Below are 102,315 nucleotides of genomic sequence, written 5' to 3' on the forward strand. Positions count from 1 at the left end.
CTTGAAGTTGCTGCCATTAGAACAATTCTAAAAAGAAACAATTTGTGAGTGCTTGAAAAGAGCTTCTATTTAAGGATCTTGGTGACAGAAATAATGATATACATATGTAAATGAGATGGTGTGTTTGTCAAATGACGCGTGAAGCTTTTAGTTTAATAATTCAAAGGCAAACAGTGAAAAGAAAAAACAAATAGTGATTAGATAAAAAAAACGCACAATAATAATAATAATGCAAAAGATAAAAGAACAGTAAAATAAAAAGATATTTACTAGTGGTTGTGATTGTGGCTCACATCTTCCTCTGGTTTTACGTCTAGTAACGGCTTGAACGCCCTCTATGGGTTGAGGATAGGCTTCCCATCCAGTTTTTTTATAAACTAGAAAACATGGTCTTTTAGAGTCAGATTCCCAAGACTAAACTGTGCACTTTCCTTTTGGAACAACTTCCACAAATTTTGAATTTCACATTGAACATATCCGCTCGGATGCGTCTCAAAAGATCGTAAAATATCATCCAATGATTTTTTACTCATGCCATCCTTAATGAATTTGATTTTATCTTCACGATTTACAGGAACCATTCCTAAAGTTTTACAACGTGGCTTTTTTCAAGCAAGTCTTACATAGTGAGAACATTCAGAGCCAAGTCGCTTAGCTCTTCTTTTCTTAGCAAATGTACTTTTACCAAAACCAGGCATGTAGGAAATGAATGGATTAGAAAACTCACCTGCCAATCGGACCTTTACTTCAATTAACCAGCGAATGTCAGTAGTAATCCCATTGATCATTAACAAACGCAGTCGTTCACAACGAGTTTTGTAAATCTTGTTAAGAGTATTTTGAGGGAGAGAAGAAAAATGTAGATGCAATTTTCATTGTATTTCTTCCATGCTTGACATTGAGGTTTCAGTTATTGTGAAAAACTGAGAATACTGACTTAAAAAGTCACGGAGTACCGTTATCTGCCATTTATACAGGAGAGTGAATCAAAAGAAAATGAATCAAATATGCAAAATCAAATCAAAAGTGAAGAACAACAACAAAATAAAACAAAAACACACAAGGAATGTAATTCACGTTCGTCCTTTTATTAAATTTACCTCCAATTCCAATTACAGATTATAAATATCATCCTCTATTTTCTTGAGTTTTCTTTCTAAATCTTTCACGTGGGATACTAACTCTGGTGATTGTAGATCCCAAATGGAATGTGATTTACAAAATCAGAGCAATTTCCTCAGGTGAAATTTTACAAAATCAGAGCAACTAGCAATTTCCTCATGACAAGAATAAAAATTTGGTGAGCTAAATCACAATTGTCAAACAACACACAATTAAAATAATGCAATGCACTCCATTCAAGACATAGGGAAAAGGAAAAAAATCAAACAATTCAAATGATAAAGTAACAGTAAATCAAATTCACAAAACGTTAAAATGAAAAGGCTTAATCAAAATTTGGTGAGTCACTCAAATTGATTTTGGTATCTGCTTCACATGGTTGGTATTCCATATATGGTTTCAATCTTTGGCCATTAACTTTAAATGTGACACCATCTTTTGGATTCTCAATTTCTACGACTCCATATGGATAGACATTTTTTACAACAAATGGACCATTCCACTTTGAGTTTAACTTCCGTGGAAATAAATGAAGACGAGAATTATAAAGCAACACTTTTTGACCAATTTCAAATGTTTTCTGAAAAATTCTTTTGTCATGAAAAAAATTAGTTATTGCCTTAATAATTCTAGAATTCTCATATGCATCATTCCTTAATTCCTCAAGTTCATTTATTTGTAATTTACGCACATTACCAGCATCATCAAGATTTGAATTAAAAGCTTTAATGGCTTAAAATGATTTATGTTTAAGTTCAACTGGTAAGTGGCAAGATTTTCCATAAATAAGCCGATAGGGTGACATTCCTAAAGATGTTTTAAAAGCAGTACGGTATGCCCAAAGTGCATCAGTTATCGAAGAGACCAATCTTTACGATTTGGGTAGCAACCTTATGTGTAATTCTATATTTTTTTATTAATGACTCAAATGACTTATTACAAAAATGCTTACCTCCATCACTGATAATGGCTCAAGGTATTCCAAATCTGCTCAAAATATATTTTTTTAAAAAGCGGATCACAATCTTGTGATCATTGTGCCGACAAGGAATTACCTCGATCTATTTTGAAACATAATCAACAGCAACCATAATGTATACAAATCCAAATGATGATGGAAAAGAGCCCATAAAATCAATTCCTTAATGATCAAACATTTTAATGATAAGGATGGGGTTTAAAGGCATCATGTTTCGCTTTGAAATAGACCCTACCATTTGACAATTCTTACACATTTTAGAGAATGCATGTGAATCTTTAAATAATGTAGGCCAATAAAATCCACATTGCAATATTTTTGCAGCTGTCTTTTTTGAAGAAAAATGGCCACCGTATGCTTCAGAATGGCAAAATTGAACGACCTTACTTACCTTGTCGTCTGGTATGCATCTTCGAAAAATTTGATTAGAGCAGTACTTGAACAGATATGGATCATCCCAGTAAAAGCTTTTCACTTTTGTTAAAAAAATTTTCTTGTCCTGGGAACTCCAGTCACATGGCATTTCACCTGTTGCAAGATAATTAACAATATTAGTATACCAAAGTATTTTGTTTATAGAAAATAAAAATTCATCAGGGAAAAAATTATATTTGGGTGTTGTTTCAATTGAAAATTCATTCGTAAGTCTTGAAAGATGATCTGCAATAACATTTTCAGCGCCCTTTTTTTCCTTGATTGTCAAGTTAAATTCTTGAAGTAGCAAAATCCATCGTATCAACCTTGGTTTGGCATCCTGTTTCGACATTAATTATCTCACAGTAGCATGATCAGAATAAACAATAGTGGATGAACCAATTAAATACGAACGAAATTTATCCAATGCAAATATCACAACAAGTAGTTCTTTTTCAGTTGTAGTGTAATTCATTTGAGCACTATTGAAAGCAAAAGAGTAGTTATTCCTTTAAAAGCTTGTTGACAATCTTCAGTCCATTCAAAATGTGTGTCTTTTATTAGGAGGTTACAAAATGGTCTAGATATGTCACTAAAGTCTTTTATAAACCTCCTATAAAATCCTGCATGTCTTAAAAAGGAACGGACTTCTCTAATTGTCTTTGATGAGGGTAATTTTGAAATGATTTCAACTTTGGCTTTGTCAACTTCAATTTCTTTTGAAGACACAACATGACCCAAGACAATTCTAGAAATGGTCATGAAATTACATTTTTCCCAGTTTAAAACTAGTCATTTTTCTTTGCACATTTCCAAAACGTTTTCTAGATTATCAAGACATGTATCAAAAGAATTGCCAAATACAGTTAAATCATCCATAAAGACCTCTAGACAATTTTCAACCATGTCACTAAAAATGCTTAGCATGCACCTTTGAAATGTTGCAGGAGCATTACAAAGTTCAAAGGGCATTCTCCTAAATGGAAATGTTCTAAATGGGCATATGAATGTGGTCTTTTCTTGGTCTTCTAAGGCTATAGGGATTTGATAATAGCCAGAGTAGCCATTAAGAAAGCAATAGTAGGGATGTCCAGCTACTGTTTTGAGAATTTGGTCTAAAAATGGAAGAGGAAAATGATATTTTCTTGTGGCATCATTTAATTTTCTGTAATCAATGCACATGCGCCAACTAGATGGAATTCGTGTTGGAATTGGTTCACCTTTTTCATTTTTTTACAACGGTTATTCCAGATTTCTTTGGTACTACTTGTGTTGAACTTACTCATTTACTATCAGACATAGGATAAATGATTCATACATCTAGTAGTTTAAGGACCTCATTCTTTACCACATCATTGAATACGAGACGTGCTTAAGAAGAAACAATTGCAACTTGATATAATGACAAAAGCCATTGCCCAAAGAGAAGCTGAAAAGTTGTATGCAGAAAGCGGGCTTGGCGGTGCCCCTCAAATGATCTGGAGGAGGAGATTTGTTGGGTCCATCTCATTTGGGGCCCAAAAGCCCAAAGTTCAAAAGGACTTACTTGATGTGTAATTAATGTTAAGTTTTGGAGTTGGATGAAATTTGCCATGAAATTTGGCTTTAAAAAGTAAACAGCAGCCCTAGTTTTACAATCGCAAAAAAGACAAGTGAATAAAAGATGAGAGAGAGAACACTAGCGTGAGATTATATTTGGGGGTTAGGATTTCAATCTTTGATTAGACGATTAGAAGGCGAACTTAATTCTGTTTTCTCTCAAATTGTGAGGGTAAGTTCCTAGCATCGCTTTCTACAATCCTACTAGTCTTGATTTTTAATTTATCCTCTCGTTGGCTGTTATTTGAGATACTCACTTGTTAGAGAGATATATATTAGGCTGTTACTGTAAGTAAGAACGTTAAGTTCTTGATGTTGTTAGCCTCTAATGTCATCTAGAGAAGAATTTGTACGGTAATCCCATTAAAATAGTGAAAGATTTTATTGGACTACGATCCCGTGATTTTTCCCACTTTGGGTTTTTCATGTAAAAAATTGTCTCTCTTATGGTTGATTTATTGTTTTGGATTTTAGTAGTTTATTTTTCTGTTTATTTATTTGTGATACACATCCTCTTTTAATCACACAAATAAGGAAAGAGTTTTGTTTCCACTTAATTTGCAACTGCTGTGGTAGTCCCTTTCCCAACATTAAATACCACGAATATTAGAATAATATTTGAACAAATTAAAAAAATATATACATTTAGGACAGGGCGATGGATTCTATTGCCCATGTCAATGCAAGCGATGATAACCATCACTTGTATTTTGCCCAAACCAATGTACTAAAATATGAAAAGAAAATATATGATTCCGCAAAGAGCATAACAATTCCATAAGTGTAAAATTCATTGTAATAAGTGCTTTTGGTACTAAAGAGTGCATAATAAGGGGAGTAACTTAGCAAATTTATCGAGATAATTAAAAAACTTTCTTAGAGGTATTTTAACAAACACCTAGTGTGCAATATTTTACTAATATTAATCTTAAGAAAATTTTGAATTGTTCATGCCAATACATATCCTAACATTGCTCATCTATCAACAATAATGCATCAATTAATTGAAACTTAGGGTAATTTTTAAAAACCTCCCTTGAGGTTTGTAGAGGGACAAGATTGGTTTATTTGAAAAAAAATCCCTACTACTAGTTAGCTTTTTCATTGACCGTTGGTTGATTGTGAAAAGTTAATATTGTCCCTGATAACAATTTATAGACTGACATAACTATAGAAAAATGCTAAGATTTTTGCGCAAAAATCACAACTCCATTTTTGACATTTTTACCCTCACCAATTTCTGAAATTTTAATGGAGCCTCCAACCCACCACATATACACAAACATATATAAACGATAGGATTTAAAATAAGAAATTACTAGAAAAAAAAATCATCCGAAAACAATCTGCAAGTTCAAACAACAATTGATGGTTAACAAATGTAACCACCCTAGCTTGCAGCAAGTTCACTTTTGCTTCGTGTTATCATTCAAAAAAGTTTTAATACTTGTCCAAAAAAAAAAGTTTTGATGCACATAATGAATCTAGATTGTGAGGGATCAGATGTCCTCACTGCCTAAGTTTAAAAGCCAAATACATTGGCATTTTAACACATGGTCAAGAGTTATACAGTTCACCATCTACTTGAGTTGACCAGCAAAACTGAAAATGTGAACTTTGACCAACGTTGATCATCAAATGCTAACATATTTGCAACTAAATCAAGATAGTGAGCCCAATGTACTCCCCAACAAACTTGTCACCTGTTCATCGAGATCAAGTCATATAGTACTAAGAATGGACATGGGAATCTTTAAGCAATGACCTCCTAATAGCATGCAAATCCAGGTACATTATATGCCGCTAATTTGAATTTGTGCAATGTGCAAAACATGTAAGTGCGGGATAAAGCCATTCAAATGGACAAAGAAAGAATAATATTGATGGACAAGTGTTCAAGAAAAATAATGTCATCCTAGATCGTTTCAATTGGAAAGGATGAAGAAATTAACATGAAACGAGCTCACCAATCTCTATTTTTTTTCAATTTACAGAAATCCAAAATCTTAAATAATCATTTTGAAATACATTGCATTATTGAGCATCCAACAAAGAAAACAACAATTCAACACCTCTCATTATAAAATAAAAGGTTTAACACTCTATTACTACACAAAATGAATTTTGAATGGACCTACATAGCAACCTTCACTACAGATTTCATTCATTACCCATTCAAATGCATCATGACCGTTTTCCAGCAAACTTCCATATAAAGCTCCTTTACAATCAAAGGCTTCAACATTATAAGCCCACGGCAACATGCAGCAAATGAGATGTTTGTTTTACTGCATTGTACATAGGAACTAATAGGCTGTTACATGCACACAAAAAAAAAATTGAAGAAATAGCAACTTTTACTACCATTTCCCATTATTACCCCGTCAAGGTGCATCATGACCATATTTTAGCAAATAAAACCAATCTTGGCCATTTATTTGCAACAACCTCAAACCTCAGGGGAGGTTTTTAAAAATTACCCTTGAAGCTTATTGTGATAGTGTGAGGAAACTGAACCTTTGAGTTGGAACTAGTCTTCATATACTATTGTCAATGGGGCTATGTCGCTGACGATGAGGACTATAATGCTGTGATTGTGATGATATAGGTTGTGACAGGCAATGTAGGAAATGCGGGCGATGATAAGATTTGGGCAATGATCTTAGGCAATGAACTAGTTGTTTTGGATTTGTTTGGTTTGTTTTAAGGGTAATTTGATTCAAAATGAGTGTATATGGCTATTATGGTAAGAAATTTTATTGTAAAGTTAATTTTGATATTGATTCTATGAAAGTGGCCAGATAGGTAAATTTTCCTAAATTTTCATTACATTACTACCATATTCTCATTTCCGTTTTCATTTTGATTTCACAAGAGAAAATTCTTAGAAGAAGAAAGATCCCCTATTTGTACAAACCTCTTTGAATAGAACAGTTTATTGTAAGAATTGCCTAGAGTTATAAATCTCAATGCCAATTTAAAAATACAATCAACAAATGTTGCACTTCAAATGACACAAAGAAGATGCAATCAAAATAAAGAAGAAAAATAGCCCATGGCTAAATGAGAGTGAAAGTGAGAGTTTAATTTGAAAGAAGTGATGGTAGAAAGAGAACAAATGCACAGTGAGATAGAGAAGAAAATGGATTAATGAGCAATTTTGAGATTTTAGAATTTTAAAAAAATATTTATTTTTTAAAATAGGTGTAGAAACGAATTTAGTGAGTTCAAATAGGTCTATGGTTAAATAATATTGTAAAATTTCCTATTAATAATAGCATTCACCTTAATTCTAAATATGCCCTTCTTTCAAATAACAATTTCTCTCTCTAAAGAACCCATAGAAGCAGTTTTTATTTTCTTTTTCTTCTCCATCCACCGTCCTTAATTTTGTTGGTGATTTATCTGGAAACTCATCCCACCAAATTCGACTTTCGTGATCTCAAGAGCCAATTTAAAAAAGTGTCGTTATCATAATTTTAGAGGGTATTGAACTTTAACAGATATTTTTTTGGAGATGTTAGAATGAGATAATAATGATGCAAAGCATTTGCAAGCGAGAGAAAGAAAAAAATCGTCTATGATCCGTATGTCTGAGTGTAGGTGTGAGTAAATAGAGTTTTGTGAGAGAGAAAATATAGTTATTTATTTTATTTTTTTTTAATTAAGAAACAAAAAGGCCAGGTTTATATTTTGTCCTTCATTGTAATTGCAAGATGAAAGTTTTATTGCCCAGAAAAGCTCGTTGAAATTCATGGAGGAAAGCAGCACATCACATTAGTTGAACCATTTCTCCAAGCATTGAATGGGCAGGATATAGGAGAAATTTCCAAGTTTGAAAATCTTAAGTCTGGAGAGAATGTTTCCAGAATGGATGTGCAGAGTGGATTTAGCCTCTGTCGTGGGAATTCTCAAGCGAATAAAGGAACTCACATCAGTCCTCAAGTTGAAGATCTTCATTCATAAGAAAAAAATTCTAGTTCTGCAGAAGCTGCCTCTGCAGACATAGAAACAGAGCAGTCGAATCTTGCTAGCATAAAGGTCCCTGAAGATCTAAGGTCCCTGAAGATTTAAGGGTGCGTTTGGGATTGAGATTGTACATCTGTAACGTAAAAGTTACAGTACTAAAGTGTTTGGTAAATACTAGTTGCTGTAACTTAGAAATTATGTTGATGTAATTTTTTACTTGCATAATAAAAAATTTATTATATATTTAATAATTTTGTCAAAATTTTTATTCACCACATATTATTAATTTTTATTTTATAGTTATAAATTTTTTTTCCACAATAGTTGTAGCTTAAAAGTTACAATACATCAATCACAAACAGAACCTAAATTTGGTCAGATTGAAGCTGGAAAAAGCCCAAGAGAATCTTTCAGATTCTGAGAGCTTACTTCACTTTTTGTTGTAATTCAAATATTGCTATTTCTCTCGGCAATGTTATTGTGATTTTGTTGTGTAAACCAATGCCAATTATTCCTTGTTTCATAAGTATTAGTTTTTTTCTCTTTTTTGTTGATGACACTTGATGTATTAAATAAGCTGTGATTAAAGGTAATAGATGTAGCAATTTGAAGTCGCTAGGTGGTACAATGATTGATGTTGGAAAAAGAATGAACATTATGATGATGTGAAAACAGAATGGCGTAAGCTAAATTTTTTTAGCATTTGCATAACTTTAACAAACGGAGTTTAGGCTCAAGTAGCGCCTAATAAGAGGTTCATAAAGCGCATATATAAAGTTATAAGTGTAAAGTCTGATAAATATTTATACTTGTAGCTAATGATAATAATGCACACATATAGTATATGAGTAGAATTCAATTCTTTTATCTCAATGATAAGTGGAAGAGATAATCGCGTAATTGTCTTCATTTTTATTACAAAAAAAAAAGTAAATTAAAATATAGAAAGTGAAAAATATTATACTAATTGGATTCTCACACCATATTATATTAAGACATAGTAATTAAAAATTACTGCGGTGGTGGGTGAAAATCATGCTTCAAACGGGTAACAATAGCCGGAGGTCCATGTCCGAAGAAAACATCTTTCCGATTAGCACAAACGACTTCACAAGCATAATTACATGTTTCCCAATCTCTTTTATATTCACTCTGACAATATGGAATGCATTGCGCCTTGCATTTGTCCATGTATTCTTTTGTTTGAGCACATGCCATGCCCATCATTGATACAATAATCAATAGGGTTACAATCGTAATTTTAGCCATAATAATACTCCTTCTATTTTTCTTTGGAAAATATAGAAATTGATTTGGTTGCTCCTAATGAGTTAAGAGAGGTGAGTATATATATCACGAAAAGAGTTAAAAAAGATAATTTTTTTAGTTTTCCAATAGTGGCGTGGAGGAAAATGTGGAAAACAGAAGAGGTTGGTAAAACAATTTTTTTTTTTGGGTTGGGAACAAGTTTGTTGTTGAAATTAGAAAAATTTGATTTTGAAATAATATTACTATATACATGATACACTAACGATCAACATTTGTCCTTTAAAACAATGGATAAAGTGCAGCTAAATTATGGTCGCAATGGGGTGGGATCATGTCTTGAATAAATAAAATAAGATAAATATCTTATATGGCACTCTTTTTTCTTAAGAGAAATTGTCAATTTTTTTCCTACTGAGATTAATATATACTCTTTATTCTCTTACTATAACTCTCCCTAACACTAAATATTTAAAGCAAAAGAGGAATAAATAGGTTATTTCAAAATATAAAATATCTATTTATTAAAAGCAAAATATTTAAAAGATACAAAACGTACAAGAAAAGTATATTATTATCAATTTTTTATTCACGCTAAAACATATTTTTCTCATTTCTAATTCTTGTATTTTTTATTTTAATTTTTAACAATATGGTTTATTTAATTTATAATAATTATGGATAAAATATATTTAAAAATAACAATAATGTTATAAAATTATTGTGTCAGGCGATTATTGACTATTATAAAATAATAAAAAGAGTAAATGATATATATTGATTTCAATATGAAAGAAATTGACAATCTCTATTCTTTAAATCGTCCTTCATCTAAATAAATTTAGCAATTTCTTTTCTCCTATTAGGGTCATCATAATTCATTCTATCTAAATGTCTTGAATGAATAATTCAAGGTAGAACAAATAAATAGCGTCTCATTTTTAATAGGGTAGCTTGAAGAGACAATTTTAAATTAATTTTAAATACAAGTTTTGAGCCATTGGATCACACTTATTTCAATGGCTTAGATTAAGACTGACATAAATTTCTTTTTAAAAATAAAATAGTGGATCCCATGGAATATTATTAACTTTTTCTCTACTCTCTTCATTTTAAATCTCTTTCTTATTATAACCAATATATTGGGAGAGAGAGACAGAAAAATTTCAGAGATAAATTTATATAATTTAAAGTTTCTTATTCCATTAAGAGAAAATATAGCCACAACAAAGTGAGAAACAGTGAAGAGTATGGTTCTTTTTCATCATTCACAACTTTCACCTTATCAAAATAAATTGGTGGGATTCCATCACGGACAAGAAAAAAGATAAAAGAAATATAAAAAATAATATCATTACTCTTGTATACAATTAAAATATATATATAATTAAACCTCACACATTTATCAATCCCATAAAATTTTTACGTTCCTTGAAAATCGTCGTTCTAAAATCAAGTCAAATGTCGTTCAAAGAAGGAAAAAGAACCATTGTATAGCAAGTATTACTGCCATTGTTTATTAATGTTGGCCGCAATCTTATTCGAAGCAAAAAGTAACCTCCTCAAAAAATAAAAGCAATAATGTTTTTTAAAAAAAAGTTGTGTTTGTTTGAGTCCTTTCTTACTGGGTTTGGCCCTTTACAACTCTATTTGAAGTTAGAGGTTTGGAAGATGGGATTTTTTAGAGAAGAAAACGAGGAGAGTGAAAAAGAGCGAGAAAATTAATTAATAGCGGCTAATCAAACTTGCATTAAAGGAAATTTATGTTTGCCTAAATCTAAGCCATTGAATGCCATTGAAATAAGTGTGATCCAATGGCTAAAAATTTGTGCTTAAAATTGTGTCTCTAAAACTTCTGCCATTTTAAATACATGTATGAACGTATGCAACCATTTTGAATTATTTTTATTGCAAGTTAATAGTTGGGAAACTTCACCGTTGTTATTGTTAAAACATACATTTGTATCACAACAAAGTAATAGCAGTCGAGATATGAAAAAAAGAAGAAGTTCAAATTCATATTTATATGCCTTTCTGCGGCTACAGTTGGAAATGGATATACGAGTTATAGGTTTCAACATAATAGCTCAAATTGACATTTTAATAAGTTGAAAATGATATTTTTAAATTAATTAAAATACTCTGCAAATTTAAAAGAAAAGTAATGGGTAACTCCCGAGACCCGCCCATCTTTAAATAGGTATAAAGAGTAAATTCCAAAATTTAAAATTTAGTTAAGTTTTACATTCGGTAAATGATGGGTGTTGAGAATATGTTAATGAGTTAAAAAATCAGGCGACATCTAAATTTGAATTGGAGAAAAAGGATTTGCAGTCCCCTTTAAAAAAAAAAAACAATAGTTGACCACTGACAAAACACAATCATGAGGCTGAAGTTGTGCAGTTGGGTCAAGTGGCGAGAGAAGCAGCCTTAATCTCTTTGATCATTGAGACAGATTGCCTAGAGGTAGTTAGTTAGCAAACAACACCAAGGGCAGCAGAATAGCAATATTTAGCATAATTTTGGAGATCCGAAATCAGACAAGAGATTTTCAGAAAGTTATTGTCCAATATGCTTCAAGACAATGTGATATAAATGATAAAAATGCTCATGCCCATTTCTTAATTAAGTTTGCTTTAGGAAGAAATTCATCTTCTGTCTGGTTGGAAACAATATCAGCTGATGTTCAAAATGTATTTGATATGTTGTGATTGAATGAAAGGCTTACTTTCTTTTTAAAAAAAAAAACACCATCATAATGGAAACAAAAATATTGTAATTTAAATTGTGTGTATATTACAGTGATGTTATAATAAGAACAATACCCTATTTTCTATGTTAATGGTACTTTGATGATGTAATCAGTGCTCCTAAAAAAAAATCACTTGCGTCCATAATCAAATGTCACCATACTTAAAAGAAGACAGTACGTCTCTCTTCTACAGTGCTCTCTTTCTCTCTGAAAGGGGTACTAAGAATGAGAGGAAAATGAGTTGCCATGACTCTCATAGGTCACTCACTTGTTGAGTGGGTTGATATTTCAAAGAAAACATACGAAACAACAGAAGGTACGAGTAGTGAGTTGGTAAAGCATTAATTAAAGAGTAATTGCAGGGGGAGAAGGGAGCGTTGTGAGTTGATTTGAGAGTCGTTATTGATAGTCTATTTTAAGTCAGTCTGTAGCATGGATACAGAAGAACTCGTTCCAAAGTGCAGTGCTATAACTTTGCAGGAAGAGGAGAAAGATAAGATTACGATGTTAGGCAGCATGAAAGAAAAAGGTTTGAAGCTTGCTGCAAATTGTTTGGTGGGTAAAGTTGTGCTAAATAAAGGAATTAACACAGAAGGATTGAGAGCTGCACTGCAACAAGTGTGGAGAACTATTAAAGAATTCAAGGTGGAAAGTGTAGGAAACAACATTTTCATTTTCAAATTCAACTCAGAAGAAGAAAAAAAAAGTTCACGGGAGGGCCTTGGCACTTTGCTGGTGCGTTGATTGTTATGACAGAACCGAAGGGCATAGAAGATGTTAATGATCAGCAGTTCACACATGCGTCCTTTTGGGTACAAATCCACAATGTGCCCCTTATTTGTATGCATAAAGGCGCAATCCAAAAGTTTGGAGAGAAGATTGGAGATGTTGAGGAGATTGAAACAGATGATGATGGGGAGTGCATCGGGCTATATGCTCGATTAAGAATTTCGGTAAACGTTACACAACCCCTTAAAAAGATCTTATTTATTGAAGAAGATAAGAAGAAGACTCCAATGGCAGTGGTGTATAAGAGATTGCCAGACTTCTGCTTTTGTTGTGGTATCCTAGGACACCAATACAGAGAATGCCTTAAGTACCGAGGACAGCCAAAGGATAAGTTGCCATATGGGAGTTGGTTGAAGGCCAAAACCGCAGCCGAGAGAGCAAAGCTTAATAGAGACAAAGGGGGATGGAGTAAAGAGCACCATTAACCAAACTCTCCACCTGCAAATCTGAAACAACAGCAACTGCAACACTTGCAACCCAACCCGGTTAGTGGAAGCGGGTTAGGGGCAACCTATGCTGAGCAAAACAAAAATACAAACCAAATGAGAGGACAACATGTGGTAGAAGTAGGTGAAGGGCAATCAATGCACAATACTGAAGAATTGAGGCAGACGCTGACAAGCAGTAAGGTGCAAGCTAACATAGCTAATATCATGGACCCAACTAGAATACCATGCAAAAAGGAGGGAAAGAGTGGCGGGAAGGAAACTGGGGTTGAAAATGAGAGAGGAAACTTTGTGGAATGGATTACCAAAAAGCCCATGCAAGCTCAAAAGGAGAATAACAACAAAGAAGAGATAAATGGGCTGAGGGATGTTGCTCTGAAGCCCAAAAGGAAGAAGTGGAAGTCCAAAGCTAGAAATGCAACAAGTGGAGAAAAAAATTCAACTGAGGTGCTTGTGCCTAAAAGGCCTAGAACCGAGAGTGGTGAACTAAGCCCGGAAAAGAAAAGATCAAAGCTCACGAGACCATGTCAGCTTCTAACTAACAAACCCCAGTCATATTCCCCTATAGCTAAAACTACATTGAACTGGGAAAATCCTGAAGATGTGGTAAGTGAAGATGCAGCAGAAATGCAAGAGGATGTATCGGCGGTGGCTGGTGAGCAGCCCCGCCGGGAGCCATGAAACTTTTAAGTTGGAACGTCCGGGGGTTGGGGAATACCCGGGTGAGCCTAGAAGTAAAGAATATTCTCCAAATGCACAAACCTCTAATTTTTTTTTTTTTTGTGAAACAAAGTTGTTGGCTGTGCAAGCTAGAGAGGAGTGTAGAAGGCTAAGTATTGAGAATTGTTTTGCTGTAAATATGATGGGCTTAAAAGGAGGGCTAGTGTTATGTTGGAACACAGAGGTCCTTGTAACTATCACTTCATATAGTAATCACCACATAGATGATGTAGTCCAGCTGGAGAATGGAAAGCAATTGAAATGCACGGGGATATACAGACACCCAGAAATGTAGCAAAAACAACACACTTGGACACTGCTTCGAAGGCTGTCAGGTTTGTCTAATCTCTCGTGGTTATGCTTTGGTGATTTTAATGAAATTTTAAGCCCAAATGAGAAATGTGGTGGGAAAGATCGAAATTTGAGTATGATGGCTGGTTTTAAAGAGGCTGCTCAAGCCTGTAATTTGGTGGATTTAGGTTGCACAGACTACCCTTTTACTTGGTCTAACCGGAGATTTGGCCTCCATCTTGTTGATGAGAGATTGGACAGGTTTATGTGTAGTAGGGATTGGGTTAATAGCTTTTATGATTATGCAGCAATGAACCTTTTAACTGTGAGCTCTGATCACTGCCCAATGTTGATGGAGGTTCGAGAAAGAGGTAAAACCGTCCGTTATGAGAGGAATGCACCTCTTAGGATTCATTATGAGGATATGTGGAGTGCCTATGATATGTGCAAGAGCATTGTTCAAGAGGAATGGAGTAGTCAATGGAATTGGAAATACGGGAATCTAGTACTTCAATTTCAAAAATCCGCCAAAAGTTCTATGGCTAAGCTTAAATGGTGGAGTAGGCAGGAGTTCGGGGAAAGAGAAAATGAGTTAAAGCAAATGACGGAGCAGCTAAAAAGATTGAAACAGAATTTTGTACATTACGACAGCGGAGATAAAATTAAAAAGTTAGAGAGGAGAATCAATAATTTGTTGGTTGATAAGAAATGTACTGGAAGCAAATATCAAGGGCTGACTGGTTAAAAGAGGGGGACAAAAACACAAAGTTCTTCCACTTAAAGGCTTCAGCAAGGAAGCGAAAGAACAAAATTTGAGGGATCGAGGATAAACAAGGACACTGGACAGAAGAGGAAGCTAAGGTGGAAGCAGAATTTTGTGAGTACTTTCAAGAGATTTTCACTTCTTCAAGGCCAAACCTAGCTCAAATAGATGCTGCTTTAGATGGATTGCTGCCAAAGATAACTGAAGACATGAAGAATCATCTGAATCAGCTGTTTACAGCTGAGGAGATTTTGGAGGCTCTAAACCAAATGTGCCCCACAAAGGCACCTGGTCCGGATGGACTTCCTGCTGTCTTTTTTCAGAAGCATTGGCAAGCAGTGGAGTGTGGAGTTGTTTCAACTTGTTTACACATTCTGAATGAACGAGGTAACTTAACTTCGTTAAACCACACTTATATTGCTTTAATTCCGAAAGTTCATAAGCCTCGAAAAGTCACTGAATTTAAACCCATTAGCATTTGCAATGTAATTTATAGAATTATCACTAAGGCTATAGCAAATAAAATGAAGCCCATACTTGAACAAATTATTTCGCCGTCTCAGAATGCATTCATCCCAAATAGACTCATCACCGACAATATTATTATTGGGTATGAGTGCCTCCATAAAATTAGGCACAATAAAGGGAAAAGAAATGGGTTAGTGGCTTTAAGCTAGATATTAGCAAAGCTTATGATAGGGTGGAATGTGAGTTTTTGAAACAAAGCTGAGGTTTCCAAATAAGTGGGTAGATTTAGTAAAGAATTGTATCACTACATCATCTTTCTCTGTACTTATAAATGGGAGTCCCAAGGGCATGATTCACCCGCAAAGAGGCCTTAGACAAGGCTGTCCTCTGTCCCCATATTTGTTCATATTATGTGCAGAATCTTTTTCCAACTTATTGCTGCAAGCAGAGCAAAATCATTAATTCCAGGGGCTGAAGTTTGGAAAGGAGATTACTATTTCGCATTTGTTATTCGCTGATGACAGCTTGTTGTTCACAAAAGCTTCAGTTGATAGTTGCAAGGCTCTCAAAGCGATCTTCGACCGCTATGCTGCAGCCTTATGACAACTCTTCAATTTTGACAAGTCGTCTATGGTTTTCAGTGGCAAAATTCCAGCAGACAAAGTTAATGTAATCAGGAGCATATTTCAACTCAAGGTGGTATCTAGACACGAAAAGTATTTAGGCTTGCCCTCTATGGTTGGAAGAAACAAGAAAAACTTCTGTAATGAAGTTAAACTCAAAATGGTGAGCAAGATTTCAAATTGGCAGTATAAATTCTTTTCGAGTGGAGGTAAAGAAGTCCTCATTAAAGCAGTGGCTCAAGCGGTTCCAGCCTATGCGATGAGTGTTTTTAAGTTCCCTATAGAGCTGTGCGATGACATTCAGATGGCAATGGCGAAGTTTTGGTGGAGATCAAAAGAGGACAAGCGTGGAATCCATTGGGCAAGGTGGGAAAAGATGAGTCAAGCAAAGAGTAGAGGAGGCCTCGGATTTAGAGAAATGTCTAGTTTTAATCAGGCTTTAATGGCAAAACAAAGATGGAGATTGCTACAATACCCGCATTTATTGGTTACCAAAGTGTTGAAGGCTAGGTATTTTCAAAAGTCAGACTTCTTAAGAGCTCAAGCTGGATCTAATCCGTCTTACATATGGAGGAGCATATTGTGGGGAACACATGTGCTGCAAAAAGGAATTCGGTGGAGGATTGGCAATGGTGAACAGATTCATATTTGCAGGGATAATTGGATTCCAAGGCCTGAAACTTTTAGGCCACTCTCAATTCAAAATCTGCCAACATAAGCTACAGTCTCAGAGCTTATTAATGCTGAAAACCAGTAGGATCAAAGAAAGGTGAAGCAGTGGTTCTCGGAAGAAGATGTCAATGAGATTTTGAGAATTCCACTGTCGAGAAAACCGAGGATGGATGAGATAATATGGCATTTTGATAAAAAAAGATTATATGCTGTGAAAAGCGGGTATCAGCTAGCTTTAAAAATGAAGTACCCTAATAAGCCAAGTTGTTCATACAAGAGCTTTAATCACTGGAACCGTTTATGGACCCTCCAACTTCCAGAAAAAATCAAAATATTTATGTGGAGAGCTGGCCAAAACCTATTGCCTACTACTGAGAACCTATGGAAAAAAAAAAGATATTGGTAGAGCCTCACTGTCAAGTCTGCAAACAAGGAGTGGAAAGCGTATCACATGCATTGGTGCACTGTAAAGCTGCAAGGAAGGTATGGATTCATGCTCCCTTTGAAATACGCTTCCCTTATGCTACTAACCAAGATATGTGGAATGTTATGCTTGAAATAACTAAGAAGCTGAGCAAGTCAGACACAGAAATTTTTGTTGCATACTGCTAGGCCATATGGTATGGCAGGAATCACAAGCTTTTTGAAGGAAAAAAGATGGACTGCTGTCGAGTGGTGGCTAAAGCTGAGGCTGTAGTTGAGGCTTATAAACGGGTGAGTCAGCAAGGGCAAGGATCAGGGGGAAAGCATAATCCAATGAAGAGCCAGAAGTGGTGCCCTCCTCTTGCAAATGTTTTCAAGGCTAATGTGAATGCCGCTATTAACTATGAAAAAGGAATAGCAGGGTTAGGAGCTGTAATCTGAGATTCAAACAGCAGAATCATTGTGGCTGCTGTTAAGACCACGTAATTTTCTGGAGATGTTAAGGTTGCAGAAGCAGAAGCTGTTGAATGGGGATTAGCTGTGGCAAAAAATGCAGCTCTTAGCTCATTAATGGTGGAGACGGATTGTCAAGATGTGGCAAAGTTGATTAACAACCAAGAGGGCAGCAAAACAAAGATTGTTTGGGTGATTTCTGAAATCCAAGATCAAAGGAAGGATTTCCAGCACATTAGCTTCAATTACACCCCCAGATCATGTAATGTTCATGCCCACTCCTTGGCTAAGCTTGCTTTAAGGAGTCATAGAAATGTTGTATGGACAGCACCGTTACTAGTTGATGTGGAATCTGTATTCTCTTGTTTGCTTTAATGAAAGTTTAATTCCCTTCTTAAAAAAAAGAAGAAGTCACCATACTTGTCAGCACAATAAAGCTTATTAGGAGGTGATGATAGCACAAAAATTATTTTGAGATTGATTTCTCATTTTGGCATCTTTAAAGGCTATGAGGTGGTAATTATGTCTATTTTGACAGTTGTCCCATAACATTGTGGTTCAAGGTGTCAATTGCTCTTTTTAGAAGAAGTGAGAAGAGAAAGAAAAAAATATATATGGCAAAGTAAAATAAAATAAAGAACTTAAAAAGCACTCTTATTCAAAAGTTTTTAAAATTATTTTAGTTTGCATTTTGTACTTGTACCATACAATTATTGTCCTTTTACTGAACGGTATCAGAATGAATTAAAATGGTGCGTTTATTTTATGGAATGGGAATGAGGTAGAATGAGAATGGGTTGGGAGTGGGAATAGACTGGAATGAGAATGAAATTCTAATATTTATTTTGCAAAAATAAATGAGAATGGGAATGTGTTGGAATGCCATTGATATGTTTACTTGACAAAATAAATGGGAATAAGGAATGGAAATGAGAATCAATTTACCAAAACACCCATAGATTAAACAATGTAATTTTCATTAACTAGATGCATGTATAAATATTATTATAAAAATACTATTAATTAAAAAAATAAAATTAATAATATTAATAATAATAATCAATGTTAATAATGATAATATTAATAAAAATAATAATAACAATAATTAATAATAACTAAAATAATAAAGTCAATAATAATAATAATGACATTTAAAATAATAAAATTAATAAATTTTGATAATAATGATAATAATAATAAAAATAATAATAACTAAAATAATAAGGTCAATAATAATAATAATAATGACATTTAAAATAATAAATTTAATAAATTTTGATAATAATAATAATAATAATAATAATTGTTAATAATGATAATATTAATAAAAAAATAATAAGAATAATTAATAATAATTAATAATAACTAAAATAATAAAGTTAATAAAATTTAATAATAATAATAATAATGACATTTAAAATAATAAAAATGAATTGTGATTTGAACAAGGGTAATTCGGGAAATATGAAAATATTAGAGGGATATAAAATGATAATATTAATAAAAATAATAATAACAATAATTAATAATAACTAAAATAATAAAGTCAATAATAATAATAATGACATTTAAAATAACAAAATTAATAAATTTTGATAATAATGATAATAATAATAAAAATAATAATAACTAAAATAATAAGGTCAATAATAATAATAATAATAATAATAATAAATTGTAAATAATGATAATATTAATAAAAAATAATAACTAAAATAATAAAGTTAATAAAATTTAATAATAATAATGATATTTAAAATAATAAAAATTAATTGTGATTTGAACAAGGGTAATTCGGGAAATATGAAAAAATTAGAGGGATATAAAAGTAAACTCATGTTTCATTCACATTCTTTCATTTCCATTCCCAACCGCCCCATGGGAATGAGATTCTCATTTCTTATTCCCAAATTGTGTGAGACCCACACATTTTATTCACATTTTCAAACTATATTTTGCTAATTAAACATGAGTTTCATTCCAATTCCTTCATTTTCATTCCTTAAACCCTCAAATAAACACACCCTAATAGTAAAATAGGTTGGAATCAGAATGGGAAGGGGGAATTAAAATAAATTATTTACTTTAACTGTATGAATCGAAAACATAATGAACTATATTACCATTAATGTATTTATTTTTTTTAATCGAAATTGATTGTTAATTTGTTACAAACTACTAAAGTAACCTTATTTGTTATTGTCATTATCTATTGTAATAATTATGATTATTATTATTCAAAATAATAATAATAATAATAATGTTAAAGTTATTAGTACTATTATTATTAATTAATATTAATATTGTTAATTAAAATTATTATTATTAGTTTTATTATTATTAATTAATATCATCATTGTATTCATAATTAATTAAATTATTATTATTATTATTAACAACAACAAAAATTACAAAAATAAGAATAATAACAATGAAAATAATATAAGAATATAATATAATAATTTTTATTTAAGGACAAAAGAGAAATTATAAAATTTTAGTGGGGTAAAATGGAAAGTTCAAGGAATGAGAACTTCGATTTCTTATCCCTCTCATGGGAATCAAGTTCTTACTCTTTAATCTTAAAAATATATGACCCCGCATGTTTCATTCTTGTTCCCATCTTTACTTTAGCTAGTAAACGCTATTAATTATTCTCATTCCGAATTCTGATTCCCCAATCCAAGAAGTAAATGCACCATTATTTTTTAGTAGTAGTATAATACATAATGCTATACTATAGGGTAAGAATATATATTTCAATTTAAATTTTTTACTTAAATTTTAATCACAAATTTTGAGCTCTTAATTTCCTGTAATCTATTGATAAATATTGACAATCAAAATAATATTTCATAATGCTATTCATCTAGATTTGTGTCAAAATTTTAAGCATAAAATTTAAAGTAAAATAATCTAACTCTATGATCGCGTCTATTTTTGCTAAAATGAGCATTTACAATCTAATCTAATTAGAACAATTTCATTTAAATTGATTAGATTGGATTAAAAATTTTAAAATCCACCATTAATCATTTCCAAATTATCTTTGGACGATTGCCTAGTCAGATGGAAGTGAGGGGTCAATGGTTCAAGTTTAAACAGATATGTTTAATTTGGAGAAATAAGTTGTAATTTGTAATAGAGTTATAAAATATTTACATAAATGATCATTTTGAAATTGCATTTACATAGTTATAGTTTTAAGGTTATAGAAGTTATAACTACGCAAGAGTCAAGTAAAGTTTGAAGTGGTTCTCCCCCTTTCTTCTCTGAAGAATAGAATGGGGGTTAAACATGAGCCCTCGTGGCTTTTGTTGTCACCCACATAAGTTGGGTGCTTTCTCTTTAATTCTTGTCTTTTAATGTTTTATCTTGCTGTCTTTTTCCCAAGTCAATCTCCAGGAGTTGCTTGTTCTTTCTAAATCTCTAGAATAGCAAAGTTTTTAGCTAACCACAACTTAGTAGTTTATATAGTTTGGGTGAGAGGCTTTTTTCTTTTTTTCTAGTTGCTGAATACTAAAATGGATACAAAAGAATTGATTCGAAGGTGTAAAGAAATTTCATTGAATGGAGAAACAAGGGGAAAAGTGACATTCAGAGGAAATATGAAGCTGAAAGGAGAAAAAATTGTTGTTGGATGCTTAACGGGGAAGGTGCTACAGAATAGAGAAGTAAACTTAGAAGGACTAATGTCAGCCATGTCACAGGTGTGGAGAACAATGGGAGAAGTAAGGATTGAGGAGCTGGGAGATAACATTTTCATGTTCATGTTTGCAATTGAAACGAACAAAAAAAGGATCCTAACAGGGGGTCCATGGCATTTCAACAGAGCCTTAATGGTACTAATTGAACCAACTGGCTTGGGAGAGGTAACTTAACAATCCTTTTCTCATGCATCCTTTTGGATTCAAATCCATAACGTTCCCATTATGTGTATGAATGAGGAGACAATTAAAGAATTTGGGAAAGATATTGAAAAGGTGGAAGAAGTGGATACTAATGCTAAAGGAGAGTGCATAGGCAAGTATGCAAGACTAAGAGTCTCAGGTGATGTAACAGAATCCTTGGTGAAGATTTTAAGTTTGGAACCAGATGAGGTTGAAAAAAAAGTAGTAGAGATGGTAAACATGGAAAAAGAAGGTTTTGAGGCCGAACAATGGAAGAAAAAAAGAAAGAAAACTTTATGCCAGTGCTATACGAAAAGCTGCCGGATTTTTGCTATGTATGTGGCTACGTTGGGCATCAATTTAGGGAGTGTAACTAGTATAAAAACCAAACTAGAGATGAGATGGCTTATGGACCATGGTTGAAAGCGCTTACAAGTGCATAAAAAAATCAAGTTGAATAAAGGAAAAGAATTATGGAAGATGGATGAAGATAATCAAAGGCGTAATGTGCAGTCCCAATCAAAAACTCAAGAAAACTCAGTGAAGAAATTGCAACTGGTGAAAAAATCCAGTGAAGAATATAGTAAAGGCGGGTCAACTCGACACCAACTCAATTCAGATGCAGATGGGCTAAATGGTGTTGAGGCGGGTTTTCGAAACTGTCAGGAAAAAGCGGCTAAAAGCTGGTGTACCCAGCTGCCTCTGAGACTGAAACAGAAGAATGAGGCAGTGAAGTAGGAAACAAAAATGCAAATGAGAAGGAAACTAGAGATGGAAATGCACAAAATAAAAATGAGAAAGAAAAAAAAGTATAGTACTTTTAAGAAAGTTAGGCCCAAGTTAAGGTAAGCCCAAATGAAGCTCATGTTGAATCGAACCTAGGGGAAGCTGATGGAACTTATGTAACACAGACCAAAACAAAAAAAAAACGTAAATGGAAGCTGCAAGCAAGAGCTATTGAGACAACTCCAGCTGATGTTGAGAGAGTTAAGAGCTTTAAAAGGCTCAATAGAGAACTTAACTGGGGTAGCCCAAATACAAAAAGGAAAAGAATATGTAGTGAGCTGCAAACCATAAGTTGCTCGCCAGAAGCAAAGGGCAAGCGTGAACTGGAAATGCAACAAACAAGAGAAGTGGAGATAACAGTCATAAACACGGAGGAATTAACGGTGGAGACTGGTCGCAGCCCCGCCGACAACCATGAGGATTGTATCCTGGAATGATCGGGGGATGGGGAATGACTGAGCGTTACGCGAAGCTAAAAAAAATTCTCCAATTGCACATGCCATATATTATGTTTCTTTGTGAAACACAGCTGCTGTCTAGGCAAATGCAAGATAAAGGTAAAACTTTAAAGTTTGAGAATTGTTTAGTTGTTAGTAGAAATGGCTTGAGTGGTGGGTTGGCTTTGTTATGGAATTCGAAAGTTGTTGTGGATATTAAATCTTATGGTAGGCACCATATAGATGTAGTAGTTCATGTTGATAATGGTAGCTATTGGAGATGTACAGGAATATATGGGTACCCTAAATTAGATAAAAAATAACATACATGGACTTTGTTGCGAATGTTAGCTAGTTTATCCTCTCTGCCATGGCTTTGTTTTGGAGACTTTAATGAGATGTTACAGCTGCATGAGAAGATTATAAAGCAGGATAGGAGTGTGCATGCTGTAAATAAGTCTAGAAAGGCTATAACGTTTTGTGGGTTGATAGATTTGGGGTGCAAATGTCGTCCTTTTACTTGGTCAAACAAGAGATTTGGACCTCATTTGGTAGAGGAATGATTATATAGGTTTTTTTATTGTAAGAATTGGGGAAGTTTTTTTCAGGAATCAGCAATAGAGATATTGGAGACTTGAACTTCTGATCATAATCTTCTTTTTTTTCAGTAAAAGAAAAAGGCAGAAGCACAAAGTACAGTAAAAGAGCTTTCTCAAGAACTCACTATGAAGACATATGGAGTCCCTATGAGAAATGTAAAGAAATTGTGCATTCTGAATGGCTGCAAAAGAGAATGCAGAGAGATAAGGACCCTATTACTGTTTTTAAAAAGGCAGCCAATGAGGCATTAGCTGAATTGAAACTCTGGAGTAATCAAGCTTTTGGAGGGAGAGAGGAGAAATTAAAGAAATTGCTGGCAGAGTTAAAGACCTACAAAGAAAGAAGCAATCATTTTATCAGTGGTGATCATATTAAACTCTTAAAAAGACAAATTAATGATTTGCTCATGGATGAAGAAATCTACTAGAGGCAGAGGTCTAGAGTAGTTTGGCTGCAAGAATGGGATAAAAACACCAAGTTTTTCCATTTCAAAGCTTCAGCTCGGAAAAGGAAAAACTGGATCAATGGAATTGCTGATGAAAATAATATATGGTCTGAGAAAGCAGAGGATATCGAGAGAATGTTCTGCAAATATTGTCATAATTTGTTCACGTCAACAAATCCTTCTCAATAGCACCTAGAGATAGCTCTACGAAACATGCCTCATAAAGTTTTGACAAAAATGAATTTCCAATTGGACCAACCTTTCTCAGAAGCAGATATTCTAGAAACTTTGAGTTAGATGCATCCAACTAAAGCCCCTAGCCTAGATGGCCTCCCAACAAGATTTTTCTAAAAGCATTGGACATCAGTCAACAAAGGAGTTATAACCACTTGTCTACATATCCTCAATGATGGAGGTAATTTTGCTCCTCTGAATGATACTTTCATTGCCTTAATCTCCAAGATTGCAAAGCCTAGGACAGTGGTAGAGTATAGACCGATCAACCTATGTAATGTTATTTATAGGATCATTACAAAAACTGTAGCGAATAGGCTGAAATTAACCTTAGATCATGTAATTTCACCAACTTAGAGTGCTTTTGTGCTAAATAGGCTCATAACCGATAATATAATTATTGGGTATGGGTGTCTTCATAAGATTAGGCATAGCAAAAATAAAAAGTATGGTCTACTAGCTTTGAAATTAGACATTAGCAAAGAATATGATAGGGTGGAGTGGGAGTTTTTAAAATGCACTATGGAAAGGTTGGGTTTTTCTCATAAATGGTTGGAACTGGTCATGAGATGCATATCTTCAACATCTTTTTCTGTGCTAATCAATGGGGTAGCAAAAGGCTTTATTCAGCCTAAAAGAGGCTTAAGACAAGGTTATCCAATCTTGCCATATTTGTTTATCATTTGTGCTGAGGTTTTCACAAATCTTTTATACCAAGTTGAATCAAATCAGCTGATTCATGGATTAAAATTCAGTAGGAACTTGTCTATTGCTCATCTTCTATTTGCAGATGATAGCTTGGTATTCATAAGAGCTACTAAAGAAGATTGTATGAATATGAAGCAACTCTTTGATTGTTATGCTACTGCCTCAGGCTAAATCTTTAATTTTGAAAAGTCCTCCATATTCTTCAATGAATGCCAAGCAAGCACAGATAGCGACAATCAAGGATATATTTCAACTTCAGGTGGTTTCAAGACATGAAAAGTAGCTTGGGCTACCTTCAATGGTTGGAAGAAATAAGACCAGTTTCTTCAACGAGATCAAGCTCAAAATTATAAACAAAATCTCTAATTGGCAAGCAAAAGTTTTCTCATGTGGAGGGAAGGAGATTCTTATAGAAGAAGTAGCTCAAGCAGTGCCTACCTATGCCATGAGTGTTTTTAAACTTCCTCCAGGGCTATGTGAGGATATGCAGAAGGCCATTGTTGGTTTTTGGTAGGGAAATAAAAGGGATCATAGGTCTATTCACTGGTCCAAGTAGGAAAAATTATGCCAAGCTAAAAAAAGAGGGGGCTTGGGTTTCCGAGACTTGTCCAGTTTCAACCAAGCACTAGTGGCAAAACAGAGTTGAAGGATCATCCAAGCACTAAAATCTCTTGTAGCTAATGTGATTAAGGAAAGATAGTTCAGGCATTCAGGTTTTATGGAGGCACAAATTGGCTCAAACCCCTCTTATATATGGAGGAGCATCATGTGGGGGAGAGATGTTATTCACAGGGGTCTTAGATGGAGAATTAGAGATGGAAAACAGGTGAAAGTGTACCAAAGTGGCTGGTTTTCAAGACCATAAACTTTCAAAACAATATCTCCTACAAGCTTTCCTCTGGAGACAACTGTTTCAAATTTGATTGATTGAAACCACTGCTAGAAAGATGTTGTAATAAGACAACATTTTCATAAAAAAATATTGCCCAAATACTTAAAATCCCTCTGCCAAGACAACCAAGTCCAGATCAAGTTTGTGGCATTATGACAAGAAGGGTAATTACTCAGTCAAGAGTGGTTATTAACTAGCTCTACAAATGAAGTTCCTAAACAAGCCTAATAGTTCGAGGGAAGGCAAAAGTTCATGGAACTTAATTTGGTATCTATAGATTCCAAAGAAAGTGAAGATATTTATGTGGATGGCAGCAAATGACTTGCTGCCCACAACAGAGAATTTATAGAAGAGAAGATTTTTACAAACCCCCTGGTGTCAGAGATGCAGGAGTTATAGAGAGACTATCTTCCACACGTTGTTTGATTGTAAAGCCTCGAGGAAAATTTGGAAGCTCACAACTTTTGAAGAAGAACTGAAAGCTCTGAAGTGTAATGATGTCTTAAGCCTGCTGTTGGCTTTGGCTGATCGAAGATCAAGTGAAATGGAGCTGATAGTTGCTTTGTGTTGGAGTATATGGCACTCAAGGAATCTTTTTATTTTCAAGAGCAAAAAAGAAGATTCTCAACTATCAGTAGCTGAAGCTGAAGCAATTGTTCAGTCCTATAAAAGAATTCAAATGCCACTGCTGCAAGTAATTTCAAATCAAAATGTGGCATCCCATAAGCATTGGAAGCGTCCCCCTGCAGGTTGGTTTAAGGTGAATGTCGATGCTGCTATAAGGATAGACCAACAGAGAGTAGGTTTGGGCATCGTAATTATAAATTCAAAAGGCAAACTCATAGCAGCAGCCATAAAGCCAACAAAATAACTTGATAAAGTTGATTATGTAGAAGCCGAAGCAACCAAATTCGGGCTGGAAGTAGCTGAAAGCATAGGATGTTTACCTCTGATTGTTGAGACTGATTCAAAGGAAATAGCAAATTTAGTCTCAGCTAGAAAAAGCACAAAGGCTGAGATTTTTTGGATTGTATTTGAGGTTCAAGATATGATGAAGTGGTTAAAACATGTTAGGTTACAACACACACCAAGAACCTGTAATGGATTTGCTCACACACTTGCTAAGTTAGCTTTAAATTATACTAATTTTGTAATTTGGGAGGACAACATACCAGTCCATCTTTTATATCTATACACGGAGTTGAATGATTGAAAGTGATACTTTCATTTAAAAAAAAAAAAAACTACATAAGAGGCAAATTTTTTAAATGTTGTTTGTGCTCGTGGGCTTGTTAGAGATTTTTTTAGTGATACCTAAAAATTATCCTAGTAACAGAACTGATAACACAAGTTTTCAAATCCTTAGACTCGGACTTTGCGAAGGGCCTTTGGTCCGTACAAAAATCCAAGCCTTCAAACTGAGAGTCAGGCCATTTTTAGGTCAGGGTCGGGTTTAATTAGAGTTTAGTTATTTATTTTTTATTTTTTATTTTTCAAGAATAGAACTCCTATCCTTATTCTTTACTAACAAATTGTATCATTGTTCCATTTATATATTAAATTTAATTGTAAGGATACCACCATATATGAAAATAAAAATTCATGCTTGATAATTAACATTATATTTTATGTTGCCAAAAACTAATCCTCTGTAATTGTAATGCAACAGACAGACATTTACAATACTTGTAACAATTATGAGATTGTATGCATGACTTCATATATTTACCCCAGAGATTACATACTTCCGCAGTACGTTCTCATCTTAATGTTGGATTTAAGCCAAATATTTAGTGAAATTGAATCATAAGCAAAAAAACAAAAAAACAAAAAAACAAAAAAAAGGTACTGAATTCAGGTTGGAATCGAGAGCGGCAAGCTGAGATTTGTTGGATAAAATATCATCAGGAGAAAGCTTCTTGGGGACAGGCAATGGCTGTAAGGTGCAGTGGCCGGGAATAGTGTCAGCGTTGTGCGGCTCAAGCCTCTCTCTTTCCCTCGAGCACGGTTGCTGATTGTTTTGGTGGCTCGATGTCTGGTGGCGTCGTGGTGGTGGGTATCTGCACTAGTTGTGCCATGGTGGTGGGTGGCTGGAAGCAAATTACCGAAGTTAAGTTACTGCCTCTCTTTTTTCTCTTCTACTCTTTATTTCGTTAGCTTTTATTCTTTATGTTAATGTTATATTGTTAGGGTTTGTAAGTTGTCAACCATGCGTGGCGTATGTGTGTTTTAAGTGTTTTTCTTTAAATAAATGTAATTAGATTGATATTAAAAACAAATCTAATGGAAGAAGTGATAAAGCTTGAAATTTTGTCATCAAGATTGCTTTGAACAGCATAAATTAAGCAACAAGTTAGACAAAACCAATTTGGCGGTCAATCAATCAAAATTGAATCAAATTAAATTAGGACAACAAAATCAGCAATTCATTAGAGATTAGCGTTCAAAAAAAGTTATTAAAAAAAAGGGCATTTACTTTCATCATAAAAAGTATAGGAAAGTTCTCCGAGATTAGGTAGACTCAAAGTTAGAATATTAGGCTCTTGCACGGTGCAATAGCCGCAACATGCATCCACCCCTACTTTTTTTTTTTTTTAATAATGTTAGGAATTCCAACATTTAAATTTCAATTTGAGGCCTAACATTTATGTGTCCCTTATCTATTAGATAATGGATTTTATAGTTAGTAAAATCACTTAATTACTATCTAATGAATGAATGCCACATCAGATGAGATTTAAATTAGTACTTAAATATTGAGATACCTATCACTATTTTTTTTAGTTGATTATTCATACTAAACTTTTCAATAGCAATAATTGATAAAAATTTTATTGTTATATGTAATAGATTTTCCTTAAAAAAATATAACAATATATTACTAATAACAAAAAAAGAAAAATTATTATTAATAAAAAAAATCAATGTACGATATAACTAATACACTATAAAAACAGAGGTCGTTGAATTAGTGAATTTGTAAAATATATAATAAAAGTCATAAAATTAGACCACTTGATTTTATAACAAAAGAAACATCAAGAAACAACATATCAGATTTCCAGAATTTTTAAAGATGTGAAACCATTTTACACGAATGTTTATTAAGAGACCAGCAAACCTGTTCAAAAACTTTCAGGTTTGTGTTTTGCACTTAAAAATTTTATAACTTAATGTTAACTCAATGATAATTAGTCAAATAAATTTTAAATCATAGAGGACTCATATGTTATAAAATAAAATTTTATATGTCATTTTAAAACCTTTCAACAGCCTAAAGTAATTTTTACCATCAGCCATTGCAATTCTAGAAAGCAGTCTCCAAATTTGCAGCAGCCCAACATAATGATTTTTAATAATTTTTATACTCAACCAAAAATTATGAAATTAAATAAACAGTAAGCAGACCTAATGAGGATTAAAAAAATCATTATAATTTTCAGAGATCATTTGGCTAGTTAGAAAAATCGACGAAATCAGACATGCTGCTGAAAATTAGAATTTTCTAGCACCACTGTTCCAACTTCAAAAATCACAACAAATTAGTTACTTGGAATTTCTTTACACAAAATACATCATTGAAAACCTTAGGATGTCTACTTTAATTTTATGGAAATATTAATTCAGAAATTAAATCAAAAATAAAGGGAAAAAGTAATTAAATCACACTGCTCATGCCTCATAATACTTGACTAGTCATTCATGATAAAGAGAACAATGCATGCGTTCATTATCAAACACATAAGATCGTATTAGAGACCCTGCATTAAAGAATAATAAATACCTTAAAACTTCTTTCCAATGTGCATAAAACAAAACCTTAGAAATTCTTTGTTTTCATACATTTATTTGGTTGAAATTTTTTAAATCATAGAAAGAGTTTATTTTTTATAAAAAAAACATGACTTTATAAAAATACATTATACAATAAAGATAGATAATCCCTTATAATTTATTTTTAAAAAATAAAAAATATTATACTTTATCTCATATTACGCTAATTAAAATAAATTCACACAAATAAAAGATAAACAAATAAATAGGTAAACATAATTAAATTCAAACAAATAAGGAATGGGTGTTACAGTGTTAGCTTTTAATCTTTATGCTAATTTTAGGTTGTTAGGGTTCGTAAGTTTTGAACCATGTGTAATAGCTTGGGTTATGCCTTTTTTTCATTCCTACCTATAAGCAACCATTTTGTTACTCTTATAAAACATCTTTGTGTTAAAATTATATTAAAAGATATTTAGGATGCGTTTGGTATTGTTTTTCAAATATTATTTTTTATTTTTTGTAATAAAGAAACTATTAGATTTTAGTGAATGTAAAAAAAGTATTTAGGAACTTATTTTATAAGCAGTAATTAAAAATAAAAATTAAAAAAATATGTTTGATAATTTATCTAAAGGACATGTGGGATCCTTCTTCTTGTTGTTTTTCTTCCCTAAAGATGGCCAATGGGCCGGGCCGGCCATCAAAGAAAGACCCACGTGTGTTCGTGCCTATGTCTTGCTGTGCCCACTATGTGTTTCATGTCGTACTATATTGTGCTTAATTTTTTTAGTTTAGATCTAGCTCGGCACACGTGCCGTGTCATTCCATGCCTCAGAAAAAAAAAGCACAATAAGTTTTTTTTTAATTTTTTTTTAAGAGCTCATGCTAAGTTGTTGTCGTACTTTTTGCAAGTCTATATACTTAGGTCCATGTCTTTATTCAAATTTAATAGAATCAAAAATTCAAAACTCAAGTCCATATTAAATAATAATAAACTAATAATAGTAAGAGAATGTAATATTAATTAGTAAGTTTGACCTATAGTATTAGAATTTTTTCAATATTTAACAACAAAATAACAATAATAATAATATATTTTTCTTAATGGTTAACTTAATTATTAACTTGGACTTACATAGAGTTATAGATCATAGTTCATGATAATATTAATGCATATTTATAAAATCATGGTATTTATAATTTTATTCATTAAAATCATGATATCAATTATTTATTTAATAAATTATAATATAAATCAATTATAGTATTTTTTTAAACTAAGAATTAAATGAATTTAAAAAATTCAATTTCAAGTTATTTGTAAAATCATAAAATTTTAAGTTTACTTTCATTAAAAAATAAAACATGCTTATTGCAGACTTTTTCATCGTGTCTTGCTTAACCCATCTCTAATTATGTCGTGTTTTTAAGGCCCGCATGCCTAAAATTCTAAGCTCGGCCCCGCTCATGTACGTGTTGTGTCATGCCGTGTGTTCCACCGAAACGTGATTGTATCCTGTCATGCTATACGGACATGTGCTGTACCCGTGCCTTGCCACGTGCCGTTTGGCCCATTGGCCATCTCAATTCTTCTCCAATTGCTGTGAAATTTAAAATAAAAAGGGAAGACATGTGGACCCATAGTAACTATGATTAGCCTTTGTTCAGTATACATTACAGTAAAATCAGAAACAAAAATTTATCATTTTATTTTTCTTAACAAAACAAAAACATAAATAACAACTATTTCTATCAAATAAAAATGATTGCAAAAAATAATACTGATCTGGTATAAAATCTTAATTTTATTAAAGTCTTAAAAATTATTAAATCATGTCGTTTAATACTATAATGCCATATGGTTTGGTAGCTTTCGCGATCATTACACTGTTAAATCATATGGTTTAAATAACTCTCCCGAATTTTAATAAATTCAAGATTATAAATTGGAACATTTTTAGTACAAAAAGTATCCCACCAAACATATTTTTCATTTTATTATTTTTAGAAAATAAAAAAAATTAGCCAAAAATAATACCAAATAGTCTCTTATGAATTCATTTAAACTTATGATTGTTTCTCTGTTCATTAAATACTTACACCCACACCTACATAATTTACCATCTTTTTCAATTCAGTCAACACTTTGCATTCGTTATCTTATCAACAAAATATTTTAAGACGCTTCCTGCTTCTCCATATGCTAAGTTTTTTTGTCTCTTCAATCTTAAATAGTTTTATGATCTATTTTTGTGTATCCAAGAGACTCCCTTCCACCCGCTTGCTTACCCATCAACTCAAATGTAGATTTTAATGGAATCCCCGATTGTTCTGTCAAGTCTACTTCAACAACTTGAGAAAGAGTAATTTTACGCTGAGATGGTAAAATATGTGCACACTCTTGCATTACAAGAAGATGATTGTGACTCTCAACAAAATAATTGACAAAAAAATTATTTTTTTTCCTATTCAACTCAATTCTCGATTGAGCATGACAACCAGTTCTTATTTGTATGGTACCACAGCTGGATCCAGCCATTGGATCCAACTCTGGTGACAATTGTGGGCTAGATCCAATGGTTGGATCCAACTGTGGTACCATAGCTTTATCCCACAAACAAATATCCTTGATGTCATTTCACTAATACTCTTACTTTTGGTACATGATTCTCTTCTAATAGAAAATCTCACTTTTAAACTATACATATTATAAAAGTCTTAAGTTACTTGTTCAGAATCAAACTCCATATGTCTTGATTTCTAGTCTAGAACTCTAGATCACCTAGGCATTATGGGGCACCGTCATTTGTACCCATCATAAAGCACAAATTAAAAAAAAAAAGTTATATATATATATATATATATTTGTGATATGAGAAAATAAAGAAATATATATATTACATTATAGTTAATTTTTAGCATTAATTACTAACACAAAGTAAAAGAAATTAATAAATAATCAAATATCGTTGTAGAACATAGCAGGTTAGAGCAAAAGTAGAAACCATTCATGTATGAATATACTGGATTAAGGTAGCAACAACAATAGAATAAATAATATTAAAACAATCGTTAACCTTGTCCCATTTCTTTCTTTTATTATGTTGAAGTCTTGTGCCCTGCCGCTGCTAGATTCTTTTAGAACAAAAGCAAACCAGCGACAATGTCTCAAGAAAAGAAAAGAGAAATAAAGGTTAATAAAAAAGAAAAAAGAGTTAATGACGTGTGTATGTTAGTTTTTTAGTTATCCAAAAACGGTAAGTTTTTGTGATTATTAAGGAAATTCAAGAATAGATCTAATCTTATCCATATAATTATTTAATTACCACATGTCTAAATCTCCTATAAAGATTAGGAAAAATTAGGTTAGGAGAGGATCCAGGTCCACTTAATAAAGGGTTTCAATAGCATATTAGAGCGCCATCAATAACTTTTATCGTCTTTATTTTCCCTTAAAAATTTTTGAGTGGATAAAATCTAAATTAGTTTTTAGTCTTCTAATTGTTTCAATATTTAAATTCAAGTGATCATTCAAAAAAGTTAATTGAAAACCACTCACCCAAACCACTAAAAGTTAATACAATAATATCTTTTTTTTCTTTATAAATGTTTTTAAAAAAAGGTATGGTAATGAACAAATCCTAAATTAATATTTTTGTTTCTTACCTCTCACAAAACTTAAAATTGAGTGGTAAGTCAAATAAAACTAGTTGAAAACCACTCGATAAAATGCTCTTGAGAGCTAATACGATAATATTCTTGTTGTTACTAAGGATATGTTAAAATAAAGTGTGAAAAATCATCCCAATAAATAACAAGTAGAACTTCCATAAACTAATAGCCTTGAGACCATGAAAAATCTTCTAGTTTAGTGAATATATAATATATCGATAAATTAGTAATTTATTAATTTATAAAGATAATATCACATTTTAAATAGGATTTTTTTTTTTGTGGAGTATAGAGATTGAATAATTATAGAATTTATTAATTCTGTCAAGTTATATGATACAATTATGATTTAGTTTTAATTTAGTGAATCAGTTACATGATCATCTTCTTGCCGGATTACATGACTAAATCACGATTACATGATAACTCTTCATAACATAATTTTAAATAACTTACCGATTAAAGTAATTTTTTCATTTTTAATAAAAACTCTCATTGACAACTAAACAACTAATTTTTTTGGTAAAAGCTATACTAACAAATGCTCTATTTAAATAAGCTTTGAAAAGTTATGCCAAATGAAGGCTAAGTCGATCTTTCGTTGATTTCTTTTAACACAACGCATAATAATGACAGTGGCTTTTCATCTGAAAAGCATAAAGAAAATAACAATGAACAATGAAATGCATAAAATATCATGTTAGTACAACAAAGAAGATCATAGACATATCATGTGTATTTAACTTTTTTTTTAATTTAAACTACTTAAATTAGTTAATTATTAATTTATATATTAATTAGACCTATAAAACAATAATTTTTTCAAAAAATTATTATCTAATAAATTTATCAATTACTAATTTACCATGTTACGTTCATATTTAGATCGATAAAAACTATTATTTAATCAAAGTTATTAATATATCAAATGTTAAATATTTAATGAAGTTCTACTGTACTTAATTCGACAATTTACTGTCTAAGAGTTCAAAGATTCGATTTTAAGAAAAAGATATGTGCCACTTCGGCCAAGACCGAAGTGGTGGGCTGCTACCCTCACAAGGCTTGTGAGGGCAGCGGTTTTAGCCCCCACAAAAGTATTGTGGGGGCTAAATGTTCTTAATATGTAAAAATCGTTCTTCCTTACGAAATGCGAGTGGAGTATGGACATTTCTCCTCTGTGAGGGATTATTTGTCTGGGCATGTACTTCACAAAATTCAATGTAATAATGCAAGTCTCAATCATGTATATTTGATTGTAATTATTAGTGTAATATATCTGTTATAATAGCAGTTGTTGTAAATATCTGTGTAATGCAGTAATCTGATGTTTAATCAGTATTAAAAAAAAAAAAGATATGTAATATGGGGCAAAGATTGGTGAAGTGTAGGGGAAAGGTAAAATGGTTAAAGAAACCACAACATCCATTCGACTATATTTTTTTTTCCCAATTGATATGCATTAATTCAACACGTTTCTTAAATTTAGCACGTTTCTCCTATCGACCACGGATATGTGTCATGACTTCCAAAAAAAAATGTGATTAGATTGTTATTAAAAACAAATCTAATGGAAGAAGTGATAAAGCTTGGATTTTGTCATCAAGATTGCTTTGAACAGCACAAATTAAGCAACAAGTTAGACAAAAGTTGACCAATTTAACGGTCAATCAATCAAAATCGATTCAAATTAAATTAGGACAACAAAATCAGTAACTAATTAGAATTTAGCGTTCAAAAAAAGGTTAAAAAAAGAAAAAAAAAAGCACTTTTACTTGCATCACTATAAAAAGTATAGGAAAGTTCCCAGAAATTAAGGTGGACTCAAAGTTGGATTTTAGGCTCTTGCTACGGTGCAATAGCTGCAACGTGCATGCACCCGGCACCCCTACAATTTCGTTAGTAATAATTGATGACAATATTGTCGTCATATATGTAACAAATTTTCCTAATTAAAAAAAAACATATAACAATATGGGGATATTATCATTTTCTCACCAAAGGTATTCTGACACATCATGTCAGTACCACAGTTTGGTAAAACCATCAATTTACCACCAAACGTTTAAACTGTTAGCATTTTCCCACCATTCCGTTAAAACTCAGTTAATATATAACGGAAAATTCATAAAAGGTCAATTTTACCCATGGAGCGTAAAAGACCATGTAATTAACCTTGAGCTTATAAAATTGAGCTTTTGCTTTATCTCAGCAACAAGTTGAGTTTTATGTGATTTAAGATTAAAATATTAATTTTTGATATGATGATAATAATTTTACACAAAAAATTAAATAAATAAATTTACCCTTTAAAAATTAAATAATTTAAATCAATTTATAAAGTACCTAGCACCACACGGTCAATTTTACAAAATTCATAAATGATAATTTTTGCCCTTTAAGAAGGAAGAACAACAAATGATGATTTAATTACAAAATTCATAAAAGGTTAATTACATGGTCTTTTACGCTCCAGGGGTAAAATTAATTTTTTATGAAATTTTCATTACATATTAACTGAGTTTTAACGGAATTGTGGAAAAATGCTAACAGTTTAAACGTTTGGCGGTAAATTGATGGTTTTACCAAACTGTGATACTGACATGATGTGTCAGAATACCTTTAATAGAAAAATGATAATACCCTAACAATATATTACTAATAACAGAAAAAGAAAAATTATTATTTATAATAATTAAAAAAAGAAACATAATGAATGTACGATGTAACTAATTCCCCATAGTCAAACCCTGAATTGAAATCACTTTGAAGGTACATGAACACTTTTGGCAACTACAGCTTCTGCTCACTTAAACTTGCCTCTCTCAAAAAGAATGTGACCAAATCCAGACAAAACCCAAGTGGAGCTTGCAACAAAATAACATAAAAAGTACCACAACAAAGAACCAACTGTACTGGGCCCCACTTGCTTACCGTAGCAGCCATGCTCTGTCACCCCCACCCCCACACAAACTAACCAAGTCCATTCCTCGAATCACCACCGCTCAGAAAACTCACCATCGAAATTCAACTCAAATCCCACGGCTGTGATCACGTCATCACAAAACATAACATGCACGTTAAGGTTGCTTAATAATTAATGGACAGTTAGCGGCAAATGAAGCCAAAATCGAATACGTATTCTTCTTTGTGACCTCGTTGTTAAAATCAAGAGGACAGAAAAATGGAAAAGCCATAATCAGGAAAGAATTTTTTCATCATCTTTTTGATAGCTTGCGTACGCGCGGTTGGGTGGCTTCTAAAATTCTATCCAATCATTTGCTTCTCACAATTCAATCTCTCGATTCTAACGTCAGTTACAGTAAGATTCCTTGATACCCTTTTGAATACCTGCCCTTAATTTTTATGAAGTGATTATAAAGTCAGAAACTTTATATCTTTTGCAATACCCAGTTTTTTTTTTTTCGCTTATTCGTTTAATTCTAGTGTGCTTTCGGTGTTGTTTCAGCTAATTATAAACTGTTCTTCTTTTTTCTTTTTTTCTTTTTTTGCTTTGTTTCCCAGTTTGTTTGAGTACTTTATTGATTTATCTGTTGTGATTATGGTCAAATTTGTATATATCCTTCTTTGTAGATTATATGAGCTTGATGTTTACTCAATTTCTGTATCTTTTTGAGTGTGGATATTTTTTAGTGAAGAATTGAGCTTCTAATTTGAAACTTTTATTAATCATTGGCTTGTGATTTGTTGATTTTGATATAACCATCATAATTTGTTGTGTTGGGACACTGGATTGTGGATTGGGATTGATTCAATGCAACTATGTCTAATTTATGTTGTATTATTTTTGTTAGAATTTGCCCATTTAAACTTTATTAAAGTAACTTCTTTGAACATAGTTATTTTCACCATTTTGGTCATTCTATATTTGTTCATGGCCTCTTCATTCTCGCTTTTTCTTTTCTCACAGGTGCTATAGTCGCATTCACAGTGACCTTTTAAATTCAGTTACATGTTCTTAAGAATATCCAGTTGACAATTGTATTTGCATCAAAGTATAAGTTCCTAGGAAACTTGAGTTGCTGCTGATGGTTGCGACTTTTAATTTATGACGATAATGATATTGAGCATCTTCCCTAATTCATTTATCCAGGGATCAGGGATCAGGTAGAAAGCAGCCGAGTTGTTTGGGAGAGTTTCTGTAGCTATTTCCTCATCATTTCCAGTTCTTTCGACATCTCTTGAAGAAAACTATTCCAAATTGTCCAATTCGTTTCAGGTTTCAGCAGAGAGGGAGCCGATGTCCAACCCACAACAGATTTCTGCATCGTCATCCCGATTCCCAGACAATATGCATTTTTCTTCTGTCTCGCCACATGGAAGGTACTCCCAAAATTCTCCTTTCATTTCTCAATCATTAAGAGATGAAGCAAGATTGCGGTCGACCCATTTCTCTCCATCAGAAGGACAACCTACACCTTTGATTAATCACCCTGAGGAAAATAAGGATAATTCCTGGTGTATAGATCCACTTCAGGATTTTCTTGATTTTCCTGAAAATGACCCCGGACAGACTGGTCTGCTGGAAAGTAATACTGGTGATATCGCATCTGATGATCGTGCTAAGAGAATTGAGTGGTGGGCAGATCAGCTCATCTCTGTTGAAGATGGTCCAGAACCAAATTGGTCTGAGGTTCTTGCTGATGTTAATGTCACAGATGCCAGACAAAAGGTTTGTTCCTCAATTGAACATAAGGTTTGTTTTATGCTCAGCATGGCAACTACTTGTGAACTTGCATTTTTTTAATGTGAAACAAGGGAACTGACATATCAGTTGTCTCCTGGTATATGATGCTTAAAGTGCAGCATACATGTTCAATGTATACAATTCTCATAATTAGAATTCCTAGGACTACTTTTAGCTATTGCGTTTTATTGTTGAAAGATCTACTGGATGCCAAAGGTTGATGATCAATGGCATGAGCATAATATCCATGATCTTAATGGAACCTGTTTAATTAACAATAATTATTATTAATAGTGAATGTTATTGCTCTTTTCCATTTAACATGATACTTGGCTAGTACATGTTCATGTGTTTGATTTGATGTTAAGTGCAGTATGTGTTGCCTTTTGTCCCCAATAAATTAGATTAAGGAAATTGTTTTATTCATCTACTGGTTGGTTTCTGGCTTCTTTCTGTTTTTTATCATTCTAGACAATGTACCAGGTGCTGAAACCATCTACGGATATCCCAACACAACACCCTCAAGTTCACCCTCAAGTTCACCCCCAAGGTCAACAACATCAGCCTGTGTCAAATGAAGAATTTCATGCTGTTGCTAATCCATTGTCCATGACACCAGCAAACAAATCCAGAATGCGTTGGACTCCAGAACTTCATGAGGCATTTGTGGAGGCTGTCAATCGGCTGGGTGGCGGTGAACGTGTGTAGCTCTTTGAGTGACAATAACCTTTTCTTCTTTGAAATTATTTAGCTTCCTCTCATGTTGACCCACCACATTAATTTACAGGAGCTACTCCAAAAGGTGTCTTAAAGCTCATGAATGTTGAAAATCTGACCATTTATCATGTTAAAAGCCACCTCCAGGTCTGTTTTTGTCTTATATGTTGTTCATTTAATGAACTCAATCAGGGTTGTTTAGTTAAAATTGTCACTTGAATTTCAGAAATATAGAACAGCTAGACACAGACCAGAGTCTTCAGAAGGTATGAGTTATTGCCTCTACTTTTCTTTTCCCTGACCATACTTTTATTTGATTTTCGGTTAATGATGATATTTGGTAAAATGATAGTGGGTGAAAATCATGATTCTTTTTGCAGGAACATCAGAGAAAAAATCGAATCCTACCGAAGATATGAAATCTCTGGACACGAAAACGTAAGCAAATTCTCTACCTGGAATTTCAGTATGAAGTCAACCTAATTTCCCATGCAATGGATTTTTATGATTAGAACATTTTGTTTGTATATTTCTTTCGAAATTAGCATCCTTTATTAGGAGTTCATGCAGTATTTAGACACTGTTATTATAAAGTTTGGTGATCAGTGTTAATGAGCTTGTAGCTAGATTTTGCATTGTAACAGCCTGCACATTGAACAGCTGATGTGGAATTCTTGTAAAATGAATTTTTCCAAGTCAACCTTTCTGCCTGTCAGACAAGATTCTTGTTCTGGTGCGTTTAGGTTTTTGACATGCCTAACCTAGTAACAAACTCTTGCAGTCAAGTAGAGATGAGAACGTTGTTAATTAGGAGACCGTGAATCCTGAACTGCTTTATCTTTGTCATCACTTTCTTCTGAGCTTAAACTTAGTCATTTCCTTCGAATATCTATCTTTATCTGTTATTATTGTCGTTGATTAGCATGGTGGTTCTGGAACTGGTGGAACCTGTTTTTTGTATCTTTTTTGAGAAGTTGAAACATTCCTTTGATTTATGTAACTCTCATTCCATTTTTACCCTCGGCTTGACTTTTTGGTTCTGCTCGATGCAGGGTCCTGTTTCTTGAGGACATCTGTTGTATCTTTGCAGCTTCCTAAATGCTTGACCTTAGTGGCCCTTGTCAATTCCATTCAAAAGTTATCCTAAATAAAAATATTATTGTTACTTTAGAAGAAAACATGGCGATCATTACTGTTTGCATAAAATCACACTTTAACTTCCAATTTTCATGATCTATCAATTTTAAAAAACATGTGCATTGATGAAAACATTGATTTTATCGGAGGTACCAGCTTAAGACTTTTAGCGCTAGAATTATCTTTCTAGTTTCTATATTGCTCTCAATCTAATCATGCACAGTTTGGCTCATTTTTGAAATTCAAACCATTTATATCTGATTTTGATACCAGGACTATGAGCATCACTGAAGCATTGCGATTGCAGATGGAAGTTCAAAAGCGACTTCATGAACAACTTGAGGTACAATATTGTATGAGTGTCGATTACTCTGACCTTCAGAAGTACACTGAAGTACTAGGAACATAATTCAAGATATATAAAGACATGTATGCTTTCTCATATACTTAAATTTCAGCAATCAAATTGAGGAGGTCAAATATAATGAAGAGATCAAATGTAATTTAGTTAAGCTCTAGAAGAATGATGCTTGGGGAACCCGTAATTTTAAAATGTTCTGAGAGAGTTTGTGTTGAGTGGTTCAGAGAATGAACCTGGCTGCCTTTCAACATTGTAATAAAGAGCTCATTAAGTTGAGGAAGATCATTATTGCCAAATGAAAACTTGACTGCGAAATTGGTGAGGATAAAGCTCTAAGATAGCAGTTGACAGTGATGAAGTTCCTGAAACAGTGAATAGATGATGCAAGAATTTATTTCAAGGGAGGCGAGTAGATGATTTATAGTACTGCCTGAAGTTTCAAAAAAAATTTTAACTTCTTTCTAGACCCTTTTTCCTTTCAAAGTTCGGCTTAAAAAGATTCTCTAAACCACACAATATTGCATTTCTTTACATGTTCACCAAAAGTTTCTTATATTAGCACTTTGGCAATAATACTTTCCGCAGATTCAGAGAAATTTGCAGTTGCGTATAGAAGAACAGGGAAGACATCTTCAGATGATGTTTGAGCAACGAAAACAGATGGAGAACGAAAAGTCCAAGGCCTCTTCATCCAGCCTCGAAAATCCCTCTGCGCCTTTGTTCGAGTCAAAGCAACATTCTTCTCCAAATGAAACATCAATGGCCACAGAACTGGATGTTGCCAAAACAGGAGCAGACACCAGTCATGTAATCTCTGCACCGGAAGATAGTTCTGCAAGCTTAAACCAGAAGCAGAAGGCACCAGAAACCAAGACTGGTGAAGAAGTTGACCCAGACGATGATGAATCTGGTCACAAACCGGTGAAACGAGCAAGATCTGAAGCAACAGCTTTTTCACCCAAATCTGCATTGGGTAACACTCTATAGTATCGGTGTTGCTGCTCAAGAAGATGATGTGATAAGCTGGATTAGGGGTTGTGTCTCGTTTAGGAAATATTATTCTGACATTTCCAGGAATTTTTTATAGTTAGGCTGTATGATATGGAGATTAAGTACCCGTCAGGATGACATAACTTGTCCTTTCCATTTTGCGGAGAACCTAAAGCTCCGGTTTTGAGTTTAATCATCATTGTTCTATATAAGGTTAGGCTAATCTGGCTTGGGGTTGGCATTGAAAAACTGGCAGTAGGAGAAGATGGATGTAGTTGATGCATATAATTTTGCATTGTTCATTGCAAGATGATTTACTTCTTAGTGGAATAATGGTTAAAGTGTTGTGTGTGTACTTTCCCATTTGTGAAAAACCTTTTGCAAGTTGCAAGGTGATGAAATGGCTGTATATAGATTTACAGATCATTAAGAACTCTAATTATTAAAGCAAAATGCAGGTATCAAAATATGTGGTTATATTGAGAAATTTTGATTCTGGATATCCATGAAGGCATGTATTTATGAAGATTGTGCATTCCAATCAAACAAAAGTTTGTAAATAATTGACAAATTTTACCCGGAAAAAATTCATGAAAATGGACATCCAAGCACCTAACGATTTTTTTTGGCGCCGGTGGGGGGTATTAAATGCACCGAAGTGAAAAATTAAAAATTTTGTCAAAAGAATCAAGAAAATAAAATATAATTTTTTTTTTCACTGTCATCAGCATAATTAAAAAAAAATAAAAGAAGACTGTACACGTGGAGGATATCAAGAATTCAAGATAAATGATAAGATGCCAAAGTTGAGGTCACTGGGAAATTTACAAAACAAGCCAAAAAAAGAAGGCATTTTTCAACTTTAACCCTTCAAATTTTTTTCTTTCAACATTAGCCAAATCACCACATTTTGGATGAAATTACCCTCCTCATTCTCACGTTTCCCTCAAGCAAATTCCTTCCCCTCTCACCAAAATCTCATCACCGGAAGTTCTATAGATTGTCGGCGGCAGCGTACATCGGCAGCGGAGAAAGTTGTTGGCACTTGAAAGAAGCTAAATCACGTTCAAAATCTTCGGAGATCTCCAAAATCAAAGAAAAAAATTGAAAACCCTAGGTGAGTTGTTATTGCCATTTTTCTTGTTGTTGTTGTTGCTGTTGTTGTTTGGGATGTTGTTGTTGTTTGGGTTGTTGTTGTTGTTTGGGATGTTGTTGTTGTTGGTGGTGTTTTAATGGCGGTGGTGGGTGAGATGCATGTGGGAAAGGGAAGAGAAGAGAAAGGGGGGAAGCCAACTCGCGCTGCGTCGCACGCGAGATGCGCGCGGCGTGCGCACCGCGCGCGCGCGAGATGGGCGTGCAGCGCGCATCTCGCGTGCGACAGGCGCATCTCGCGCGCGCGAGGTGCGAACGCCGCGCGCGAGATGCGCATGTCGCACGCGAGATGCGCGCGGCATGCGCACCTCGCGCGCGCGAGATGGGCGTGCCGCGCGCATCTCGCGTGCGACATGCCCATCTCGCGCGCGCGAGGTGCGCGTGTCGCGCCCATCTTGCGTGCGACAGGCGCATGTCGCGCGCGCGAGGTGCGAACGCCGCGCGCGAGATGCACATGTCGCACGCAAGATGGGCGCGACACGCGCACCTCGCGCGCGCGCGCTGGGCAGGTCGCACCCGAGATGCGCGCGGCAGGCGCGTGTCGCGCGGGCGAGGTGCGCATGCCGCACGCATCTCGCGGGCGACATGCGCATCTCGCGCGCGGCGTTCGCACCTCTCGCGCGCGACATGCGCCTGTCGCACGCAAGATGGGCGCGACACGCGCACCTCGCGCGCGCGAGATGGGAATGTCGCACGCGAGATGCGCGCGGCACGCCCATCTCGCGCGCGCGAGGTGCGCACGCCGCGCGCATCCCATGTGCGACAGGCGCTGCGTCGCACGCGAGATGCGCACGTTGCGCCCATCTCGCGCGCGAGGGCGCGGCCTCGCGCGAGCGAGTTGCGCTAGGCGCGCGCGAGGGAAGCCAAGCGCGCGCGAGTTGCGTGCAGGCAAGCAGCTCGCGCGCTTGGCTTCCCTCGCGCGGGCCTGCCGCGCCAAAAGGCAGCACCGCTTGGTGCGCCAGGTGGGGCCGGGCGCACCAGGAGGTGCTGCATCTAGGTGCGACAGGCTCGCGCGAGGGAAGCCAAGCGCGCGAGCTGCTTGCCTGCACGCAACTCGCGCGCGCTTGGCTTCCCTCGCGCGAGCCTAGCGCAACTCGCTCGCGCGCGGCCGCGCCCTCGCGCGCGAGATGGGCGCAACGTGCGCATCTCGCGTGCGACAGGCGCTGCGTCGCACGCGAGATGCGCGCGGCGTGCGCACCTCGCGCGCGAGCGAGTTGCGCTAGGCTCGCGCGAGGGAAGCCAAGCGCGCGCGAGTTGCGTGCAGGCAAGCAGCTCGCGCGCTTGGCTTCCCTCGCGCGAGCCTGTCGCACCAAGAGGCAGTGCGCAGTGCTGCCTTAATTTTTTTTTCTTTTGTTCATAATTTTTTAATGTGTGATACTTTTAAATTGTACCAGATAAATGGGCAAATCAAAATTAGCATTGCATAACCCACCCGGACCGATTAAAGAACCGGGAATGATGAAGATACCTTATGTTGATCACTTCCCTGGGCGTATCACGAGTATGTGCAAATTAGATGTCGTTGTTAATGCCATCCGGGAAAAATTAACAAGGCAACAGTTGAAGCTATTCAAAGACGATATATTTGGGCATTTCCTACAGTGCCGGAGCTATCCGTTCAGTGGCGTGATTGTGCACAATATATTGCTTCGGCAAGTGTCACATGGCGATGGAAATGACAAAGATGAGTTATGGTTTCAAGTTGGCGACCATTTGATACGGCTATCGATTGGAGAGTGGTGCCTAGTAACGGGACTTTGCTATGGCGAAAAAGTATTCCTGATGAAGCATAAAACAAATCATAGGTTACTTAATAAGTACTTTGGAGGCAGGATTCGCGATATAAATCTTGGCCAGTTCGAGGAAATATTTATGAACTTACGCTTCAAGACTATGAATGACACCGATGCGCTAAAAATTGCCATGTTTTACTTTGCTGATAGAGTGCTACACGGAAGAAAGGATCATTGTCAAATCAATTTCAATTTACTTAATGAGGTAGATGACATAAATCATTTTCGAAGTATTCCGTGGGGTCGTTTGTCATGGGAAACAATTTATAAAAGCATTGATAATGTATTGAACGGCAAAGCCAAAAAATTTAAGAAGGCAAGCGCAGAAAATCCATTGCATAGAATTGAGAAATACAACTTTTACGGCTTTACGTCGGCAGTGCATGTGAGTGAAGAAGTTTTTTTTATAACTTAGTTTTGTTATAATAAATATTTAATGACACGTTTTTTTACTTCATATCTTTCCTTGTTGAAGGCATGGATTTTTGAAGCGATCGAAGGACTACCATTAGAGTGGGTAGAGAAAATTAAGAGGAAGGGTGCTCGGATCGTGCGATGGAAGCCTGTGGCTTCTTCAAATATTAACTTCGGCGAAGTGTATTCATACCTGAACGAGCGTCTTGTAAGTCATTTATATGTATGTCTGTATATAAGTATTACATAATATATGGTTATACTAATTGGAAATTTGGTAATCTTTACGACAGGATGACACCATTTTCCAAACGCTGAAACCGGATGCAAAGGAGAGAGCCACAAATTATTGGAAGAGTGTCGAGGATTACGTGCCATATTTGCCAAGTTGGGTCCGTAATGTGGGTATCATCTATAGTATCATTGAAAACCGGGTGCAAAGTCATTTATATGTTTGTTTTTTAGGTATTTATTGTTTTCTGTTTTACTTGGTGCAGCACCAGCCTTCAATCAATGCGCCATCCAGTACAAGGCCAAACGAGGTGGATCCTGACCCCACGAGCCCAATAGGACTGGAGCAGAGTCCTGTTGAGGATGCCGGTGCTGCCGACGACCATTATGAATCCGCACATGATTCAGATGACAGAAATGAGCCAGAGGTAACTTCTGTCGTCCTGAACATTTACAATGCACATATACCTATCCGACATTTTGTCATTACTTTCTTATTTGCGTAAATTGTAGGCAAGGACTAAGTTCCGCAATGATTATTTCGTTGGACGACTGGATAAAATAGAGTCTTCCATTCACGAGTTGAGGTCGGAACTTCAGACTGGACACAGTTCCATTAACGAACTGAGGTCAGAACTTATGGCGGAACGCAGAGAAGCACAACAATATAGAGCAGCGGTTATGGAGTTTATGGCTTCGTTTGGCGCGGGTGCTTCAAAGGGCGCGTACAGTGATTTTCCGTTTGGCCCCGCACCCTCGGTGAGCAAGTTTCGTATGTTTTCGTTATGTTATTATGATTTCAAACCCGAACTTATGTTAATATGTTCATCTCCTCGAAACAACAGGCCCCAGATTGCTATGGTCCGAACGTTGATGCTGGCTATGGTACGCATACTGATGCTGGTAATGACGACGAGCACACCCCTATGTCCTTGTACAGTCTACATGGGGACATATGTGATGACAGTGTACAGATATTCACAGAGGCACCTCCCGGCGTTAGTAAGTTTGGGCGTCCGTACCGACCGTCGTATATATTTGGCAGTCCTTACTTCATTCCTCCTTTCAAGAGAGTTAGGAATGTCAGGGCTCTACCCGCACTCAACATTACGGACTATGAAATTGATGAAAGATCGAGTGTGGATATGAATCCGCTTAGGGGACTAGAAGACTCAAGACTATGTGAGGAGTTTGATCAGTGGTTTGCCGGCAACATTTCCGTGGATCGGCCTGTCCAACAGTCTCGAAATTTCTTTGAAATACTCATGGGCAATGCTTCGATGGGGTGGCTTGGTGACGAGGTAAGCGTGTTTAATGGTCAGTACATTACAATACACAATAATATTTCTGCTGGCATGGATATTGATATAAATTAACTTGGTATAATCCCTTCACAGCATATTCACACGTATTACCGCTTGATCAGCAAGAAGCAACGGCGGTTTCCAAATGCACTACCACAACGCGTCACGCATACAGATACATACTTTTGGGCATGTTTTTAAATTTTATAATCATTAATTATAATTTCGATGTTTTAAATATCTCGAAATGTTATTAATTTTCTACTCATCGTGTAATAGGTGTTCCTAAAGCAATTATGGAACAATGGTAGTTGTGATGTCAATTCATTACAATATGGCAACAACTTGAGCAGCTATATGGATGGGCGGGAAGATCTCATGTCCAAACTGTTTACGGATGTCGATATGGTAAGAATTGTCACTCAATCTTATGGTAATTGTGTATAAAATATACTAATTTACCAATTTATTTATGTAGATATTCATCCCTGTGAATTTGGGCGGCGATCATTGGGTACTAGCTCGAGCGGACCTTCGCGTGAGGAGGATGCGGATTTACGACTCGTTGGTTACCTTTCGCGAGGACAAAACATATTTGCGTAAATTCAAACCTCTTCAGGTCGTCTTCCCTCAATGGCTTCAAGATGTTGGATTCTACAACCTTCGATCTGAGCTGCAGAGTGCCGACCCTTGGAAAGTAAGAATCGTTAAGGATGTGCCCCAACAATCACCTGGAAGTGGTGATTGCGGTGTATTTATGTTGATGTTTACAATGTATTTGATGTTCGGGCTAAAACTTGATTTTGATAGTAGCCACGGGCATTACTTCAGGAAGAAAATTGCTGTAGATATATTCACGGGCGATATTGCCTTGTAAGTCGTTGTATTGTATTAAGACTTGATGTATGGATGTAGATTGTTTTTCTAATAGATATAAACTTTTGATATATTCATATATTTAGCTATAAGTAATTATTGATCAACTTTAGTACTCATTATGCAAATGAACATAACATAATATACCTCATTACATATAATTGTAATATAAATTATAATAAGAGTTCATAATTCATAATTAGTTACAACGACACAGTCAGTTTGGATTTGACACAATGGGATTTTTACATCTCTTGCGGTTATGACCTGGTTGGTTGCATCGACCACATCTCACAGTTCTTCGGTTAACATCCTCACCGATAGAAGGAATTCTTAACTCTGGACGACGACCAGGTGGTGGTGCTTCGATCGGTGGGTTAACTCTGATTTCCTGGATTTCTTCTGGAATGTCCCAATCTGTCATGTCCCCAACCGGTTCTACTGGTTCTGCATATGCCATGACCAATGAATCTTTAGAGTAATAATCAGAGCAAAGACTTATGTAATCCACACGGACGATCAGACAAGCAGCAATTGCATGCGCACAAACAAGCTGATCGAGTTGGAATACTCTACAGGAGCAAGTTCTTTCATGAATGTCAACTATCCCTTCCTTCATACCACCACCCAAAACATGAAATCGATGCTGAGACACTGGCCGAACGGTCATTCTTTCGGCCAAAATTCTCCTTTCGTCGACTATCTCATCTGCCCACGTCGTTAGACGAGTGCTCATCGATTCAGCGACAATTTTCCTATCATAAAACCATTGCTGTAATGTTTTTCTAAAGTGATCAACAAGATGAGTAATAGGAAATTTTCGCGGTTCCCTCATTAAAGAATTCACGCTTTCTGCAATGTTGGTGGTAAGTATGCTGTATCTCCTACCTTCAAATTCGGACCTTGCCCAATTACACGTGCCCACATTATTCTCTAAGTAATCAGCCGCGGCCGAGTGGAGCATCCACAACCCTTCAAGTTGTCTTTTAAATTCTTCGTGTCCATATGCCTTTGCTGCATTAATAAAAGCTGGCTCGAATTGATCCCAAATAGCTTTGGACATCCTGAATTTAGACTTAATGTTGCCTTTGACATGGTAAAAACAAACTCCATGACTAGCAGTGTGAAATGCTTTTAAAACGGCTCGCTTGATGGCAGTGCATCGATCAGAGATAAATACTAACTCTGGCCTATCGCCAATCACTCCGTGTAACTTCGTCATAAACCATTCCCAAGCATCATTGTTTTCTGAATCCATGACCCCAATAGCTAACGGATACAGTTGATTATTACCATCCAAACATGTTGCTACAAACATGCTTCCACGATATAGCCCCTTCAAATGAGTGCCATCTACAGCAATCACAGGCCTTATGTACTGTGTGAAGCCCTTAATGGAAGATCCAAGCGCAACAAAGTAGTATAAGAAATTATCATCTCCATCCCGCTGGAGGTGTGTCACTGTGCCCTCATTCGCTTTGGTCAAAACGTGAGAGTATTTGGGAAGTAAGTTGTATGACTCTGCAGGGTTCCCTCGTACTATTTCAAGACCGACTTCTTTAGCCCGATATGCTTGCTGATATGTTAACTGGACCCCGTATTCTTGCTGCATGTCTGTTCTAATGTCATTCGGCGTGTATATCCGTTTATCCTGAATAAATTTATCCGCAATAAGATGGCCAACAACCCGACTCCTAACTTGGCGGAGGCCACTAGGCAAAACCTCATTAGAGCACGTATGAACATTGTCAACTCTTCTCACTACCCAAGGAACATTATGCTCATCCGAACCTCTTGTTGCGCGAAGACACCAATTACATGATTCCGAAGAACAATGAGCATCAAAGCGTGTCGTTGTGGACCGTGCAATCTTGAAATCAAATTTTTCCCGCAAGGCCACTTTGCGCAATTCCAGTATTAACTCATTCTTCTCAACGAACAACTTTCCCACACCAATGTCGGCAGAATTACAGCTTCTAACTAAGTCTGGAGCAACCAAGTTTGAAGGCAAAACTGGAGCAAGACTCACCAGAGGATCAACTGTTGTCCTCCTCCTCGAACGGGCCATCGGAGGAATAGGTCGATTCTCTCTATTGTTAACAGGAATATCATACTGATGCTCATCCTCATTATTGATAGGAATATCGGAATGACCAGTGTCCCTATCATCAACTTCAGTATTGGAGTTCATGCCTTGCACATTATCAGCTTCTGTGTTGTTGGTGTTATAACCAGGATCATCATAACTGCGGAACTCATTATTTTGAAATGGAGAGTAATGTTGCCCTAACAATGTCCCTAATGGTAACACATTATCTTCAACATCCGCTATCGTAATGCCATTATCATCAATAGTGTCATTGTTTTCGTTGACTGGTGAGTAATGTTGTTGGAACGACATTTGTTGTGGTAACACCTCTTCCTCAATATCAGGGACAGACTCGTTTGCTCTAAACGAACTTTCACTTTCCACAAGTGGCTCAGGATTTTCGGCCGGAACTCGAGGATGTGTGGTGACAAATATAGGGATGCATCCATAATTGACCACATCAGAGGCCATGTGCAGCACAACATTAACCATTTCATCATTAAATATATCCATAGGTAGTGAACATGCACGATACATTGTGTTACTAGATCTCAAAGTTGTCTTCATCGACAAACTATATTCAATAGGATTTATCTGTAAAACTTCATACACCCTTGCCATAAATTGCTCAAACGTACAATCTTTCCGAACTAAAAATGCTGTATTCTTCGCATTCACGTACTCCGTACGGCCATCTGCTAATGTCTCCCACCAACCGTCATAACATAATTGAAATACAACGGAATCCATTAAACCTAAAAAAAAAGGAGAGAGCAAACGAGATAAGATTTCACGCTACAAAACCTAGTAAAAATGAATATGCAGTACATTTATGTGGATGATATGAAGTATACAATTTTTGATTTACTTCGTCTCATCGTAAGCTTCGAAATGATATATTATACGCCTAAAACGGACACATGTAGCCGAAGTTATTACTTTCGGAAAATAACTTAAATTTAGTGAGACAGGCAGTGGGACAGGTGCCTGTCTCACATAAAACCAGCAAATTTATGTGAGACAGGCGCCTGTCCCACTTGCCTGTCTCACATAAAACCAGTGGTAACAAGTGAGACAGGCGCCTGTCCCACTTGCCTGTCTCACATAAAACCAGTGGTAACAAGTGAGACAGGCGCCTGTCTCACTTGCCTGTCTCACATAAAACCAGTGGTAACAAGTGAGACAGGCGCCTGTCTCACACGCCTATCCCACTTGCCTGTCGCACATATTTTGGTGAGACAGGCAAGTGAGACAGGTGCCTGTCTCACATAAAACCAGTAGATTTATGTGAGACAGGTGCCTGTCTCACTTGTTCTGGGCTTCTGTTTCACTCGATTTTTCAGGGGTTTCAATGATTGATTTTCATTTCTCAACTCAAACTAACTACTTTAACAAGTCACATTGTTTTGTTAATGAAAAATAACAACATTTGCAATAAAAACTCACATCAATTTCGAACTCAAATGATAAAATCAATAGATTAAAAGTTTAGGTTATGGTAAGAGTATAAACTAACCTTAAGAAGCTTTCAAATTGATAATTATATCTTCAATTATGTAATACTTGTTTGATGAAATTTGCTAATTTATTGAGAGTAATGGAGTTTGTTGAGTGATGAAATTTGTTAAGTTGAAAAGGAAAAAATGGTGGAAGTGCTGGAATTAATAAGGGAAAGTGGCATGCCTTTGTAAATTTGATGAAAATGATGAGGGTAATGTAGTCCAAAAATAGGGTGTTTGGCTAGTTATGATAGAAAAAAGTTTGAAGGGTTAAAGTTGAAAAATGACTAATTTTTTTGGCTATTTTTGTAAATTTCCCGAGGTCACTAAGTTCGAATTTTAACTGTAATTCAAAATTATTTCTCCTCCCATGAATATGGGTAGAGATAGCTATCACCCTAAATGTTAATAGCATTAAATTTCGGAACAAGTCTTGGTAGATTAATGAGTTGTACTGTGCATATAGAAATATTTTAATCTGAAATCTTTTTTTTTTGTTGGAGTTAGAGAAAGATATTAAGTCATATGATTTATTATTATTATTATATATATTACAATTAGGTATTTCTGATTACATTTTCGTGATTTACTTATATGACTCTTTTTAATTGATTATCATTTACATTTATTATAATATGAATTTTATCGAGAATATATATCAATTTCTCCTTTTCTTTTAAGTAAATCCACTTGTTGGCTTATTGTACTATTGTAGAACATCTGGTAGATGAACATGGGTCAACTTTAATATTAGTTTGACGAAGATGTTGACTTTTTTAATTTTATTTTTTGTAGTAATTAACTAATTGTATTTTACCTTTCAAAAAAAAGAAAACTAATTATAATTTAGTTCTATTGCTTCCTCATTAAAAAAGGGAAAAAAAAAGTCTATTGTTTCGCGTTATGGTCAGTGTCTCCGAAGACACTACTTTTGCTCTTTAAAAAATCTAAGTCATTATACTTTATTTTAAATTATTAAATGTTTATTAAAGTTAATGGGTTAAATGGTTGAAATAACTAATAGCGGTGATATTTGACCTTCTCAATTTCTCTCATTAATTCCTATTATTTAATCAACCTCATTTATTTTACAATTCCAAAACCTTACCCACCTTCCATCACCATGATCACCATCACGAGCCACCATTTTTTATCATTTGTTCCAATTCTAACAACTTCATTGCTAGCCCATTTTTATTATTTGTCATCCATTCTAATTAGTTTATAAATTTCCTGATTTTTATACTGAAATTTTTCTTTTACCTCTTTTCATTTGATAAAATTTTAATTTCGATACTATTATATCAAGTCGCTAAAATCAATTCTAATGAAAAAAGGTTTTAGTCAACCAATGACTAAGGGATAATGGTGCAGTGGCTTGAAGGGGTAATAGTGGGGGATGAATGTGGCTAGGATTTCTAGAATTGCGATTTTTTAATTATGTTTTATTATTTAATAAGTGTAATTGTATAAATAAGTGAGATTAATTGAAACATAGTGGCCAATAAGAGAAATTGGAGGGTTAAACATCACCATCCTATAATTAAATAATCAAATTGTTTAATTGATATCCATTTATGGATCGAGTTTGAACTTTTATCGGGCCTATCAAATCCCAATTTGCAGTTCCCGTTTGCTTTCACATTGCCATGCTCAAATCTTAAAAGAGGTAAAGGGAATAAAACTTAAATTTGGTCTTCATGCAACTATTATATATGTATGTATTAGTTATATTATTAAATGGTGGAATTATTTGTACTCTAAAAATTATTATGATCACTCTAATTAAAAAAAAAATGTATTACAAAAATATTCATCTAGTGAATAAGGATGACAATGAATTGGATCTGATCTAAGATCTACGTGATCCAAATCCAATCAAATCGGATTTGGATTGGTTTAAAATAAATTTGGATCGGATTTGGATATTGATGTGTGGATCTAAGACGGATCTGGAGCAGGTCTGGATCTATCCTAATATCTAAATCCATATTTATATCCACCTATCTTTTAATTTTATTTTATTTTAAAAGTCTCTTAACAATTGTAGAATTATAATAATAATAAATTTTATTCATAGCATATTAGTGGTATTTACCATACATTTAAATTCTTAAAACTTAAAGGTTAGTTTTGTAAATTTAAAGGTCAGCCAGCCCCAAAGCATGTACATGCAATATTCAAATTGCAAGTCAAGTAATACAACTTGGTAATTTATTTTACTATATTGGCCAAATAATTTTTAAGGAATATAGTTATTCATATATTTAGTCAAATATGACCATAATAAAAATAATAAAACACTTAATATAAATCATATTTAATTTATATGTCATTATCTAATGTTGTAAGAATAAGGATGGGTGTGTGTGGATATTAGAATGATGAAGGAGACAATAGACTATTAGATTGATCTTACTTCTGCAATTACTTTTGAAGAATATTTTATTATCTTTCTTATTTGTTATTTTGGTGTAAAAGTATAAACTACAATATTTATTATATTTTGAGATAAATTATATAATTTATTTGTTATCAAAACATTTTAGCCTTCAATTTTCATTCTAAAAAATTATTACTTTTTTATTGCTGAGTTTTAGAATTTATGACGGATCTAGAATATATTTGGATTTTAATTTTTTTTCGGATTTGGAGCAGATATATATATTTATTTCTTTTTTGGATCTGGATATGGAGCGAAAAATATAGATTCATGACGGATCTGGAATATATACGGATCTTAATTTTTATTATGGATCTGGATCTAGAGCAGAATAGATCCAACCCATATCTGCCTCATTGTCATCCTTACTAGTGAATGACTATTAAGGATAACTTATCATAAATCAATATTGTATAATTACTTTAAACACTCATGTAACACACTCATTATTTAATTTACAACTTTCATACCTTAAACCGTAAAATTTTTATTTCCAACATCTTTGATAAATATTTTGATGAAAAATGAGAAAATTAATTACAAAAGATGTGTGATACTTTTTTGTTTCAAAAAATAAAAGCAAACAAAAGTGCTTTTCTTCTCTCTTTTCTTTGCCGGGCTCCCGGCCGGGCGCGGGGCGGCTTTGGCCCTTCGTCGTCTTCTTCGTCTCTTTGTCTCCTTTTTTTCTTTTCCAAGTCTTTATAGAATATTTTAATTATTGCTTCCTCATTACAAGTTATTTTGGGTGTAAAATTTAATTTTGAACATAAATAAAAATAATTAATAATTAAAATTATTTATGACTTAATTTTATTTTTGTAAGCATATGTTAAATTTGTTAAAATTAGTGTGCTAAATAATTTTATTGGTATTTTAAGGAAATAAAATTAAGTAATTTAAGTAAGGTTATTTTTAGAATTTTAAACAATGGACAAAGTAAATTTTATTTTTTTATAATTAGTGTATGAACATAGAATAATAGAGTGTTTAAAATAATATTTAGAGTGTAAATAATTCCACTAATTATTGAATAATATTATTTAATAATTTTTCTCAACTTTAATAAAGTTTGGAATTTTAAATTAAAGTAGTATTCTCTTTTTCTATAATCTTTTTTTAGTGAAAGGATCATCACTTTATTAAAGTAAAAATGTATTGTAAAATTAAAAAAATATATAAAATTTAATACATTAAAATTATATTTTTATATTTATTAGTAAATTAAAATCTATATTTTCATATATATTTACTTTATTAAAATAAAGATATTTAGAGAATTATTATATATATAAAAGGAAAAAACAGATTCATGAAACACCTACATAAACTTATTATTACAAGCTAGGGGTGGGCATTTGATTCGGTTCAGTCCGAATGGAACCATATTATGACAATTTGGTTCAGTTCGGTTTTGAGTAAAAAACCAAATGATTCAAAAATTCTGAACCATTTGGTTCGTTTAAAAACCGAACTAAATTACCGAACCAAATGGTTCAAGAAAAAATTAAAATTAAAATTAAAAAATAATTCATAATTTATCTTTTTTTATTTTTGTTTGTTAAATTAATACATGATATTATATATATCATAACATACACTTTATTTTATTGTTGAACTTTGTTATTTTAATTTATTATTGTTAGATTTAATTATATTGGTTATTATTTATGAATTTCTAGATTGTTTTTGGAATTTATTATGTTAATTTACTATTGTTAAATTTTATTATGTTGTTTATTGTTTGATAATTTATAGACTCAAGATTATTGTTGTATTAATAGTGTATTATTATATTATATTTTTTTTATTGAATAATGAATATATTTGATAAAATCAAATAGAACCGAACTGAACCGAATTAAACCGAACTAAATTATAAAACTGAACATAATCAAACTAAATTAATTTAATTTAGTTCGATTTGGTTCTATAATTTAATTCGCATTTGATTAATAAATTCATGATCCATTTGGATTCAATTTGATTCCGTTCAGCCCTAAACCGAACAAACTGAATAGCGCCCGCCCCTATTACAGACTAACAAAGCGCACAACCTTGACACACTGCTACTATGCCAGCATCAATAAACACAACCTATAAAATGAAAATTACATTAAAATAAAACAAAAAATAGAAGCAGAAGAAGAAGATTTCGAAGATGTTGTTTCAGGTGGGAGGACAAGGCACACGGCCAACGTTCTTCGAGATGGCGGCTGCTCAGCAGCTGCCCGCCAGTCTTCGAGCCGCTGTCACTTACTCTGTTGGCGTAAGCTGTACATATTCACCGTACAAATTATTATTTCTATAATATATATTTTTTTGGTAGCTCTGTAACTTTCCTTGATTGCAACTGATAAAATAATGCTGACCCAGTTGAGTTATAGTCAATTTTTTCTTTCATTTCCCTTTGAAATTAATACCCTTTTAAATTCTGATTGTTTAATGATAGTTTTTAAAGTCTTTCTTTTGTTAAAAAAAAAAAGTTGGGGTTTTAGAGTTTATAGCAGAAATTTGATGACTGCACTTGTCATTTGAAGTGAAACTTCAGCAAGTTTTGCTTCCAAGGCATTAAATTTACTCACCTTGGATTGAATTTGTAATATAATGTGTGAGATTGCAGGTTTTGGCATTAAGAAGACCGTTTCTCCATAAAGTTTTAGACTATGAAGACGAGTTCTTTGCTTTGCTTATGCTGATTCTCGAAACCCACAGTTTGCGAAATACAGGTTTGTTCTTGTTTTTGTCTTTATGATGTGAAATTGATGAAATCTAAGCCGGTCCTAAAGCCCATGATAGTCATTCCTTGTGCATGTGGTTGCAAAATTGATAGAAAATCCAAGTATACACTAATATTCTACCAATTAGGCTATTGATATCCACTCTATACATATCAGCCCTGTCTGTGCTGATCAGTAACTCATATCGTTTTTGCATGATCTCTTGTAGCCTGAGCATGCTGTTGGTTCTTTTACAGTTGCCTTGAGTTTGTTAATTTGTTGACTTGCTTCTTCAGATGCCTCTTTTTCTGAATCGCTATATGGTTTGCGAAGGAGATCTGTGAGAATAAGAGCAAAAAAGGATGATACTCGATTGAAGTCCAGTGATGGGATTCATCATTCTGGGTTAGAAAAGCGCCAAAGGGTTCTTTCAGTTGTATTTATGGTATTCTGTTCTGCTCCTTATCTGGCTATGGCTTTGCCATTTTGAGTTTCGCTTGATTCCTACATTGGTTTGTCTATATCACCTTGTGTATTCGTTGTACTTGAGCCATGTTTACCAAGTGTATCCATATCTTTAGTTCATTTTCATTTTGATCAACAACTTCCCCTAAAGGCCTGGCTTGATGAAGGGGTTTGATTTCTAGACTTGATTTTCTGTTTAGGTTGTGATGCCGTATTTTAAGTCGAAATTGCATTCAGTCTACAACAAGGAAAGGGAAGCCAGGCTACAAGCAAGTTTATGGGGACCTACTGATGAAAGATTTGATGATGCAGACTATTTTGGTGGAGGGGGTAACCCTCTTGTTTCTAGGGGAGGTACAGATGCAGAAACATCAGTTAGAACACGTTTAACGAAGAAAATTCAGAAAACAATATTTGCTTGCTATCCATGGCTACATGCTAGCTGTGAAGGTACTTGCAATTTTAAGTTCTTGTTATGTGTCTTTATTGGTGACCGTGCTGATCATTAAATTTAAGCAAGCTTTTGGGAGGTTTATAATCTAGTAAAGTTGGAATTAAATGTTATATGACAGTTATTAGTTGAATTGCTGGAGATTGGACATTCGTTTTGTTGAATGATATCAATCTTGAAGCTGTAATTAAACTTTTTTTCCCCCTCCCATTTATGATCTATGCTTAAAACTTAAAAGAATAAAAAGTTAGTTCCTACGCATGAGGATGAACCTTTTAGATTACTAAACTTTTGTTTGTTTGGGGAGTTCTACTGGCACTTGATTAGAGTGTACGGTTACTAAACATTATTTACAATTTAATGTTATTTACAATTTAAGTTGCTAGTGCCTAATTAAAGATGTGGTGTACAAGCTTTGGCACTACCATTACTAAGTGCAAATACAGCATAGTATGAAGGTCTTCTTGTTGTCTTCTCCATATTTTGTGTTTATATCAATTAATATATCTTTTCTAATACAGGGTTTTTCCAATGCAGGATTATCATTCACTTATCAGCTCTTATATCTGCTGGATGCTACTGGCTTCTATTCTGTAGGATTGCATGCCCTTGGAATCCATGTTTGTCGAGCTACAGGGCAAGAGCTGGTAAAATATTTGGCTCATATTCTTATATTAAGTCGTCAATATTTGCATCGGTCAGGAAAATTGTGAACCAATAGATAACTTTTTGAATCTCCTTTCAAAAACATGTATGTATTCATTATTTACATGGTTATGAGCCTATAGATTCCCCAGAATTTTTTTTTTAAAATCATTATATTTTTGTCTGTTTGATGTACATCTCAGTACTTCCTGCTTGACCTTTTGATGTAAGGTAGATGGATAATTCTTCTAGAATATCCAAGATACGAAGCCGTGAACGTGAGAGACTTCTCGGCCCTCTATGGTTGAAGGTATAATTTCAGTATCTTTATTTGGTTGGTGACTTTAATTAACTGATGTACCAGACTGAATTAGTTTGCAGATATTGAAAAGTCTATTAGTCTAACCCAAAATTACTATTTAGATTATAGCATACTGATGTCGTATCAATCTACTCTTACAGAAATTACAAGGAGCATTACTTAGCTGTGCATACACGATGCTTGACTATGCACAGACTGGCTTGATTGCAGCAGTATTCTTTTTTAAAGTGAGTGTGATTTACCCGCATATGAATATGATGTATGTCCTTTATAAAGGGGTAGTTATCTTTAAAATGCTTTGCTTCTGGAAACCAGATAGTACAACAGATCATGCAACAACTGGACAGTTTCTGAATACTTATGCTATTTTTGTCTTTATCATTGCAATTTTATTATTATTATTATTATTATTTTTGCGTCTATTTTCTTACAAATAAATAGCTTCAACATTATAAATAATGTAAATTACTCAGATGATGGAATGGTGGTACCAATCTGCTGAGGAGAGAATGTCAGCCCCAACGGTGTATCCACCACCCCCACCACCTCCACCCCCAAAGGTGAAAAAATACTCAATTTTTCTTTGATTTTCTCTCTCTCTCTCTCTCTCACACACACACCCCCCACGCACACATGCATGTGTGTGCTATGCATAATTTAACATAAGATTATGTATGAGCGTATAATGTCACTTGAGGCAGAGAATGTAGGATTTGTTTCTATGGATATCAAAGGACCACTTCTTGAAAATGCTTCTTGTTTTGCTGAGAAATTGTGACTTTTGTTATCTTAAAACATTCAATTCTTGTATCTTTAATAATTCCATATCAGACGGAATTAAATGTGGTACTATGTTTACTAAATTATTGGTTTGATTTATATCTTAAACAGGTTGCCAGAGAGGGTATTCCACTGCCACCTGATAGAACAATCTGCCCATTATGCTCACAGAAGCGTGCAAATCCATCTGTAGTTACGGTCTCAGGGTTTGTATTCTGCTATGCTTGCATATTCAAGTATGTTTCACAGGTGAGATCCCTAGACTCTTATTCTTGATTAAAATCACTAGAATATTTCAAGAATGAAAACAGATCTCATTGTGGTTGGGTCTAGATTTATTAACTTCAATTTTTTCAAAGCTCATATTTTTCAAAGATGTTTAATTTGATCTCAATCAAGTCCCTTTCTCAGCTGAAAATATAGTGGCCGGCAATTTACAGTTTCAAAAGGCATAAGCAAGTCAATGATTCTATAGCACTGGATGGCCTTTACATTTTACTGTCCATCTGTGTGCAGTGCAATCAATATATGAAACTTCGATTTTTCTTTTACCTTTTGCAATTTTCTATTATCCTACTTGCTTGTATATCTTCTTTACTATTGGCTTTTCTTCTTTTGTGGAATTATATCGACACAGTATAAGCGCTGCCCAGTGACATTAATGCCAGCAACTGTTGAGCAGATAAGGAGACTCTTTCACGATATGTAGAAGCATTGTAGATGAATTCAGTAATCAAGCAATGTAGACAAATTCAGTAATCAAGCTAAGTCAACAAGCAAAGAAGCATTGTAGACGAATTCAGTAATCAAGCCAAATGAATAAGCAGACGCCAAGACACGAGCATTGTGAGCCCAAGCCAATAAAGGCATAAAGCAGTATAGAGTTTACTTATTAGGTGCTATATGCTGCGGCAATTGAATATTTCATCCTTACCCATTTTGAAGCCATAATTGGAGCCACAGTTAGTTGGTCTGCCTGCTGTGCCAAGCCAATGATTGTATACATGAGACTAAATCTGCAATGTATCGATGATGTAACCGTTTTATTTTAAAATCAAAATCACTTGATGATATTACAATTTCTTACAAATCAATGGTGCGATGTTTTATACCCATCAAGCAGGATTAGGAGATTCAGCGATTATTTTTATTTTTTTATTATTTTTTTTTTTGGGGGGGTGGCGGGGCGGGCGGGTGGAAATAAAAGAAAGGTGACCATGCTCACAACTTAAGCTTAAGACTATGTCTAAAACTCTATCCAAGAATCCAGCCTTGATTGCAATGGGGTAGAATGCCGCTTCACTTTCTCATCCTGAGCAATAACAATTTATCAATACCTTCATGTTACAAACAGATAAGCAAACAGATTACAAAACAAATGGACCTCATCTTACCTCACAAGTTTTGCTTGTTCTTTTGGGCATTCCTTGGCTGGAAGAGCCTGAATCTGAATTTATAACCTTCCCTGTATGACTCCAGTAGCTCCCAATTGTACCTACTTTAGGTTCATCAGGACTACGGCATCTCCTTGACTGTCTTGCAGATGTAGGTACAGATAATTCTTTCACCTCTTCAACTGTTAAATCCCCCAAAATTGGCTTATCCTGACGATTTTGACTTGAATTTCCATCAGATATGATACTAGTATTGGACATTGGTGTTGCTTTGGGGTCAACTAACCAGCTTGAAAGGCTTGTATCAACTGCAACATCTCCGTCCACAACCTCATTCTTCTTATTAGGATTCAGTTTCAAACTCCAAGTTGTTAGCTTAAAACTAGGCTCTGGGCAAAAATTGATGTTCTCTTTGTTGTGACAGTTGAACGGAGTTGTTGCAGCTCTTGCTTTGATCACTTTCCATTGAGTAAGATTTTCAACTGGATTCAGCACAGAATGAAAACACTGACTCCCATCTCTAGCCTCATCAAGTTTTTGATTAGCACTACATTTAGGCATTGGACTATTAACCTCCTTTTCCCCCAATTCAACTTCGCAAACTTGTTTTCTAGACTCTATTGATAGTGAAAACAATGAATCTGATGACTCTTCTTGAACTAAAAACATTTGTCGATTACTACCCAAATCATTAGAATCACCATTACCATCATTTATCTCACTTCCTTCCGGTTGCAAATCTTCATCACAGTCATCTTCACTAGCAGCACAATTTTGGTATCTATAATTTGGAACTTTTGGTGTCTCTCCTACGTTTTCACTTCCTTTTCTCTCAATTTTTTTCACCAAGTCATCATCACCTCTCTCTTTCTTCTCGTTCTCTTGATCCAAGATATCGATCTCTTTATCATTCTCATTGCTTTTGACCAAATCAACACTCTCCTCGTTCTCATTGTTTTCCACCAAATTATCAATAACAACTTGCTCAATAACCAACTCTTCTTCAAGAGTCTTGACATTTAAATCAGAAGTGACTTTCTTTATAGTACTGCAACAATCCAATGCCTCCTCCACTTTCTCTCTACATAAAAGTACATGCCAAAGAATATACGTAATCTGGGAAAATAAATATACATTACAAAATAGGAAAAAGGACAGCGACCCTTGGCTTGACGAAATAGTCACTGAGACTCCTTTTTGAGCAATTATGTTATAGTGAAATACAATTGAGTCACTATAGTCAAAGCGCATAATTGACTCAAAAGAAAATCTATGTGAACATTTCTAAATATGATAGGATCTCTCTCACCATTTTGCCGCCAAATCACGGCCTACCGCTGTTCTTTTCCCTCTAAAAGAACTTGGATATTGGGGGGGGGGGGGGGGGGGGGGAGAAGGCCAGTCAGAAAAATGTAAGCTTACTTTGATTCTGCAATGGGTTTTTCAGGAGCTTCTTCTTTTGTCGATTTAACCAGTTGAAGAGCTTCACTTACTTTATCTCTCTGCAGACAATTTCATTTCATCAATCATTTGCTTCCAAAAACAAACAAAATAAAAAAAAAAGAAAAAAAAAAGAAGCAAAAATACCAATAAGAAATAAAATCTGAAAGTTTGGATTTGGAAATAGACTTACTGGGGAATCGGGCTGAGTTGCAATTGCATTCACCAAATGCCGGCGCTTTCGATGCTTACAAGCACAAGTGCCGCAAAAATATGCAAAAAAGCACCCCATTATATTGTTATGAGCCCAATTAATAACAGTTATGATAATAATTTTGACTTCAATGTAAAAGCACTTTTTTTTTCCTTTCTCTCAAGCGAAAAGAACAGAAGCGCTCCTTTTTTTTTTTTTTTTTACTCTTTTAGAAAATATGAACTAGAGAGTAGAGAGAGAGAGATGTGGAAGAATAAAAATTGGAGAGTGGATGACAGAACGGTCAAGAAATTTGAAGCATCATTATTATCCGAAGAGGATTGATAGAAAAAGTGACCGTTAGAATCTGTTTATTTAAAACTTTTGTTGTGGGCTTCATTAAGGCAGGGATGGTGGACAAAGCCGCCCGACCCAAGTTCGGGTATTTCAGATCGGGTCGGTAGCCCGGCTCGAAAATCCAAAAAATGATAAAAAAATGTATTATTTAATTAAAATACACTTTTTTTAATCTATATTTAACTTACCCATAATATATTTTTTGGAGTTTCTAAATTTAGTGCCCAATTTTTAAAGCCTAATCCAACAAAAAGTAAAATTTTATAGATTATAAAGTTGTAAAAAACAAAATGAAAAAAAAAAAAATGTAGAATGTAAAATTCAGATTTTTTGGCTTGATCTGAAAAAATCTGGGCCGAGTCGGGCCGAGCCTAACCTGACCAAAGACATACTAGGATAGGGCTTGAATTTTATCAAGCTCAATCTGAATCTGACATTTTACTATCCCTAATTTAAGAGAAGTGTGTTTCATTTGGCTTTGATTAATGCTTCAATGTGGATCACGATCCCTGCTGTATACACGTCTCTTTTGTTTTCTATTCATTTGTCTTTATTTACACATTAGATTTACAGTATAAAACTAATAAATGCAATTGAGTATACTTGTTGGAATCCACACATTAGCTTCATATTAAAGAAAGTTCAATCTAAAAATTTGAACTAAAGAAAAAAATTTAAAAATATGCTCCTATACATACTTTTGAAGAGACATTCAAACCTTTGATTTTAAGAATGAAGAAAGAAAATATCAACCACTGCACCGATAAATAATTTGAATTGAAATCTTTATTTTGAAAAAAGCAAAATAGCAAAATCCATTCATTTATTCTAGTTGATTTGAATTTTGAAAAATATTTGTGATGCTAACAAAGAGGATTTTTCTTTCTCTTTAAAAAAATAATAATGAGAATGTTTTATCAACATTTTTTTATATTTTTTTTAATCTTATTTTTTTCTTTAACACTTCCATAGTTTTCTTCAAATTTGATCTTCTCGTGACACAAAACAACATACATACACTTCACATTCAGTTTTTATCTTGATTCTCTAATTTATATAATAACTCATAAGAAATTAATAATCAAAATCTAATGTCATTAGTCGAGAAATAAAGGCTATGTTCGGTTGCTGGAAAATAAGGCAGGAGAGGAGAGATTTTCCATTTCCTTTATAATTTCCTTTGTTCAGTTGGTAAAAGTGAATTTCGTTCTACACCCAATCTCTGTTATTTGAGGAATATGATTATATTGAAGAGTAGGGAAATTCGGAGTTCACACCATGAAAAGGTTGTGTTTTCCTATTCTACCCTCATTTAATTTTGATTTTCCAACTTTATCCCTAAACAAATCTAAATGGAAAAAGCCTTACTTCCCTCATAACATCACAACCCCTCACTCAAAATCGACAGATCCTCTCTCTCTCAACTTCCGATAGCTGTCACGGGTGACAACTTTTGAGCATACAAAATCATTCCAAATTTCAGCCGCCTCTCACATCTTCCTTATAGCTTCAATCTCTCAGTCTCGGTTCTCACACTTTCAACTTTGATCTCTCAGTCTCAGCCTTGATCTCTCGGTTTAGAACGGTAGAACGACTAGTGATTTTGCCAGCTTCAATATCTCAATCTTCATTCTTAGGTTTTCAATTTTATTTTTTTAAATTTAAGAATATCTTTTGATGAACAATGAAGCTCAAGGAGAGAATTTGAATGTTGATAATGTGAGAGATGATGTTAATGACAATGTGTCTTTCTTAATTGCTTCACAAAAACGTTTAAAAACTTCAGACAACTCATCAAGAAGAAGGAGAAGAAATAAAGATTCTAGAGAGCTTGGAGAATTTAAAGAGCTAACAACTCTTATCATTGCATAAATAAAAGACCCTTCTAACGTCATTAGTTTAGATATGGGACAAGAAATCAATGACAAACAATTAGGATTGAGTGAAGAGTTGAAGAAGATTAGTCGTCTTACAATAATAGAACGATTTAGAGCCACCAATTAAATTGTTTGTGATAGTGCGCTCAATGATTTTTACAATTTTGTGACGATAACATAGAAACATGGGTTAAACTTTTCCTTAATGGTGAAATTTAACTCGTGCTTAGATGTTATAGTTTATTAATGTCTAGCTTCACTAGTTAACTCATTTGAGCACTTGGAATTTGACTAAGTATTTTTTGTTATGATTTTGTTTTTTCATATTTTGGAATGTCTTTGAAATTTGACTAAGTATTTTTTATTATTTTATTTGAGCATTTGAAATTTCATATCTTTATAGTAATATTATGGGCTATTTTTGAAATAATATTAATATTTCTTATTTTAAAAAAAAACTAATAAAAGCACTTGAATAATAATTGGCAAAAGCACTTTTGACAATGACAGTCAAAAACATTTTTAATAAAAGCACTATAAATGCAGCCAGGACATTGAGAATGAAATATTAACCTTGAGGCTAATTTTTAAATAGTTAAACATATTTATAGTTTTAATTAATTTAATAATAAATATTAAAAATCTAATACAAGGATAAATTTTTCCAGATAAAAAATTATAAAATTCCTTTTCCTCTACTAATTCTATCCTAAATTGAATAAAGGAAATTAAACTCCCCAACCTTTTCTTCTTCTTTCCTTTCTCCTCCTCTCTTTTCTTCTCCTCTTCTCTTTACTCTTTTCCTACAACCAAACATGGTCAAAGAGTACATAAATTGGTTGGCTGTACACTTGTGTTTCTATGATATTTTCGTTAACAGCCTGAATGTTATTTATTTTTACTTAAAATGAGTCCTTCGTCGGACAAAAACACATGCTCAAAATTTCATCATTTTATAGCATTAATTTAGAGGCTTATTGACCGGACAAATTTACCATCTAAAACTTTCTTGTTAAGTTATAAGATAATCATCTAACTAACATACAAGCCTCACCCCTAAAGAAAATAAATCTCTTATTATTTAATTCATCTTACAATCTGAAAGACACATAATAATGCAATCCTTTTAGTTGAACCTGAAATTTATTTTTGTACTTTAACAAGTCAACAACTGTTAAATTTAACAGTATTCAATTATTTTTAGGGGTATGTTGTCAGTCACCCGGGGTGGGGGGGGGGTAATTCAAAATTTACAATTCAAAGAAAACAGGATACACGTTTCTTAATTCACTCAACTTGCAATTATTATTTTTTATTTTTTATTTTATTGAATTACGTTACAAAATATTTATATTCACAATTAAAATTCTATTTAAATTCTAGAATTCTTAGCTTAATTTTGTATAGTGCAGTTGGAATATATGAATACATAATGTTTAGAAGAAAATTTAATTATACACAATACACAAAGGAGAATTTGAAACCATCAACTTCAAAAATAGGCGAGGATGTGACTACCATATAATCAAAGGGTGTTTTTCAAATTTGGATTAGTATTTTTTAATATTACAATACAATTTGACTGATATTTTAATAAGAAGTCTTTCGAGACTTGTTTGATATGGTTCATCAAAAGTTCTGCTCGAAAATCTAATTGTAAGGATGGAGAAATCTAAGCCTAAATTAGAAGAAAATTTGGCTCTCATAACAAAATATCGACACATAAACCGTTGATCTTAAGGATGAGGCAGTGAGACGTCAAACACTAAATTAAGGAGTGGTTGTACAACTTGTGGTTAGTTTGATCAAGCTAAAGTATATGATTTTGTTTTTGTTTTTATTTTTTAATTCAATAAGTGTCTTATTCATGAGTAGAACCTTCGTTATCTTTTTTGAGTTTTCTCACTGAAAAATGATCATGTTTCCTTCGCCAAAGAGGGATATAAATCTTATCCTTCAGTTATACACACACACACACACACACACACACACACACACACAATAAGGACATAAATGAAATATGTCGTTGTTCCCTCCCTCAACGCTAAAATCAATTTCTCGCGATCAAAGACGGAAATCGAGTGAATACTTGAGTTTATGGGTCCACGAATCCGAACCGGCGGCCGACCACCTCGGTAAATAACAACCGCCTGTTTCATCAATCATGCTTGTGTCCCTATGGTCCCCAGTCCCCACATATCCTTCCCAATCTGGATCATCAAAATTGATGACGGTCCTGATCAAAGCATCATACGGTCGTCTTCTGTACACGACCAAAGCTTTATTCTCAAATGTATTAATCACACGTATGTAAGGTATCAAATCAAAGTTTTTCTTTTTAATAATTAAGTAATTAAAGGCTTTTCATACACATCAAAACCTTAAAGAAACAAAATCATATGAAATTTTTTAATTAATATTAATGTTAATAATTACTTAATGAAAATTTAATTATTATTATTTTATTTATTTTTAAGTATAATAAGCTCGGTTATATGTACAAAATATAAATAGGTGCATTGGAAACTCAATATAAAAAAAATACTCTCACGACACACAGAGATAGTCAAACTCTTGACCTTGGAAGACAAGATGCAAAGATGCAAGTCACTTTTACCTAAATAATTTTACAACTCCTGTGGTACAAATCACAGTCATTCGTCCATAATTTTCTTTTCTCATGTAAAATAAGGAGCTCTTCAAGTCTAAGATATTGCATTATAAGTCAATAAACATTATTATATACTATGAATTTGAATTTATTACTAAGCTAAACTTTTGTAATATGAAAATTTTTAGTATTATAATTGGTAGTTATATGATAAAAAATTATGCGTACACTTCTATAAATGTTGCCGTGGTAGAAAAATAAAAAAAGATTTGAATAGTTCAGTTCAATAATAGATCCAAATTTTGTAACTTTCTTTATACAATGACTTTTCTCTCATCTCATTTTTTACTTTTTTTTATGTGAAAGTAAAGTTTTCATTAAGATAGAACAGAGAATAACATCAAAATTTCAGCTGGGCAATTTTCTAGCCATACAACAGTAGTGTCATGATCCAATGCTTCTTTGCTAAAGCATACTGCAACCTCTTAGAACGTGTTGGATTTGCAGCCCATTTAAGCTCTTTAAGCTAGCTAAACTATGGTTATTGTCCAAAAGATTTCCGTTTTGCTTCCCTTCTTGTTGCAAGAAAGGTCAACTACTTCTTTTGAATACGACTCTATGATCATTGGCATGAAATTATCATTTTGAGCTACCTAGATGCCAAAATTTACTGCTTCAGCTTCCATGCAAGCCACATTCCCTTCATAAAGAACCCTCTAAATTGTTGCTGCTATAACCTTGCCCCTAGAGTCTCTGATAACCACTCTTAGCACTGCTGTCTGATTTAAAATTCTAATGGCAGCATCCACATTCACCTTATACCACCCATTTGGAGGAGGTAACCATGCTTGTTGGTTACTGCTCTGATGCTTGGAGATTGTTTGATTAGCTGGAATTTTTATTCTTTTATATGATTTTACAATAGCTATAGCCCTTCCCATTGATAATTGGGAATCTTCTTCCTTCTCTTTGAAGATAAAAAGATTCCTTGAAAACCATATCGACTAACACGCAAGAATTATCTTATCCATTTCTTTATTGCCTTTTATTTTTTGCCAACTCTTGAAGAGCACTTAACAAATCCTGCTGGTCTATTAATTTGATATTCTGATGAAATTCAGTCAGTTTCTAGACCTTTTGAGCGTGCTTGCATCTCATTAAAGAATGAAAAGTGTATTCACTCTCCCTCCCACATCAGCAACAAATTGGCTCATTAATGACCTTTCTCTTCCAATGACCTTTTGAGCTATTTGTGTTGCTATTAAAGAACATTGAAGACTTCTCAAAATTGAAGTTGAGCGATTTGTGTTGCTATTAAAGAACATTGAAGACTTCTCAAAATTGAAGATCTAACTTGAAGTAGTAGCATAAACATCAAAAACCTTCTTTTGAGTTTTTGTAATATGCATTGGAAGCTCTCGAGAAAACCAAGCTGTCATTTGCAAACAGGAGATGAAAAATGGAAAAAGCTATAATAAACTTCAATCCATGAATTAGATTGTGCTTTTTTGCCTGCATGAGTAAATTTGAAAAAACCTTTGCCCAAATGATGAAGAGATATGGTGATAGTGGGCATCTTTGTCTTAAGCCTCTTTGTGGATAGATTAAGCCTTTAGCTACACTATTAATCAAAACTGAAAAGCTTGTTGTGGATATACATTTCATAATTAGATTCACATAATTTAAAGAGCAATCTAGCTACTGCGTTGTATTTTTTAAAATGTTCCACTCAATTCTATTATAAATTTTGCTAATGTCTAATTTAAGTGCTACCAGCCCTTTTTTTTTTCCCCTGCTTTGTCTAATTTTGTTGAGACATTTATATCCTATAATTACATTAACAGTGATTAACCTATTTGGGATAAAAGTGCTTTGGGTTAGGGAGAAAATATCATTCAAGATTTATTTTAGTCTATTTGCCAATGTTTTTGCCACAATTCTATAGATAAAATTACAAATGCTGATCGGTTTAAAATAAATCACCATTATAAGATTATGCATCTTTGGAATCAAGACAATATAAGTATGATTTAGGGGTGCTATACTACCTCCCTTATTGAGGATGTGTAGGCATGTAGTGGTCACTCCTTCCTTAACTGAGCTCTAATGCTTCTGAGAAAAAACTATTAGAAGACCATCCAGGCTTAGTGCTTTGGTGGGACACGTCTAAGCAAGAGCCTTGGAAACATCTCCGTCAGTGAACTTCTGATCTAGGAAATTATTCATCTCTCCTGTTATTTGTTTTGGTGAGTTTGCTAAGACTGCTGCCATATGGATTGGGGATGGATTGGTTGAAGTAAAGATGTTTGTGAAATATTCACAAAACAATCTTTCCACATCCTCAACTTCCTTTTTCCATGTTCCATATTCATCTTCAAGCCCCAATATTTTGTTTCTCTTTCTCACTAAAGCTTTTGCATGGAAGAATTTAGTGCTCTTATTCCCTTCTCTCAGCTAATGAGCTCTTGATCTTTGCTTCCAATAGATTTCTTCATCTAACAGAAAAATGTCAATCTGACTTTCTATTCTTTTGATTTCAACTCTACTGCTATAATGGTTGTATTTCTAGTGTGATTTTCTTTAACTTATCCTTAAATTGCTTCAACTTTATTCGTCTGCTCTTGAATTCATCATTGTTCCACAGTTTGAGCTCAGGTAAAGACTTTTTTGATTTCTTCTTGAACAGATCTACATGATTTCCTTTACTTCAGCAGCTAGTGTCCTTCCATTCTCACTTTACCCTCTCTCTCCATTTCTTATATGGGCTCTACGTGTCTTCATAATAAGCTCTGTGAAAATTTCCCCTTATATACCTCAATCCACTTCCTTTTTCTAGCACTTCCATCAAAATTAGGTTTTGATCATAACTCCAATTGACTAAGTTCATAGTTGTTGTCTCCTAGAAGTAGTTGCCCCAACTCTTATTGCATGTGTGTGATTTTATATCTAACTATAATTGCCCCAAATCTATCTAATCTATCTTCAATCAAACTGGACCAAACCTTCTGTTTGACTAGGTGAATGGATACCTAGTAAACCCCAAGTCCACTAATCACACTCTTTAAGGGTTTTTTTAAAATCAGTAATCATGCTTACTTGTTTCTCATTACCCTCTATATTTTCATTCAAGTTTAAATTTTCAATAAAATCCTCAAAGCTGAGCCATGGTAAAGAGGATATTATTGCTAACCTTTTTAGCAAATTCCATGTGTGTTGTTTGTGAGCTAATTCTAGGTGGCCGTAAATACCAGTACATCTCCAATAGCTCCCCTTCTCACTATGAACCACAACATCAACATGGTGACAACTATATGATTTTATTTCTATTGTAACTTCAGAACTCCAAAGCATTGCTAAACCACCTCTCATTCTTTCTCTACTAACTGCAAAACAATTTGGTAAATGCAACTCATTACTCAAAAGTATGATTAACAGGGAAGTTTTCTCCAAAATTTATTGCCTACATGCCTGATGGCAGAAAAAAAACTATTCAAGAAAATGAAGAGTTAAATGGTTTCACATTTCTTGTTATAAGTGTGCCCTAACAAAATGCAACAGAAATCCTTGTACACCTTTAAGAATAGCATCTGATAATGAAAAAGACAAGATTCAATTCATTAAAGATGGTTTGAATAAAGAGTCATTGGATGATGTCCTTTCGCCTCTTAAAACACATTCCAATGGATACATATAAAGAGCAATTATCTAATTATGGCCATTATTCCAAAAAGAATGTGCATGATATAGTCTCAAAAATCTGATTATAAGTAACTTTATTTGCCAATTTATAAGAAAACTAGATGAGAAACTTATCCTTAACATATAGAGGGATTCAAGTTGTTTCTAAACATAAAACTAGAGGAACCACAATCACAACTATTAGTAAAAATTATTTTATTTTAATTTTTTATCGCTCGCATTATTGCTTGTAATAGTGTGATTTTATATCTAACTATTGTTTATTTCTTTTTACTATTTGTTTTTTAATATTGAGTCATGAGCTTTACATATCATTTGACAAACACAACACCCCATATATAGCTATGTATTATTGTGTATGTCACCTAAGATCATTAAATACGAGCTTCTTTTTCAAATATTCTCATATTGTTTTTGAAGATTTTCTTAGTCGCAACAACTTTGAATAGACAATTTAAGAATATTTGTGTACTTTCTGCGTTTCACTACGAAAAATACAAAAAAATTTATTCAGGAAACTATAGATCTTGATCATGTCATAACTAAGAGAAAACCACACCTGGCATATGGAAGAAGTGACTGAGGGTTATCAAAACTTGTCTAAGAAGCTATTTATATTAAAGGAATCCAAGTGCAAGGGATTATCTCAAAAGTCTTAAAACCTTTAGGATGCTCACTTGATCACCAACTAGAGAGGAGTTAATTGTCTTAATTATACAAGAGAGAATATCTGAAATGCTAACTCGTGCCGACGCTTTCATTTTCTTCATAGGAGATTTTGCAACTATGAAGGTGTTAATTATATTTACATCATGGGCCCATTTGAACATACATAAAAAAATATGTTGGTTTGTTAAATATTAATAATTTTTATGATGGCTTGATAGCATTTAACCATAAAATTAAGAATCATTTCGTTCAATTCTTAGTGAAAAAACTCTTTATTTGTGCTACTACTGCTAATGAGTTATTTGATTTTTTACAAACTTACAAACCACAGCCAAATTTCTAGACCTTGACATTAGATTGATTGACTTATAATAGTAGCAGTGGCTCTAGTAAGAAGTGCAAATTATATTTAACTCTTCGTTTATAAATATTTTCTAGTAGTGTTCAGGTAATGTCTTTTAAACTCTATTTTTTTTCCTTTAAGACATTGAGAACAATGTCTTGTTCTAGTTGGGCGGAAAGAATAATTAACACTTGTGGAATAACTTATAGTTGTTTTCGTTGGTGATCTTTTACTGATTTTAATGTAAAGACTAATTTTGGATAAATTTGAGTAGAAGATGATTAAATATAGAGTATTGTGACTATAAAAGCACATCTTTTTAGTCCAGAAGTTTAGTTACCCCCTTAAAAAAAATATTTTTGACATTTTCTTCTTCTTTGTCATCATCTTTTAAGTTTCTACAGCCAGTTTATATGATCTCTCTATTTCTTCTTTTATTATTTATGTTTTCTTTATTTTTTTTTTTTTGCCTTTTTGCATGCGTATATTTAGAATACGAAATGTTAAGGGCAATGTTCAGAATAAGTTTGGAGGCAAAATGTCTTAAAAAAAGAAAAGAAAATTAAGGCATTTTATGTGATTTTTTGACATTAGATGACATGATGACTTTTAAATTTAGGTATTTATATTATCCTTAACTTTGAATTATATTACACCATGTTTGCCACTTTACATGTTGATATTAGTGACTAGTGTGAATTGAGAGATTTGACGAGTGAAGTTGATTGAGTTATTTGAAAGAATGTACATGTTATAATAAGTTTTAAGTGACTTTTTGAGCCTATTATTTTTCTTAAAAAATAATTCTTTTTTACTTATTTTTCGTAACTTGGTGGTTTATTATTTTATACATGATCTTTGAAAAAAAATTTTAAAAAAAATTGTATGTTTTTATATCTAAAAGTCTATTGAACTAATAAATATAAAAAACTATGTAGAGCTCTAAAAGATGGTAAAAAACAATCTTTGATCCATTTGACCATTTTCTAGCTATTCTTATTATGAAATATCTACAATTAACACACACACATACATATTATACATGATCTCTCTCTCTCTCTCTCTCTCTCTCTCTCTCTCTCTCTCTCTCTATATATATATATATATATGTATGTATGTATGTATGTATGTATGTATGTATGTATGTATGTACGTACGTATGTATGTATGTATATGTTAAAAAAATTTCTCTTTGTTAACTTTAACTTAATTTCTAGATTTTGTGTTCGTAGGTATATTTGGGAATAAAGAAGAAATCATTGGAGCTTATGGAATAATAGCACAATATTAATTGCCAATTTCGCAAAATACATGGGAAGTCAAACTATGAACATGAATTTTTAAAGAATAAAGAAAAAAAGACAATGACTTTCCAAATCATTCACCTGAAGAAGACTTTTTGGCTAAATCTTTGTTGGGCTAGCAATTATAAAAGAGCAATGCTGCATTATTTTATGAAAAAGCCGAAAGTACCTTGGATTATTATACATAAAAAGAGGAAGATGCGAGCAGCAATTTGGCTATATGAGGACGAAAAGTTGAGACATTCGGGTAAGAGAAGAGGAAAGGGAAAACAAAACTTGAACTTTCTCTTCATGTTTCTTCTCTTTATTGTTCCCAGTTTTTTTTTTCTTGTAATATATTTTAGAATTTTAGTAAATAAAATAAGTATTTTGTTTATCAATGTGGGTACCTAAATTGTTAAGGTAAGGTGAAAGGTGAAACTCAAGGAATCTAATTCTGGAATTAATATTCTCTCAAGTAAGTTAAATGGCTTTGATTTTAATTAATAGTTAAATCGTTTTAGTTTTAATTACGTGCTTATAATATATATTTTTCTATCAATTATTTTCATTTCAAATTAATATGTAGATTTAGATCCAAAGTGGATCTATATTTAGACATAATGTCAATATGCCACTGGTGTGGCACATTATGTACTTAATCCATATATATATCAACAGGTAGTTAATTAATAATTAAGTTATATAATAATTAAATTAGTAAAAATATAATTATGAGGAAATATTATGACCATAATTTTAATACCAAGAGAAGAACCCATAACCTTAGCACTTTTAAATGAATAATTTATTTTTTTGCAATTAATTTTATTTAATAATGGACAACTAGATTTTAATGTTCTATGTGGTTCAATCTTGGACTCGTTGAGTTATATTATAGCCAGACACTCTTATATTTGATAGCAATCAATACTCTTAAGTCGTTTCAAAAGATAGGCAAACTGAAATTTCTTGAATAATCTTTAAAATTCAAAACAACTTGTAAAGCTCAAGGATAATCAAGTTCCAACATGTTGTAAGAAATTGTAATGGCTTTTCTCATTCTTTTATCAAAGTTAGCTCTTGAAAATGTGGAACATGTCTATTGGACGGGTAATGTCCTAACTCAATTCTTGTACTTATTTAATGAATTTTCTCAATGAAAGATTTACTTTTGCATAAAATAAAAGATCCAAATTCATATATTTTTTCTTAAACAAAATATGTAGGTGCTAATTAATTCATGTAAAATCTTATATATGTATTTTAAGTTGTGGAGTAAAGCTAGAATCTAGGTTGATCAATTCAACACAATGATCAATGCTAATCCACTTCACGATAAGAGAAACACAAAATGAAATCAAGAACTGAAAATGAAGAAGGAAACAAAGAGAACAACACAGAAAGATAAAGTGGTTCAGTACCAAAGTACCGAACATCCACGGCTGAAAATTCCCAAATGGGCTTGAAGCTTTGATTGCTTAAATGATTACAGAGAACAAATCTCTCTCACAAAGAAATTTATAATTCACTCTTTAAACCACTTGAAATCACACACACATTTGCATGTGCAACCAGCATGCTCTGCCCTTTTTATATGTTCACGATTCCAGCTGTGATGTGTAACTAATTCAACAACCAACTAGTCCCACGCATGCCAGCTCACCAAGCCACTTCAGCAACCTTAATAGAATATAACTAACCTTCACAAAACTCCACCTTAGTTTTATTCTGTTTAAGTTCCACCCACCATGGTTTCAGCACTCTCATTTTACTTGACTCACAAGCTAAAAACTCCAATCAAGTTCAGTGAGCCTCTGAACTTGAGTGTAGGTAAAGGCTTTGTTAAAATGTTAGCAGGGTCAATTTCAAATGGAACTTTAATTACATTTATAACCTCACTGTTGATCTCATCCCTTATGTAGTGCATCATTATGTTAATGTGCTTGGTTCTTTCATAATATATAGGATTTTTACTCAACTATATTGCATTTGAGCTAACACATCTGATAGAAACTTATTCTTGTGTAAATCCTAACTCAGAAACCAACCCTTTTAGCCAAATTACTTCCTTGACAGCCTTAGTAAGAGTAATTTATTCTGCCTTTGTAGTTGACAGGGCCACAACTGACTATAAATAAGCTTTCCAACTCACTGCACCTCCACATAAAAGTAAACATATAACCTGTAATAGACCTCCTCTTGTCCAAATCACCTGTAAAATTTGAGTCTATAAAGCCAAACACCTCTGTTGTAGCTTTATTCACTATGTCATACCTTATTTCATACTCTGCAGTCCCTTAGAGATACCTTATAACCCACTTTATTGCATTCCAATGCCTCTTTGCCTGGATTTCCCATTAATATGCTCACAAGTCCAATATTGTATGCTAAATTAGGTCTTGACCAAACCATTGCATACATAATACTGCCAGCTACACTATAATAGAGAATTTTCTTCATATGCTTAATATCATAATCAAACACAAGCTCTTGCATCTTTGAAAGCCTAAAGTGAGCTGCCAATGGAGTTGACATAGATTTTGAACCACTCATAGCAAACATGCTCAGAACTATTTTAACATATTCAGCTTGAGAGAGGAACAAGGTCTTAGTGTGTCTATCTCTCACAATCTGCATACCTAGAATTCTTGTTGCAATCCCCATATCCTTCATATCAAACACATAATTTAAATCTTTTTTGAGTTTTTCTATTTATCTTCTATGTTTACATGTTATAAGCATGTCGTCAACATAGAGAAGTAAATAGATTCTATCACCACCAGCAAGCGTTTTAAAATACACACAGCTATCATAATGAACCCTACAATATCCATGCTCAAGCATGAACTCATTAAATCTAATATACCATTGCCTGGGTGACTGCTTCAGCCTATAAAAGCTCTTCTTAAGCAAACAGACCGTGTCCTTAGTTCCCTCTTCAATAAAGCCTTTTAGTTGAGTCATCAATAATTCTTTATTAAGATTTTCATGTAAGAAGGTTGTCTTTACATCGATTTGATTTAATTCAAGATCAGAAAATGTTATAATAGCTAACAGAACACTTATTAAAATGTGTTTAACTATAAGTAAGAAAACTTCATTAAAATATATTCTTTCATTTTATGTAGACCCCTCAGCAACCAGTCTAGCCTTGTATTTTGGAGTTTCAGTGACTTCTTCTTTTAAGTTTATAGATCCATTTGCAAGCAATAAGCTTCTTATTTAGGGGTCTTTATCCAAGTATTGTTTTTCTTAAGAGAGGTTATTTCTTCTTTCATTGCTGCAAGCCATTTACATCTATCCTTACTGCTCATAGCCTCTTTATACTTGACTGGCTCTTCTCTATTTACTTTATCTGCTGCTGCAAGTGCATAAGAGATAAGGTCTACAATGCCATATCTCCTTGGCACCATTTTGACCCTTATCTCTCTATCTCTTGCAAGCTGATAATTCTCTAGTTCTGATAACTTAGAAACACCCAGAGGTGACTTACAGTCAGTTCTTTCATCTTTTTTACTTCTAGTATGCTCCACCTTCAACTTAGCACTATTTTTCTCAATAAAACTAGGTGTTGTGATGATTGTCTTAATTATATTTTGTAGCATTGGCTCTTCATAAGAAACTACATCCCTACTTATTAGAGTTCTTGAAGGTTTTCCATCAATACACCATATCTTATACCCTTTGACACCCTTTGGATATCTAATAAAGTACCTCTTAATGGCTTTTGGATTTAATTTTCCCTGATTTATGTGTGCATAGGCTAAGCAACCAAAAATTCTAAGGTTGTTTAAATCATGAGGCTACCAGAGCAAACCTTATATAGAGTCTTGAAGTTTAAGGCTGAGGACGGGCTTTTGTTGATGAAATAGGCTATTGTTGTTACTACTTCTGTTCAGAAATATTTAGATAAATTAGCATTGAACAACATACATATGACTTTCTCAATTAAAGTCTTGTTCATTCTCTTAGCAAGTTTGTTCTTTTGGGGTGTGTGTTTGACAGTTCTATACCTTACAATGCCATGTTGTTTGTAGAAGGTATCAAACTCACTGTTACATTATTTAAGGCCATTGTCTGTTCTTATCATTTTCACCCTCTTTCTTGTTTGATTTTCTATTAGTGCACACCATTCTTTGAACTCTTCAAGGACTTCATTTTTTATCTTTAAGACATACACCCAAACCTTCTTCGAAAAGTCATCTATGAAGTAACAAAATACTTTGTTCCACTATGAGATGGAACACGTGATAGTCCCTAGAGATCTAAATAGGCATAATCTAGAGATTGCTTGGTTTCATACTTTCCAAAAAAGAACCTTTGTCTAGTAGCCTTACCAAATACACATTTTTCACATAATTCTAGTGATGAAATTTGATCGCTCCCAAACAATCCTTGCTTGCTCAATTCCCTCAATCCATTTTCACTTATGTGTGCCAACCTCATGCACCAAAGCTTGGTTTTATCATTGCTAACACTAACATTTAAACATATCTTAGGCACTGAACCTACCAGCACATATAACCCATTTCTTTTGACACTTTTCACAATAACAACACCATTATTCTTAACCTCTATTTGACCCTTTTATGTCTTAATACTATAGCCCAAATGATCCATCATACTTAAGATTTCTCTTAAGGTCTGGAACATTTCTTACTTGTTCCAAATCCCTTATGTGGTCTATCATACATTTTGATACTAATGGTTCTAATCCCTGCAACCTTACAAGTAAGATTGTTTCCTAACAATATTTTCCCTCCATCAATACATTCAAAGGTCTTAACATATTCTCTATTTGGACATATATGGAAAGAACATCTAGAGTGTAGTATCCACTCACCAATGGGCTATTTTTCAGTAGTTATGAGGACATCAGCACCTTCAAAATCTCCTTCATCTTCTGATACAATGGTTGCCTTCCTATTTGACTCCTTTTGTAGCTTTTCAAGCTTTTTCTTCTCAAATCAATCTTTGATATAATGTCATTCTTTATGATAAAAGTATCATTTTTCTTCTTCTTCTTATCAGCCTTATCTTTCTAATTGCTTTTTTTCCCTTTTGTTGGATTTCTTATCTGATTTTGCCTTAGCAATTATACTTTCCCCTAGGTTCAGTTTTTTTTTCTTTAAATCTTTTTTATTCAAATGCATTCTTTACATCTTTAAGTGTGAGTTTTTGTCTCCTATAAAGCAAGGTGTCTACAAAATACTCATATGAATCTAGGAGTGAGCTCAGCAGAATCAAAGCTTTGTCTTCGTCTTCAAGAACAATATTAACATTTTCAAGATTCAGTATCAACTTGTTAAATTCATCCAAATGATCCTTTATAGCTATCTATTCCTTCATTGAAAATGTGTAAAGCCTCATCTTCATATACAATCTTTTAGCCAAAGATTTCTTCAAGAAGAGTTCTTCTAACTTTGCCCATAAACCTAAGGCCATTTTCTCTTTTGCTACTTCTCTCAGCACTTCATCTAACAGATGTAAGATGATAGTGTTGTGCGATTTATTATTAATTACCCTGATATCTTCAACAGAACTTGAGGAACATTTTCCCTTCTCTTTCTTGGCCTTAGGATCTTTATAATTGTCACTAAGAGAACCATCAAGCCCTTGTTGAGTGAGGATTGCTGGAGTCTTGAGATCATTATCACCATTAAATTTTTCAAGATCAAATCTTGTACTCGCTATTGTCAATCAAGAATAACTAGTGACTGGCTATGATACTAGTTTGTGGAGTAAAACCAGAATCCAGGTTGATCAGTTCAACACAATGACCAATGCTAATCCACTTAATCACGATAAAAGAAGCACAAAATGAAATCAAGAATTGAAAATAAAGAAAGAAACAGTGAGAACAACACATAAAGATAACGTGGTTAGGTACCAAAGTACCTACATCCACGACTGAAAATTCCCAACTGAGCTTGAAACTTTTATCGCTTAAGTGATTACATTGGTTTCTAATGATTATAGAGAACATGTCTCTCTCATAAAGAAATTTGTAATTCACTCTCTAAACCACTTGAAATCACACACATAGATGCTTATGCAACCAGCGTGCTCTGCCCTTTTTATATGCTCACAATTCCAGTTGTGATGTGTAACTAATACAACAACCAACTGGTCCCAAGTGTGCCAACTCACCAGGCCATTTCAGCAATCTTAACAAAATATAACTAACCTTCACATAAGTATAAATTATTTGATTTGGAATATTTGAAAATGATACAAATTCATACGCCATTGTTAATTCTAGATGCAAATTCGAAGATCGATATAAAATATATGTTATTGTATTGATTCAAAAACAGAACTCAATCTAAAGGCACCTTGAACACAAACCTTCTTAGGGTTTGTTTGAAATTGTTTTTGGGAGGCTTAAAAGTAATTTTGAAAAGTTAAAAGTTAATTTTGATATTTGATATACATTTTTAGATTATCAATTTTGGCAAAATTATTCTATCATATAGCAGACTTTAAAAAGGAAAGGGGGAGTAGCTTTTTAAAATTTGATTTTAAGAATTAATTTTATACTTAAAAAGTTTCATATGTATCCTCACATATATTATAAAAACCAAAATTATCCTTATTAATAATAACATCGTTAATTTAAAAAAAGTTAATTATTATCGATTATATTCAGGTAAAAAACAAAAAACTAAATTAATAATAAAAAAAATTATTTTATTTAATTATTATTATATATATACAATAAAAAATATTTTATATACATTTTTATAAATATATAAATAAATTTAATTTAATTTTATGTCTAATTTAATTATTTATATTCTTACAATAATTTAACAGTAAAATTTATTAAATATATGTCTGTTTTTGAAATTCACAATATTTTTAAAAATAAATTTTAGTTTAACTGATTTTTTATAACTAATTTTTTTATGATACAATTAATGGTATAACATCGTCAAACTCAACCTTACGCCTGGTCACCTCCGTTGAGTGTACAAGCAACTAATACCATCAATCCACTTTGCTTCCTCAAGAATAAAAGCAAGCAATTAAGCCAGATGTCACGGGATGATAATTTTGCGCAGCAAAGTCCAGTGCAACACTTGAGCGACCTTAGCGCGTGAGTTGCCAAGTAAGCCTTGATTACTCCCTAAACAAGCCAAGCACACACACTTGTAGAAAATGTTATGGGAAACAAGAGTAGGATGGCCAAGTATGATTGTATTATACACACTTAGAAAGATTACAAGGGTGTTTGTACAAGAGAGCTTGTGTGCTAGTGTGCTAGGTATGTTGTGTGGGTGTGTTGGTGGTGGTGCAAATGATGGGTGCTCACTCCTATTTATAGGGGGTGGAGTGCTTAATTCTAGAGAGCTCTACTGCAAGTGGCAAAATATTTAGGGACCCAAGTGGTGAGTGCTAGAATGTTCTAGTGTATGTGCAATATGTAGAGAGTTCTAGATCTTGAGCCGGGCTTGTGTTGCTAAGCGCACCACGACTAGTTAGTTGTCTTGGCGGTCCATTTCTAAGTCAACCCCACTTCTAAGTGTATCCGCCTTGAGTACTAAGCGAGCTCGCGTGTGCAAATTAACCTCCAATCGTAGAGTTTTGAGCGGCCCGTGACAATCCTCCCCCACCTAAGTCTGCGATGTCCTCGTCGCGCTGTTGTGCTTGTAAAGCTGCACATGTTCCGCAAATTTCCATAGGTCGTCTTTGCGCTCCCATGTTGCTTCGCTCTCGGGGAGGTTCTTCCATTTCACCAAGTACTCGTTGTAAGCCGGTATGCCCCGTATTTGGATTACTCGATCTGCAAGGATGTACTCCACGTCCTTGTCAAATGTGGTGACAACGACAGTCGGGGCACGTCCTGAGTCGCCTCTGCTTGGATCTCCCGCATCTCCGTGGTATGGCTTGAGCAAGCTCACGTGAAAGACCGGGTGGATTTTGAGTCTTGGTGGAAGTTGAAGTTGATAGGAGACTTTGCCCACGCATCGAACCACTTTGAAAGGCCCTTCATATCGCCTCACTAACCCTTTGTAGACTTTCAGCAACGTCTTGAACTGTTGGGGTAGGAGCTTCACCATCACTTGGTCGCCTTCCTTGTACTCGACGTGGCATCTCTTCAAGTCAGCCCACTTTTTCATTCTCCGTGCGGCCTTGTCGAGATACGCTCACGTGATATCCGCTTTTTCATGCCATTTGCCAGCGAGTTTGTGGGCCGCTGGGCTTTTTCCTCCATAGGTCGAGGCTATGGTGTTGGGCGTCATCGGCTGAAATCCCATGATGATCTCGAACAGACTCTTGCCCGTAGCCTCGCTCTGTTGTAGGTTGTATGAGAATTAGGCAACGTCCAGCAACTTGGCCCAATCTCGCTGGTGAGCGCTCACATAATGCCTAAGATACATCTCGAGTAGGCTATTGATGCGCTCAGTTTGTCCATTCGTTTGCAGATGAAAGCTTGTTGAGAACTTGAGGTCGGTTCCCAACATCTTGAAGAGCTCAGTCCAAAAGCGTCTGGTGAAGCGTGAATCTCGGTCACTCACGATGCTCTTCGGAACCCCCCAAAGCTTGATGATGTGCTTGACAAATAGGCGGGCAGCCTCATCCGCTTTGCAATCGGTTGGTGAGGCGATGAAAGTCACATACTTGCTATAGCAGTCGACTACCACCATGATGCTTCTGCACCCCTCGGACTTAGGTAAGGCCGAGATAAAGTCCATTGTGACACTCCCCCATGGTTTTGATGCTATTGGTAAAGGCTCCAATAGTCCTGCCGGAAGTTGGCGCTCTGCCTTATCTTGTTGGCACACGAGACATGTCCGCACATAGGCCTCGATGTCATCTCTCATGTGTGGCCAAAAGTAGGAGGCTTGGACGAGTGCGGTCGTGCGCTATACTCTGGGGTGGCCAGCCCACCTCGAGTCATGGCACTCCTTGATCACCTCTCGCCGTAAATTTTCCAACCTCGGCATAAATAGTTGGTCTCCCTTGGTGATGAGGATGCCTTTTTCTTGCCAAAATCATCTCGTCTTTCCTTCAAGCACCTTTCCCAACAATTCTTTCGCTAACGGATCCTGTTGGAGGCCTTCCTTGATGCGTATGACCAGATCGAACTTTGGCTGGCTCATGCTAAGTGTAGCCAACTCCGCTTTACGACTTAGAGCATCCGCAAAAACGTTGGCTTTTCCGGGCTTGTACTCGAGCTTATAATCGAATTTAGGGGTGGCCAAACGAATAAACGAATCGAATTCGAATGGAATCGTAAATGAATTGGGTCAAAATTCTATGGATTCGAATTCGATTCGTTTATTAAACGAATTGAAATTTCAGGATTCGGATTCGATTCGTTTATTAAACGAATATTCGGTTCGATTCGTTTAATTCGTTTAATAGAATTGATAAACGAATCGATAAACGAATCGAATCGAATCCGGATTCATTTATTATTCGTTTATCCTTTACAAATCCATAACGAATCGAATCGAATTAGGATTCGTTTACAATTCGTTTAGAAAATATAATTAATAAACAAAATTAAGCAAAAAAAAATTTAATATCCCACAACAAAATACAAATAATTCAAATTATATTATACAGTCATCCAAATACCAAATACCAAATCCTTAATATTACAAATAACAATAATTCAAATTCAAATTATAAAGAAATGTAATTTCTTTAATTCTCTTCATTTGTCTTTGTCATCTTGAAAACAAAAATCCTACACCAAAAAGTAAATAAAATGTTATTAACATGCTGCAATATTGATAATAGTCATTGTAAAATTTCAAAAATCAAATATATAGCAAATTTGTAGCATTTTCAAGGAAATAATAATTGAACAAGATAAAAACTTTACCTAACAATATTTCAAAAATCAAATCTATTCATCATGTATGCCAAATTCTAACCCAGCAATATTCCTAATGCACAATATTCCAATACACAAAATATTAACAATACAACATAATAAATTATAAATTCTAATACTAAAAAAAAATTAATCCAATATTTGTGGGGGCTTCTTCCTTATCCTACAGATAATTTTTAACACCATAATCGATTTATATATAATTTCATAATATTTTTCGAACAATACAAAACATTTTCTAAACCATAATCTCATAATATTGTACAATACAAAATTTCTCAATAATTCAACCATAATCTCATGATATTACCCTGAGTTGGTGATGGCTTGTTGATTCGGGTCGCTTGGGAATTAAATAAGCACTTAAACCTACCTTGCATCTTCCTGATGCTGATTGCTGTTACGAGTCCAAGAAAAATGAGAACAGAACTGAAACTTGGCATAATTAATGCTCAAATAAATTACAAAATGCCCTGTCAAATGTGGATAAAGCACATAAACTGCGAGCAAAATGTTTTTTTTTTTTTTTGGCATTGTCTTGCAGAAAGCAACCGGCCTGCGCAAATCATCCATCTGACTCCGAGAGGTCTACATCAATATATATTATGTCAAAGGAGGTGTTATACACTTATAAAATCTAAAGAAGAACATATTGTATATAATTAATAGCATTAAAACCTTGATTATGGATTGATTTCCTAGAGAACAACTTAATTACTGCTTCGTACTGCGCAAAAGAAAAATATATTCATTTATATCTCTTGGTCCAAGATGCAGCTGGTTAATTAGCACTTTACGCAGAGCCACAGAAGGCGCTTCAAAAATGGATAGCTCGTTGCAGCTTCTCTGTTGGGTTCATCGTCTATGTTACTTAAAATCAAAGTTACTACAAAAAGATTAAAAGCGATCTTCCTAAACGAGGAACTCACTCAGAATCTCTGGTTTATCTTTGTCATCACTGTTTCTACAATACAAAATTTCTCAATAATTCAACCATAATCTCATGATATTACCCTGAGTTGGTGATGGCTTGTTGATTCGGGTCGCTTGGGCACTGGTTCGGGTCGCGGTCGCCTGGGCACTGGTTCGGGTCGCGCTCGCTTGGGTTTGCTGCTGCTGCACCGCCGCACGAGTTAGCTACTGCTGTGGGTTCGAGTGGCTGCTAATACGTTGCGCGGTTGATGCTCCTGGGTTTCTGCCGAGTTGCGGGCTGCACTCGTCTGGCTGCATCCCTCAAGCTCAATCGATGATAGATGAACGATGGTGGTTGTAATCGTCGGTTCGCTGTGAGTTAGTGACAGTGGCTACCGGCGGCTGTTTTTGTTGCTTGATTGCTTCACTTGGTATGGGTGGGTGAGTGTGATTCGTGTGAGAGAGGTAGAGAGCAACGAGAGTGGCTGAGTGAGGGGAGAATTTTTAGGGATTTAGCTTTAGGTTTCCGCTACTTTGTTTTTTTTTTTGTTATTTACTTAAAATTACAATATTAACCTTCAAATTTTAAAAAGCTTTCAAATAAATTTAAGGATAAAAAAGTAATTTAATTAAACGAATAATAAACGAATCGACCCGTATTCGATTCGTTTATGACCCATTTATTAATCGAATTCTAAACGAATAAACGAATCTAAATTTTCAAACCCGCATTCTATTTGTTTAATTAACGAATCGAATCGAATTCACCCATTTATTAAACGAATCAATTTTTTCAAACCCAAACCCATTTAATTCGCATCGAATCGAATCGAATAAACGAATCATGACCCATATTGCCACCCCTAATCGAATTCTACAAGAAAGTCTTGCCACCTAACTTTCTTTTGTTGGAAGTAGCTCGTGGCTACGTTGTCCGTCAAGATCACGAAGTGTGAGCCAAGCAAGTAGTGTCGCCACACACGTAGGCAATGGACAATGGCTGTCATCTCTTTCTCTTGCACGATGTAGCGGCGTTCCGTGTCATTGAGCTTTCGGCTCTCAAATGCTATAGGGTGGCCTTCTTGTATGAGTACTCCGCCTATGGCAAAATCGGAGGCATCCATTTGAACCTCAAATGGCTTTGTATGGTCTGGAAGTGCGAGGACAGGCTGTTCGGAGATAGCCTTCTTCAACTCTCTGAAAGCGCGTTGGCATTCCTTGAACCAATGCCACGTGCAGTTCTTTTTCAATAGTTCGGTCAAGGGTGTCGCTTTAACCGAATACCCTTTGATGAAGCGGCAGTAATAGTTCACCAACCCGAGGAAAACCAGAGTTCGGGTACATTGGTGGGAGGTTGCCACTCAAGTATAGCCTTCACTTTCGAGTCCTCCATCATGAGTTTCCTGTCCGCTATCTTGTGGCCAAGAAACTCCACCTCTCATTGGGAAAATGAGCACTTCTCCACCTTGAGGTAGAGTTCGTTGTTGTGTAGTACTTGGAGAACTTGTCGTAAGTGTTGAACATGTTCCTCGAGTGTGGTGCTGTACACCACAATGTCATCCAAGTACACCACAACAAAGCGGTCGAGAAACAGGTGGAGGACTTTGTTCATGAGAGTGCAAAATGTCGTCGGTGCATTGGTAAGACCAAACGAAATACCAAGAAATTCGAAGGAGCCATACCTGGTCACGCACACCGTCTTTGGTTCATCACCCTTGGCGATGCGTGCTTGGTAGTACCCGAACCGTAGGTAGAGCTTGGTGAAGTATCGCGCACTGCCGAGTTGATCAAACAAGTCTGCAATCAAGGGAATCAGATACTTGTTCTTGATTGTAATCTTGTTGAGCGCCCGATAGTCGATGCACATGCGTAGGGATCCATCCTTCTTCTTTTGAAAGAGCACCGGTGCACCGAACGGAGCCTTGGATGGGTGGATGTAGCCCGCATCAAGCAAGTCCTTGAGTTGCCTCTGCAACTCTTCTAGCTCGGGTGGCGCCATGCGGTAAGGCGCTAAGGTTGACAGCTTCGGCCCTTGCTCTAACTCAATCTCATGTTCCACCTCTCGACTCGGTGGGAGCTTCTTCGAGAGCTTCGGAGGCATGACGTCCTTGAACTCGTGGAGGACGGCTTGGATGAGCGGAGGGGCTTGGCTTGGCAAGTCTTCTCGATCTTCTTCATTATTCACCTCCCGGATAGAGACCAAGAAGTTGTGGTCCTTCCGAAAAGCCTTCTTGAATTGCAGTCTTCAAGCGCTCGGCTGGAACCATGCACGCCATACTCCCGCCAAGGATGTTTAGGGAGTTCGTGGCCGGCAATGGGTAAGCATGGACTCAATCGAAGAACTTCATGCCGAGGACTATCTTGAAGTCGTCCATGGGCACGATCGAGAAGTCGAGCTTTCCGCTCTATGTCTCAAGAGTAACGCGCACCCCTTGTGCGGAGCCCGCAATGGGCTTGGTGGGTGAGTTTACCGCCTTCATTGTGCCTCCGTCCTTCGTCACCTTTAACCCTAGGCGCTTAGCCTCTTTTTCCGAGATAAAGTTGTGTGTGGCTCCGGTGTCGAGCAATGCTTGAACAACTTGGCCATTGACCATGGCACTCACATACATGAGCCCTTTCCTCGTGGCTGTGGGTGGATAGCTTTCGAGCGCGCCAAGGCGTTTGAGGGAACCCACTCTAGGTTGGGGCTCTTCCGGTGTCGATAGAGAGTCGCCCTTGAGCTGAGCGGCAAGGGCGCTAAGCGACTTTTTCTCCGGACAGTCGCGCACCCAATAAGGTCCGTTGCAAATAAAGCATAGGCTTCGAGGCTTATGCGGCTGCTATTTTTCTGGCTTGCTTTGCCCGCTCTTGCCGTTTTGAGGCTTTTTTTGTCCCCATTCCTTGTGGTTGTGGCCCTTGTCCTTTCGGCCTTTTATCTTTGGGCTGCGCGGAGTAATCGGAAAGTGATTCCGCAATGGCAATGGCGTCGTCGAGAGTTTGTACGCCACGCCTATCAAGCTCCGTCTTGGCCCAATCTTTAAGGCTGTCTTGAAAGTAGAAGAGGGATTCCTTACCGGACATGTCGGAAATCTCAAGCATAAGGGTGGTGAAGTCGTTGATGTAATCGAGGACGCTACCCGTTTTCTTAAACCGACGTAACTGCGCTCGTGTTTCCTTCTCCATATTGCTTGGGGCAAAATGCTTATGGAGTTCTTGCTGAAATTCGGCCCATGTGCTGATGGCGCAAATGCCCTTGCCCATCCACCGTGTTTCCGCAGCCACTATAGTTGCGCGGTATCTCGGAGGAATGTAGGTGCGGTGCCTACCTTTGATGCCTCGTCACGAACACCCATGGCATCGAAATATTGCTCTAGCCCAAAGAGGAAGTTATCCACCACAACAACGTTGAGAGCACCATTATAAGTATCGAGCTTGGGCACGTCAATGCGGCGTGCATCACTCGAGCTTGCGGGAACTGCAGCTGGGCTAGGCGTGAGTGTGTGCTTGTGCTAAGCCCAGTCCGATCGGACTTCATCGACCTACGTACGGACTACACGCAACTCATTTTGCACAAAGCTACGCAAATTGAGCAGCTCGTCATGGAATGCTTGAAAGTCCCCTCGGAGAGAGTCGGCTTGGTCTTGCGTGAGGGCTTTGGTAGCTACCGTGAATTCGCCATACTCGCTCTCAAGGCCATCGACTTGCTCCTCTAATGTATCAAGGGTGTCTTGGACAGCAGGCATTGAAGTTTCGAGCGTGGCAACACGAGGTTCCAATGCATCCATAGAAGGGGCTTTGGACTTACCTTGGGACTTTGGTTGTCCTCGTCCTCCCTCCTCGTAGCCACGAGCTTGCTCCAGTACCTCCGCACCGAGTGTGCCCTCTTACAATGTGCTGGAAGGATTGGCCATCATCTACAAGCTAGCTTGCGGGTGGGTGCAAACCGTAGCTCTGATACCACTTGTCACGGGATGATAATTTTGCGCAGCAAAGTCCCGTGCAGCACTTGAGCGACCTTAGCGCGCGAGTTGCCAAGTAAGCCTTGATTACTCCCCAAACAAGCCAAGCACACACACTTGTAGAAAAATGTTATGGGAAGCAAGAGTAGGATGGCCAAGTATGATTGTATTATACACACTTAGAAAGATTACAAGAGTGTTTGTACAAGAGATATTATGTGCTAGTGTGCTAGGTGTGTTGTGTGCGTGTGTTGGTGGTGGTGCAAATGATGGGTGTTCACTCCTATTTATAGGGGGTGGAGTGCTTAATTCTAGAGAGCTCTACTACAAGTGGCAAAATATTTAAGGACCCAAGTGGTGAGTCTTAGAATGTTCTAATGTATGTGTAATATATAAAGAGTTCTAGATCTTGGGCTGGGCTTGTGTTGCTAAGCACACCACGGCTACTTAATTATCTTGGCGATCTATTTTTAAGTCAACTCCACTTATAAGTGTATCCATCTTAAGTATTAAGTGAGTCCGCGTGCGCAAATTATCCTCTGATCGTAGAGCTTTGAGCGCCCGTGACGCAGCTTTATTTATGGATTTCAACATAGACCAAAAGTACAACCATTCACTGAACAAAACCCACTTTACTAATCCCCAAATCGTTGAGCCACGTGGCACTGTTGACACGTGTAAAGTGCAGACAGAGAGTTTGTATTGAAGGATACGCCTTACACATCACAATAATGATGACAAAATAATCATAACTCAACCACTTTCTCCACAATTTGATGCTGATTTGTTTATTCTATTAATCTTTTTCAGTCCTCCAACTAATTTTCTCCCAAGATAACAACATAAAATCCTTTAAAAACCTTGCTTAGGGATCACTAATCACATCAACTTTTTATTTTTTTAATAATTAATCAACAATTATGTACTAGAAAAAGATTAATAATGACAATAATTAACAACATTCGTGATCATTGAACATGAAGCCAACTAAACTCGAGATTTTTATTTTTTATTTTTTTCTTTTTTGTTGTTCAAATCTTGCAGCTTGAGGAAATGACAGCTATATAGCTTACTCCGGGCCCACTTGTTGTGGGGACTACTCAAATGTAGGTCCACTGGACGGAAGAATATATTCTACGTCCATCACTACATGTATCATGATCTCGTATTTATTATGATCTAGATCATGATTAGTGGGGATTTGAAAGGGCATTAAGAAAATAAATTTAAAAATTTAAAGAAAAAATTTATTTAAATTTTAAATGAGCTAATATTAAATATATTAAAATAACTTTTGTTAAATCTGTGTAAATAACTCTATAAATTCAGAAAAAATTTAAATTTTAAATTAAAGAATTATTAAAGTCTATACTTTAAGTAAAAAATAAAAGTTAAAAGTAATACATATGAGTAATTTATTATTATCATTCAATTTCGTCATCTTTAAATTTATTTAAATAACCTACATATAATCATAAATCAATAAAATTTTAGTTTTTACATCTTATTACTATGTAATTTATCCTTTGATAAATTATTTTTTTGAAATCTTCCATTCTACTTCTCAGAAAAAGAAAGAAAAAGCATTGGGATCACTAATTTTTCATAAAATTATAAATTAAAAAGTTCAAATAATATTAGAGTGGTTAAACATACCAATTCATTTTGTAAATATTAAACGTATAAATTATTTATATAAACTGTCGTAGTATAAGATAATTATTTTTTTAAAATGAGAATAGGTTAAGTTTAAATTAATTTTTTAATCCTTATCTATCTTAAAATTTTAAAATTCGGTTACCAACACTTAAAGTTACTTAAAAATTACATTGTAAATTTGTAATAGCCATAAAATAATTGGTTGAATAAAGATATAAAGGTTTAACAAATGTTCCAAGTGGAAACCGCACCAAGTGAAGCTGGGATGATGACACAAATACCAAGCAACTGAGTTGACTGTACAACACAACCGTGAACAAACAGTGTGATCAGAGAGAATGATATGTCTGTTTGTTTCTCGAGAAACTGAACATGGGTTAGCCTTCCCACGCTCTCCTTCATCTCTCTCTCATCTCTGACACCTCCTCTCGCTATTCTTTCCTTTCCTTTCCTTTCCTTTCTGAGTTTGTTTAATTGTTTAATTGGGTTGATTCTTCATTTCATTATTTCTTTTTATCATATTTTCACCAAACTGACATATTAAAGAACATAACCAATAGCTCCAATTTGGACGTTTCTGGCTAGCTGCCTTTTGTGGAATCTTATCATCTTACAGTATCATTTGTATTATTTTTTGTGTATTTTTGGCCAGGTGTCCTTCTACATGTAATCTCTAAACTTGTTTGTGTCATTATCGTCCAAGTGTAAGTTTTTTCTCCCCACTGTTTTCACTGCATGTTTTCTGATGCTTTAGTGTTAAAAATTGATGTCATTTACTCCTTTATTATCTTCTAATCTTTTGTCATTTTTTTTGAATAATTGATTTTATCTTTCAAATGAGTTTGTGTGACTGAAAAAAGCTTGTACTTTTATCTCTTCCTTCAATTATTTTCTACTGAATTCTGATTAAATTTATGATTTTTTTTTTTTTTGGGCAGTTGGATGGAAAAATAAAAAAGTACTGGACCACCGAAAATAAAATAAAAAAGAAAAAAAGATGGTGAAGGAATTGAGGGTGATAGTTCTGTAATCTTGTTCATTTTTTGTATTAGATAATCTGTCTTGTCCATTCACAAGCATTTGTTAAACATGGAGGCTTAAAAAGGGAATTGGATGTATTTTCATGTGACTATTGTTGTAAGTTAGTTGGCATACATTTAAGAGCAATTTGAGGTTCTTCCTTTACTCTTTGGACTTTGGAAAATAAAGAGGAAATTAATGGAGGCAATGAATCAGAAATCTCTTGAGAGAGTTGTTTCACAGAGAGCTCTGCAAATGGGCAGTTCGTTCCCATGCCAAATTTGTGTTGTGGGATTTCTTTGTGGAGTTTGTCTGGCCACTTTGTTTCTTGCTGCTCTTACTTCTTTTGGTAGCTTTGACTTTAATGGAATTTCATTTTCAATGGGGGCTTCTTCTGCTTCATCACCATGGAATTCAAGTTCAGATGCAATCAGTAAGTAATTAAGCTTCCTTCTAATTTTCTTCAACATATTATGTACAATTTCGGTTCATGATCATCAGCTTGTATTTTATTTTGATTAGTTCCAAAAATTTTCCTTGAACTTTGAAGTTGAATTATTAGTTTTAAGTGTTTCATGAATGATCTCTTGGTCCAGTCAACATTAGGCCGGGGTTTGTATATGGGGAGGGCAATGATGGGAATGATTTAAGAGTGTGTTTAAAGCAACTAAAGTTAAAAGTTACTTGTTAATTGCACTTAATTTTCTACTTCTTTAGTTTGGTTTGACCAGATTCACTAAATCATGCTTTATTGTATGTAATCGAATCCACTTGCTTTTCTTTTCTTGATTTACTTGGAGTTGAAGCCAATTCATTGACGTCTTGCATTAGTGAATGATAAGAGATTTCTGATTTTTTTAATACATGGATCATTGAAAATTTATGTTTATGCTATTGAATGTGTCATTATTCTTTACAATTGCTTTCCAAGATACGCCCGGGATTTCTAGTGATTATGGATCTATCATTTGATGAACACTGAGAAATTCTGCACTTAGTATTTTATTTTATTTTATTTTTTGGTTTATAAGCACTTAGTGATAATATTGGTAGTTCTTTAATTGGATGCTTGAAAGAATTTTCTTTTACTGAACCGTAGACATGGTTAAAAGCACAGACTGCAAGCTTAAACTGAAAGAAACAGAGAGGTGGTTTAATTCACAGCGAAGTACAATGGAAACTGATAACGAGAGAGTTTCTTTGTTGCATTTGGTTTGGGGCGCTTTATTAACGGAATCTGTACATGAAGAAAGGGAGTTTTTGCTGAAATTTGGACTAAACCGATCCAGTGTGCCTAATGCCCCTCATTTAGAGAATTGCAAATTAAGTGCATATATAAATATGCGTCTTGATACCCGTGCTGAGAATGAGAGTTTTCCTCCTTGGACAAATAGGAAGGGGCTACTGGACATGTATCCAGCTTCTACAGCTAAAGAACAACTTGGGTCTCCTCGGCATCGCCCTATATCAGAAGGTGTTTATCCTCCCTGGGTAAGTTTATAATTTTCATAGTCCAACAACAATGCATTATATAATAACATTTATGGATACTTTTATCAGCATGTTGTACGTTTACATTTGTGTCGGGCGTTACCATATTGAATTTACAATTAGTAGTTTATAAATATTTGTGCTTCTTGCAGATTACCGGATCGGATGAAGAAAATTATCCCTTGACTAGGAAAGTGCAACGGGACATTTGGGTCCACCAGCATCCACCAAACTGCTGGGATCCTAATGTAAGATTTCTTGTAGCTGACTGGGAGAGATTACCCGGCTTTGGTATTGGTGCGCAGATTGCTGGAATGTGTGGCCTTCTTGCTATTGCAATCAATGAAAAAAGGGTCCTTGTCACAAATTATTATAATCGGGCTGACCATGATGGCTGTAAAGGTAAAATTGGGGAAAATCATGAATTTTCCATTTCTAATTCAAGCGTTACAACATTAAGCTATTCACTACATTGTCAAATTATTCTTAAATGGACTTATTTTTCTAGGTTCTTCAAGATCTAGTTGGTCCTGTTACTTCCTTCCAGAGACTTCCCAAGAATGTCGAGATCGTGCATTTGAGCTTATGGACAATAAAGAAGCATTGGAAAAAGGAATTATAACAACAAAAGATAATTACAGTTCAAAGCAAATTTGGGCTGGACGAGCTCCTAGGCAAGTGATTTCACGTTTAACCATTTTACTTCTAAATACTGTTAACTTGCAAATGAGACCATCATCTCTTAATTCATTGATGTCAATATCTTTCCTATGAAGGGTATGGGGTGATCCTTGGAGTTATTTGCAGCCAACAACAGAAATAAATGGGACATTGATTGCTTATCACCGCAAAATGGATCGAAGATGGTGGAGAGCACAGGTGTGATTTAAACTTCATGTAGATAGGAGGATTATTTTCAACATTTATGTAGTCTCAGATAATAATCTCAACCCTAAAGTTCCTTCCTTTTAAGAAACAATAGAATTAGCAACTTTGTTTTCCTGTAAGAGAAGAAGAAATGAATATTGGAACCTTTTAGTGTGAATTCTCTCACTTGAGTGTCTTCAATTTTTCATTCCATAATTCACAACTGTTCATATTTTTTGTCAGGCTGTACGCTACTTGATGAGATTCCTAACTGAATACACATGTGGCTTATTGAACGTTGCACGTCATGCTGCATTTGGAAAGGAAGCTGCAAAAATGGTTCTCACCGGTCTTCCCAGAGAATGGCCAAATGTTGTAAGTCTTAAAACTCATGTCTTCTAAAACTCTGTTTTAGAGTTGGATGCCCTCCTAACCTATATTCTAAATAAGTTTGTATGAATTTGAGATATTCCTTTTAAGAGCAATCCCACATGAGACAAATGAGGGGGACAGCCTGGTTACAGTGATGTACAAAAATTCGTCTGCTATTGAATCTACGTTCAATTGACGATGAGCCCCATATAAGCATTGTAGACTACCCACTAACCTCATAAATACTGTTGAATGAAATCAGAGCTCGGGGATTTCTATGAAATGATCAAATTGAAGGTTTAATTCTGGCATGCTAACCAAGAATAATCTTCTACAAAATTTAATCTGGATGAACTCTCTGATTGCCAGGAAGTCGCAAACAATTCAAGATCAGATATTGAAGATTTTGTTTGGTCAAGTCACAGACCATGGATTCCGAGGCCAATGCTAAGCATGCATGTAAGAATGGGGGACAAGGCATGTGAAATGAAGGTGGTTGAATTTGAAAAATATATGCTTCTTGCAGACCGCATTAGGAAACACTTTCCACATCTCAACAGCATTTGGCTTTCCACTGAAATGCAGGTTAGTTTTCACAACCTTTCACCTGCCCTTTCTCCCTTAATGAGCATTTGCATGTGTTGAAGCAAAAGTTTTCTCTTATAAGATCTAGTCTTGCCTTCAGGAAGTGGTTGATAAATCAAAACTTTACCCTCATTGGAACTTTTACTACACGAACGTGACACGCCAAGTGGGAAACATGACAATGGCCATATATGAAGCAAGTCTTGGTAGGGAAACCAGTACAAACTATCCGCTCGTAAATTTCTTGATGGCAACAGATTCTGACTTCTTTATTGGTGCTTTGGGTTCCACATGGTGCTTCCTTATCGATGGCATGAGGAATACTGGAGGAAAAGTAATGTCCGGATACTTGAGCGTCAACAAGGATCGATTCTGGTAGAAAGAAAAGCAAGGTATATAGCTTATGTAGATTACAAGTATATATATGTCGATGCTTCTCAGCATTCATATTATTTTTTTCCAATTTTTGTTTGTGTACATAGGCCTAATGTACATGTAGTTGAATATATAATATTTTGAGTTCACTTCCATCAAGGAGTGCTATGCTTCTTGGAAAACTGTTGGTATCTAAATGCATTTGCCAGATTAACAAGAATTTATACAGAGACGAAAAATTAAACTTGCAAGATACCAATTGATTGGAGTAGCGCAAAATGAATCTACTCTTTAAGCTCCCTGTTAGCCACCCAAAACATAAATCATTGCTATCAAATTGGTAAAGAAAACATTGAAGTTGAGCAGAGTCATATTATGAGAGCTCTTAAATAACATTAGTACAATAACGTCAATTGAATAACCCAGTCACTAAGTTAAATGATCGGATAAAAAGAATCAGTACCTAACGAAGCAAAGAAAGAACATTGAATTTGTCTGCAACAATGAAAAAGGAATAACAAATCACAAAAATGTAAATTTGATGATCACCGACTTAGATACAACGATTCGGAGGAATTTCAAGTAAAATAAAAAACGAAAACAATCAATTAAAGCAGTGAGAAGATTATGTTCCTCTCGAGTTTCACATTACATTGAAATACAACAGATGAAGATAATGCTCTTAATCCACAAGTGATCACCTAAGACATTGCCTGTAAATCTCCCCCACATGATCCTAAGACAAAAATAAACGTCAGATGGGCATAAGAAAGGAGGCTTACCTCCTCTTTCTCCAGCTGAGTATCTTGAAATGAAAAAAGTATCAAGAGATAATTTTCTATGCAGTTATTATTCCAAATCTTCACTCGACTGATGTGCCTCATTGGCTATCACTACCTTTGGAAAAGTAACCAGAGAGTTTATATGTGACTACTCTTCCATCTCTTCACTCACAAGATGCCCCTCTGGTTTGGCTGCTGCCTGTTTTTTATGTTTCTTGTTCTTGGCTTTCTTGGCTTTCATGCGACGTTTCTTCTCATTGGCATCAACCCAGGTATAGTCTGCTGGTATGAGGAAAGGATCAATCTCATCTTTATATCTGTGACTATCACTATCACTTGATTGCCCACCACGACTTCCTCTCATCCATGAAATCCAAGATGATGACCCTTCTGTTTCCTTGGACTTTGAATCCTGGAAATGTGCTGGGCTGGAAAGTGGGGTCGAAAACTCCTCTGCTGGCTGCAACTCCTCAAATTTTGTAAAGGTGACAAGAACTCGAATAGTTGGGACAATAGGAATAGCAACCTGGACCAGAGAAAAATGAAATATTATCACAATGTTAAAATGTTATAACACACAAGAGAGTGCAGGCAATACTTTCTTTTGGAACAATGGTTGTCAATTGGGAACTAAATTTACAAGTACCACTAAGCATCTAGACAATGTCAGGTTGATGGAAAATTTTCCAGTGGGGAATTACATAGTACATGAAGACAAAAATAACTCCATAAACTATGGCATATGTAAAAATATACATGCAGCAATTTTAGCACACAGTTCCAAGATCATACATAAATCAGCATATCTTACAATGAAAATAGCAATTGAAAATAACCAGTACAGGAAGCCCCAACTACGAGTAATTATACAATCAGTAACTCTATTACCATGCATAATATGTTTGATGGCTCCTCAAGAATGAATGATTGTTGATCTGTTTTCGACTGCAATTTGCCCTATAAGAAAATCACTTGTCCTATTTTTTAAAAAATGGAAAATTGTTATAATACTCAGTGAATTATGAAATAGGAATCAGAAATTATGTTTCCTAGAAAATTTAACCCCAAAAAGGGGGGAGGAAAAAAAAGTGTCTGCTGATTCTTTCCTTGCCAACTTCTCCCCCCAGAAAAAATAAAACAAAACCGAAATTCGTTGATATTAAAATAAAACTTGTACGTGATGAAAACAAAATCTGGTTATCTACCATAAAAGCAGCAGAGAGTAAAACAAAGATATAAAACTAGAAAAATTGCAAATTCAACCATTTAAATGGAAACACACACAATAAAGAATCTAATTTACCTTGACAGGAAAAGTGCCAGAAGGTAGTTTAGTAGTCAAAAGTTCCCTGAGTCTCCTAATAGCCTTGACCTTGTTGGCTAATATGTCCAGCAAAGGCAGAAGCTCATCCGTCTTTAGAGGGAAGTCAGGTGTCAACCATAGGACAGGTCTCAAACCCTTTTTGTACTCACTCTCAGACTTAGACTCGCTAACAGGCCCTTTCTTCTTTTTCTTCTTGCTACTTTTATCCTTTCCCTTCTTAGCATCAATCACATCCTCCCTAGGATATTCAGATGAGGATTTCTGGTTGCTACCTTCTGGAGCCAACTTTGAGAATTTCTTCAAAATTTTTGAATCTTCAGCGTCTTCAACGTTATTCTTCGTGCCTTTCTTGTTCCAACCAAACCAACTCTTCTTCTCCTTAACAGCACTATTAGCCTCACCATTTTCATAGGAAACTCCTGAACCATTTTCTTGACAGCTAAGGACCCCATTTTCGTCGTCATCACAAAGACCATCTGAGTTTCCCATACGAAGAGCAGAATCTAATTGCAATCTTTCCTCAGCCGTCAATACATCATCATACTCATCATTGTCACCACCATTTGCCAACTTGTCTTCATCTTCCACAGCAAAAAGTTCCTCATCAGTCATAGCACCAGGAACCCGCCTAGACTTCACACTGACCATCACATGGAGCATATCGTAAACTTTGGCTTTCCAGTTTCCAACCATCTCAGTCCTCTCTTGTCGCCTCCAATTCAAATGGGGAACAAGCTCAGCCTGAGTGACATCAATGCCGGGCCGATACATGTTAGTTTGAGACATCAAAGCCACCTCATGGGCAACTTCAGCTTCTGTTGGTGGAGCACCAGCCCCTTCCAATGCATTTGTAACTTCTTTCTCCTTATGAGAAAGAACAATCAAAGAACCAGGTGACAAGGACACATTGCCATCTTCTGATGTATAGCCCTCTCCCAAAAAGAGAAATGTCTGGTCCGACCGTTGAATGCGAAAGCCATCAAACCCAGCAAGGGTCATATCCGCACGGAGATTCGACCCACGTTTCCATATGCGGTAAGTATCAGATGGGGCAATACGCCCAATAAATGGAATGACTGAGCTCTCAAAATGAAAAGTTATCTCCATGTAGAAGTCACGTATACGAGCTGCTGAGGCAACAATTCGTGGAAGTCTGCGACACCATTTTGCCCAGGCAAGGGGTTGGTAATGTCTTGCAATAATCATAGCAATTGACTCCTCCCTTGTGCAAACAGCTTCTTGCAAAGCACTCCAACCATTCTCGTTCTGGAGGCTCCAATCTGCTCCTGCTGCCATCAAAATCTCTGCAGAAATTGGGTCTCTCAGCCTAACAGCAAGGTGCAAAGGGGTCTCACGGCCAGGAACATCACGGCGATCAATGACAGCTGAGACAGCATCTGCTTGGAGCTCAGCAGCAAGAGACTCATCTTCGGTATTAACCTCCCCAGCCTTGGAAAGCCGAGGGAGAGTTGCAATAATGCGCCTCAGGGCAGCATAGTCACGACGTGCAACTGCCAAATGAACTGGACTATGGGCATATTTGGCAAAATCTTCCATCAATTGTTTTTATTTCCTTTAGTTTCTCTTACTCTTTCTAGTTATGCTTCTAAGCTATAATTTGTCCCATATTTGGTACAAAAGCTAAAGCTAACAAGCCAAAATCTGACTAAATCTACTTGTATCTTTATCTTCGATGTCCCTATGAAGGCTGCCAAGATTAGGTTTCTAAACCATAAAATATTCAGAATTCCCACCCACTCAAAACAAAAATCAACAACCTTCGAAATTCAGATTCAAACTAGTCCAACAAAAGAGCTAAGAATGCCTTATCTCATACAGAATTCCCAAAATGTCCTCCATTTTTCTCAGCTCCCAACACTGTATCAAGCTTCAACTTCCTCCCCTTGAGCTCCATAGACTGCAGTTCAGCTTCTATAGAGCCCAAATCTGCACAAACAAAAATAAGATAATTTTGCTTTTAAAAAAAAAGTCCAAATCAATAACAGAATTACCTTTAAAAAAAAAAACCTAACTTAGATTCAAAATTCTATTTACAGTTGTCAAAGAATATAAATAAAGCAAATTATTACCATTCAAAATTTCACATCTGTCAATCATTTTACCCAAAAAAAAAAAAAATTCTTTACTTCAGTACTTAAATGAACCTAACAAAAGAACTCAACTTTAAATAAATTTTCACATTTTTCTTAAAAAAATAAAAAAAGATTGTCCTCTCCATTTTCTCGGGAACCAAACCGACAAATCACTGTGGAGAACAAGAAAAGAAAAATACCTGAATTTCGAGGCGATCGATTTGGTTTCTTCTTCTTCTTGCTCAAAAGCTCTCAACTTCTTTTGAGATTCCGCTTCACAAAATTCGAGTTAAAAAAACAAGAAAGCAAAATAAGAGGTATAAGAGAAAAATGTAATCGGACGGCTGGTACAGATTTGGAAGACGCGATCCGACGGTCACTATCTTCTATTAAACTTTACTACTTGTACTGACAGCTGACTCGACTCAGTTCCTGACTCGTTCTTTTAACTCAGATCTGTCTCCCTCTTTCTCTATCTGCGTCTGTACATTTTCGCGTTGCGTCTCTTCACTTTTCTTTTTCTTTTTTTTCCCCCCAAAAAATAATAAAACTTCGGTATCATGCCATTGTAGAGCGAGATTATGATTTTGCCCCTGGAGGAGGATTACATTACATTTTTGCCATCGTGTTGGTTAGTTTTTGGAAAATGGAAACTCTCTCTTATTTTCATTATTCATATGGGTTTGAATTGTAGGATGTAAATGTGTTTTTTATTTTTTGAAAAAAGGACTTACACGCCTCCAACGTTTAGATAAAGGGACAAAAAATTTCTTAATATTTCGAAAAAGACATCCGCACTCCCATTGACTAACGAAAATGTTTCTTTTAACAAAATTTATAATTTTAACATGTAATTACCGTTATACTTTTTTAGCACATAAAAAAGTATTTGTTAATTATCCAATTTGTTCATATATTTTTAATAAAATTATGAATAAACCCTCATTACCCAATTTCTCTATTTAAATTTTTGTCAAATTTTCTCTTCAAACCAAATAAATTTAATCCATTACTCAATAATAAAAATAAATAAAATTAGTTATTAATCCATTATTCAAGCATGATTACTTTTTTTTTATTTTTTTGATTATATAAGTTTAATGATTGACATGTGGAGAATTGTTATTCTTATGGCATTAATAACCAATTTTATTTATTTTTATTATTGAGTAATGAATTATATTTATTTGGTTTGAAGAGAAAATTTGACAAAAATTTAAATAGAGGAATTGGGTAATGAGGGTATATTCATAATTTTATTAAAAATATATGGACAAATTGGACAATCAACAATTACTTTTTTATGTGCTAGAAGGGTATAACGGTAATTACATGTTAAAATTATAAATTATGTTAAAAGAAACGGTTTCGTTAGTCAATGGGGGTGTGAATGTCTTTTTTTGAAACATTATGAGATTTTTTGTCTCTTTACTTAAACGTTAGGGGTGTGTCAGTCATTTTTCTTTTTTTTTTTTAATTTTAGAACCAATAAAAATTATAAAACAAAAATTATTTTATTTGGTTTGGAGGTGAATTATGAAGCAGGTTAATTTTTTCCCCCTTAAGTGATTGAATCTAATTCTCTAGATATTGTCTGTCAAGGACAGCTCAACTGTTTTTGGTGCTGAAACAAATTGTATCATCATCTTTTAATACAATTAAAATTTGCTCAATTACTAATAACTTCACTCAAGTTTACATCTTTTTATTGCTTGTGCCAAATTGATTAAAAATTACTTTTTTACTGACTTTTGTATTCATTGCTTGTAAACATGCACATAATTATTCAAGAAAACTCTAAATTAACTTTTTCTAAAAACTAACACTTTCTTTCCCTATCAAACAGGGCAAACAGGCACACTGTTGTACATAAAAACAAGCTACAAGCATATGTACATACACAATGAGTGAAAGTTATTGATTGAAATAATTTCATGGTAACTAATCTTTACTCTACCATGATGAGGTAAACATTTTGATGAAATCGTACAAGTAATAATATGTTTTACCATAAAGTAATAGTAATTGTACCGAACAAACGAATTATAGATTGAAATTAGGCCAACAAACAACTCTTTAAGATTACAACTACAAGTACTTAATTTATGAATAATGAGTGATTTTGCTATTTTTAAAAATCTTTGTATTCAATAATTGGAACTAAATTCATGGTTTTTTTTTAATGATATCTTTGCCTTTGAAAAATGTCAACGACTTATTAATTAATAAAGTCCTAAGATATAATAATAATAATAATAATAATAATAATAATAATAATAATAATAATAATAATAATAATAACAGTTTAATTATATATAACCATTCAATTAAACAAAGGCCTTATCGTTCTTGGTAGCTATCTTCAGTTGAACTCAAAACAGAATTTTGTGATTGTTATTTGTTCCACCACGCCACCGACAGTTTTTGCCAACAAGTATTGGTTGCAAGCCAAGTTTAATTAATGAGGGCGGTATAAAATATCTTGTACATCAAGTATGTATACAATCATACTAATAAAATTATGACACAAATTTTAGATTTTTTTTTATTAATTATATATTAGTAATAATAGAGTTACAAACTCTTATTTAAATTTATTTTTTACAATTTAATGTAGCGTTGATTGAATTAATCGAATTAAATATCTTTTAACTCACATAATTTGTTTTATTATTTTATATCTTCATCTAACCAAATAAATTTATGTCATATCAATTTATACAAAATAAATTTATTCCAGCGCTTGTAATTTTATTATCACTCATTACACGTATATACATATATTAAAGACTCTTTTCTCCGACAAGTATTTAAGTGATATTTCCAAAGCATTACCCCTAAGATTTGACGTATATCACTTAATAACATGTTAATTTCATTTTATAGTCACTTAAGTCCCCATTGTCAAGTGTCAACAAAATATTAGTGGAAATTTAATAGAATTAAGGTTATTTTTGTAACTTCTGCTTCAAGCTCAAACAATTTGTATTGAACTTTTGCTCCGTCGTCACATACTATGGTTATAAAAAATTTGGACACATGATTCATAGCTTTATTAGACTGTAATTAAAAAAATACAATAAAGTGGATAAATATTCTTGTTGAAGAAATTGATTTGTGTTTGAAAATAATTAGTTTGATGAGTCTCAAATTTGTAAATTTTACATTCCAAGTAAATTATCTAGAATTATAATTGTAAAATCATGATAGTTTAATTTATGTGTACATTCAAATGTGATAATGAAAATACAATGTAAGAACTTTTAGAAATTTAAGCGAATTTTTATATTTCATTCGCCATTTTTAGTCGTTTAAATGATATGCTATTTTCCCATTTGTGATATTTTTATCTATTATTATTACTAGGATTATAATGGCCGTTATGTTAGGTTTGATTGAATAAGGGTGACTGAACAATAGGGGAAGATATGTAAATGATGATTGTCCTTTCATGTGAATTTTAGAAGAGAGCCTCTTGAGAGCCACCTACACCTCACGTGAAAGTCTAATTTGGGTTGCACTATTTTACTATTAAAATAACGTTTTAATGTTTTTTTTTAATTCGAATTAGGACTATTAATTAAACAATTAAAATTACTTGAAAACAATTGAGTCGAACTCTAAGAATATATAATGTTTAAGAACATATAATGTTTTATATCATTTAGTCTTTTTATGATGAGCATTTCTTATGTTTTATAGTTACTTCATTTACATTTGGTGTTACCAATTTTGACAAAAATTTTAGTAAAAGCTTTGGCCAACAATCACACAATATCATAATAATAAAACTTGTTACAAAGTTGGGGCACGTAAGTTGATGTTGATCTATGAATAGTAAAATCTAGGAATAAATCAAACAAAGCCATCGGCTGGTTTTTATAGTCAAGAAAAAGTTAGTTGGGAATGGTGTTTCTTGACTTTCCTTTTATATTCACTGAAAATAATAATAAAAAATGCATGAATATAAGTATAAATAAAAGAGGATTTGCAAAATTTATTTATTTACTTGATTGAATATTATACATTCATGTGAAAGATAAGACTGCATAGGGTAATAAGAGCAAACCAGTTGCCCCTTTTAATAAAAATATATGCAGTGTCAATCAATTTGGTGTCATTTTTTTTTAATAGAAAAAGCCATGGCTCTCTTTCTTGAGTACTTGTATTTTATATGGGTTTTGTAGGTGGACCATATGATTCAAATGGTAGCATCTGTTGTCACTTTTTGCTTCTTAACAACTATACTCTTGTGGAAGGGGGGGTACCCTTTTTTCTGCTTAACAAACACATGCTTTGCTCTTAACAATTAAATTTGTCCATGGCAGTTGGCCATTCATGGTCCCCCTTATCCATGTGCCCATGTAGCTCATCACACTCACAATCTTTTGTTTTTCCTAACCAAATTTTTGGAGTGAATTTTTAAAGCCCTCCACCCCACTTAAAGCCATTAGAATTCATTAAAACTAATAAACAACAACTTAATTATAACATATAATTTGTACTATATATGTTTCTTTCATTCCCCACTAACCTCAAATACTTAAAACTTGGTTGGTTAGGCTTAGGAATTGTACATAAATTGTTACCCGTCCCTTTCTCAACCTTAATCTAAAAAATTAAAGCATTAATTAAGAACTCGACAATGATATTTAAGTTTTTCTCGCTCAATTTATCTTACATTATTAGCTATTCAAAAATGAAAATCTAGACAAATTTGGTTTCATTTAGGTACAATATGTTGAATTCTACTTACTTTAATGAGCACTATTATAAGCGCAAATTGTGGTGTTTATCACTTGATAGCATCATTTGGTGCTTTTATTTCTTTATCTGAGAAAATTACTAGACTAATCGAATTCTAGATAAGATTTTTGACAGAATTAAGAAAATT

The 102,315-nt window shown here is 34.5% G+C and overlaps 8 protein-coding genes across 20 annotated transcripts; 5 read left to right on the plus strand and 3 right to left on the minus strand.

Annotated features, from left to right (window-relative positions):
- Positions 1-14,486: 14,486 nt before the first annotated feature.
- Positions 14,487-15,092, plus strand: LOC127899385 (uncharacterized). Its single transcript, XM_052432749.1, has one exon. It carries the CDS (start codon positions 14,487-14,489, stop codon positions 15,090-15,092), a length of 606 nt encoding a protein of 201 aa, XP_052288709.1.
- Positions 15,093-36,284: 21,192 nt separating this feature from the next.
- Positions 36,285-41,458, plus strand: LOC102622820 (protein PHR1-LIKE 1). 9 transcript variants are annotated; one of them, XM_052432021.1, is made up of 10 exons: positions 36,285-36,502; positions 37,122-37,318; positions 37,431-37,534; positions 37,615-37,883; positions 38,370-38,598; positions 38,686-38,762; positions 38,842-38,881; positions 38,996-39,053; positions 40,026-40,095; positions 40,699-41,458. In XM_052432021.1, exons 2-10 carry the CDS (start codon positions 37,260-37,262, stop codon positions 41,098-41,100), a joined length of 1,308 nt encoding a protein of 435 aa, XP_052287981.1. In that variant the 5' UTR covers positions 36,285-36,502; positions 37,122-37,259; the 3' UTR covers positions 41,101-41,458. The 9 variants fall into 9 exon arrangements, with proteins under 9 accessions (XP_052287981.1, XP_024952053.2, XP_015383420.2 ...); XM_025096285.2 differs by having other exon boundaries at positions 36,289-36,512; positions 37,122-37,208; positions 37,305-37,318; positions 37,431-37,883; XM_015527934.3 differs by having other exon boundaries at positions 36,289-36,502; positions 37,122-37,208; positions 37,305-37,318; positions 37,431-37,883.
- Positions 41,459-41,967: 509 nt separating this feature from the next.
- Positions 41,968-46,923, plus strand: LOC127899066 (uncharacterized). Its single transcript, XM_052431796.1, has 10 exons — positions 41,968-42,220; positions 43,650-44,433; positions 44,524-44,670; positions 44,756-44,863; positions 44,960-45,121; positions 45,207-45,452; positions 45,539-45,994; positions 46,091-46,186; positions 46,277-46,405; positions 46,476-46,923. The coding sequence occupies exons 2-10, from the start codon at positions 43,654-43,656 to the stop codon at positions 46,872-46,874; spliced, it is 2,523 nt and encodes an 840-aa protein (XP_052287756.1). The 5' UTR covers positions 41,968-42,220; positions 43,650-43,653; the 3' UTR covers positions 46,875-46,923.
- A 58-nt stretch (positions 46,924-46,981) lies between these two features.
- Positions 46,982-50,613, minus strand: LOC127899065 (uncharacterized). Its single transcript, XM_052431795.1, has 2 exons — positions 50,479-50,613; positions 46,982-49,717 (listed from the first exon to the last, which is right to left on the minus strand). The coding sequence occupies exon 2, from the start codon at positions 49,710-49,712 to the stop codon at positions 47,091-47,093; it is 2,622 nt and encodes an 873-aa protein (XP_052287755.1). The 5' UTR covers positions 49,713-49,717; positions 50,479-50,613; the 3' UTR covers positions 46,982-47,090.
- A 4,299-nt stretch (positions 50,614-54,912) lies between these two features.
- Positions 54,913-59,397, plus strand: LOC102623127 (peroxisome biogenesis protein 12). Of its 2 annotated transcripts, none has more exons than XM_006470856.4 (10): positions 54,913-55,170; positions 55,525-55,630; positions 55,918-56,066; positions 56,287-56,536; positions 57,075-57,184; positions 57,418-57,492; positions 57,645-57,731; positions 57,978-58,064; positions 58,396-58,533; positions 58,922-59,397. In XM_006470856.4, the coding sequence occupies exons 1-10, from the start codon at positions 55,063-55,065 to the stop codon at positions 58,991-58,993; spliced, it is 1,182 nt and encodes a 393-aa protein (XP_006470919.2). In that variant the 5' UTR covers positions 54,913-55,062; the 3' UTR covers positions 58,994-59,397. The 2 variants fall into 2 exon arrangements, with proteins under 2 accessions (XP_006470919.2, XP_015383412.2); XM_015527926.3 differs by having other exon boundaries at positions 54,929-55,177.
- On the minus strand, positions 58,917-61,669 carry LOC102609629 (uncharacterized). The gene is made up of 4 exons (XM_052432568.1): positions 61,312-61,669; positions 61,101-61,180; positions 59,679-60,759; positions 58,917-59,596 (listed from the first exon to the last, which is right to left on the minus strand). The coding sequence occupies exons 1-4, from the start codon at positions 61,408-61,410 to the stop codon at positions 59,531-59,533; spliced, it is 1,326 nt and encodes a 441-aa protein (XP_052288528.1). The 5' UTR covers positions 61,411-61,669; the 3' UTR covers positions 58,917-59,530.
- A 27,057-nt stretch (positions 61,670-88,726) lies between these two features.
- On the plus strand, positions 88,727-93,404 carry LOC102623398 (uncharacterized). Of its 4 annotated transcripts, none has more exons than XM_006470860.4 (10): positions 88,727-88,888; positions 89,165-89,216; positions 89,451-89,965; positions 90,650-91,023; positions 91,176-91,425; positions 91,532-91,697; positions 91,800-91,902; positions 92,134-92,265; positions 92,632-92,847; positions 92,948-93,404. In XM_006470860.4, the coding sequence occupies exons 3-10, from the start codon at positions 89,731-89,733 to the stop codon at positions 93,224-93,226; spliced, it is 1,755 nt and encodes a 584-aa protein (XP_006470923.2). In that variant the 5' UTR covers positions 88,727-88,888; positions 89,165-89,216; positions 89,451-89,730; the 3' UTR covers positions 93,227-93,404. The 4 variants fall into 4 exon arrangements, with proteins under 4 accessions (XP_006470923.2, XP_006470920.2, XP_006470922.2 ...); XM_006470857.4 differs by having other exon boundaries at positions 88,728-88,888; positions 90,632-91,023; XM_006470859.4 differs by lacking the exon at positions 89,165-89,216 and having other exon boundaries at positions 88,734-88,888; positions 90,632-91,023.
- A 330-nt stretch (positions 93,405-93,734) lies between these two features.
- LOC102624469 (uncharacterized) lies at positions 93,735-97,938 on the minus strand. The gene is made up of 3 exons (XM_006470862.3): positions 97,622-97,938; positions 95,308-97,275; positions 93,735-94,530 (listed from the first exon to the last, which is right to left on the minus strand). The coding sequence occupies exons 2-3, from the start codon at positions 96,883-96,885 to the stop codon at positions 94,153-94,155; spliced, it is 1,956 nt and encodes a 651-aa protein (XP_006470925.2). The 5' UTR covers positions 96,886-97,275; positions 97,622-97,938; the 3' UTR covers positions 93,735-94,152.
- Between the last annotated feature and the right edge of the window lie 4,377 nt (positions 97,939-102,315).

Source organism: Citrus sinensis, chromosome 8, assembly GCF_022201045.2.
Source record: "Citrus sinensis cultivar Valencia sweet orange chromosome 8, DVS_A1.0, whole genome shotgun sequence".
NCBI classification, from domain to species: Eukaryota; Viridiplantae; Streptophyta; class Magnoliopsida; order Sapindales; family Rutaceae; genus Citrus; species Citrus sinensis.

Bases quoted from the DNA above. Each gene is read 5' to 3' on its own strand.
- LOC127899065 (XM_052431795.1), bottom strand. From the start codon at position 49,712: ATGGATTCCGTTGTATTTCAATTATGTTATGACGGTTGGTGGGAGACA.
- LOC102609629 (XM_052432568.1), bottom strand. From the start codon at position 61,410: ATGGGGTGCTTTTTTGCATATTTTTGCGGCACTTGTGCTTGTAAGCAT. The intron at 60,760-61,100 runs GTAAGCTTACAT...ACTTTTATGTAG, and splicing joins AAACCCATTGCAGAATCAAA to AGAGAAAGTGGAGGAGGCAT. The intron at 59,597-59,678 runs GTAAGATGAGGT...GTTATTGCTCAG, and splicing joins GAACAAGCAAAACTTGTGAG to GATGAGAAAGTGAAGCGGCA.
- LOC102622820 (XM_052432021.1), top strand. From the start codon at position 37,260: ATGACGATAATGATATTGAGCATCTTCCCTAATTCATTTATCCAGGGA. The intron at 38,599-38,685 runs GTGTGTAGCTCT...ATTAATTTACAG, and splicing joins TCGGCTGGGTGGCGGTGAAC to GAGCTACTCCAAAAGGTGTC. The intron at 40,096-40,698 runs GTACAATATTGT...TACTTTCCGCAG, and splicing joins GACTTCATGAACAACTTGAG to ATTCAGAGAAATTTGCAGTT.
- LOC127899066 (XM_052431796.1), top strand. From the start codon at position 43,654: ATGGGCAAATCAAAATTAGCATTGCATAACCCACCCGGACCGATTAAA. The intron at 44,434-44,523 runs GTGAGTGAAGAA...TCCTTGTTGAAG, and splicing joins GCTTTACGTCGGCAGTGCAT to GCATGGATTTTTGAAGCGAT. The intron at 45,453-45,538 runs GTGAGCAAGTTT...TCGAAACAACAG, and splicing joins CGTTTGGCCCCGCACCCTCG to GCCCCAGATTGCTATGGTCC.
- LOC102624469 (XM_006470862.3), bottom strand. From the start codon at position 96,885: ATGGAAGATTTTGCCAAATATGCCCATAGTCCAGTTCATTTGGCAGTT. The intron at 94,531-95,307 runs GTAAATTAGATT...TCTCTGGTCCAG, and splicing joins CTGGCACTTTTCCTGTCAAG to GTTGCTATTCCTATTGTCCC.
- LOC102623127 (XM_006470856.4), top strand. From the start codon at position 55,063: ATGTTGTTTCAGGTGGGAGGACAAGGCACACGGCCAACGTTCTTCGAG. The intron at 56,537-57,074 runs GTACTTGCAATT...TTTCCAATGCAG, and splicing joins GCTACATGCTAGCTGTGAAG to GATTATCATTCACTTATCAG. The intron at 57,185-57,417 runs GTAAAATATTTG...GATGTAAGGTAG, and splicing joins GAGCTACAGGGCAAGAGCTG to ATGGATAATTCTTCTAGAAT.
- LOC102623398 (XM_006470857.4), top strand. From the start codon at position 89,731: ATGGAGGCAATGAATCAGAAATCTCTTGAGAGAGTTGTTTCACAGAGA. The intron at 91,903-92,133 runs GTGTGATTTAAA...ATTTTTTGTCAG, and splicing joins GAAGATGGTGGAGAGCACAG to GCTGTACGCTACTTGATGAG. The intron at 92,848-92,947 runs GTTAGTTTTCAC...TCTTGCCTTCAG, and splicing joins GGCTTTCCACTGAAATGCAG to GAAGTGGTTGATAAATCAAA.
- LOC127899385 (XM_052432749.1), top strand. From the start codon at position 14,487: ATGGCTGGTTTTAAAGAGGCTGCTCAAGCCTGTAATTTGGTGGATTTA.